This window comes from Meriones unguiculatus, chromosome 3 (assembly GCF_030254825.1).
Source record: "Meriones unguiculatus strain TT.TT164.6M chromosome 3, Bangor_MerUng_6.1, whole genome shotgun sequence".
NCBI classification, from domain to species: Eukaryota; Metazoa; Chordata; class Mammalia; order Rodentia; family Muridae; genus Meriones; species Meriones unguiculatus.
The window spans coordinates 139549228-139684604 of record NC_083351.1 but is presented as its reverse complement, the minus strand read 5'-3'; the positions used below and the strand labels follow the sequence as shown (position 1 = coordinate 139684604).

General features: G+C 44.0%; 2 protein-coding genes across 7 annotated transcripts; one reads left to right on the top strand and one right to left on the bottom strand.

Moving 5' to 3' along the window:
- Positions 1–20400: 20400 nt before the first annotated feature.
- On the bottom strand, positions 20401–43932 carry Map3k8 (mitogen-activated protein kinase kinase kinase 8). 3 transcript variants are annotated; one of them, XM_021653269.2, is made up of 8 exons: positions 43604–43932; positions 38414–38772; positions 32441–32608; positions 29874–30135; positions 28843–28949; positions 23977–24129; positions 23126–23372; positions 20401–21585 (listed from the first exon to the last, which is right to left on the bottom strand). In XM_021653269.2, the coding sequence occupies exons 2-8, from the start codon at positions 38747–38749 to the stop codon at positions 21455–21457; spliced, it is 1404 nt and encodes a 467-aa protein (XP_021508944.1). In that variant the 5' UTR covers positions 38750–38772; positions 43604–43932; the 3' UTR covers positions 20401–21454. The 3 variants fall into 3 exon arrangements, with proteins under 3 accessions (XP_021508944.1, XP_021508945.2, XP_021508943.1); XM_021653270.2 differs by lacking the exon at positions 43604–43932 and adding an exon at positions 42373–42658; XM_021653268.2 differs by lacking the exon at positions 43604–43932 and adding an exon at positions 42043–42183.
- Positions 43933–64305: 20373 nt separating this feature from the next.
- Positions 64306–87830, top strand: Mtpap (mitochondrial poly(A) polymerase). Of its 4 annotated transcripts, none has more exons than XM_021653263.2 (9): positions 64306–64472; positions 67926–68098; positions 68826–69059; positions 73122–73346; positions 77497–77708; positions 78860–79086; positions 84069–84161; positions 84242–84315; positions 85254–87830. In XM_021653263.2, exons 1-9 carry the CDS (start codon positions 64328–64330, stop codon positions 85614–85616), a joined length of 1746 nt encoding a protein of 581 aa, XP_021508938.1. In that variant the 5' UTR covers positions 64306–64327; the 3' UTR covers positions 85617–87830. The 4 variants fall into 4 exon arrangements, with proteins under 4 accessions (XP_021508938.1, XP_021508937.1, XP_060236638.1 ...); XM_021653262.2 differs by having other exon boundaries at positions 64306–64484; XM_060380655.1 differs by lacking the exon at positions 84069–84161 and having other exon boundaries at positions 64306–64484.
- Positions 87831–135377: the final 47547 nt, after the last annotated feature.

The window sequence follows — 135377 nt, the reverse complement described above, 5'->3', positions numbered from 1 at the left end:
AACCATGCTTGCTTTTTCTTCTCTCCACTTCAAATAGAGTTGTAGCTTTTCAAGCAGTAGAAAGCTGAATGAAATTTGGCAGAATCTACAGACTCCTCTGAGTTTTTTTTTTTTTTTTTTTTTTTTTTCAGTTTTCAAAATTGTAAACAAAGGGGTCATCCGATTGGATAGTGCAGCCACAGGATTGCATTTTTGACACCACACAGCCTGGAGCACCATTCTCTACTCAGAGATCAGAGATCAGTCTCTCATATACATTATTATATGATGTTTCTTAGCAAGGCAGAGCCTTTTCTTAGTCTGCCTTTGCTGCTACTACAAAGTGCCCATGCCATGGGCTGGGCAATTTATTACTTATAAAAGAAATGTATTTCTTATAGTGCTTAATCCTGATAAGTCCAAAATACTATACACGCCTCACAACACTGGCGTGGTCCCATCTTCAAGCCAATTCTTCTTTCCCCGCTTCTTGAGGGGAGAGGGCCTCTGTTTCTTCAAATTCTTTACTTCTTTTTCTTGCTGTATATGTTTGTGTGATCTGGTGCATTTGATGTCAGATAGGCTCAGTACAATGCTTGTATACCTTCTTACTGTCACATAAGGATGTAACAGAAAAAAATACAAGGGGGTTCTGTGGGATCTGTTTTATGTAAAAGTGAATTAATCCCATTTGCCAGGATCCCACCCACCCGACACAAACATCTCTGGAAGACCTGCCTTCTAATCACATTGTGCTGGAGACTTGGCTTCTGCCGATGGTCTTGACTGGGGATGTAAACATCCTATTTTTATGCTTAGGGTAATTTGAGAGACTAGACGAGCAAGGACCACGAAGAAAAGGAAGTCAGTAGGTGCCTAGGCAGCAGGACAGAGCAGCTGAGGGCTAGACCTTCAGCACAGCTGAAGTGGCTACACAGCTGTTTTCTGCAGACCTGGCAGCTTTTATCTAGCCCACCATGGCGAGGGTCTGAAATAGAAACAAACAAACAAACAAACAAACAACAAAACAGCAACAGCTTTCTCACCATGGACCACATTTAGAGGTGAGGGGAACACACAGTGTCCTGCACAAAATGCTTACCATGTAGGTGGTTCCTTCCATCAAGCTTTGCCAACTTGATCCACATTTAATCCAACGCGAAAGTAAAATACTACCCTTATTTCCTGGTTCTCTACTGTGAGTATTATCTAAGGGTCCCAAGAAACAGGACCATTTGGGGATGGGATGTTACATCAGCAGGGGAAAGGCATTGTCCTCCAGCAGGTGTCCTGATCCCTACCACACAGGCTCTAGTCACACCAAAATTCAAACCATGTGACCACAAGTTGGTTTTCTTTTAAAAAAAAGAATCATGACAGCATCTTCCCGACATAGCCTAGAAGTGATAAAGAAGAGATGAACCACGAATAAGAGAAAAACCAATGACAAAAAATATATATAAATCACCGCAGGGGTGTCTGACACTTCACCAAAGTTCAACAGATAAATATCCCTAATTTCTTCATGGCTTTGATGCCTCCACTGTATTGATTTGTCCTGTTGTATCACATCCCCTTAAAAAAAAATGTAAGTTTTCTGTCTTAAACTGCCAGCATTTCCAAACGGAGAAACACTCCCAGGAAGAAGCCACAATCATGCATAGGAGGTGTCTATTCATCATGTCCTCTGGCTAAAGGCTGCTTGGTAGGTTTACTTGGCATGTGAGAGTTCACAAAAGCCAGCAGAGCAGTGGGCCTCGCAGATATTACCAGACCTCACAACACCAGTGTGGTCCCATCTTCAAGCCAATTCTTCTTTCCCTACTTCTTGAGGGGAGATGGCCTCTGTTTCTTCAAATTCTTTACTTCTTTTTCTTGCTGTATATGTTTGTGTGATCTGCACGCATGTTAACATTTTGGGGGTACACATGTATGTGTTTGCGCATGTATATGGACATCAAAGGTTGACCTCAGGCATTCCCCAGCTTAAATATTTAGGCAGGGTCTCTCACTTGAGTCCACAGCTTCCCAATTCAGCTAATAGGCTACCCATCATGTTCTTAGGATTTCCTGTCTCTCCCTCCCAAGTGCTGGGATTCAGGGCAGCCCACCACACCCCCAGGTCTCTGTGTGTCCTCAGACTTGCATAGCAAGCATTTCACTAGCTGAGCCATCTCTTCAACTCCTCTTCCAATCTTTGCTTTACTGTCTTTGCCTTTTCTACTTTCCATGATTCAATGCTAACCCTGGTCTATCTACTTCTTGCTCTGGTGTTCCTCCTTCGCTTTTGGGGATGTTAATTTACTTATCAACTCAAACGCACATTATGTCCTCAGCACACAAATATAGGATAGGAAGAACACAGTCTTTCCTGGGAAGAGTTCAACTGAGGGCTACAGATGGCAGGGACTGGGGCTTTCAGGAGATGCTTGAGTTAACCCCTAGAAGGCCGGATGTTACGATTGTGAGATGAGGGAGTTGGAGGGAGGAAAGGATATTCAAGGCAGAGGAAATAGTGTGTGGGTTAGAGGCAAGAGAACCCATGTGCTATGCTGGAGGCCATGAGCACTCTGGGATGAAAAGGGTCCAAGGGAGAGGTGTGCAGAGGGCAGAGGCAAGGCCACTGTAAGGTTTAGGAGCCGGGTTGTGAAACATGAGCTCAGGCTAGAAGAACATGGAACCGTTGTATTTAAGAAACAGGATGGTGTGTTTAGAAGGGTCATGCTGGCAGGACTTGGCTGGAATCATTGAAGGAGAAGGAAGAGAAGGCTGTGCAGTGTGGACTGCAGGGATAGAATAGGACCCTAGGGGAAATGAGCAAAGTCAGGGTCTATATTGTTATATTAGGCAGAGTCTTTCAAATGAAAGAACCAATAGAAGGTATTGAACTATAAGAGGGATAAATCAGATTGCTCCCAACATCAGAGGCTGGACAACTGAAAAATTAGTAGCTACTCCATCCAAGAAACTTGGGAACAAGAAAATCCAGGAGGTAGCCCCAGTCCAAGGTAGAAGGGGGCTGGATGGCCCCTGGAGAGTCACCTTCAAAGGCTGACTGCAGTGGACAACAGTAGTAAAAGATACCCTGTCCACACAAAAGGATCTAGCCTGCTGGGTTTTCATTCCCCCTCCTCCACTTCTTGGGTTCCTCCTGACCCTCCTCGGATGGTGCACTCATATTCATGGCAGTTTCCCACTCACTTGGCTAACCATATAAAAGTTTTCTTTGGAAGCTTGCCCGGAGTTGGTTTTGCTGATTTCCTAGATGTTTCTCAACCCAGGCTGACCATCACAAGTGACATTGAGAATCTGGGTAGTTGCATCCATGGTTATGAGGTACCATGCGATGGAAGAGACAGCCTCTAGTGTGAAAGGCAGGCTAATACATCTCTTCTCATAATTATGTTTATTTAGCCAAGTCTTAGTCTCCCCTTGCTGTCTACTGCTTCACTCTTTATGACACAGGTCCTACCCCTTCCCACTTCCCTTCTCCTTAGAGGAAAGAAAATGGCAGAGGGTTCAGAATCAAAGTCTAGGCAGCATGTACAGCTGGGGAACTCTGGCTTGAGATGGTTCAGGTGATGGTGAACCCAAATTTCTTCACTCTGCCACCCACAACCCTTTGCAATCTGCCTTCACATCCCCTGACCAATCCCAACTGCATTGTTGATCTTTGTTGATTCCTTCCTCTTTTCTGACCCAGGTTTTGTTTGTTTGTTTGTTATTGTTGTTTTGTTTTGTTTTTTAGTTTTTCAAGACAGGGTTTCTCTGTGTAGCCTTGAATGTCCTAGACTCGCTTTGTAGACCAGGTTGGCCTCGAACTCACAGAGATCTGTCTGCCTCTGCCTCCCCTAGTGCTGGGATTACAGGTGTGCCCCATAGTGCCCGGCTCTGTTTCAAGTCTTAATATTTAATACTTCCTGCCTAGGTGAGATCTGCATCACAAGGCCCCAGAAGCACAAGTCCCAGCGGCAAAAACAAACTGAGAAGCCTTTGATAGGGAGCCTGCTTACAAATGTGTGGGCAGAGTGGGGAGTCACAGGCATGCATGGTGTAGAACTGGGACTCAGGACAGTGCACATCTGCTGAAGAGTGAGAGAGAGGAAGTTGACTGGGAGTAGTAAGAGTTTTAGGGACCTCAAATCCCACTCCCAGTGACATATATAGTAAGACCACACCTCTGAATCCTTCCCGAACAATTACATCAACTAGGAACAAAGCACTTAACTATATGAGCCCATGGGAGCCATTCTCACTCAAACCACCACAGGTGTTCTGAACGAACGTCCATCTGCCTCTTCCTCTGAGAGAGGGCACCAATGGCAGGCTGAAATGTGATTCCAGTAAAGTCCAAAAGTCCAGCATGAAAACCAAGTGGCCTTTGGGGCTTACACACAGAGCACAGGTGAAGGAGAATGTGTAGGAGATTAGGCGCTATAAGAAAAATTATAGCACTATGGAGATAGATAGATAGATAGATAGATAGATAGATAGATAGATAGAGGAAAGGGTGGTTGAATTGAATCATAGACCCATTCTTGTCATGGTTCCTTTCTACCCTACAAGGTAGTCTGACCCATTGTCAGAGCTGTGTGAAAGTTCTTCCATCGAGGTGGGTTGTCCTCTGGCTGGCATCAGAAAGCCTGCTTTTCCATCCCCCAGCAGGGGATTCCAGAGAAACTCGTGGTTCTTTGGAGTCCATTGTTTCAGTAGTCTGATTAGAAAGACTCTTCTCCTGCCAGGCAGGTGGCAATGTCAGTAAGTTAGCCTACTCGGCAAGGAGGTGCCCGAGCTGGAGAAGGGGTGTGGAGAGGCACATTTAAAACCCACAGCCTGGAGGCCATCCCACCCAGCAAGAATCACAACACATGGACATTCTTACTCTGCCTCTAACGGTCAAGAACACTCAGCTAAATGTCCAAACTCACAAGTGCATGGTTTCTGGGGTGAAACTGTGTCCATGATACAGGGGAATTGAGTCTAGGCGGCAATGACCTCATGTTTCTCATTTCCAGTGTATGTTCTTAGACCTGTCTTTCACAACAGTGAAGGTCAGAAAATCTTGAGTTAAGCTGAATTTCTCTACCAGGCCTCATAGGCTGTCAGCCCTCCTGCCCTCCTGCTCCCTCCCCACCCCACCCCTCGTCCCCCAAGTGACAGAGGCAGTGGAAATATATTCTTTACTCCTGGGAGACCCCAGAGAAAGCTGATTTACCAATCCAGATTTACTTCACTGCCTGCACACACAAGCTGCTAGCTCCCTTGGTCTCCTTTTCTTTGCCCAAGTGAAGGGGTTGAGCTAAGATGTTTATGTGTTAGTCACCCATGTCTGACCAATGAGCTCAGATTTATCAGAAATAAAAGCATGAATCAGTCACAGACCAACAGCTTCCTCCAAGTGCTTGCCGGCGGCCTTCTGCATTAGCTCAGGCCGTAGCGCTCCAAACTCCTTTGCCATCCTCACCAGGACCGTGGAGTCAGGCTGTGACACACGCTAATTCAATTGCCTGCAGTGATACTCAGACCCTGGTCACACCCAGTCCAGTTCTACTTCCATGACTCAACCTCATCCTCATCTGTGACACCTCAGAATACCCCAAGGTCACCCCGGGTCTGCCAGAAACCTGTGGAGCAGTGGTTCGGAGACCGTGGATGGATGAACAGCTCTGCTCTCGGCAGCTTTTTTGCTTTCACCTTCCTGTTTTGTGAATCCCTGATAACTCCCTGTTCTTCCCCAGCAGCATGGACAGAGGCTTTCTTTTTCTCTACCCCAGAGCCACTACTTCTATCTCTTCCTGCTCTTGGGGCAGTGGTTACCAAGCTGCTTCCATTTTGGAACCTTGAACCCAAGACTCCCTTCAGTTCCAACACCACATCTTCTTGCCTGTTCGCTAGGGGACGATAGATTTTTTTTTACCTTTTAAATAGGATATTTTGAGAGTGAAAGTAAGTATGTTTAGTACTTAAATCAAAAAAGCAGATGTGAGCCAAGATGGTCCCAAGAGGGACTTAAAGAGAGCCCACAATTTGCAGACCTGTGGCAAGCCTTCTGAAATGCCACAGTTCTCTTTTGTGAGCTCCGCTTACATCCATACCTTGCCAGAATGAAGCAGTCATTCGGCATGCGTGTTCCATTCACATCTCTAGGGTCACGTGTACTGCGCATCTCTGCCTGTCCGCTAGACCAGCTGAAGTCCTGCTTTAAAGGACACACTCCTAAAATGAGTGTTTAAGCCTATGATAGCGTCACAGCCATGGCTCACCTACAGTTGCCCTCTCCCCACAACTGTAGAGCTGCCATGGTATCTTTGGTTTGCCCTTCCCCCACCTGCCCTAGCCTTTCACTCATAGTCTTACCCCAGAACTCCTGCTGCCAACTCCTAAAATCCTTACCGAAGCAGCCTCGAAGCTGGGTGAGGACTCTCGGTCATAAATACTCCCCCCCCCACAGTCTGCTTCTGCAGGGACTCACCCCCAGAACTGGGTTCTGCTTAGCAAATGCTGGCCCTGTGAACTGCTGACCTGCGTGCCCCAGTTTGATGATGAGAGACCAATCCCAACTCAAACTAGGCTCGCTCAAAAGGGGAGTTCGAACATCCGAGAAAATCCATGGGAATGAGAGGGCCAGGATGTGGCTGAGCTTGGAAAAAGTGCAGCTGGAGATCCGGGTGCCACCAGGCCTCCACATTCATCCCCTGGAGAAGCGGCCTTCCCACGGAGCAAAAGGACATAGTTTTCAAGGTCCTGATTCTAGCCTTATCTTAACCATGATCTCACTCTGGACAGGAAACGAAACATTTCTTTGAGAGACACCTGTATCCCTCCTCCGGGCTATGAGAAGTAGCACATTTTTATTTCCACTTAATGTGTCTAGTACTTATGCAGGGGACCTCTTGAAACAGACCCTGGAAGATGATACCCTAACGATGGCTGCCCGACCTCACGGCCACCTGCCCCCATCAAAGGAAAACAACTAGGGAAAAAGGGTCCTTCCATCTTACATCCACCATCCCATAAAATCAGACTCTTTCCTCTCTCAAAAATAGGGGCTCTCTAATAAGACAGAACACCTCTCCCATTTTCTCCAGGCCAGGACTTAAGTTTGAAACAACAGCAGCAAAAACAAAATAATAGCAATAACAAAAACAATGACAATAACAATAACAACAAAAAAGACACAGGAGGCAACCCCGGGCCTGTGTCACTTCCACCCCAGGAAAAGTCAGCTACACTGAACTTGTCTCTGGCTTCCGTTTCATGATTCTCTATCAATCTTAAGATGGCCATGCTATATGGGGAGAGGGAACTAGCTCGCACCCCCTTTACTAAGTTTTGAAATACAGAAAAATTGAGGCTGCAACGAGGACCAAAGTCATACACACTCTGTGTGTGTGATTCATAGTTCATCACTGCTTATGTGTGAACCTGGAACATGAAACCCCAGCGGCCCTGAGGTCACCCTTGGCTGGGAGGACCCAGCAGGTTTTGGCAAACACCTTTGTCTGAATCCGTGTGAGGCACCTTGCTTGCACTAAAGTCTCCCAAGAACACTGTCATCACTGCGCCTGTCAGAACAGGGCTTTGGGTGAAATGCAAGACCCCGTCCCTGCCACAGCCTTTGCTGAGGTCTTCGGTCAGCAGTGGGCAATGGCTGCATTAAAGAGGATGCTCATTTTGTTCCATCAAAGCATGTGATTATTGTCTGGCACAAGGTAATGCATTTGATAGAGAAAACTGAGTTCAGCATACTGGGCCTTAGAAAATGCAAGGCCCAAAATGCCTCTCAGCAGAAACATACTCAGGGTCTGTCTCCTGACACCTGCTGAAGCTGATTGGTCAGAATTAACAGAAGGAGTTGACAGGAGCTGCAGTTCTTTCAGCTCCTGGAGCCTGGAACTGCACATCAAAGCTAGGGGAACCCACCCACGGCTCCCTGTGCTTCTAGTCAGGCACCCTTGTGTCCAGGCCTGTTTGCAGCACTCTATCGGCCAGCTCCCTATAGCTCCCCTTGCTGCTGTTACTGTCCTGACAAGTTGTCCTTCCCTATCGTCCCGGCCGACTAGACCAGCCAGCTGCCCGTGGCATGCACCTCCACCCAGTTTCTTCTAGCACAACAAACAACTGCTCGCTTCCGCCCACTCACCGCCTGTTTCTCCAGTTCTTCCTGGGGTCAGGCTGAGTCCCTTGCTCACTAAGTTAGTCACAGGCGTGTCAACTTTCAGCCGAGATTCACCACGTGAGTCCATTTCCTCATCTTCCCCGGGCTCCCACGTGTCTGTCCTTCACCTCTGACACCATTCCTTCTGACACCTTCAGCTCTCTGTCAGAAGAACTGGCATTCCCTCTGTCAAGGGCCAGGCCTCTTTCTTTGAGCTTCCCTAGAGTCTCCCTTCAGGGTCTCATTCCCTACACACCCTAGGAGCCATACCTGTCCCCATGCAATCAGCACAGCTGGTGCCGTCTGATTTACCCAGAACCTCTTCCCTGCTCCCTTGCTCACCATATCCAGCTAAACTTAGGGAATCCTGTCTTCTTCCAACTGGGTGTTATCTGCGGCAAGCTAACCATTGCTCCCACCTACACCCACATTGAGGGTTATCCCCGACCACTTTCTCAGCAGGCTTAGCCTCCTCTCCAGTTCTTCCTCCTCTCTCCCTCCAGTCCCCTTACCCACAACCTTTCCTGCAGGCTTTGCTTTCTTCCCCACCTTGGCCCCTGCCTGTGGCTGACAGCTGTCAGCAACCTGTTTCATTTCCCCTCTCTGTGAAAGCCTCTTTGCTATGGCCTGCAGCAGGGTAGGTTATTGAAACCTAACTTCCCTTCCCTCCCCCCAAAAAACCCTCCCCAGCCCCCAGCCTTTAATTTTTTTTTTTTCTGAAAGTATGCTTACAGGCACTATGCTCAAAACAGTTTCTGACTGCAATGCTGAGTCCAGACTGTTCCTCTTTTGGTCACACGTTTAAAGTACCAAAATAGTTCTTGATAATGAAAGAAAGAGAGGGAGAAAGAGGAAAGGAAGGAGGAAGGAAGAGAGAGAGAATAAAAAAAACCTTAACTCCAACGAAAAGTTGTGACGAAAATAGAAAATACTAACATTTTTTTCTCACTTGCCTGTTGTTCAAAACGTAGTATTTTATTTAAAAAAAAATGTGAGCATGTGATGGTTGCTGATCTTGCATTTTCATTCCTTGTTAAAAGTCATTAATTAATTTAATTGTTACCTGGGCGTTTGCATGCGGGAGGGACTCAGTGGGGCCCTGGGAATGCGGCACTCCTAACCCCTATCTCTGCTGTAGCATGGAGGACATAGGGCAGTTGTAACACTGAAGAATATAGAACCCTTATTCCCCAAATGGGTCTTGTGAAGGTGGTAAGAGAAGGTCCATGCGAAATCAGGAATATTTTTAGGGTTCTCTTGTGCAGTAGGGAAGGACCGTGAGGGCAGAGGGAGAGCTGTGTGAAGCCTAGAGGCGAGGGGGGCCTTGAAGGTTGCAGAGGGGTAAAGCCCTCTCAGATTGGCTAGTCCTCACAGAGCAGGAACAAACCCCGTTAATGGTTATGAGTTCTTCATGATAGAATTCTTACATTGATAATATAAAATTGGCCCCGTGTGTGTCTGTCTTGTCACTGACTCTGATATTTTTCTGCTGTTATTAACCCCTCACAACAACAGGCAATGTTGCAGATGATATGGTGTGGGTCTCTCTCTACTCCAGCTACAGCACTGGGGACACTGCTTGAGTGTCCTGTGTGTATTTGAGTGTCTTCTGTGTATTCACTCTGTCATTCCTTTGTCCCTATTTCATGTAAACAATAGAGGTCACAAACATATATTTAGTAGGGTATATTAAGAAAGGCGTAAAATTGAAACCCTATGCTACAGTATGGGTGGACCTAAGCCACACTGTGTCAAGCGAAACAAGCCTTAAAGAACTCGGTTGAGTTCTGCGCAACCTTGCTCAGATGTTTAATCTTTATAGGCTGGTTGCATGGAAGGAGAGTCTAGAGCCTAGACCCATGTGTATCTGAGTCTGGATTGGGATTGGGAGTGTTGAGGACAGCTCGGTCATGGGTTAAAGTCAGATTAGAGCGGGGAACATGGCCCTATATTCCATGGGACAGAATGGGGACGTCTTGTGCATTTGAAAACTGCAAGAAGAGAGGGTTTCAAATGCTCTCATCACAAGGAAATAAAGACTCTGAGATAACATGTTCAGTAATTACCCAGATTTGGCCACTATGCAATGCATGCGTGGATGGAAGCAGCAGCAGAGGCTCATAAATACGTATCAGAAATTAAACTAAATGTTTTTTAAAAGAACTAATATCCAAATACCTGAACATGGTCACTGGTATTTATCTATCTATGCTCACTACAGAACTCCCGGTGGAGCCGTCTGGAAATGGTGAGGAATAGCCACGCACTTCATTTCACACCAGGGAGAGAGAGCCACGTAGTTCACTCACAGCCGTCTGCACTTAGAGTCCTCACCCAGAAAGCACGGGGAGACACCAGCAAGCACTTGGCCTACTGAGAACTCATGCCACTCTTGTGTAAACACTTCCTCTTTCTCAGGGCCCTTTCAAAAGTTATTCCAGCTCAGTTCTTAATTACCATCAGTGAGTGCATAAGAAGAGGAAGGAAGCAAATAGCCCTCCTTCTTGAGTAGCCAGACTCTTCTGGGTCAGATGTGCTGCTGGATCCTCTGTTGAAGCTTGGTGCTGAGGTTCCATTGAGTCGATGAGGTTGTAATCACCAAATCTCATCTCTCAGTGTGCGGGATAGTCAGTGATGTCTGGGGAAGCGGTACCCTCCATTTCTATGTCATCTTTCCTGACCATATACTTCCTCTTACATTAAACGTGTTTTATTTATTGAGGGAATAGCCTGTTTTCATGGTTTGTAATTTTTAAGAACCAGGCTTAAGAAATCAGAACATCAAAACCCCCACACCCAATTTTACAACTGTTCCAGAACATCAACCCCCCCCCCCCCCCCACAATTTTATAACTGTTCAAGAAATATGACGCTAATAAGCATGTTTGCCTTTGGTTGCATTTTAGTCTGTCTTTAAACCCTCTGAGCCCTGTTAGGAATCCCATGTCGCTTTATGCACCCAGAGAACTGCCACGGAACAGAGCCTTTGTTTGAGGCCATGACCTAAAGGCGCCAATGCTTGCGAGCATAGTGAGTCACACTCCAGTCTTCCTGACTCTGGGTAAAGTTAAGTCGGAGTTAAGTTGCCAGCGCAGGACTCAAGCTATGATCTGCAGTTTAGAACTCATTCAGTTACTGGGAACCTGGCTGGGAAAAGGCCTTGCTCAGTGGCATACCTCACATAATTCATCCGCAGTGCAAATCCTTTAATACCTCTTTGCTCTCTGACAAAATTTTCTTCAGTCAAATTGTGGAGTTAAGTAGATTACAATTACAGCCAGAAATGAAGAAAAGACAGTGAAATTTTTCTCCTATATGAACTTAAAATAAGTGCTAATGCAATTTAAAAACTAAAATAAATAAAATAAACATTATAGTACAAACAAGCAAAGGCAAATGATTAATTTTAATTGCATGAATGTATTTTGGGAGGAAAAAAATTGTCTCTATATATTTATCTGTGAATAAAGAACCATGCATTCATTTCTGTTTCCTTACTCACAAATCTGCCAATGGCTTTGAGAAAATTGTCTTCATATTCGTATATAATGACTCTGTCCATCTTTACTAGCAGTTGGCTGAGGCTATCCCCTATTAATTTTAATTTTTATTGTATTTTTATTTTTTCCTCCTGCCTGAAAAGTTAATAACATTATTGTGTAACTTTATTTATTTACTTGTATGCTTATGCTTGAGCATGTGCAGGCCACAGCGCGTGTGTGTAACTCGAAAGACACTTGCAGAAGTTGAATCTGGGGATAAAACTCAAGCACCCAAGCACCGATTACTCAGTGGTAATCGGCTTTACCTGCTGAGCCATCTTACGTGGGCTGCCTGCCACAGCCAATTGTTGTAAACTCTGCAAAGATGCAGGCAGTTCTGTGCAGAAGCCTTTGATTGCGCCTTCGGTTTCTTTGGTCTCTGCTGAATTATAGTTTCCACTACTGGGGTCTATACCATCTGCTGGAACACACAGAGATCCATACTCCGCTGCCAGTATTTACTGGCTCCAATGGACATTGGGTACTTTAGACTGCTATCTCCTGACAAAGGGAAGATGTCTCAAAATGAGCTTGAAAGTCAGTGTGGACTCAACAGCGGAACTGACTTGTTACCCACTCAAGGATTTAACAATTACTGAACTGTTTGCCGTCTATCAAAAGAACGCCAGTGTGCATTGCTTTCACTACTATTTATAACTTGACGCAATGGCTCCGAGGAGAAATTAATTGAATTCTGACTCTAATAGGTAAGAAATAAAACCATCTTCTAAAGGAACAGGAATTCTTGAGATGTAGGGGACCCTGGGTCTAATCTCCATAGCAGTAAATAATAATAATAATAACAACAACAATAATCAAGTCAATAAACACTGGATTGCACCACTCCTACTAGAACCAAAAGGGAGTAGCAAGCTTTGGTTTGGTTGAAAACACAAGCAGGTACCAAAGATGCCATAAAACATTCTCAGCACTGATCACAATTTTTATTTGATGCAATTTACCAGCAGCTTTTAGGACATCCTGTCCCATTGCCAGGTGTTTCCTTGTCTAATCAGGGAAGATTCGACTGGACAGTCTCATTTTTGGCAAACTAAAGAATCAGTTTTTACCAGATTCTCAAACTGGTTATAAAGTCACCCATCTTCCCTCCTTCTCTCCCTCCCTCCCTCCCTCTCCATTCCTTTATGACTTTTTATCTTTTGGTGCTGGAAATTGAACCTAGGGCTTTGTGCACGGTAAGCTCACTCTTTAGACTCTGAGGGTGTGCACTCCCTTAGGATCTGCTCCTTGGAAGCCCATTTCCACAACTGGCCTCTCTGCAAGACTGCTCTGCACAGTTGGTTGCATGTGGCGAGATTAGAGGAGCAGTTTAAACAGTGGATCTCCTCTCTCTCTCTCAACACGTTCCCACCTGGACCTATCATCACCCCTGTCCACAGCACTGCTGTGACTCGCCTCCGGTCCTCTTCCTGCCAAAGCCGTTGCTGTTTGTTCGAGCAATAAGACCCCTACATGAGGCCATGCGCATCTCTTACCATTTTCACCTTTGGAAAACATGCTCCGCCCTGCCAGCACCCAGGTATACACCCCATTTCTGTGTCTCCTTAAAAATTCCACAGGAGGATTCCTGGAGCTCAGCTTCCCTTTTTCCTGAAGTTAAGGCCTATTCAACCCGAGACAAGTGCTATTTTATGATGCTTTCATCACTCAGTTTAATAGCAACTAAATGGAATATAGTCTACCTTATTTCCAGACATTTCAAAATACAACCCCAACCAAATGCCAGTCCTCCTCATAATCCGTCTTTTCTGTTGGGTCACGGAAACCCCTTTTAGTGTTCTGTAAACTTGTTGCTGGTCATTCTTCCACCTGTCTTCTCTGGCCACCCAGCCACGCGGTTAGTCAGATTCCTGTTGCTGTAACTAAATGCCTGAGATAGTCAGCTTTTAAGGATTAAAGGTTAATTCTTGTGGTTTCAGGGATTTTGGTCCACGGTCACCATCCCTGGCATTTTAAGCCTGTGGTGGTATGGCACTCCTTCAAGGGCACCTTCCTATTGTTTTCACTTCTCCTAAATGTTACCACCTCCTTGTCCACCACCTCCCCAAGCACCACAGGCTAGCAAGTTTAGCATGGCAACTACTGCCACCACATCATCAGGAGTCACACAGGTGACTAGACTCGGGAGTCTCTGGTTTCTCCCATCATAAAGAGTTTTAGATGAAGTGATAAACTATAGTCATGGAAAGCGTTTTTTGTTCTTTTTGTTTTGTTTTGTTTTTTTCAAGAAACTTCCCAACTTTGTCTGAAGATTCAGACAAAATCTCAAAAGGAAGAGAATTAATACTCCTGGCAAACACTTGAGCAATGAGAGAAGACGTGGCAAAGAAAAATCCCTTCCCCTTTCCCTTCGCCGGAGTGTTCGTGGACACTGATTTCTCCTACTGCAGGACTCTCTCTGCCTTCCCTTGTCTTGTGCTCTGATTCCCTTTTCCCTGGAACCGAACTTCCCATAAAACTCACTCACTTGTGCTCCACTTCACGCTCTGGCTTACGGGAAGGCAAGCCTAAGAACAGTGCTGATGGTGCAGATTCCTCCCTGTTCCACGAGGTACTGCAGACAGCAGGACTTCGCATGCTACGCAGAGGCACTGGCAGCCTACGCGTCTTACTACATCGCGTGACCCGCACTTGCAGTTCTTGTTGCTCCATGCTTGGATTCCTATTTTATTATTTGTTTATTCATCCATTATTAGGTTGTTTTCAAGACTCACTAGATAGCCCAGGCTGGTCTTGAACTCATGATCTCAACGCTATAACCTCCCAAGTTCTGGGATTATAGATCAAGCCAGCTTTGCCCAGCTTGGATCCCTATTTTGATAAGTTTTGGTAAAGCATTTCCTTTCCTCCAGCAATCCCACAAGCAGTACTGCTTAGTGGAAGGGCCACGAATTTTGAAGCCAGCTAGACCTGAGCCTGAACCTGGTGCACTAGCGAGGGGCTTATCTGCTTCTCCAGCTTCAGTCGTTCGCCTGGCTAACAATATGGGCTGTAACGAATTGGGCGCTTGATAAAGAGCCCGTTTGCTCTGAAATTGTTCCCTAGCGTAGCGAAATAAAAGTCTCATAGGACGAGAAGTTAGAGCATGTTTAACTGCTTCTAAAGGAACTGACTCTGTAAATCCCAAGCATGGACTTTTGTGAACACCTTCCTGAGCCTTGGCCCTGCAATACAGACCCACTCTGGCCACGATCAAGGCAATTTGGAGAGGCCATCAATACTCCTAACACACCTGCTAACTCCAGGGCAAGGCAAGTTTGGGAGAGCTTCCCTCTGAGAGAATTAGGGCCTCAGGTTGCCAAATTCGTAGTGTTCTAAGATTCTTTTTCTCCTAAGCAGGACTAGAACACTCCAGTATGGCTGACACAAACAGCTACGGGCTGGCTAGTTTTATGTCTGCTTGACACGGGCTGGAGTCATCAGAGAGGAGGAGACCTCAACAGAAAAATGCCTCCGTAAGATCAGGCTGCAGGCAAGCCTGTAGGATGCAGTCTTCACTAGTGATTGATGGGAAAGGGTCCGACTCATTGTGTGTGGTACCATCCCTGGGTTGGTGGTCCTGGGCTCTATAGTAAAGCAGGCTGGAAGCAACACTCCTCCTTGGCCTCTGCATCAGCTCTTGTCTCTAGTTTTCCTGCCCTGTTTGAGTTTCTGTCCTAACTTCCTTCAGTGATGAACAGTGATGTGGAAGAGTAAGACAAATGAAGCTTTTTTCCCCCCAAGATGCTTTCGTCATGGTGTTTCATCATAGCAGAAGTAACCCTGACTGAAACACCGTCCTTGAGTGCTGCTGAATTGGTGCATAGAGTGTGACCATGGAGGGTCACATACAGCTTCTGAGACCGTTGAGCAGAAATGGGTTAGCGCCCCTTTCCACATCTATGACTTAGTTTTCTATCCCCAAACACTATCACTTCTATTATATTGTTTGGATATTATATTGGCCTCTGTTCCCTACTTCCACCCTCTAGCCAATTCTGAATCACTTCTGGTGACATCAAGTGGCTACACGTCTAGTCCTTTGCTGTCGTTACAAGAGAACCTTGGTCAGTCTAGCTAGAGAGCCTGAAGTCAACATTAGTATAATTCGATGTCCTGCTTCTGCCCTGGGATTTCCCAGGTGAAGGACATTAGGAAAGAAGCAGAAAGCAGAAAACAATCATGTGTTCTGCTAGTAAAATTTTGAGGTTATAGTTAAATGGCTCTTGTGACCACCCTGCTCCCTGAACAACTAAGTATGGAACTGGGGAAGACTGATAAGTTGTTTGCCGTTCCATTTTATTCCCTAAAACAATAGTCAGTGGTCAGATGCAACCTTGCCCCTCGGTTTTCAGAAGAAATAGCAAATGCACAAGGAGAGTCAGATTAAGCCTTCCAGTGTTTGGAAGGAATGATGCCTTTGCCTACAAAGGGCTGCTCTCACTGAAATACTTCTTTCTGTAGGACCTGGAAACAAACAAACAAAATAAAAAACAACAAAACAACAAAAACAAAAACAAAAACCCATAAATGTATATAAATTATGTTACCCTGTGCAGGTTAGCTGTTGTGGAATCATCAACTTGTGTATGCATAGAATAACCTGTAGTTTACTTCTGGGGGGCATAGAGGGGATGATTTTAGGGGCGTGGTAGAGGGGAGAAGCTATATAGACAAGTCTCAAACATTCTGCTCTCTCCTGCTCGCTGGCCAGCCCTAACAAACCTACTTCTTGTGTTTCAGAAAATATTCTTGGGTAAGAAAATCAGAACGAATTTTCATTTTATTCTCCTTCCTTCTGGCTGTCCCATTCAAAAACTCACAGCTAGGTCCAGGCAGAGAAGTTGAAAGAACATGCCTTTAGCATATCTACCTTACTCTTCAGATCCTGTTCTAGTGAGATAAAAACTGAGGCAAGACCAGAATTTCCCAGCAGAAGAAACACCTGGTCAGAGAGAGGCTCAGCCGTGTAAATGTTCATGGACCTATGTGCACCCCACATGCATGCAAGTTCATGTTTGTATGTGTGTGTGCTGTTTCCTTTTCCTTCCAATCTAAACTATTCGGAAGACCCTCCTGTTGTTATATGAGGCCTTCTCTGTTGTCTTTAGGAAACAGACTGAGCCACAAGCATCCTCCACTTCCAGCTCCAAGGCTTCAGGGCTGCCCTTTAACCTTCTCTGTGCTGAAAATATTCTTTCTTTTCATCTCCCTTGATGTCTCAGACGTATGTTATTTAGGGCAAAAAAAGGTATCAACAGTATTTGAATATATACATGGGCCACTACAAAGATGTGTTCAAATCAGATGTTCTTTAAATTTTAGATTCATGGGATTGGGGAGAGAGCTCAGCCAATGAAGATCTTTCTGGGTAAGCATGAGGCCCTAGGTTCAGATTGCCAACACTCACATAGGAAGCCAGATGCCATGGTGAATGTCGGCAAGCCCAGTGCCAACTCCTGAATCTCACTCAGCCAAAGCAGTGAGCACCGGATCCCCGAGAGACCCTGTCTCAAAGAATGAGGTGCAGTGTGATGTGGGAGACACCCATTGTCTACCTTTGGCATGTCCATGAACATAAAAACACATAGGCGTGTGTACCAACACTCACTGTCCATACACATAAATATGTGCGCATTGGCGCGCGCGCGCACACACACACACACACACACACACACACACACACACACACACCAAGAAGAAATTTTACATTTATATGGGAAGATGAAGTTTCATTGAATGGTTAGAATTAGTGACTTAAAGATGATACTAGCTAACAATTAAAGATACCAGTTTTCTACTCTCATAATCTTAAGGTTATTTCACAGTATGACCCAATCAGAATCAACCCAGGACATCTCCACGAAGAGTTGTAGTGAGAGATCGCTTTGCTCACAGCCAACTGAACATCAATTTATATGTTCAGAGAGACAGCCTTCTTCTGAAGTCCGTTACTGCCTTCTGAGTAACCAGACCTCCTGCTGTGACCACCTCTGGGTCTCCAATATGTAGTGGAGCAGATGCCTCTAATTTGGTCAAGTCACGAAAGCCGATCCTAGCATGGAAAACAAATGAAGGCCATGCCGTCTTCTTTCAGGAAATAGCTATGAGTTGCCCTCAGCTTATTTCCTACCTAGGAATTAGAAAGCTGTGTCTCAGGAGCCAGCTGTTGAAGAGGCAGCCGTTGCTCGTGGGCAAAGGGATGTACCCCAATAGAGAAGGAGCACCATGCTTCTGTCTCTTTCTGATCTACCCAGCCTCCCCTCCCCTATGGCAGGTGCAAGCCCCGCTGTGCTGACACACAAGCAGGCAAATGCTTGTCAGATGGGTGTGCTGTTCCTCTCTGGCCCAGAGCAAGCTACGGGAGATTCATGTAGGTGTCTGATCATGTTACTGCTAATGGTCATGTTCTTAGGCATCACAAATGAAACTGGGTCTTAAAAGTAGTTTTCTTTTTTTTTTTTTTCAATGCACTTTATTCAGGAACCTTGAACAATCATCTGACCCTAGGGAAAGCCAGCCCACAGCTTAAATAGCCTCTGGGTAGCCAACCCAGGCATGCCACATGGGCAATGCAGATAGGTCCACATACATGGAAGCAAGCCAGATCCTCAGCCTTAGCCAAATGTGGAATTGTTCGTGACAGAGAGCACTCACCATCGGGAAGGTGGAAGGCGGAAACCAGCTCCATCTTTAAGGCATAGCATTCCGCAGCTCTCTACAGTTCCCCCTTTTTGTTTTAGACGCATCAGGCAAGAGTAGAGGTCTGATCTCTGATATTAGAAATAAATTGGGACTTTGTACTGATGTTCATTTAGGTGTCATCCACCCAAAGAGCATCAGACCCGTCTGATACCTTTTTCTCAGAGGCGGGACCTGGGGCATCAAAAAGTAGTTTTCTATGGCTGAGAATGTGGCTCAGTGTTGAGCAATCCTTTAGCACATGTGAGACCCTGGATTCCTTTCCTCATACCAAAATAAATAGTAAAAGTTGGCTCTTAGGCAAAAGTTAAAATGTCAATTAAATGCTTGACCAGAAACATCTTTTTTGACAGATGACATAAATTGCAACAGAGACTCCTCTAACAATTCCAAAATGGAATGAATCTGCTTCCTTGCTGCGGGGATTAGACAGCTCATAGTGCCGGTATCTTTTGTTCCGTGTGTGCCCTGCATGACCAGCTCAGTTCTTTGCTCATTGGACCTCTGCTCCCTGTCAGACTTCAGTTCTCCACTAACAGACCTGCCTTCTAACTGGGCACATTACACCGGTGGAACCTGGTATGAAGCAGTTCAGACCTAGTATTTCCTCAGGCCCTCCAACAAACATAGGCTTTCTGCCTTGAGCACAGACATGCAGCGACGGAAGATCGAGTTACTGGGTTTTTCGGGCAGAGAACAATGCCAGGAGATCCCGGGAGACCTCGTGATTCAGAGGACCTTAAGAGGAACCTCCTAATCAAGGGCAGATCCGAGTCTTTTCAGTCGTCATCCCGGGTCAGGCACGTGGGGGGTTCTGGGGCTGAAGTTCCGTCAGCTTTGCGGCACCCTCACGGTTACCCTTAGCTAGGGCACTACACCACACAGTGTGTGTCATGCCTCCCCTGCAGGGAGATGACCACTCCCTGAGCAGCAGAGCCAAGAACAGCCTGAGTTCTGGAGTCAGAAAGGTCTAGTCTCAAAGAGCAGCCCCACCCCTCAGTTGCTTTGGGCTCTTGAGGAAAAAAAAAAACAAAAAAAAAACCTCAAAATGTTCCAGGCTTCCTAAGAAGAATGCATGTCACATGTGTGTGTGTCGTGGGGTTATAAATCCTTGGCACTATTGGAAAGGAGCAACCTAGGGGAATAGTCAGAATTCTCTCTTTCTCTTTGTTGTTTGTTTGTGTGTGACGGACTTCTTTGTGGAACAGATTTCTGGCTGTCCTGGAACTCACATTTTAGGCCAGGCTGGCCTTGAACTTGCATAGATCCATCTGCCTCTGCCTCCAGAGTGCTGGGATTAAAGGTGTGTGCTACCACGTCCAGCTTACTAGCTAGTATTCTTTAAGAGATGGTTGGTCTCCAGTTTCTGTCTTCTCTCCCTCCATCTCTCTCCTAGGAGCCATGACATAAGCAGCTTCTCCAGCGCCTTATCATAGGCCCAAAAGCAACAGTCAAGCAACCAGAGAGACACTTCTGAAACCTCCAACCAAAGGCCGGTAAAGTCTTCCTTCCTGAAACCCGGTATCAGTGCCAGAATGCCAACTAACATATAGAGACACACGGTGCACAGTAGCCAACACACGTGGAGAGGTTGCACGAGGTCTCATGTGCCTTCCCATCCGACTGTCTTCACTAGAATTTGGCGAGCGTGATGACCCTTATATAAAAGCAAGTTCATTATTAGCATTGCCATCCAGGAGTGAAGAGCTTGTGAGCCTGCATTCAAGGTGGCTATATTTATAACTGTGTATTTATAATTGTGTTTATAACTACATAAGCACAAGACAGGAGAAGGAGTGGAATCCCACTTGCCCCCAATCAGTGGCTCACAGTTGTTTTTTGGTCAGCGTACCCAACTAAGGGTGCAGCTCTTACCAATTCACCAATTCATGAAGGCTTCCCTGGGGGAAGCAGAAGAGGAGCCAGCCAGTGGCAAAGTTCCCAGTGCCTGAAATGCACCAATCCCTCCAACATCCTTCCCAACCTTGTGACCCAGCTGAGAGGCACACGTTCCACGAAAACGAAGACAAAATACTCAGTTTATTTGATTAATTATACCAGTCACACTGGACTAAAATGTTGGGGTTCATTTTCATAATGTAAAAATATACTTTAAATAAGAATACTCACACTTTACAATGTTAAAATATATGTACATATATATATATATATATATGAAAGATCCATGAAGTTATTTGGAATAAAACATACACAGTATGCTATTTTAATACAGAAACACTTTAAAGAAAAATAGTCTCATTAATTGCAAATGTAGCATCACCAAGAATTTACAAAGCTTCCATTTTCTTGAAGGTCACATTTCTCATCCTTTGGGATGTACAGAAATTATGTGGTTTACACAGTTCTATCCACATTTAAAACATTGTGTTTTAAATGTTTTAGGCATAGCACGTACAGTACACAGTGTTTCCATAGGAACATAACAGAAACTGTCACTAGTGGTCTGCTGTCGGGTGGCTCTGACTACATCAGCCAATACACTAGTGCAGTGTATTCCTGTAATACTAAAGTTGTTCTATTAACCCAAAACACGATGACTTAAACTTTTGTTAGAGTCTACTAGGGCTCAAAGAGTTACCACATAAAATACACCAATATATATATATATATACATATATATACACAAAGAACAGGCCTTCTAGGTTGAATGAAGACCCCGTGCTTAAATAAGAACCAACAATATAAATTTTAGGTCACTCTCTTGTGAGGGATATTTTTAAATGTCCAGCAAAGTGCACAGTAAATGGAATTGTCACCAGAAATGATCCTTCCCTGAGTTCTCACTCCCTTCTGTCTAGGTCCACCACCTGAGAATTGAGAACCTTGTGCTCTGGGACATACCAGGTAGTTTCACAAAGGGGCCATTGAAGTGACATTTCTATGCCACTAGAGGCCTCACTGCTCAAACAAACAAACAAACAAACAAACAAAAAAAACACAACAACAACAACAACAAAACCCCCCCACTATCCAGAGTTGTTCTGTAGAAGCTGCAAAACCAGCATCCAGGAGAGAAATGTCCATCCTAACTTGCTGCCAACAAAGCCGTCCATCAGCCATATTCCAGGGTTGGTGGCCCCCGAACAATATTGAAGTAGCCAGCCAGGGCTCCAAGGTCTATGTAGAGGGAACGCTGTCTCCTAAGCACTTCAGACTCCTCTGTGCTGCCCGTGCAGGACGAATCTGCAGAAGCAATGTGGAAACAATGAAAAAAACCAAAAAGATGACATAAACGGTAGGGTGGCCCAGCAAGTAACAACTACATGTCCTTTCTGCTAAGAAGCAAACCTGTGGGCTCAAGAGAGTGTCCCACCCAGCTCCGGTTCCGTCACACGTGGCCTTAGGAACACCAGGGGCTACAGAATAGCACATAGATCACAGGCTTCAAATGGGGGTCCACGAAGACAAGGAACTGGGTAGGATATAGAGCAGCTAAATAGGCATAAAGAAAAACGGGCATTGCAAGTTTGCCCTGAGTTTGGTGCCTCCTCCAGGCAGGCTCAGGCTTCTGCAGGGTTTATCAAGCCCCCTAGGTGGGCAGGGGTCATAGCTGGCATGGAGATTTGAAGCAGAAGATAAAAGAGCCAAGTGACTTCAGACCTGACGTTTTCTCTGCACTCCCAGCCCAGACTGAATTATCCCAAAGCCCCTAGCAGCAAGGCTGTCACCCTCCGTTCGTTCCTAACGTCAGGCGACAGTCTCCGCTTCACACGAGGCAAATCAGAGGCAAATCCAAGGACCGTGTTAGCTCGGTTCATGCCGAAACTGGCTGGAATTCTGGTGATGAGCGAGCCAGTTTAAAGTGCTGTCCTAACGATTTCACTCGGTTAATCAAACGATACTCAGGAAGTCACTCCCTTTCTGTTTCGTTTTAGTAAGGTGTGTTTTTGCAATTGGCTGGGCAATCTCCCTGTCTTGGCCTCTGGGGATGTGCCTGTTTCCTCTGTGTGCATGTTGCACGCGCGCATGTGTTCGTGTGTGTATGTGCGCGCGTGTGCGTGAATGAAATGCATGTGTGTGTAGAGTGTGGTGTGTGTGTGTGTGTGTGTATGTGTGTGTGTGATGTGTGGTTTGTCTCTGTGTGTGCGTGTATGTGTGTGTGTGATGTGTGGTTTGTCTCTGTGTGTGCATGCAGTGGTGTGTGTGTGTGTGATGTGTGGTTTGTCTCTGTGTGTGCATGCAGTGGTGTGTGTGATGTGTGGTTTGTCTCTGTGTGCGTGTGTGTGTGTGTGTGATGTGTGGTTTGTCTCTGTGTGTGCATGCAGTGGTGTGTGTGTGCGAGTGTGCTGCAGGTGATGGAGCTCAGGCCTTGTGCATGTCAGTTCTGCCTCCGAGTCACAGCTATCACATCTGTGTTACATTTTACTTCAACACAGTCTCACTAAGCTTCCCGGGGTAGACTTGAACTCAGTCTGTAATCCAGGCAGGCCTTGATTTTGTGGTCCTCCTGCCTGTGCATCGTCTCCAGCTTCTTGTCCTTTTGAGACAAGTCTCAAGTAGTGGGGGCTGACCTTGAACTTCTAACTGCCCTATCCAAGTGCTGGGATTACAGGCATGTGCCACCATACCTGGCCTTAACACCCAACACCACTACACACAACACACACACACACACACACACCACACACACTCAGGACCACATCAGAGGTTTGCTGTGGACAGAAGGAGGGAGGCCAGTGGCTCCTCAGGCCCACGCCCACACACGCACAGCAGGGTGTCTTACCAGCAATGTTCTCAGGAAGTTCTAGCTCCTTCCTGCTCAGCAGTCTCTTCCGTTCAAAGAGGGCAGAGTCCAGACTCTGACATCGTGGCTGGTCCTCCCTCGGGGGATTCAGGGCTTCGTGTTTCAGTAAGTCTGCTGCTCTCGGGCGGTGATTGGGGTTCCTCTCCAGGGCGGCTTCTATCAGCTCCCTCATGCCTGGACTGCAGTCACCAGCAATGTCTTCCAGGGGAGGTGCCTGCTTATGGATCTGCCGACAAACCGGCTGTGTCAGCGTGTACGGCTTAGAGACACATCTTCAACAGTAAAGGCTGTGGGAGTGACCCCAGCCCTACTGCACAACCCTTGGCATATACCCTTCAACTTCCTAGGGGCAGTAAAACTCGCTTTGGTTTAACGTAACAAAGAGTGCATGCTGCGTTTGACTTAGCTGTGACAGCTTCTTGTTGTGGGGTCCAGAGGTGGCTGCAGCAACAGGGAAATCCCTGCATCTGCCTCCTTCCCACATTCTATGCCAGAGAGGGGAGTTTGAGAGGGAGTTAATGATACAGAAAGCAGTATCATTACATTTTCTTCCTTTCAAAGATGTTCAATGAACATATACAGCCTCCTTGGCTGACAGAGCTGTAGGACTCCGATGCTTCAAGTGTGTTTTAACACACAAAAAGTAGAGTGGGAGAGCTTATAAATCATGCCTACTCATTTTAGTCAGTTTCCATTAGAATTGCCTTTCATTTCAATAATGGAATTTGCAACCACCTCTAGCAGGCCACAGTTCTACCATCAACCATCTCCTTGCTGTGCTGTTGAGATGGTGAGATTCCCTGCGTCCAGCCCAGCTGACCCTCACTTACTATGTACAGGTAGGAGGGATAGGCTGATCGGGGGTAGCGCTTCACCCAGGGAGGGGTTCCTGTCTGCATGTGGATGAGCGTGGCACCAAGGCTGTAGATGTCTGCTTTTGTGGAATGGCCCCTGCACAGGATCACCTCGGGGCTCATGTATATCTGAAAAAGACAAGGAAAGCATCTTTTATCTACCTTTCCTCTTCCTGTCCAGTTCTAGAACCTGGTTCTTTTGCCTCTGTGGTACTTGTTGTATGTTCTGGCTTTCGAGGGGAATGTTCCTGTGGTATCTCTCAAGCCAAGAAAAGGCCCAAGACCCCAAGACACTCTCTAGAGTCAGGATGGTTTGATGGAGGCATCATGGCAGGGTGACAAAGAGCAGCTCCTTCCCTGATGGCAAAGAGCCTAGATTTTTGAACCTACTGATTTACAGATCATTTTCAGATCTCCCACTGATCATCGATCTGTAAATGTTTGTTCATCAGTTATGCTCATTTGTCTATTAAATGTGCAAGCTCATCTGTCTACTAAAACCCCAATTCTTCATAGACTTAAATGAGACTATATACATACTCTTTCCATGTATGATTTACTCGCTAACAGGTGGCAGAAGCCTGCAGGGTATTTATATTAATGGCTTAGAAGTGACAGTGGGTAAGTCCTGAGCCTGAAGCAAGAGGATTGCCACAAGCTCAGGGATAGCCTGAGCTTCAGAATGTGACCTTATCTCAAAAAAAAAAAAAAAAAAAAAAAAATCGAGATAAATAAATAAACCAAATTAAGCATAACTTGCATTTGATTTCACAAGTTGATGCTGAGTAAGTAGGGGAAGTTTCTCTGAATGTTATGTTTCTAAATTTAATATGGAAAAGAAAAAAAAAAGAGAAAGCTCTAGTCACTAATAATCCGTGATTAGGGCTGTCATAGACATAACTTGTAATTATTCTAACTAACAACACAGGTTGAATAGTTCTAATGAAAAGGTACAAAGGGCTCCAAAATCAGAAGCTTTTGAGCAGGATGATGCCACAAGTGGAAAATTCCACATCTGAGCCCATACGACAGACCATAGGAAGAACACGGCCCCACTGAGAACACCCTGCTGCCTGTCTTATGAGGTTAATGAACCCTGTGTCCCTACTTAGGGCATCCTCAGCGTCAGTCACAGCAACACCACACAAATGCTTCAAGATGAAGCAAAAGGAAAAAAGAATAAGCAAAGGAATAGGAGAGGGGAGGAAGAAAGCAGAATAAAGAAGGGAAGAAAAGGAAGAGGAGGTGGGGGAGGGGACGTGGCAGAAGGGGAGGGGTCAAAAGTATGAACCACTCCTGACCCCAAGCCTTTCAGGTATGATGTTCAGCCTGTCCTCAGCTTTAAAAAGTTTTTATCCTGTCATGTGAACATGAGGAAGGGGTTAGAGTTCTCAGAATTCATTTCTGAGTAAATAAGTAGAAAATCAGCTTACAAAAACGGGGAAATTGCCCAGTTTCCCCATCTTAGCCTGCTCAACTCCTTCCTAAAACGCACTTCCTTGCTGGCTTCCTTCTGCCCTCAGCAAGATGGCTACAGGGAGCCCCACATCCCCCCCTCTTTCCCTGAAGACAATGCACACAGTATGGTCTCTTGACCTTTTTAATAAACATAATCTCAATCACAGGGTTACAAAATTAAACATTCAACCTCGTACCCTGTGTTCAACAAGGAGTTACACATCTACAACTTGCCAAGAGGGTGGACCTGCTGTTGAAAACAATCAAATACAGTTAAGAAAGAAACTGCGTGCTTAAATTACTGTCAGTGGAGGACGCCTGCCTCTTCTCCCTCTGTCACACAGAGTACAAAGCAAACTGTATGTATGGGCGGGGTCACAGCTCTTAAATTCAAATGCCCGGCCTATGCTTGGAGCTGACAGTACCAGTCAGTCATGGTGACCTGGGTGCAGGCCCTCGGGCACACAGCCAGGGGCTTCCAACTCAACGTCTCTTCCTCCTCAAGCTCCGGACAGAACCAGAACAGGCGGGTCAGAAAGGTCTGCCTCTGGGCTGGCTGCCTGGAAGGCTTGGGTCAGAACTGACAGCCCTGCCCCAGAGTGTCCCCCCCGCCGGACACCCCAGGAACGGGCAAGAGCAGGGGAACTTGAGGTCAGAGGCAAGGCCTTGTATTTCATAGCAAGGAGAAGAGACTGCATTAGCACCTGCGCAAATCACCACTGTATGTTAGCTTACAGAAGTTAACACTAGACTCAGAAGAAAGTAAGAACTGTTAAAAAAATAAAAAAAAACAAAAAACAGCAAAGTGATTCTAGTATGTTATTTATGTTTCCTACATTTTCCCTTTGAGCCACGTAACTAAAACCCAACAAATAAATGCCAAATTGACTCTGAGTATATGTGGCATGCTACATTATAACACTCACACTAACAGTATGACACTCTGAATATGAACGCAGACAAAAAGGGGGAGGGGAGGGGGAGGGGAAGGGGAGGAAGGGGAAGGGAGAGGAAGGGGGCAGGGAGAGGAGAGATCCAGAGGTGGCTTGTGTTGGTGAGCTATATTGCAGAAATATGAAATGGTCATTGGCTTCCCAACAGCCAAGGGATCCGTACTCTAACGGGAAGCAAACCCGCCTGTTTGCCTGGCTAGTAATGTCTAAATTGCTCTTTCGCATAAGGAGTAAAAGCAGACATGTCGAAAGTTTGCATCGGGACTTCATTATCGTTTTCACACTGGCCATAATCAAACTTTTGTTTGTGAGCCCTGTGCAGACATTACAAGCGACACAACTGTCAGGGGCGGGATATAAGAACAGACAGCAGGACCAGCTTTGAGCCTGCTGTTGAAAACAATCAAACACAGTTAAGAAAGAAACTGTGCTTACTGTCTGTGAAGACACAGAAATTATCTCTGGCTTAAATACTTCATCTAAATACTACTCAGGGTGGTATATGCCCCATAATTCTAGTTAAAACACAGGAGGCAGGGACAAGAGGCTATTGAGGACAAGGTTATACAGTGCATTTGAGGCCAGCCTGAGCTATCCCAAACTCAAATAAAAAGAATTTATTGATGGCCGAGATATGTGACTCTACACCCAACCATCCTGGTGGAGAATCCCAGAAACTCAAGCTTTTCTCCAACATTGCATAATTTTCAACTTGACTGCACTGCCAGGAAGCAAAAGGTATTTTTCCCCCTCTAATACCATAAATAGTTTGTTTCTCAAACTGGTTCCAGAAAAAAGGGTGGAATGTCCCAGAACTGAGTTCCTGACTAATGCCAAAAAGTGCTGAGAAAGATGCCCTGAGCATTAAGTCTGATCAGGCTTTCTACCATGGCAAGACACTCTTCAGAAGTGGGAAGCAAACATTCTTTAATTTAAAAAGAGGCCTACAGGGCTAGTTTGACCTCAGTGGGGAGGGGTGGAGGCTGACACAGGAAAACTATGAGTTCCAGATCAGCCTGGGCTGCATAGTAAGGCCTCTCTCACAGAAATAAAATCAAAACAAAGGAATTGCAGAAACTCCTTCAGACCCGGAAGGGATTTCCCAGTTAGCTCCCGGGTAGCTTCCAATTAGCCTCACTTTTGATTTACCAATTAGTTATATTTTATCACCATAGCTTCAAACAGGGTGTGTCTGCGCTGAGGAAACTCTAGGCTTATGCTATTCCTACATAAAAGACAGACCAGCCTTGGTTGTCAGTCCTCAGTAAATGCCAACAGCCAGAACAACAGGTGAATCTTGAAGTTTGAGGCCAGCCTGGTCTACAAAGCGAGTCCAGAACAGCTATTACTACATAGAGAAACCCTGTCTTGAAAAAAACAAAACAATCAAACAAAAACTGAAACAAGAACTGGAGTAGCCATTATTTGATATGCAATAACATGTTAGTAAGTTACCCAGAATTTAGAGTCCAAATCCTTAGAAAATAAAGACTAAGAAAACAAAAGAGAATACTTCCTTATTCTCTAAGAATTCAAGCTCAGGCTCTGCTGGTAACTGAGTTACGTCAGGCACCATGTCACATTCTCCCCATGTTTATCGCCTTCTTATAAAATAGGATAAAGCAATCACCCATCTGCTATAATAACAGCATTTACCCGCAGTAAAGTTATTTTAAGGAAGAAATAATGCTTTTAAAGAACAAGGCTTACTATAAACTGACCACCACTCTGTAATTGTTTAAAAGAAGAATTCTGAATCTACAAGTTGAGTTGATACCCCTTATCTGAGAAGCTTGGGATCAAAAACCATCTCCGATTTGGGAGCTCATAGTTTGGAATATTCAGATACACCTGTGGGGTTTTCTTTTCCATCTTTCATATGTCTGTCTGTCTGATGTGTGCCCGTGAACTGCACCTGTGTCACATACATACATTCCTATCTTGAGCCAGGATCTCTTATTCGCTGCTGTGTGTTCAGGCTGTGCTCCGCTGAGGTTTGGGGGAGACTCCTGTCTACCTCTTATCTACCCATCGTCACCCTGGGACTACCACTCGCTCAGGATCTGCACTCGGGTCCTCAGGCTTGTGCAGCAGACCTTCACTCCCTGACTTCGCCAGCTCTTGCATCGCTCTCTAGATTTGGATTAGGAACGCTCGGCTGGTCCTCTATTTCAGCACTGACCTGTTTGTAAGTGCTCTGTGTTCTACATGTAAACACAGTAACAAATGATGTCTGTAAATATAATCATATATATTTAAAGTCTTATCATATAAACAGCGGAGAAAAAAAGGTAAAAAGTAAAATAAATTTGTTCTGGTGACAGTGATGCTTGAACGTTGTCATTTTACCCCTTTCTTTGTTCTTTTCCACAGCATTTCTAGAACATTGTTTTTATTCTTAACATGAGAGTAACAGTTTCACACTAATTACCTCTGTTCCTCGGAGGTCCTTGGGAAGATAGACCTCTTCAGTCATTTGAACACTCAGGCCAAAATCCACCAAGACAGCTTTTGTAGACATGAATACAATATTGCTAGCTGCAATGAGAAGGATTTTTAATATGAGTGAATACATCCCAACCCAACATGAAAATATCATCTAGAACAATGAGTCCCAATCGGAGGAAATAGAAATGCTTCTCATAATGATACAGATGTATCACACCCAGAAGAGACATGCAGGCAAGGGGTCAGGTGAAAAGCATTTAGACCTTTCAAGAACCCACCCAGCGTGGGCAGATACCATCAGCAAAGCTCAAGGCCTGGGCTTCAAATTTTAAAATATAGGCAACCACTATCAACCTACTGTTGTTTAAAAAAAAAAAACAAAAAAAAAAAAAACAAAAAAAAAAAAAACAAAAAAAAACCAAACTATTTTTCTTTCTGGTTAAATTTGTGGTTGTCCAATTTAGCACTAGGTATTCAAGATCAATAGTGAGTCTCTGTGGTTTACTTCTGTACCGTAGCTGAGGTGTAGCAATTTTTTAAAGAGATTGCTTAATGAATTGTTACCAAGCTATGGTTCAAAATTAAGAAAATACTTGTTCTTCAAAAAAAACTACTCTGTGTGTGTGTGTGTGTGTGTCTGCATGTGCATTTGCATCAAACCCAGGGCCTGTTTGAGCTAAGCAGGAGTTCTACCCCTTTGCCATACATACCCTCTGTGTTGCATTGTTGTTTTTAAATCACAACACAAGGACAGAGGCAGCACACCCAACAGACCAACAGATATGTGGTCATAAATCTTTTATCAATGTTCAGGCATCACCCTCCCTTCCGGCTGCTAGCATTCTTAGCAACTAGGCTTGCTTCTCTGAGCTCTTTCAGGAACACAAAAAAGGAAGATGAAGACGAGCTGTGTCTGCAGAGAGCTGTACTGCCTGCGCCTCGGGTTAGAGCGTCTCACTGGTCTCCGTCTAATGAGGCCCATCAAACCCCAACGTGAGTAGACCCACTGCTCACGTTTAATATCGTGGTGGATCACTTTCTTGGAGTGCAGAAAATCAAGTCCCTTGAGAACGTGCTTCGTCACCCAAATAATTTCAAACTCTCTCATGGGCCCACAGCTCTCCAGCTTCTCCAGAACAGAGCCGCCCTCGCCTGCTTCCATGAAGAGATGGACAGTGTCACCCCATAGGACTGCACCGTATAACTCAGCAATGTTCTCGTGCCGGAAGCAAGCCTGGATTTCCACATCCGACGGCTTAAACTGATCTATGGGGATCTGGCAACACAAAACAAGGACAAGAGTCTAAACAACCCCGAGATGATCAAACAAACCCCAGGTAATTCAGATCAACCCGAAAACCAGAAGCCAACATAACACAAGGACACTTTGATGCGTACAACAGGGCACTGTGGCATCAAAAAATGTTTGCCACAGACCCATTTCTACATTATGTCATCTTTAGACATAATTTTTTTAGACATTAAAAACAAGGCAGGGAAAAAATCCTTTCATTTAGAGTTTAGGAATCGAAAATAGGTTTCAATATACTGAATGAGCTAAGAGAGTTTCCAGTGGTCAATACACAGCATCTCCATGGTCCCTAGAACACTGTATTTTTCAAGATTTCACTGTATTGTGCGGCCAATGAAGTCACTGGCCCCTTAGTTCATGCTCAAGCCTTTACAATAAGTGCTCATCCATATTTATGTCCTATGAAAACTCAGTCCTCCATCAAGAAGAACTGTGCTAAACAGTATTTGCACAGCAGAGTAATTCTAAAACATCTCCAAATATTGTGCTGGGGCAAAAGGCAAATTGTAGAAGCTCAGATATTGTTTTAAAATGATGATATGCACATATCTGGGAAAATAAGTTCCTGATAGTGATCATCCTCAGGAAGGCAGCCCATCCACAAGACCCCATCCTTTTGAGCCTGTCTGGGATTTTTAGCTGTTTATTTGATCTTCTAAAGAAAAATATTCCCTTAAATATTTAGATACTACAAATACTAAAAGGACAACCAACTCACAAAGCCATTTTCACACACTTTTGTATTAGAATTTACAAATACAACACTGGATCTCTGATTTTTATAAAAGTTATCGAGATAACTTACGGTTTGGGAGGGTCCCTGTAGATAGATCCTTCAAACAGCTCACTTCAAAAACTTACTTCAAATAGTTTTTTTTTTTTTAAATAATAGATTATCTAGTCAGTCTGTTTTGTGTTTTTTTGTTTTGTTTTGTTTTGTTTTTGTTTTTTTTCTTTTTCTTTTTCTCCTTCTTTTGAGATAAGGTCTCACTCACTATGTAGCCTTGTCTGGCCTGGAACTCACTATGGAGACCATGTTGTCCTCGAACTCATAGAGATCCACCTGCTTCTGCCCACCAAGTGTGGTATTAAAGGCTTACCTAGGTTAATCATAATTAAAGAATAAATTAAGGACAACATATTATTGGTCTTGTGGTTAGTATGAGAGACAGAAACAGGGGATCTGGCAACTAGTACTTATTTTACTTTTTTGCTAATTCGAGAGTAAACACTGGGGCTTGGAGATGTAGCCCAGTGGTGGAGTACTTGCTTAGGATAAGTTAGGTCCTAGGTTTAATTTCAAGCACTACGAAAAGAATAGAAAATAATATTTAACTCTATTACACTTTATAATGCTGTCAAACCCAATGAATCATCCACTGGGCTTACAAATGTAATTCCCAACTGAAATAAAAATGCCATAGTTCTCAGGAGTCCCCTGACTCTCTGCAGTCACTGTGCTGCAAGGGTCACAGCCTCTGGCTGCATCTGTGGTTCTGTTTTTGTTCTTAGTATAAATGGAACCTCATACAGGAGATCTTATTTTGTGTCTAACTCTCCGAGCAGAAGGGCTCTGAGGTGCACCCACAATGCTTTAGTGTAAACCACTCTTTCTCGCTATGGTGTAGGGTTCCAGAGCAACAGTGTTCACCTGATGGCATCTGGGAAGCTCCCAGAGTGCTACTTCAGCAAACAGGGCTGAAATGAACAGCCCAGAATAGTCACGCACAGGGACACACCTCTGCTGGGTGTGACTAAGCACCGGAGCTACCGGCTCACGGCGGATGTGGACGTTCTCAGCTGCCAGTCTGTCCAGCAGTCTGCTCAAGTAGCAATACATTAATTTTAAGAAGCCATTGTTTAGTAAGAGATGGGGCCATTTTGGCAACTGGTACATCTGAATTCAGCCCTATCAATCTGCAGTCCGGAGGAACTCCTGTTTTCCTAGTCTCTGCTGCCTGCCATGGACAGGAGCTACACCCGGCTCTGCTTTTCTGTCTCCCCTGCTTGCCCGCTCCCATCTAAGGGAGATGGTGTCATCCAAGCCATTTGGCAAACACACAAACCATTCTTTTAATTAGACTACAAGCTACAAGACACCTAAGTAGAGATGTATGCACTGAATGGTCCAGGTCACCAGCCACTCCAGAAATGACAGACATTTTGAGGGTAGGAACCTTAGGCAAGACCCTGCATAAGAGTAGAACCCGGGGTCAAGGCAAATAACCCCAAGCTAGGAAGTCAGACACAAAAGTATGGATGCACACACCAGTTTGCATGCCATCCTTTTCTTGGTCTTCATGTCTTGTGCCAAGTACACTTTTCCAAAGGCCCCCCGTGGCACAAAACCAGAGCCGATGCTCCTGTACGTCAGCTTCCAAGGGACAAGGAGAACATCGGAGTCAATTTGGTATCGTCCATTCCGGGGACTGATTACCTGTGAGGAAATAAAGATGCTAAGGTGAAGCCCACTCGGTAGAGGCTATTTCAGAAACATTCTGACACATAGGACTCCAATGCGGTAGGACCGTGTGTAATTCTGACATTACAGGCTATATTTAGAACTTGAGCAAGACAGAGAAAGCTTGTAACAGACCCAGGTTCCTGGTCTAACCTGCTCATATTTCCAAATGCTTATGAGTAGTTAGATGCCAAATAGAAGTTGAAAAATTATTTATCTAAGGAGCCTGATGACGGTGACCCAAAGATTAAAAACAAAGGCTGCACCTCAGCCTCGAGGTTGACTTGTTTCTATTAAAATGTGCTAACCTGTTTGTCTGCATGGCTATTACTCACACATGATGCACACAGAGAGAGCATGGAAATTAACCGAGGCTCAGCGAGGCTCGTGGAACCAGTGTGTGATGCCAAAGTCATGAGTTTTCAATGCTCCATAAATAAAGAAGGGCAGAGTTGTTTCTCTTTGGCTTCCTCACTTAATTTTACTGTGTGCCTAATATGTGCCCTGGGACAGGTTTGGCACTGAGGAGCAGCCATGAGCAGAGATAGGTGGGTCCACATCTCCAAGGGTTCATGAGCAAAAACCTTTAGAACTGGTCTTTTCAGAACAAGCAGACTCGGGGCCGGGAGTGTTTGCTGCTCCGTGGTAAAGCACCTGCTGAGTACACAAAGGGTCCTGGGACTGACGTCCAACCAATACACAAACATCAAACAAAACATGCTTCGATGCAAAGAACAAAGACAGAAACAAAGCCAGTCATGCAGAGCAGCAAGAGCTGAAGTCCACGATGGTGGGACACAACAGAAAAACAGCACTGGGAAGGCAGAGGCAGAATGCTGAGGGCCAGTCCAGTCAGGGCTGCAAGCCTGTCTCAAAGACATTAAGCAAGTCACTGAAAAGTGAACACCCCAATTCAGACAAAAAGGTAGTCCACGGGAAACATGGCCTGGAACACATGCTCTTAAAATGTCTAGAGCAGTGGGTCTCACCCTTCCTAGTGCCGCGACCCTTTAATGCAGTTCCTCATGCTGGGGTGACCAGCAGAAAGCTATTTCGTCGCTAACTCATAACTGTATAAATTTGCTGCTGCTATGAGTCGTAATATAAAGCTATATAATGTAAGTATCTGACATGCGACCCCTGCAACCCAGAGGTTGAGAACCGCTGATCAAAACTGTTCTGAGGGACAGTCTCCCAAGTGTCAGCCGTTTGCTCAGTGTGATTAGAGATTTCTATGGCCTGAGATATCACTTCGGGATCATGACTGAAAGAGTACTTAGCTGAAGAAAACGTGGAGCCTGTAAGCCATAGGAGAAGAGCAAACACTTGATCAACCACAGGTGTATCTAGGTGGCTAGTCACCATTATAGGGATGGCCTGTGAGCAAAAGGCCGCTCACTCAACCTCCATTATTGCTAATTTAGCTTCTCAGTCCACAAACACGTGCTTGCTGTTAGTCAGGGGAGGAAGTGAGGCATAACCCAATATTTGGAAATGCAAAATTCAAATTCAAATTTAAAACTTAATAGTTACAGGGTGCTTCTGCTTAGGTCCTTCAGGAAGTAAGCAGAGAGCGTGGTCTTGTTTCTTTTAAAATATGATGACCGCCTCTCCAAGTAAGCATCGCTGCTTGCCACTGTAGACCTCATTTTGCAGCATGCTGAGGATATTGTGGGCTCCTCCACATCTGGACAGAGCTAGGGCTCCAGCTGCACTTGCTTGGGGTGCCCTTCTTGTCTTACACAAAATGTTCTGATTAGCCATCTCAGGGTTTAACCCATGTTCATGAAGGTTTGGCTTTTGACCAAACTAAGTGTGCTGTGACCCAGCTCCATCCCCTCACTCCATGCAAGAGGACAGAGGGAAGGAACAGGCAACACACACCGAGAGCTAATTAAGGACCAGGAGCAGTGCTGCTGTTTTGCATTGTCTCATCAAAGTCTACAAGCCATCCCGAGCTAGGGTCTATTTTTATTTCCACTGCATAGCTGAGGCGGGCTTCAAGAGGTGAAGTAACTCTCCAATCCGTGCCAGAGTTAGGATTTGCACCCAGGTCTGCCTACCCCACAGCCGGAGCTCCCACTCTTTGTCTAAGAGCCTTTGGGGTACCAGAAGGCTATAATTAAAGCCATGCTAGGGGACAGACTCAGTTCTTCAAAGCCTCCTGACCTCACCTGGTGAGGCCCAAGTCCCAGCCAGGGAGCCATTCACAGCAGTCCTAGATCTTTCTCTAACACTGTGTCTTTCCTGCTTGAATTTGACATGGATTTTTTATCCTTAATTTCTTCCTTCCTAGGGTCCCCTCTAAACAACCTAGCAGAACCCTGTGCTGCTTATCTCTGCCAATTCTCCAACTTACCAAAGTCACTGTCAATGGCAGACATTAGACCTACCCTAATTAGTCCCTCATCCACCAGACTGCTGTACACTGAACAGTGGTGGTGGGGGGTCAGTACTTGAGGACATTTCTTAGGTGTTTTATTGAATGAGCTGTGTGACCTGGTTCCTGTGAAGCAGAAGAGCACTTCCACTACATCTGTGGAAACAGATTCTCTACAACAAAGGCTAAGCTAAGCCTCTCCTACCCTCCTGGCCATGAGCAGACCTCCATGTTCACGTCCTGGCTGGGAAGCCAGGCAGTAAGGGTTTCCATTTCAAAGGCAAACGACATACCAGGCTCTGAATTCAGAACCCTCAGCCGTCACCCCTACCCGCCATAGACACTTACTGGGGATGGGAGTGGAGCAAAGAGTAGAATCTAAGGTCAGGGGGAGTCAGAGATGGATAGGGCTGTAGATAAGAAGAACGTGACGAATGTAGCACTGGACACAGTGCTCTTCCTAGCAGGTCTGGAAGAGCAAAGCAGATAATTCCACTAGGGTTCTGAACTGCCTGGTTCAAACATCAGGTAGAGAGCTGGACCCTTCAACCCCATAACGAAGTCCTGAGGTCATCATTCTGAATGCCACACCAGAAACCGTGAGTGAACAAACACAGGGGGAGGTAGGGGGAGGTGGGGGGGGATGTCTTGGATCCGCATACAAGCAGCAGGGTTGGATGCTTAGGGACTCACCTTGGGTTTTGTTGGACGCTAGTGCAATATTGAACATGTATTATTTTCAGGGAAGTAGCACACACATAGTTACACGCCTGGGAGAACCGCCCGGCATGCCCATGCTTTGGGATACTGTTTTAATCTGTGCCTCTCCACCCTATCTAATTAGCTTTGCAGCACGGTGGGCGTTGGCTGCCCGAACACACCACATCTCTGTGCCTCTGAGCCTTTGCACATGCTGTTCCTTCACTCAAAACCCTCTTCACTTCGTGTGCCTGGCTCCAACTTGATGTTTATACCTTGGCATTGGTACCGATTCCTCTTGGAAGCCCGTGCCAACATCCTCCTTTTCCCTTCCCTTCCTCATACTCATGGGTGTGAGAAATCCTGTCTAAGCCTTCCCACGGCTGTCAGGGTGTAGATACGCCGTGGCTGAGCACAGCATGTTACTTTACCTGTTCCTGTGCCTCCTGTAGCACCAGGCAGTGAGCTCCCTGCAGCACTGACTACTTGGAACTCTATCCAGTACCTGGAATAGCCCGATACACTGCGACTGTCCCAGCTCTGTCTAGCAAATGAACAGGCAGGTAAATAAGGCTTTCTATCCCTAGGTAGGAAGCTATTATGAACATATATGACTATGGGCCCAATCTAGGAGGCAGCTAATTCTCTAATACAGAGAGACAAAGAACAAACGGCCAAGCTGTCCCAAAGCACACAGCTTTGCTAAATCTGCAGATGGAGGAGGAGAAAAGAAAGGTCTTGACTAGATGACAGATAGGTCCACAGAAAGTGCCACAGCAGAATCGATGAGGTTAAAAGCAAGACATGCCTGTCACTATTATGTCACACCAGCTCTGACCGAAGACCATTACATAGGCAATCACCTATGAGAGGCACACAGCTGTGACAGATTGCCACCAGCCATAGGCAACCACTTCATTTTAAATGCCAGTATCAGGAAAGTCAAACAGAGTCCCCAGAGGCGCAGGCCTAATGGGGCCAGCTCCACATGTCTGTGGGCTATAATTCCATTCTGTTCCCCATCATTCCATTCATTTTGGTCTTCTGGCTGTATATTTTATATCCCTCAGCATTAAAAAAAAAATACAAGTGCTTTTTATGATTCTTAAGACCCCTGCCTTTATGGTCTCTTTGAATCTCACATCTTCTTTTTGGTTTGCATTTGCTCATTTATGGAGCATGGGCTCTGTGGCGAGGAATGACAAAACTTCACTTGCACCTTTTGCTGGTCAAGTTTTCACTTCCTGCCAGTGACTGTGGTTTCCGGCCCTTTCTGCATTAGCTCTTCTGGTTCTACCCCTAAAGAGAAATAAGAAGCTGCTTTTCGGCGTGCTTTAAAAGTTCCCTTGTGTTCACGGAGTATGGTCCACCTCTCCTCAGTGAGGGCAGGCACACCTAAGCCTCTATATTTACAGGCAAGAATGCTCAGTTCACCCTGCTTGTCCTCATTTATCACTTATTAAAAAAACAAAACAAAACAAAACAAAACAGGAAGAACTAGGTCAGCACTGTGTTTGTCACTGTTCACACATGTGTTATTTTGATGCCTGCTCCTCTAGCGTTACTCTGGCTGAGGAAATCAGGTATGGCTCCTGCTTCAAATGTGAATTCCCATTTATAAAATGAAGTCATACTCTACAGGCAAAGCTTTTCGTCTACTGTTAAATGTGGCATGGCAGACCCACACAAAAGGAAGTCACACCCCTTGCAGAACTTGAGCTTGCTTCACACTGAGCCAAACAACTGTCCACTAACAAAACAACTCACTACATAGCTGACCTGAATTACTGTGCTGCTTTTCGTTAAATGAATGTGAGATGATCAAAAATTATTATTACTATTATTATTATTTCCTTTCCTGACTCAGATTCTTTGGCAACAGACCTGCAGCACAGGCCATGCTGTGGTTTGTACACGCCAAGAAAAGGAGAGATGCATCTATCAACAGGTGTGTTTTCAATTTACCACCTACTCTTCAGCAAACTGTCCTTTTGACAAAATTAGATCACCTTTTATCCGTCGCCCACGTGTTCACCTCTGACACACTAAGGACCTGACAATTCCAGACACACCTAAACATTCCACCTGACCAACTATTGTGGCAACAGAGAGTTGACACAATATTTTTGGATTATCTGCATACTTGGGCTGACTAAGCAACTCCATCACTTGTGGGTCATCGCCTCTTAAAGAGGGTGAATCTGTGGATAACTATTTGCCACCTATATGCTGCATTTCTGCAAGAACCAAATTTAACCAAATGTGATAAGAGGAAAAAAATAATTGTTTTTTTGTTGTTGTTGTTGTTTTTTTCAAAATCATTAAGCCAGCCTTCATTCATCTCTGCCTGATGAACTCCCATTAAGACCCTCTCTTCTTTGAATATAATGATGAGCCTTTAAAGGAATTGTCAAAACACATCTGTAAGGGTTGGGGGCGGTGTCGTCCTGGGGACAGTGCTTATCTTGCATGCCCACTGAGAAAACAGCGCATACTCATTATTGCTTCTTCATAGAATTACTGCTAACTTACAGACTCCTGAAATGGAATTTTCATGAAGATTTCCTTCCCATTGTTAACACAGAGGTGATTCTTACCAATAATTACAGTCTTTGAGACTTGTGTCTGTTAGCCACCCTCAGCCAAGCTGTGCATTCAGGGAAGCCACGGCAGTAAAGCTCAACTGATCAGAAGAAACATACCATACTTAATAAAATTCCAGATTCTTGTGGGCGATGTCCATAAAAATGCTTTGCGGTATTAGAGATATGGTTGGCAAAGGCAAGCAGGTCCTCCACAGTCCCATATCTGACAGATGACAGCCAGGGCACCTCCTGGCCACTCCGAAGCAGCGACTCTGAATGCTCCTTGTTTTGATTGCTATCTGGACACATGGTCATCAGACTGGGCTCAAACACTGCTGGCTCTTCGCTTGCATAAAGGTTTTCCATTATGCCTATGACTTCGGACACGTTCAAGTGCTTAATCAGTAAATCAATTTCTTCTTTCTCGTCACTTCCAGTGCTCATGTACTCCATCACTGTGGTGCCTGCCGGGGAGTCTACAGAAGAAAACACAAACACGCCTTCACTATAATGTGTCTGCCTCCGAGACCAAAGGGCCTGCGGATCTGCTCCTCCACGCCTCTGTTCATAACAAAGATCCCTCTTTACTCACACATGTGAATTCAGTGGACAGTGCCAAGTTCAGAGGGACCTTAGATAATCTGCAGGCCAGCTCACTTTGCAGGGGGAAACCCGAGATGTAGAGTGCTTGGAAGTTACTCACTGTGGCATCAGCTTTAGCTACTGAAAACAAACTTTCACTAAGCACAAACACAGTAAAGAGTCCTGTGGCTCTCTGAAGGCCAAGGCTCTCTTATAATCACCGACTGGGCACAAATTCATTGTTTCCCCAGAAAGATCACTGTGGCTTTAAAGAAAAAAAGTGATTTGAAAGAAAAAGAACTATTTGACTAAAATTCAGGAACTAACTTGGCAAGTAAGCTAAGTCCCCAGAGAGAAGAAAGCATGTAAAACAGAGTTTAATTGGAGCAAATGAGATGGTAGGATGTTATGTTTGTGAGAAAAATCTGCTGCAAATAAACTGGAGAGCTCTGAGAAGGGAACAGGAGCCTGGGATCCTAGATGTGCCAAACATGAACAAGGATAAGAGGGTGACTCGCTGACTGTGAGTCACAGTTCTTTCCTGACACATGTTGAGGGTCCCAGAAAACTATTTTAATATCTCGGTCAACGGGCCTGGAGAAGCTTTAGTAGTAGGAAGAGGTCAGGAAAGACAAATGTGTTATAAGCAGGCCACAGGTAGAAAGCAACTGACTTCACCGGCCAGAGAGACAGTTCAGTCCCACACAATCAGGGGCTACGCTTAGGAATCGTAGGTAACAAAGGAAGTCAAGCACACGATAAAAGTGACGCCAGTCTTCAGCTCTTAAGATACCTCAGCTGCACTACAAAGGAGAAAAGATAAGAGCACCTAAGAGATCTAAGAGAATGTCCGAGCCTGTCTGACTTAAACCACCTTGCTCTAGAGAGCACAGCCTCTCTGCTTCAGGGCCTTGAAAGCACAGGTATTTGGCATGTACTGAGTCCTGGGGGTTAGAGACAGGCGGCTCCCCAGAGCTCACCGGCTAGCAACTCTAGATGAGCCCGAGAGCCACAGGTTTAACGAAAGAGCTGCCTCAAACAGTGGAGGAAGACACCCAATGTTGACTCCTACCTTCACATGTACCAGCACATACATACACCATGCTTGTACACCTGCGTGATATGTACATACATATGCACATACAAATATGTGTGCGTACATATATCACACCAACACATACACACACAAGTAACAAAATATTACTCCACCAAAGCCACACACCTGTACAGAGTTGGAGCTTTAGCTCAAAGTTCCTGGAAATTTCCACCTGGGGCCACCTGTACACACGATCAAGTCACGTGCCTCTGATGTGCTGTGTCTGAGCAAAGCATCTAGCATCCAACCCACATTAAATTATTCCTCTCCTATAGCCAAATCGCACCACCGACCTCTCTGCCTATGAGATGTTGGGCAAGTCCCTCAAGCTCTCTGTGCTTTGATTTCCCCAAGCTGCAAAGTGGACACAGTGACGGCACCTACCATCCAATTAAAGAAGTTCCTGTGCACACAGCTCCCCGTCCGTGTCTGCTGTGCAATAAGCAGCGCTATGCTGAGCACTGAGGTGCTGACCCAGCTCAGCCCATACCATGCCACCCCATTTCTCATCTCCACGGGGGATCTGCCTCCTAGTCGCCTGTCTACCAGTTTGCCAGACTTCTCTCTGGTAAGTTTTTAAAGACTGTCTCTGCTGAAACAGAAGGAGAAACATGAAGGAGGGCCCAAACCCATGAAGTACGCAGATGCCTGCTATCACCACACTTAAACCAGTGCCTCCTCCACATCTAACATTGAGGAAGATCTGTGGTTCAAGTCCCCCCCCCACTTGTCTCATTACACAGAGAGCTTTGACCTCAGTTTCACAGAGACAGTTTCTGCAACTGTAGAATTTACTAGGAAAACAGAAGTTAAAAATGGTTGACTTTAAGGTCCCTTGGGTAAAGGGACACAAGGCTCCCAAACTGAATTATCAAATAAATGGCCTGACAACAAAAATAAAGTTGACTCAAGAAAAATAAAGGGGGGGGGGGAGGAGGGGAGGCAGATCCAAACATTCCATAGTCATTGCACTGTTCTAGAGAGACCAGTTTGGGTTTTTAATCCTGCAGATAGGCTGGAGCAAAATGTGCACTCTTCCTATAGGGTTTGCTTAAAGCCTAAGAAATCAGACAAGCATACCACATACACACCAAATGGCCACACACACACACACAGACACACACACACGGAGGAGAGGACAGAGACGTGGAGGAGTGTTTAACGCTGAGGCTGTCTGCAGGGCTTGCTCAGTCCCTGAGAGGCTCTTGTTGCTGCCCAGCAACCCAGATGCCCCAGCAGCCTCTAGAACATGGAAAGGCCCTGTACTCTCCTGACTGAACTAACCAGATCACTTGCTAATGGTTTCTGAGCTACAGGGGACCAGTGTGGCCCTTCTGGTGCACTCCGGCTTAGTGACAAATATGCTCAGCTTAAAATGACTGCCCCTGGAGTCAGAGTACAAATGCTCACCATAAAACCCAGCCGTTCTAGCAGAATGGAGAGTTAATTAACTTAGAATTAGTTCAGAAAGCAGCTATTAAAAAAAAAAAAAAAAAAGGAATGGACGCTCTCCCAGCTTCTAGCCACACAAACCTCGAATTGCCCAGCAGTAAATTCGGACTACAGTCCTGATATTCTGCCTAGCAATGGGGGTATCTTGTGTTACTTCCCATATTTTCAAAAAGGATTTTCCCCCCACCGAAACAACCTCTCACTACTATTCTTAATGTAGTTTTCTGTTGAGAAAGTCCCAGAAACATGCTTCCCAGCCCTGCAGAAGCAAATCTACTCTGCTTCAAAATTTCCAGACGCCTCAACTCTCCCGTTCCGATTCTATAGGAGAAAGTGTTTAAGGACTAGAACACACATGCCTAGATCCATCAAAGCTGGGGGCCTCAGCAGAAGCCTCACAAGGCTAAGCAAATACGTTGCCTTCCCCCCCCCCCCCCGCTCCATTACCCAAAACTGATCGCTCCCCTCGCCCCCGGACCCAAATAGGTTTTCCACACTCCCTCCCGGTCCAGCTGGCCTCTTAAGATAACCAAGCCTTAAAGAGATTGCATGTTGTAAAAGAACCTAGCAACAGAGCGACCCAAGCGGGGTCCTTCGGCTTCCAGTTTGCACTCACCCAGGCTCAGTAACCAGACTGCAGCCGTCTAGGCAGCGTCCCCCACAGGAGCCGCGGTGGGCGCTGGGCGCGGGTCCTCGTTTCCCCCGCCACAGCCCAGGCCGGCACTGACTGGTCACCCGAGATCCGGGAAGAAGGAGGAAGGGGGAGGAGCTGGGAGTCCACACCTCCCGCGGCCTTGCGCAAGGTGCTTTCCAGCTGTACCTGCGTGCAGCAGGCCCCCCGAGCGTCCCGCGGTGGGAGGCACGCTCCGGTTCAGAGTGGGAACTCCTGGGCACCCCAGGAGGGGCGCCCCCCGAAACCTACTCAAGGTACATCAACCCCGGTTACCTGAAGGTTCCGTGCGGCCGCCGGGGGCTCGGGCTCTGTGTGCCGCGGGTGACCTGCGCGCGGGAGTCCCGAGGGCGAGCGGCGGACGGGAGGCCGGGGACCAGCCGTGGGAAGACCGCTGCGCTGCGCGCCCCTGACTCCAGGCGACTGAACCGGCCCCGGGGCGGCGCAGCCGACGCCAGCCTCCTCCCCGCCTTTTCCATTTCCCCTTTCTCTCCGTAAACAGAAAGAGCCTGCCGGCTGGCCGGGGACACCGGAGCCCCCGCGCTGGGAAATTCCGCCCTCCCACCCTCCGGCCCCGGGGCGCGGGGTGGAGATGGAGGCGGGACCGGGCGGGGCGCTGATGCGAACTCATCCCGCCCCGGACTTGGTGCGCCCAGCTTGCGGTTTGAGCGCGTCCTCTCCTAGTTGAGGAGGAGACGCGCTCTCCTAGTTGCTTCGGGAGGCTGTCTACCCGATTGCAGGTAGTCAGGACCCGTCTGGCCCGGATTCGGTTCAGATACACAGGGCGAGGCAGCGGGGCCAAGTCCTCAAACCCCGGCTCCTGGTTGCCCTTTAAGTTTCGGCGAAAGTCGCCTGCGGTGTTCTCTGTCAGCAGGACTAGTTGTGATCTTTAGCCTGCTGGAACCAGCTGTTTGGGGACGCCGCTCCACTATGGGAGTTGTCTGCTGGTATCCCTCTGGCCCTTAGCTCCGGGTAATAATCTAGAGGTTTGATCCTTTGCTAGAGAGTTTACTGAAGGCAAGGTCCAACGACAGTTCTAGGAGGAAAGAGCCTCCAAGACTACGGTACAGCACCACTTATCCTCGCTCCAAATGCCCCAAGCATCAACAACCTACCAAGAGCCAGGGACTTTGCAAGATCCCGGAGAACAAGAGGAAAAGTCACGTTGACATCATCTCCATCCCACCGACGAAACTTGGAGCGGCGGGGGGGGGGGGGGGGGAGAGGGGGGAGTGTCCCTGGCTGAGCTGTGGAGCCAGTGTCCCCATGACTGAGTTGCACGTTCTGCTCTGCACAGTCCCCAGGCTCATTTGCCCTTACCAAGTTCAAGACACCCCTTAGGTTGACCACTCCACGATTCCTCCGTGGAAAGTGGATTGCCCTTCAAGGGCTTCCCAAGAAAACCGCTGGCGGCGGAGGTAAGGGAAAGAGAGCTGGGGTGAGCAACGTTACAGAAACTTAAGGTGCACGCAAGCAAGAATAGTTTTGCACGGAGAGGAAGGCTCACCAGCGGTCTGCAATTACTCTAAATGTGAGAGTGCTGTGACTTGAGTGGCGCTGGACATCGCTTTGGTGGTTACAGGAATCTCTGTAGCTCCTCTTCTGGCCTTTCGGTTCTCACAGAGAGAGCAGCCAACCGAGCAGCCCGGAGATGTCAAAAGCAGCCTGCACCGGCTGTCCGGGGGCCTAACTTCTTGGACTTTTAGAATTGTCCAGAAAGTCGATCATGCCGGTCTCTGTTGAAACTAAAGTATTGTTACCCTTTAGTTTTTCTGCGGAAACCCAGATTATACGGAGTTTGCCTCTACCTGCTACTTATGATTCGTCTCTCCCTTGTCTGCTGTCTTTGGCAATAAAGGATGGCCTTATAAACACTATAAAAATAGATCCATGGAGCCCCGCCCCGCCCCGCCCTATCCCGCCCCCTTGGATGAGCTCATTACCCCACAACTAATCTGGGAAGTAAGCCTTGGATTTCCCTACAGAAGTCTCCCCGATACAGCTGTACTTTAAAGAACTGAATGATTTTGCCTTAAGCAGTAGCTGACTTTATTTTATGTTGTAGGGTGAATTAGGAAACTTACTTTCAGGCATTTTATTTTATTTTATTTTTGAGACAGGGTTTCTCCGTGTAACCCTGGCTCTTTCGGGAACTCACTCTTTAGCCTAGGCTAACCTTGAACTCAGAGACCCACCTGCCTCTGCCTCTGGAGTGCTAGGGTTAAAGGCGTGCATCACTACACCAGGCAACTTTCAGACGGTTTTTAAGTCAAACAAAAAATCAGTGAATTTAGCAACCTTGAACAGACTGAAAAGAGAATGCAACTGCAAAGAAGTTTGCTCGATCTTATTAGATTTCTTTTCAGGGACATGCTAGCAAAGTGTGTGTGTGTGTGCTTGTGATGGTTCTATAGCTGGGTCTATAACAAGCATCTGGGACTGTGGGTGAGCACAACCATACAGGGCTAAACAACTTTTAACTTTCCAGATGAGAAGCCAGAGTATGGAGAAAAACTGGCTGGGGTTGAAGGAATCTGTTTTATTTTATGCATGTATATACTTATACATGTATGTGTTGAGACTGAACCTCACCGTGTAGCCCAAGGTAGCCCGAAACTCACTATGTAACCCCAGGATGGCACTGGCTCCCTCTGGGACACTTCTGCCTCCACCTCCCATTGCTGGGATTACAGCTCTTGTGAACGTTTCTGCAGTGAACAAATGTACTTACACACTGGGCTGCAATCAGCTGCAGTTTACCTAGAGAAGCTGTTTTCCCCTCAGGTTGGGACAACAGTGAGTTTAGAATCTGTACTTAGAAAATCTGGATTTGTTTCCTTATTTACTCCTCAGGGAAAGAACAAGGTCAACAACTAACCTAACAGTCTACGAAGGTATGCAATCAAAAATTTGTCTGTGTAGAGGAATTTTAATTCAGAACATGGTTGCTCAGTCAAGAGATCACATCCGAAGACCCTCTAGGTCTGTGAGATCCAGGTGGAATACAGACCCACCTTTAATCCCAGGAGACAGAGGCAAGCAGATCTCTGAGTTCAAGGCCAGCCTGGTATAGAGCAAGTTTCAGGTGAAGAAAAGCTTTGGTTCAAGCCTGGTGATACGCACCTTTAATCCCAGCACTCAGGAGACAGAGGCATGAAGATCTCTGAGTTCTAGTCAGTTCTGTTTGGGTAGTTCACTGAGTCAGTGAGTTGGGGGTAGTGCAGTGGAGCTGATTTCACAGCAGTTCAGTTCATGGAATTCAGAGGCAGTTTTACCAGAAGAGTTTTACAGAGACAGGTAGAAGAGAGAACAGGTAGAAGAGTTTGACACAGGTGAAAACGTAACAAGCCAGAGAATGAGAAGGAGCTAGATTAGAACATATTGCTAGAGTTAGTTTGAAGCCAAGCAGAGCAATTCAGTCAGAAGTCTAGAGAGAAGCCAGTTTGAATCAGTCATCTTGGAGAGGAGTTCAAGCCAGAACACCAGAGTTGAACCAGCCAGCCAGAGTTCAGAAGAACTAGAAAGGGTGAGCTTATTCAAGTCAGAAAACATTTTATTTCTAAATTGTATGGAGGCTAGAAGATTCCAGGACTAGGCCTAGGTTAGCAGATGGAAGCAGTCAGCCTCTGAGACAACAATTAAGTCAGGCAAATAAATGTTACTTTTACATGTCTGTGTTTTAGAATATTCATTATGAGGAACTGCTTTCCAGTCTCCTCCATACGTAGCCAGGCACAGTGTGGTGTCAAATATCTGTAGCCTAGCCCTAGCACTAGGGAGGTTGAAGCAGAAAGATCAGAAGTTCAGTGTCAAGGACTGGAGGCATGACTTAGCAGTTAAGAATGCTTACTGCTTTTGCAGAGAACTCAGGTTGATTCCCAGCATCTGCATCAGGTGGCTTACCATCATTTGCAGGATATACAGTGCCCTCTCCTGGCCTCTGCAGGCAGAGGCCTGTACACACACACACACACACACACACACACACACACATACAAGCACACACACATGCACATTCACACATGCAGAGAAACCAACACACAGTCACATAATTAAAATTTTAAAAACAAGCTTTTTTTTTTTTTAAGCTCAATACTATCCTGGGTTACATAGCAAGATCCTGTCTCAAAAGGGCAAAAATAAAATAAAGATAGACTTTTGTGAACAAAGTAAACTAAAATAAGAAGATGATTATATGCATTCTGGTAAAAGGCAATGGTTCATGAGTATCTGTAAAACTATAGCAAAAACACAAGGTATTGAGGAAAGTAAACTAAATTCTCAGTTTTAAGAAAGCTTTAAATACGGTTTAGATTAAGAGGAAGTTGAACTTAATTTGTGAGAGTACCTTTTCTGTTGGTCTGTGCTGAAGCAGTTGCATTTATCACTAAGCTGGTCCAGCAATGATCTCTTCACACTTCTGACAGGAAGCATCACTGAGGAGCTGTAAACACACAAGCAGGTAATAAATATAAAACCGTTATCTTGCTATCTTGCTAAAACTGTTTAAACAGTTGGACCTGGATCTTTAAAACCCAGTAGCCTCCCTTTTTCTTTCATTGACATGTAGACTTCTTGTACCATGTGTGTATTTAAGCTATGGCTGAACTTTTTTTCATCTTTAGTGTTTCATCATAGCAAAGCTCTTGAATGCAGAACAAAACATAAGTTTTGTCAGAGCAGCTAGCAGGGACGCCCCTTTAAGGCACAGCTCCAAGGATGTGCTATCCTCACCAGCTAAACGTCAAAGCTTTCTGCTTGGTTTTGACCGTATTCCTCTGGCGCTACAAATACTAGCTTCTCCTAGTGTGTTCTGCAGCTGCTGGTTAATGAAGCCTTCTAAAACGACAGCAGAGCACACGCTGCTCCCCACTGTGGAGGGCTCTGTCCTCGGCCTCTGCATCAGCTTTTATTTGTCACCTTTTGAGAGGGGAGGAAACCATCTGAACCATAGCCGTGGTCCTCCCTGTCTTTGTCTCTCCACACGTCCGGGGGCCGGCTGGACTGCCCGCCTTTGGGTGTGCGGTGAGTCTGCACTTGCAGCCATGTCTGCCTCGCGTCGTTTCTTTGTCCGCACGCTTTCTCTGCCCCAAGTGCCTGTGGCACCTGCGAACGATGCACACATAGAGCCCTGTTTGCTCTGCAAGGGGCCTGTGGTCCATGTACAGATGGAGTGTGGGGAGGAACTGGTTAGGAAAAGACTGTGTAAAACTTGATCCTGCTTCCGTACAAGCAAGCGTAAGTGGTCAGTGAAGAAGAAAAAAACTGACTATGAGATATTAAACCTCTATCAAATGGTCTTCTTTATGTGCAGCATGAGAAGGAGCCTTTGTGAGCATTTCAACAGATTCAGAATTTGGGGTGCTTAGCCTTTTGAGACTTGGTACTTGGTGTTGGTTTTGTTTTGTTTTAAGATCTTTAAAAAAAAAAAAAAAACTATAGGCGAGGTCTGTGCACCATGTGTGTAATACCCAAGGCGGCCAGCAGAGGGCATTGGGTCCAGGTATTGGAGTTAACACATGTTTACAAGAAGCCTTGTGAGTCCTGGGAATCAAATCAAGGCCCTCTGGAAGAACAGCCTGTGCTCTTAAACATTGAGCCACATTTCCAGACCTGGGTGCTTTGTTTAAAATTAAGTAAGTGATAATTAAAAAAAAAAAAAAAAGTTCTGTCTTTTTCTTTCGTACTCCATTTTGTGCCATCCCATCACAGTTCTAGAGAGTGGGTAATTTGACGGGTTCTTTCTCACAGCTGAGACGCATGTGCTGTGCTTATTGAGGGCCTGGTCTCTGCTTCTAAGACAGCATTTTGGGGCAGGCAAGATGGGTCAGGGAATAAAAGTGCCTGCCACCCAGCCTGTCATCCTGACTTCAGTGTCTGGGGCTCACATGCATGGTGGAAAGAGAAAACCAGTTTCCAGAGTCTGTCCTCTACCTCCACAGGTGCATCATGGCACATACACAAAATAAACTAGCCGTGGTAGACCTTGGAGCCTTCTTTCTGCTGGAGGGAGCTAAGGCTGAGTCACACATGGTGACATTAGAGGGACAAGCAAGCCAAAGCTTCTTATAAGGCTCTCCATCCCACTGGCAAGGGCTGGTGAGGAGCCCTCGAGGCTATTCTCAAAGGCCCCACTATCATGTGGGCAAATGCCTGCACTGAAATGCACGTGAAAGAAACCAGCTGGGGTCCAGCAAGAAGGCTCAAGGGGTGTAAGGCATTTGCCTCGCTGCTGAAGCTGAAAGACCCAGGTTCAATCCCTGGGACATGCATGGGAGAAGGAGAACATGGACTCCCTCCCTCAAGTGAGCTCTAACCGCTAAACCTTGGCCATGACTCACACGTACGCATACACAACAACAACAACAACAACAAGAAGATTTTCTGCGCAGCAATGACGAGGAGGACTGAAAATCCTAGCTACCAAGGCCCTCATGTAACAGGGCATGGGAGAAAAAGCTCAGGGCTGTGCAAGAGAGCCAAAGCCCATGATGCTGGGAAACAAACACCTGAAATCCTTGCTGAAGGGCAATGGTTTGCTGCAGTGGTTCTCAACCTGTTGAGACTCCTCTGGGGATCGAATGACCCTTTCGGAGGGGTCGCCTATGACTGTCGGAAAACACAGATATTTACATAATTCACAGCCATAGCAAAATTACACTTATGAAGGGGCAACAAGAATAATTTTATGGTCGGGGGTCACCACAATATGAAGAACTGTGCCTAAAGCGTTGCAGTGTTAGGAAGGTTGAGAACCGCTGGTTTAGTGGGTAAGAGCATTTGCTGAATGTGTTCCTTACTCTTCTATTCCTGTACCAAAATACCATGATCGAGGCAACTTAAAAAGAAAGCGTTTCATCTGGGGCTCGCAGTTTCAGAGTGTTAGAGTCTATGATTATTATGGTGGGGAACATGGCAGCAGGCAAGCAGGCATGGCACCAGAGAAGTAGCTGAGAGCTCGCGTATAGAGACACAACCAAGAGGGAGGAGACACACACGCCAGGGATGGCACTAATGTTTTGAAACCTCAAAGCCTTTACCATTGACACACCTCCTCAACAAGGCAACACCTCCTGATCCTTCTCAAACAGTTCTACCAACTGGGGACCGAGTATTCAAACAAATGAGCTCATCAGGGGCTATTCTCATTCAAAGCACCACACTGTGCAAAGCCTGGGGACCTGAGTTCAAATATCCAACACTGTAAAAAGCCAAACATGGGTGCACCTGCTTAGAACCTCAGTGCTGTGGGGGCTGGGATGGGTAGGCTTTGGGGGCTTGCTGGCTGCATCCTAGCAAGCTCCAGGGGGGTGTGACCTTCTGGCCTCCAGGCACACTCACACATACCTCCAAGTATAGATCTATCTCTACCATTCTCACACATCCAATCTCAATGCTATGCACAGCACTTGCTGCTGAGTTTCAAACCTTTTCCCAGTTCTGGCACATATCCTTCCTTAATAAACTGTTTTTATTCTGCTACTTCCTATGTGTCTAATTTTTATTTACAAGAACCAGTAAACACCAGCTAAATTCTAGTATCTGAAGCTAATGGTGGGGAGATATTGGGTGTTTTCCTCCATATCCCATTATTTTTTCAGCATGTGCTCATATATGGATGTGTGTATGTGTATGTGTGTGTGTGTGTGTGTGTGTGTGTGTGTGTGGTGCATGTTTGCATGCATATTTTTGCATGTGTGTGTTTGCATGGTTGTGGAGGCCTAAGACTGATGTTGGAATGTTTGATGTCTCTCCCACCTTATTCATTGAGGCAGCATCTGTCAATCAAACCCAGAGTTTGCTAGGCCTGCTAGCCAGTTTGCTCTGGGGATATCAGAGGCTGGAATTAGAGGTGGGCCACCATGATCACCTGGCATTTATGGTTTTGGGGAGATCCAAACTTGGGTCCTTACTTGAGTGGCAAGTGCCTTAACCAGCCCTTGGTTTTTGTTTTTTTTTTTTCAAATTAAATTTAGGGTTTAATGTTCAACAGACCATTTTACCTCTTAGAACAGAGATCCTTTGGTTTACCTGTTTCACGATGGAGGTGTCTTTACAGATGCCAACCAGATTAAATAGCATTCATAAGTGTAGTGGCTCATGTCTATAATCTCAGCACTTTGGAGGTAGAGAAAGGGTCATGAATGAGACGCCAGCCTGAGCCCCACAACAAATTAAACTCTCCTGAACTGCAAATCAAGACCGTTTCCTAACAAACTATAAAGTAATGCTACACTTTGAATCCTTGACCACCCCAGGCTCTCCCCTAAGGACTTGAGTATCTCTCTCTTCTGACCCTTTCAACAATCCTGAGGTGTGAGAACTGTCATCTCCACTTTCCTGTGGGATTCAAGTGAGTTTAAAGAATCCGAAAGAAACCATGTGCATCAGACCTTAAAATCAAACAAACAACTCCCGGCATCCACGGCACGTGGGACAAAGCACAGCTGCACAGCTGGTGTTTATCTACAGCAGCTGTAGGAGGGAAACAGGGCTGCCCCGCACTGCTGGGGGAACTTTCCAAGTGTCCTGCCCTGGGTGCTGCTGGAAGCCCCTTTTACTAAGGCTCCTCTGAGCCTCTTGCCTCTGCCTCTCAGGTTCTGGGCCTTCAGGCCTGTGCCCCAGCTCTGCTCTTTCATTTTGCTCTTCTGAGAAGAGATAGTCTGAAGGAACACTGGTTCTGCGTATCTTTGAGGAGGAGAACTCTTTCTCAAAGCATGTATGAACAGGAAGGGGCAGTCTGAGGTACGGTGGAACCTTTAGGGTGGGAGGCACAGCTGGGTCACTGGAGCCTTTAGGCGTTACAGCCTAGCCCTGCTCCCCCGCCCCCCCCGCCCAGCACATGCTCTGTGCCTGACCCACCAAGGTGTGAACGAGCTTTACCAAAAGCCCCTGCTGTCACCCAACAAGCTGCTCCAGTCTTCATGGCCTGTCTGCTGTGATGGACTCTACCCAGTGAACTGTGAGCCAAAATAGACCTCCTCTCTCTTCAGCAAGGAAGTGATGACTGGAGACATCCACTCGGGACCCAAGCCCTGCAGATGGATGGAACTTGAACAGTGTCTGCTCTGGGATTCTGACAGTAATTGTCACCTGGAACATTTCTGTCAGCAAGGTGTAGGCTTCTGACCATGAAGCAGGAATCTGACAGAGTGTGAGGGAACTAGAAACTTCTAGCCAAGAGAAAGCATGCTGTAAAGCTCTGTCACTGCTCCCCCTCTTTTCTGGACCATGTAATCTAGGCAAAGAACTTAATCTCGCCAAACCTTGGTTTCTTTGTTTACATGAAAGGGAAAACCAAAAGCGATTTTGTTTTCTCTTTTCTCTTTCTAAAGTCTACAGCTCTAACAGCAGGAGGAAAGTGAAACCAGTTCCGTACACCCTCACACGGAGCTGTTGAAAAGTACAGTACTTTAACTTACTGGCTGATAACTAATAAGCAGGCAATTAGCACATAATAATATGCTAACACTGTCTTACTTTTGAGTAGTATTAGTTTATTGACTTTGAGTAGCATACATTTAGAAGTATTAAATGTCTGAGGGCATTCAGATAACACACAAAGCCAAAAATTCTAATCCATGTTTACTGACTTCAGAATTATGTGGCCATTAAAAACAAATCATCTTGGACAGTAGCAGGTGCTAGGCCCCAGGGCTTTGTGTAATGCAAAGGAGCACCAAGTCACCCATGGCTGCTGCGGGCCTTGAGGGCACCCTTGCTCTCCATCCTCCCTCCCTTGCTGCTTGACCTCACATGGTTAAGTTAGCTGTTGATCTGTTCCTCCCCCAACCCCCTCTTACCCAAGATTTCCTGAGCATAGTTACAGGGCACAGATATCTGGGCAGGACTGGATAGCATGCACTTTCCTGGCTCCACTTAATTAAAAGCGGGGAAATTTCTGAGGTCCCCTCCCAGATCAAAGTCAACATTTCCACCCGAAGTTCAGTTTCGTTCCGAGTTGATGTGGACAGGTCCTCGACGTAAGCAAAGGTCTTCGAAGTGATTTTACACACTCAGTTATAAATGCTAAGTGCTTTAAGTTAGGTAGCTCACCATAAGTTCATGCTCTTTTTCTTGGAAATGTAAATCTGATTACAAACAGTGGCGGTTATAAAGACGTTCTGGAAAATGGATGATCATGCTAACTACCCTATGGCCAGCAAAAACTGCTCTTAAGGTTTTAGTCAATCTCCTCATTCTGATTTTCGTTACTCTGTAGTCCTAGTTATGGTTCCTAAAATAAACTTGCTGGGTTGGCAAGATAGCCCAGCAGGTAAAGGCACTTGCCATCGTGCCTGAAGACTTGAATTCAATCTCTGGGTCCCACATGGTCAAAGGAGAGAACAGATGTTTGTACATTTTCCTCTGGCCACCAGAACACAGTGCAATGGCACTCGCGTGCGCACGCGCGCACGCGCACACACACACACACACTCAAATGTAATAGAAGTATTAAAATAAATGAAGTTGACGTTGCAAATTAGAACTACCACTGTGCCATTTTATTTTATTTACTTTTGTTTTATTTTGTGACAGGGCCTTGGGCGGGAGAGATGGCTCAGTGGTTAAGGGCACTGGCTGCTCTCTCAGGAGTTTGAGTCCCAGAAATGATGTGTCTGCTCATACCTAGTTATGACTCCAGTCCTGCGGAAACCAACACCTTCTTCTGGCCTCTGTGGGCACCAGGCACAAATGTGGTGCACGGATACACATGAAGGCAAAATACCCACACGCATGTAAAAAAGAGACAGAGATCAAGACAGAGATAGACGGGTTGACAGAGAGGTGGGTTCTCACCATGTAGCTCTGCCTTACCTAGAGTTCAGTATGGAGACCAAACTGGTCTCAAACTCCTGCTCTTCTCTCTCTCTCTCTGCCTCTCAAATGTAGAAACTGTAGGTCTGCCCCAGAGACAAGCTCCCATCCTGCCATGTTGAAAGCAACTTGTTCATTTATTCCACATGCAAGGAAGAGTTGAGCTCGTCACCATGCCCACGGTGGGGCACAGCGGTACACAAGACTCAGTAGCCGACAGCTGGATCAGGGATGACAAGGACTGGACAGAGAAACAGTGTAAGATACAAGAGCTTTGGAGGACAAGGACAAAGCGAAGAAAATGAAGAAGCGAAGACCGCTGCTATTGTCCTTCCTGAGGTCACGGGGCATCTTCTGAGATGCCCTTACCTAGAGATAGTGTTTGCAGATGACAAAAACCTGGTCAAAAGTCACTGACAAGGCCTGTGTCAGTTCTATTTCTAGTTGATGTGGTGAGAAACCCACAGTAGGCAAAGACCGAGAGGTGAGTTAATTCAGTAACTTCACTTTACACATGACTAAACTGAAGCCAAGGGGGAAACAGTAATAGCAAACAATTGTTGGCCTGTGCATGGCCACAGGCACATGCACACACACACACACACATGCACGGAGAAAAAGAGAGGGAGAGAGAGAGAGAGAGAGAGAGAGAGAGAGAGTCAGAAAATAGCTGGAAGCCAGGCTATTGGACCCAGGAGTCCTACCAGTTACCACTGTAACAGAGTGGCGTGATAAGATGTTACTGTGTGGAGCTCCCACTAACAGGCTGGGAAAGAGTCCAACCAACCATATCCACGCCACCATAAACATGTCTGGGAAACACAGCTTCCAGTGCCGAACCCCACCGGGATGTAGCTGTCTGCTTGTCTTTCATTAGCTGTGTGCTTCGGGGAAGTGATTTCCTCCTTCTGGGTTCTGAATTTCTTGTGGAGGATACAGGCCACGCCACAGTCACGTTTGCTGTTTCAGTGTTAAATACAAAAAGGTGGAAGATTATAGTTTTAAAATGTCCCATTGAGAAGACATTTAACCTCTCCCATGCAGGCACACAGTAGATTGACAGTGGTTGGTTTTCCTTTCGACACATCAGGGTAGGGCTACAGTTATTAACAGAAACCCCAAGCTCTGTGCGTGGAGAAACCTGGTCAGCGATTCAGCGGGCCAAAGCTCCATCAGTGTGGTTTTTCTCTTTAAGATACCTAATCTTCCGGTTTCCTTCAGAGCCTCTTTGATTACATTCTCTTTATTACATCACGAGGTCTGTGGGGTTTCATTTTTGCCATGTGAACGGATTATCCCACTGCAAATCTCCCTTGAGTTCTTGGAAAAATATGTGAGATTGATAAGCAGCAGGGCATTTTAAAGGAAATACCCAGCTAAGAAAATGTTCAGCGTCTGACATAGTTTTCAGAGGCCTTGGGGACATTGTGAAAGGTCAGTTTGAAGACCATGGTTTTTGTGTCTCAGGGACCCAGGGAGTGATTCCTGTTTTACAGAATGGAACAGCTAAAGAACAAAACAAAACAAAAAACAAAAAAACCAAACCAAAACAACAACAACAACAACAACAAAACCCATAGGCTTTTAATATCTGTGGGCCTTTCATGAGGCATCTCAAGCAGACTTCTCTTATCCTAACCCGGTTAGGCCCCCGTGCAGCAAGAAGAAGTAACTGAACTTAAACGAATGTACTTAAAATAGCTCACTTAAAACTGTGGGCTCAGGGTTGGGGAGGTGGCTCAGCCAGTAAAGTACTTGTGGTTCAAATATGAGGACCTGAGTTCACTTCCTAGCACTCACACAAAAAGCTGGGCTTAGCCCTGTGTGCTAACTGTCCCGGTGCTGGGATGTAAAGGCTAGAGGACACGTGGTCCTACTGCCCATCCAGGCTAGCCAATCACTGAGATTTAGCTTCAGTGAGCCAGGTGGTGTGCTGTCAAGATAGCTTGGCAGGTGAAGGTGCTTGGGTTCCTAGTCTGGGGACCTAAGCCTGATCCCAGGATGTATGGAAAGACTTGACTTTGTTCTCTGACCTCCACAAGCATACCGTGGCAGGTGCTCCTCCCGTTACAAATAAATAAGGTGAAGACTGATCAACACTCAGCATTGATCTCTGACCTGGACACACACATAGACATGCATGTGGACACATGCACACATGCACACATGCACAGACATGTACACACACACACACACACACATACGCCACAGACTCTAAACCTAGAGAGGTAGAATGAGACTGTTCCCAGACGGTTGTCATCATTGAGTCCTATCTTCTGAGCCTGGCAGGGGTAAGCCTCGCTGTAGCTTGCTGGCCACAGTGTTTCCTAAGGAAGCCAGCACCATTGCCAGGGGCTCAGAGCTGCAGAGGAGAGGACCTTAGCCAGTGACTTCAGCCCTCGAGTCTGTCCTCAGAGGCTCTTTTCTTTTGGTCGGGTGTGGTGGCACACAGCTATAGTCCTAGCACTTGGCACAGTGAGAGGTTTCTTGTTTGAAATCAACCTGGGCCACATAGTGGAACCCAGTTTCCCAAGTCGATTAAAAGTGTGTGTGTGTATGTGTATTTAGATATGTGTGTATAGGTCACAAAAGTAGAAAGGGGGTTGTGGCTGGAGAAGAGATCTTCATGAAGAGACAGAGGTCAGGGAATGCATGTGATGAGAAAGCAGGAGACTGGACTGACTGGGGAAGGAAAGGGACCAGACAGACGGTGTGGAGGAGCACACACTGGGGAAGGCCATTGTGGGGGGAAATGAATGAGACTGAAGAATGACAAAATGCTATGACGCAACTCATTGCTTGGCACACAACTTAAAGTAATAAATCTTAAAAATGAAAAGACACAAAATATCAATGTGGCAAGAATGTGAGGAGTAATTTCTCACTGGTGGCTCTGTGGCCAGTTCACGGACTTAGGGGTTTAAGTTCAAGCACTCATTATTGTAAGTCGGCTTCCTATTGAAAACCAGCATTCCCCTAGTCCATACCTGGGTTTCATCTCCAGCACCTTCAAACGTAAAACCCTGCTTGTCAGCACAAAGCGTCTCAGAGGAGCCAAGAGAAGATGAAAGAGAGACAATGAGCCAGCCTCTCAGGTGAGGGCTCTCCTTGCTGAGCTGAGTTCTCTCCTGGTCCTTGGAGAAGCGCTTCTCAAGATCTGAGAGCTACTCAAAAGCTTTTATTTTGGACAAGTTATTTGATCTTCATGGGCCTCAATTTTGTCACCAAGAATGAATGATAATATGATTATTTTATAATTTCAGATATTTACAATTTTATAAAAATAATTATAGGTAAGAGCACTCACCAGGCAAATATCAAGACCTGAGCTTGAATTCCCAGTACCCATGTAAAAGTAAGGCCATATGCTGTTGTAACCCCAGAGCTGCGGGCTGAAAGGCAGAGACAGAGAGATCCTTGGATCTCATGAGCTTAGCTGAGAAGGTGACCCTCAGAGCCAGCAAGAGTCCCTAAGCCATTTCAATGAAATAAAGGGGAGAATGTCCTCTTCTGGCTCCTATGTGTGGGTGATTATCAGTGTTTATAACACACACACACACACAGAGAGAGAGAGAGAGAGAGAGAGAGAGAGAGGGAGAGAGAGAGAGAGAATATCCATTCTAAGACATGGATATTTTTACATTTTAATGTCTCTAAATGCCTTACTATCAAAAGTCAAAAAGGAAAAAAAAAAAAAAAAAAAGGAGCACAATTTTTTTGAGAGCTTTTATGTATAACTTTCTGAATGCCCCTAACAGGCTCATGTGTTTAAATGCATGGTGTCCAGCAGTTGGTGGTCCTGTTTGGGGAGCCTTGCTGAAGGAGGTCCATCACTGGGGACAGTCTTGGGGGGTTAGAGCCTCCCCTCCCCTCCAGTTAGCCGTCTCTGTTTCCTGTATGTGGTTAAGTTGTGATCTCAGCTTCCTCTTCCTCCCACCATGCCTACCACCACTATGGACACCTAGCCTCTGGAACGGTCAGTCAAAATAAACTTTCTTTTAAAGTTGCTTTTGCTCAGTGCTTGCGGTACTTGTACCATCTGTGTGTAGGTGCCTTTGAAGGCCAGAAGAGGACATCAGGACCCCTACCACTGGAGTTTCACGTAGTTGCAAGAACCTATTGTGGGTGCTAGAAACCAAGAGCCCATCCTCTGCAAGACCAGCAGGTGTTCCTTACCACCGAGCCATCTCTTCAGCCTCACATTGTTTCTTAATCAGCAACACGTTTTGTTTGACCTTGTACATACCGGACACACACTCTGTCTGAGTTATGCTCCAGCATTTCCTTAGCGGTTCAGGAAAAAAAAAAAAAAAGGTGTCAAATAATGTTGTTGTCCCAGGTAGATGAAAGGTGGTGGCGTTTGGTGGCTGCTGTCTGAACTAGAAAACAAATTGCTTAGACCTATGGTCCTACTGGTATTATTAGTTACTATTTTCTGGTTTGTGCGGAGACTGTTTTCTAATGTTACGCCTAGCATTGAAAATCCTTGAGCGCGTGCATCTCTAAGTGGGTCGGTTTCTATGTGAGGAATAATTGAGTCGTGACCATTCTTAAGGCAAAGTTCTGAAAAATTCAGCCAAACCTGGTTTAGAACGCTCACTTTAAACTTGATTGCTTTACTTAATCTATTTCAGTTTTTGCTTCCATAAAAGGGCGCATAATAACATCCGCAGGCCCAGTTAGCTACAACATGGTACACAGTACTGGAATAGAAGTTCAAAGGAAAAGTATGTTATTTTTATTAGGACAGTGGAGTGGAACTCCTTCCCAGCTTTGGATGGGAACATGTGGACCAAATAAAACCACCATGTCAACAGTGACCCCATGTGGCCCTAACAGAGACAGTCCTGTGTTAGTAGAAGTGATCAGATACCCTTTCTCTTGGTCTTGATTTAAGGGATGGTCTATTTAGATGTCAAAAGCTCTGCTTGAGGCCCATAACTAATCTGACACATTTTCAAGAAATGGAAAATGAGCCCTGAAGACTTGCATAAGGAGCTCGAAGCCTGTGCTCTAAATGGGGGTGGTAATCTTATTTGGATATGTATATAAAACTCAACAGTCAGACAAACATATAGACACTTGGATGGATGGATGGATGGATAGATAGATAGATAGATAGGCAATCTCTAGTCCCCTTTGCCTATGATTTCACTTTCTTCTGTCCTAGCGACCCATGGTTAATCTCAGTCTGAAAATACGAAATGGAAAGTTCTAGAAGCAAACAATTTATTAATTTAAAATCATGCGTTATTCTGAAATCTCATACCGTTTTGCACCACCCACTATTCTCTTCTCCGGACATGAACCATCTGTCTGGAGTCTCCAGGCTGTGAACTCCACCCCATTAGTCACTCAGTACTCTCTCAACCTCAGACTTTTAAAAAATCATTAAAATTTTTTTGAGATTATAATTGCATCATTTCCCCTTTCCTTTCTGCCCTCCAAACCTTTTCATACACTCCTCCTTGGTCTCTTTCAAATTCAATGTCTCTTTTTTCATTAATTGTTATTGCATGCATAAATGTATATAATATATTATTACATACATAATATATGCAATATTATACGCACACATTTGGTATTGTATAGCCAACTGGTATGCTTGTCCCTGGAAAGGCTATTTCTCCCACTCTCAGTATCCCTTAGTGGCCTGTAATTCTTTGTGTAGGGTTAAGACTGCATGGTCTCATTGTGCTGCCTGTGTTCAAGTAATCCTTGTTGTACTTTAAAATGGCCCCAAAGTTCATGAACACTGAGCCTGGCAACTTGGATATGCGTAAAGATAGAAACTGGAAAAGTTCATCACGGTGAAGTGTGTATGGGAAAGACAGAGGATGCGGCGGGGTACTGATGCAGGGTTTTACTGAGGGCTTTTGTACGGTACCCCACCATGGATGAAGAGGTGACTCCTGTACACCTTCTGGGTGGGTGAATAGAGACTCAGCAGGGTGCCAAATGCTTCTTTGTAACTTTATATATAAACAACAGGCTCCCACTGCAGGTCTGCGTGCATCTGTGAGACCAAGAAGACAGTTTTCCCTAAGGCAATGACAAAAAGTCTGGTGTTTTCAGAATATGGCCGTGGGAAATCACTTTGGCATTTTTGTTTTTATGTGCTATTTCCCCTCAGACACCCTCACTGAATTTCGGTGTCGGCATAGTAAACTCCAAATGTCATTCCAGAAAGGTCTTGTGCCTTGAGCTGCTGCGGGAGTGGGAGGCCCCGGTTATTGTGGTACAAGGTGAAGTGCCCATGCTGAGCACTTCACACAGACGGCGCGAGTAGCTTGCCAGACGACCGACACAGTCCACGGATTTCATTTTACAGCGTGCCGCATCTATTTTAAACAATTCCAGTTTCTCCGATAAACCCAACAAGAACAATAAAACGATTAAAAAAAAAAAGATTTGTGCATTTAAAGTACAGTTTGGGTGCCTGTTACTTGAAGTGAGTGTATTTTATTTATTTATTCATTTATTTTAATATTTGGAGAACTTGCCCATATATTTGAGGAGACCCAAACCTAAGTATGAAATTCATTTGTTTCGCGTATATTTCATGCAAATAGCCTGAAAGTCGTTTCATGCAATATTTCCAGGGCCTCGGCATCTTGACGGTGACTCATCCCAGTAGGTCAGAAGTGGAACTCCCCACTCGTGGTGTCACACCAAAGGCCAGAAAGTTTCATATATGCTATATATGAAACTTACATGGAATTTACATCCAGCCTTACATGGATATCTAAATCTACTAGCTTCAAGTGGAGGTTTAAAAATTCAGGAGAAAACCCATACCCACATAGTTAGACCAGTGATACGATTTAAATGCATAACTATAAAGCATTCATGATCTTCAAATGTTGTTTGAGCACATTATTTACTCACTTGTGTATTTGCCTGCTTACTTACTTAGTGTGATACTGAGCTCAGTCTATCATACATAAGCATCGCAAAGCTATATCCCATGCTTGAGACTAGGAGTTCCCAGCCCTAGAATCGTGTGAAAGTTGAAAGTTCTGACACATGTGTAATCTCTGGGCTCCTATGGGAAGATGGAGGGGGCCAGAGGCAAAAGAATTCCCTGAACCTTGTAGGCCAGGTTGTCCAGTGTATGCCATGATGAATGGTGGGAGATCCCATCTCAGCAGAATGGAAGATGAGGCCAATGCCCAGAGTTGTCTGCCAACCTCCACATGGGTGCTTTGGCACACATATGGCCACAGTGTTTAAAGGAACTTACTTCGTGTGTGTGTGTGTGTGTGTGTGTGTGTGTTAGACCAGTCTTCTGAGATCAAGTCAGCATCATCTCATCAGATCAGCTGTGACTATTCACAAGAGACCCCCAAGAAGGGCTGCTGATATGTCTCATAGAGGATGGGGTTGGGAGTGTTATTGGACACTTATCTGAGAGTTTCAGGAGGAGCTAGAGTATAAAATGTGTAGAGACTGAATGAAGGGAGACTATGGAGAAGTCATCATTCTTGCTAGCATGGGGCTTCTGCCTGATGTGACTGCTTTGGGGTCACCTATGCTCCTGTGACTCCTCACCCGTCTCTGTAAGTCATAATAAGCTCATCGTCTCACTTAGTCAGACTTGGATTGAGTGGAACTTTGCTCTGTTGTTGGTGTCCTATCCGGCAGGGGTAGATGTTTTTTCACATCTCCCCTAGAAAAGCCCAGGCTGCTGAGAGCCATTCTGTGTGTGTATCTATCTATCTATCTATCTATCTATCTATCTATCTATCTATCTATCTATCTATCTATCACAAGCTGGAGGACTCCATGATTCAGCTTCCACAAATCATCGTTCATAATGGGTGAGATTTTGTGATTATTCTGCTGATTGAGGGTCACCCAGGCCCCTGGTTTCCTGACATTCCGGGTTATGATTGTAAACTTTCTCCCAGGAAGAATGGAAATGCCTGTATCCCTCTTAGAGGCTTTTGAATGGGGATGCGATGTTGTAGAATTACAGCACTCTGGTCATTAAGAAGGTAAAACTAAAAGCTAGATATAGTGGTACATTTGATTCCAGCACTTAGGAAGCAGTGGCAGGTGGGCTCTGTGAGTTCCAGGCCAGCATGCTCTACAGAGCGAGTTCCGGGATAGCCAAAGCTGCAAAGTGAGACCCTGACTCAAGGAACAAAACAACAATACAAAAATGAAATAATAAAGAAAGCAAAACATGAGGTGGGTAGGAAGGCTTTGTGGGTAAAGGCATTTGCTGCCAAAGACCTGAGTTCAACCTCCGGTACCCACATGGTGGAAGAGGAGAACCAGCTCCTGCAAACTGTCTTCTAACTTCCAAACATGTCTCCCCCTCCACACATAATGAATTTTTTTTTAAAGTACAAACAACAACAGAATGGAATTAAATATTTGCAAACCAAATATAAGAGTCTCGTATCCAGAACAAGTCTTTTATCAGGAATACATAAAGAATGCTTCAGGAGTTGAAAGTTCATTTTAGTGTAAAGTACTTGCCTAAAGGAACACATTCTTAGATTACTGACCTTCATGGAAAGTAATCTATGACCCTCTTCCAGCTCAATAATGAAAGATAAATCAAGCTTTTTGTTTGTGTGTTTTGTTTTTATTTTTAAAGCAAAGCATGGAAATGGTCTTTCCTCAGAGAGAATACACAAACGCCAATAAAAAACATTAAAAGATGCTCATCCTCTACCAGGGAAATGCAAATAAAAAACCTGAAACAGTATCTCACATCCACTAGGATGGGTGATATAAAAATAAAACAAAACAACCACAACAAAGCCAAAATGTAGTTCTTTGGTTGAAAATGTTGCCCATAGGCTCAGATGTTTGAATACTTGGTCTCAGTTGGTGGAGCTGTCTGGGTAAGTTTAGAAGGTATGGCCTTGCAGAAGGAAGTATGTCGCCGGGCGTGGGCTTTGAGGTCTCTAAAGACCTGAGCCCTTTCCAGTGCTTTTTCTTTGCTTTGTGCTTGTAGCTCAAGATGCGTGCTCTCAGCATCCTGCCCTAGTCACCATACCTATCTGCTCTGCTCTGCCGTTATGGGCTCTTACTATCTGAAGTTGTAAGCCCCAATAACTCTTCTATAAGTTACCTTGGTCATGAAGTTTTATCACAACGACAGAAAAGACATTAATTCCACAAGCCAAAAATTAGCAAATATTGTCAAGAATGTATAAAATCTCATCATGTATTTCTTGTGGCAATGAAAAGGGAACAGTCCCTCTGAGATAAAGCCTAGGAGTGCCACAAAACATTAAAATAGGGGCTGGAGAGACATGCTGTTCTTGCATTGGATGCTAGTTCAGTTTCCAGTACTAACATTAGGTGGCTCACAGTTGCTTGTAATTCCAGCTCCAGGAGATCCTATGCCTTCTCTGGCTTCCATGGGCATTCACATATGTGTCTGTATATATATTCTCTGTCACACATATATGAGTAAATACATATAAAAATAAATATAATTTTAGTGTTGAAATGGGCTGGGGTGTTGGTGAAACAGTTAAGGATACATACTGTTCTCACAGAGGACCCGAGTTTAGCTCAATTTCTCCAGGTGAAGAAAGGCAGAGACTGGCAGATCTCAGAGGCTCACTGGCTAGCCTATCTGGACAAAACTGGAGGGATACTCTATCAAAAGAAAAGGTGGAGAGCAACAGAGGAATAGAGAAAGAAATAGAGGAAGACCCCTGATGTTGACCTCTGACCTCTAGATGCACACACTTGCACATAAAAATTACACATGAATGTTCTTAGCCACATTAATTATAATAGCCAAAGGGTAGAAACAACCTACCAAGATCTAAACACTGATAAACAGAGATGAATATTTGGGAAATCATTTGTCTGTGAAGAGGCCCGATGCTACAGTAAGGAGGCAAGCTTAAAAATACTCATCTATCTAAAGAATCCATTCAGGAGGCCTTGCATGTGATGAGATTTAATGTAAACAAAATATCTCAAATAGCCATTCTATAGAGAAAGAAAGTTGATGCTTAAGGTTATGGTGGGGCAGAATGTGTAGCTGGAAGTGAGAGCTAAAGGGTGACAAAAATGTTCTAAAGATGACCAGGGTGACTGTTACAAAGCTGTGACTGTACTAGAAGTCCCTGAGCAGTGCACAGTAAAAAAGAGGAAACACTCAGTGGATCACACAAACTTAGCTTCCCACTGTGTGTGACTTCAGGAGTGTTACTTACTGTTGCTCTGCCTTACTTTCTCCACAGGAAATGGATGGAGGTAATAGCTTTCACCTCATTGTGTTGTTAACACTGAAAGGCTAAATACCGATTACAACAACGTCTGGAAATAGAAATGAAAACTGCTTTGCTGCTTATCCCAGAAGCCACTGTGCAAATATCTTATTCCAACATATGTTGAAGTGTCCAGGACAAGATATTTACACAGAATATATACACATACTTATGATAAAACCTTTGAAGCTATCTTTTTCTTATTTATTTACATGGTCTGATGAAGCCTGCCCTGCCTTGAACTCTCTGTGCACCCAGATCTTCAACTTCTGATCATCTTGCCCCCACCTCCTTGTGCCTGTTTCCTGTACCTGTACTCAGCTTTCCTTGTAGTAATTTTAAGTATACCATATTTAATAATTTTAAATAGTAGTTATTATATTTCTTTTGATAATTTACATTCTTTTCATCTTTTATTTCTCCCTAATTGACATTTATTTAAAAAAAGATTGAGGGGCTGGAAAGACAGATCAGTAGTTAGAGCCCGTGTTGCTTTTGCAGGGGATCAAAGTTTGATTTCCAGCACCTAAAGGAGATGGCTCACAGGCCCTGCTATCTCCAGCCCCAGGAATCTAATGCCCTCTTGTGGCCTCTTTGGGTATTGCCCTCACATGCACAAACCCACCTACAAGCACATGTACACATAATTTACAAATAAAGAAAGAAAAAAATTAACATTTTCCTCTGTCGTGCGATGGGATGCAGGGATATAATTCAATTAGTAAAACCTGATTAGAAACAAAAAAGTTGAGTCGGTTAAAGGGACAACTTGATAGTCACACAAACCTACTAAGGTTAGTAACACTGAGCACTTTTAAAAAGATACCTCTCTCGGTATTAGAAAGCGCCTATTGAGGGATAAAACAATAGCAGTGAAAGTCTGACCCGAGTCTGATTTTTTATTTTCCTCTTCAACAAATTGTGAATAAAGCGCAACAAGTTAAACTCTCTATAACGGAGGAGCAACAAACACCTCATCAGAGTACAGTGAGGCATACAGATAGTTAAATTCGGGCCACTTAAGTATTTGCAAACCTCAGTGATTTCCATTCTGACCTCCATATTTTGCTTTCTAAATTTGATCCAACGGGCTTTCCGTTGGCGCCGTTTGTCGGTGCGCATGCTCAGAAGGCCGCTTTCTGAGTTTACTTCCTGCTGCCTTAACAATGGCGGCGCGCGGCGTGGGGCGTTTGACCTGTTTGCCCCTGTGTTCCCAGAGAAGTAGTCGAGTCCTCCGCTCTATTTCCAGGCACCTCAGTTGTCCGGGGACTGTAGCCGCGAAAGTCAGGAACGAAGAACAGCCCCCGAGGGGTGCGAAGACAGGTGACGGGGCCGGCCGAGGCGGGCGGAGGGCGGGCGGCCACCAGCCACGGGGCTCGTGCTCCGCCTGTCACTGTGGAGGACGCTTCCCGCGTACAGCAGTGACATTGTTTAGGCCAGTGACATAGTGGGCTAATGCTTTAGAGTTCAACACGAAAACCATTCGCGGGGTTAATAATTATAACCGATATTGCCACTCAGTGGTGTTTGCTGCGTCCCTGACCTCAGCTCATCTGCCTTTGATAATCTTAGTTAGGGTTAGTAGTGCTGGGATGAAAGACCGTGACCAAAAGCAACTTGGGAAGGAAACTGGCTTACATTTTTCGCTGACCGCGGGAAACCAAGGCAGGGACTCAAACTGAGCGAGAATCCGAGGCAGAAGCTGATGCAGAGGGCCATGGAGGAATGCTGATAACGTAGGTTTGCTCCTCGTGGCTTGCTTAATCTGCTTTCTTATAGCCCCCAGCTCCACCAGCCCAAGGTGGTACCACCTAGAATGGGCTGTACCCTTCGACATCAATCACTGATTAAGAAAAATGCTTTACTGACTTGCCTGGAGCTCAATCTTGGCAGAACCATTTTCTCAAGGCTTCCTCGCTTCAGGTGACCGAATAAAACTAGCCAGTGCAGTATCCATAAGATGTCGCCAAAGGCTGAATACACCTGAGCCTAAGGAACAGCTGATTTTCCTGGCTCCCAGGACCCTGTGCTTAGGAAAATGTCTGTTTATTATTTTGGAGTTTTCAGCACAACCTGTTTGGTAACAGATTTACATTCTTTCTTTTAACAGGAACCTTCTAAATGTATATGCCTTGTCTATTGAAATCCCATCCTCACTGAACTTTTCTTGGATCCCAATAATGTGTGGATGGTTTTCAGACTTAGACCAGCTTTGCAAGACATTTGCTGCATGTTGAAATAGTGATTGGCTTGGGTTTAGCAGAAGCTGCTTCTGTTAAAAAATCTTAAATAATCCTGCAAACCCAAATAAGGATTCTGCCAGAGACTCTGTTGTAATTTAGCGTTCATGGGGTGGCCTAAGTTTGAGAGCATTTTCATATGCTCTTTGGGACGTAAAGCAAACTTGGGGAGTAGAACAGAAGGAATTATCGCTCCGTTAGTTTTTAATTTAGTTTTCCATTTTCTTTTTCTGTATGTGTGTATGGGTTGTGCATGTATGTGTTTGGTCACAGTGTATTGAGCATATGTGTAAGTGCAAGTACCTGTGGGTACGATATGTGGGTGATGTGGAGAATATCTGCATTGCTCTTCTACCTTAGAAGTAGTGTCAGTAGTTGCTCTGGGAACCCTCTCTGTACTACAGATGGGCCTCCATGCCTACCTGGCGTTTACCTGGGTTCTAGGAATCTGAATTTTGGTCTTCAAACTTCTGTGGCAATCACTTTAACCACTGAGCCATCTCCTCAGCGCTATGACTCCATTTTATAGAAGAGAATAAAAAAAAAAAAGTCTGATTTTCAAGTTCAAGCTTTCCCATCTCTACAGTGGCAGAAACAACAATAAAACTCTCCAGACTTTGAGGACTTCGTTTTTCCCTTACCATATACAGATCATGCTGCACGTTTGTATCATTAGGGTTCTGTGGTGAGGTGGGCCAGGCAGGACCTAGTGCATAAAAAAGGAAGAAACGAGGACTGAGAGGAAGAACAGTCTCATGGCTAAGATCAAATTGTCAGGCAGTAGAGAAGTCTCTGTCCTTATCATGGAAGAAGACAGTCTTCCATACTGTTAAATAAATGCACATAACAGTCCTATGAATTGCACTCCTTCGTAGATACTGAAGTGAGGTCATACAGAGGTGGAAGAGAGTCTGCAGTGAAGTGCCTGAAGTCTTCCCACACCTAAGCAAAATTTGAAGGCTGAATGGGAGTTGGCCAGACAGAAAGCAAGCAGGTGGGCATTCCAACAAGGGGGTGGAAGCAAGCAGATTCATAGCATGTAATGGTGTTGTGTGTACACTACGGTACGTGAGAAGTATGATAGCAGAAATGGAAGACACTGATGTTGAGGCGGAAAGGAGGCACAGGGTGCCAGCAACCTAGGCTTCGGCATTTAGACTTCAGTTTACAGGTGGAAGGGATCATGTTGGCAGGAGTGTGGAACATCGGTTGAGGAGGACAAAACAAGAGTACCCGAGAGCATTCTCGGAGTGAGGCTGCTGCGATGGCACAGGCCTGAATGTTGAAGATTGGCACGGAGTGAATAGGAGGGCACATCTAGAAGTGTGTCTTCAGTACCTAGTGCAGCGGGGAGAAGACCAATGTTTCTGCTTGTTTGCTGGCTTGTTAAAATGATGAGCGGTCAAGGCCCAGAGTTTCTGGTGTGGCTGAGAGGCTTGGCTTTGAACTGGGGCTGAGGAGGACAGTTTGGGATTCAGCAGCTCACCATGTCATCCACCCAAATCTCCCTCTTTCCCATGAAAGTTTCTTGGAGTTTGCTAAAGTCAAGATCGAGTGTTTAGAGTACTTTCTTGACTGGGATCAATGCTCTTATGTCATGTGTCTGTTACAACTCTCATTGTAGGATCTCTGTTTAGTCCCTGGAATTGTGTTAGGAGTGTTGGTATCAAACTTAGTGCTTCATTATTTATAGTCTACCCTTTCAGACTTAGAAAATGCACTTTATACTCTCCAATTCAAAGTTAATATTTTGAGGAGAAAGTGAGTTGTCCGTTTTCCTTTGTGGCCAATGAATGTATCTCATTTTTGACACTACAGCACCTGTCTTCATCTCGAGAAAGGTTTTGTACCTCTGGATGGTCTTGAATTCACTGTGTAGTGGGCAGTGACCTGCACATGTGACCCTCCTACTCTGCTGATAGCTGGGATTCCAGACATGTACTTTCCACACCCCGATTTACATCGTACTGAGGATTGAACCAGGGCCTTGTGTGTGCTAGGCAAGTGCTGTACTAGTCGAAGTATATCTCTAACCTTAGATTTTAAGTTTTTTACTTCTATAGAGTGCCTAATCCGTGGCAACTGGGTATTGTTTGAGTCAGATCAAGACTTTAGATGGAAAACATCTTTATAGCAACTTGCTACAGTATGTTAAATGTCTTAGAACCACTGTTTGACTATACTTAGACTTGTATTAATTTTCTTTAGGCTTTTCAGTATTATAGAATGTACAGGTTTTGTAGGCTAGAGAAGTGCTTTATGGCCAAGCTTGATCCCCTGAGTTTGGTCCCTTGAAACCACATGATGGAAGAAGAGAGCTTACTCCCAAAAGTTGTCCTCTGACCTCCACATATGTGCCAGTGCATAGACATGTATGTGCACACACAATAAATAAATAAATTAAAAAAAATATATGATTAGGGTAAATTTGTTTTAATCACACATATAACCGTCATAAACTTTATCAACATATATTTTAAATTTTATGTGTGTATTAGTGAAAATGTTTTTGTCTCATTTGTAGGCTTTGAAGACCGGACCCTCAAAAAAAGATTCTCTGAGGTACAGAAAGAGAGAAGAGAACAGGCCCAGAGGACTGTTTTGATACATTGTCCAAATAATATCAATGAGAAAAAGTTTCTCAAGTATTTATCCCAGCATGGACCAATTAATAATCATTTCTTCTACGAGAGCATTGTATGTATCTAAAAATCTGTCTAACTTGGTTATGCTTTTGGAAGCAGTTTTTGTTGCTTTTTATAGTATGTGAATAAAGATCTCTTGGTATTCTACCCATTCCTTCATTTCTTTAATGTGGCTTTCTCCCCTTGGATGTAAGAAAAGAAACCCTTATTGCAATGGTTTAGACTTGTACCTGGGGTGTAGCTCAGTCACTAAGTACTGAAGACCCTGAGTTCAACCCTAGCATTGCAGAAAGAAAAGGAGTTGTTAAGAACTTATAAGTGACTGTAATCTGCACATCTTAGAGCAGTGGTTCTCAACCTCTTGGCAAGTCTCTGTCTAAATATATTTACAGTATGATTCATAACAATAGCAAAATCACAGTTATGAACAAGCAATGAGAATAATTTTCTGGTTGGGGGTCACATAGCATGGGGAACTATATTCAAGGGTTGCAGCATTAAGGAAGGTTGAGAATTACTGATGGAGTCTAGTGCTGTAGATATTGACAGAGGAGGGAGGGAGCTGGACTCTGTGCCATCCTGGTACAGTGCTCTTTTAGGGCAGTAATGTCTCTTTCTAATTTACTTGTAGTGAGTTGTGTCAGAATTGTATCATTTATAGAACTGAAAATGCAGTATTTTGTAACAGTGTAATTGTTTTGAGGATGCTATGTTAATGTGTTGAAAAATCATTGTGAGACTCTTTTTTTCTTTTTTCTTTTTCTTATGCTTTCACATAGGGTCTCTATGCTGTTGTAGAATTTTGCCAAAAAGACAGTATAAACTCATTGCAGAATGGAACACATACTCCAAGCCTGAGCACAGAAGCTACAATTCCATTTAAGTCACGTTTCTTGAACTTAAAGCTGAAGAATCCATCTAACCAGATATCTGAACAGTCATTTGCACACACAAATAACCAGTTGCCTCCTTCAAGCAAGAAGCTCTTTGAATTACTGAATTATGCAGAAAGTGTAAGTTTACATGTGTACTTGAGATTTTTTTAATGTATATTTGTGCATTATGAAAGTTCTGGTACTCAGCAGCATTATTGTAGTATAGGGTTTTAGTTTATAAGATAAAAGGAGTTAGAGGGGAGTGATAATGAGATGTAGTGCATAGCATTACAAAGGGCAGTTTTGCTAAGAACGGATAGATTCGGCCTGTCAGGCAGATGTTGAGATCATCTTGATAGCCAGTACATGATCTTAAAATTATTACAAGGTTTTCTGTCGGCAGTGAAGTGCAGTCATAAATGTCCTTTGGGAAGCCATTCTTTATTCATAGAATCCTTCTATTTAATCAAGGAGTACTTTAAAACGTATATTTGCTTGGCTCATTTTCTTTTCTTTTTTTTCACAACTCTTAATTTTATTAATGAGAATTAAGGAATTCTTTGTTCTTGTGGCCAGAAAGGTTGCCCAGTGGTTCTGAGTACTTGCTGCTCTCCCAGAGCACAAGTTAGGTTCTCAGCACTCATGGTGGGTGCTCACATCCACTGTGAGTCCAATTCCAGGGCAGCCGACCTCTCTTCTGGCATCTGGGCAGTTTATTCTTGTATGTACACATGCACACGGACACATACATGTATTTAAAAGAAACCTACACTACAGAATTTGTTGAATGAAAAATAAGTCTTCCTTCTCTACTCAGCGACTCCTCACGCCATTATGCTTTTCACCTTATAGGTGAACCACATGTTGCCGAAGTTTGGGGCCCTTTGAACAATTTAGGTGTTTCTTCCTCTTTTTTTTTTTAAATGTAATAGTGTTTATGTTCCGTAAATGCTAATTCTAGTTTTATATCTTTATCCTATTATTGTTTTTTTCCTTAATTCTGATTTATCAAACTTTTAGCTGGATTAGTGATTTTTACAAAGAAACAACTTACCAAAAAAAATTTTTTTTTTAATTTTCTGATTTCTAAAATTGTGCTTCTGACTTACACGTTTCTGTCACTTCTGTTGGCTTATGTTTTTAGTTAGTGCTCATTTCCTTTACCTTCAAGGCTGATTTCAAATAGGGGCATTAAAAGCTGTGATTTGTACTTTAAATGTTTAACTCTGGTGCAGTTTTGGAGTCTGATTACTTGATGCTTTTATTTATTTATTTATTTATTTATTTATTTTTACTTGAATATCTTAAATATCTGCTTAAATATCTGCTTAAATATCCGCTTAAATATCCGCTTAAATATCCGCTTTCTAAGGAGTCAGTAGGCTTATGAACAGAAAGTGGGGCCATTAATACTTGGGAATTCTGATGTTTCTCACCCTTTGGCACTGAGTTGCCTCCCAACTCTCACCTTTGTGCTTGTTTTGACTTCTTTTGGGGTGTTTTCTTTTTGCTAAAACAATAATTTCTATATATTGCTTTTGTTTTAATTCTAACCAAGTTTTATTTTGCTAATGCTTTTAGTAGTGGTTTTTTAAACTATTTATTTTCATTAAAATTTATTTACTTTGTATTCCAGCTGTAGCCCCTTCCCTTGTCCCCTCCGAATCCCACCCACCTTACATGCCCCTCCCTCAGTCCACTGATAGGGGAGGACCTCCTCCCCTTCCATCTGACCCTAGCCTATCAGGTCTCACCAGGTCTAGCTGCATTGTCTTCCTCTGTGGCCTGGTAAGGCTGCTCCTTCCCAGGGGGAGGTGATCAAAGAGCCATCCACTGAGTTCATGTCAGAGACAGCCCTGTTCTTCTTACTAGGGAACCCACTTGGAGACTGAGCTGCCATGGGCTACATCTGTGCAGGGGTTCTAGGTTATCTCCATGAATGGTCCTTAGTTCTCAGAAAAGACCCCTGTGCCCAGATTTTTTTGCTCTGTTGCTCTCCTTATGGAGCTTCTGTTCCCTCCAGGTCTTTTTATCTCCCCCTTCTTTCATAAGATTGCTTGTACTCTGCCCAATGTTTGGCTATGTTTAGTAGTGTTTTTTTAAGAATCAATTTTTGCTGGGCAGTAGTGGTGCATGCTTTTAATCCCAACACCCAGGAGGCAGAGGCAGGTAGATCTCTGAGTTTGAGGCCAGCTAGGTCTACAGAGTGAGTTCTAGGACAGCCAGGGCTACAAAGAGAAACCCTGTCTCAGAAAAAAAAAAATCAACTTTTTTTGGGCCAGGTGATGGCTCAGTAGAAAGCCTGCTTGCTGTATAAGTGTGGGGACCCAGGTTTAGATCTCCAGCACCCATGTGAAAGCAGAGCCATTGTGACATGACCCTGTAATCTCACTGGGAGAGTGGTACACAGACAGGTAGGGCTCTGCAGTTCCCTGGTCAGCACGTCTAGCTAAAACAGTGATCTCTAGTTTCAAGTAGAGACAGCAATTGTGGAAGACCCCAATGTTAACCTTCAATCTTCTCATAAATGCAGAGGTGAAAAACTCCTGTGTACATCAGTGCACTGTGCTGGTAACACACGTGCATGCACACACATACAGGTGTGAGTACACATATGCAAGTGCATTTTTAATCCACTTTTAAGATGTAAGAAAAAAATGTATCTTTAAGGCAAATGTCCAAAGCCATGAACTCTGAGAATGAAAGTGACATTACTTGTCTGAGAAAGCACTAGATTGATTTCCAGAGTGGTTGTGCAAGTTTACATTCCCAACAGCAATGGAAGAAGGTTTCCCTTTCTCCACAGCCTCTCCAGCATGTGTTGTCACTTGAGTTTTTGATCATAGCCATTCTTAAGGGTGTAAGGTGAAATCGCAGGGTCGTTTTGATTTGCATTTCCCTGATTACTAAAGATGTTGAGCATTTCTTTAAGTGTTTCTCTGCCATTTGATATTCCTCTATTGAGATTTCTCTGTTTAGCTCTGTTCCCCATTTTTTAGTTGGATTACTTAATCTTTTGCTGTTTACCTTCTCAAGATCCAGCTATACCACTCCTAGGCATATATCCAAATAAGCTTGAGTATACAACAAGGATAATTGCTCAACCATGTTCATAGCAGCTTTATTTGTAATAGCCAGAATCTGGAAACAATCCAGATGTCCCTCAATTGAGGAATGGATACAAAAATTGTGGTACATTTACACAATGGAATACTACTCAGCAATTAAAAACAAGGAAATCATGAAATTTGCAGGCAAATGGTGAGAACTAGAAAAGATCATCCTGAGTGAGGTAACCCAGAAGTAGAAAGACACACATGGGATATGCTCACTTATAAGAGGATATTAGACGTATAATATAGGATAATCATATTAAAATCTGTGCACTTAAAGAAGCTAAGCAAGAAGGAGAATCCTGGGTAAGATGCTCAATCCTCATTCAGAAAGGCAAATGGGATAGACATCGGAAGAAGGTGAAAACAAGGAACAAGACAGGAGCCTACCATAGAGGGTCTCTGAAAGACTCTACCCATCAGGATATTAAAGCAGATGCTGAGACTCATAGCCAAACTTTGGGCAGAGTGCAGGGAATCTTATGAAAGAAGGGGGAGATAGAAAGACCTAGAAGGGTCTGGAGCTCCATAAGGAGAAAAACAGAACCAAAAAATCTGGGCCTAGGGGTCTTTTCTGAGACTCATACTCCAACCAAAGACCATTCATGGAGATAACCTAGAAACCCTGCACAGATGTAGCCTGTGGTGGCTCAGGGTCCAAGTGGGTTTCCTAGTAAGGGGAACAGGGGCTGTCTCTAACATGAACTCAGTGGCTGGTTCTTTGATCACCTCCCCCTTGCGGGGGCGGGGGGAGGCGACCTTACCTGACCACGAGGAAGGCTAAGAAAGACGGTACTGATGAGACTTGATAGGCTAGGGTCAGATGGAAGGGGAAGAGCTCTACCCCTATCAGTGGACTGGAAAAGGGCCATGGGAGGAGATGAGGGAAGGCGGGATTGGGAGGGGACATGGGTAGGGACTACAGCTGGAATACAAAGTGAATAAGTTGTAATAAATAAAAAAAGTATATTAAAAAACATATGATTAAAGAGGTTTTGTGAACCTAAAAGAGAAAAAAATGAAAGAAAATGGTATTATTTTATATAACCTAAGCATCTGTGTTTTGTTGCTTTCTTTGGCCAGCTAGATAGATGATCAGCTGAACACTCTGCTGAACGCCTTCCAGCTCACAGAGGAGAATGTCAGGCTCCGCCATCTCACCTGCTCTCTCATTGAGGACATAGCTGCTGCATATTTTCCTGGCTGTGTCATCTGGCCCTTTGGCTCCTCCGTGAACACGTTTGGCAAATTAGGATGTGATTTGGATATGTTTTTAGATCTAGATGAAGTTGGAAAACTCAATGTTCACAAGGTACTAAATATTTCTTTTCACCACTACAAAAAAGTTAGAAAAGGCAGATCTTTGGCTCTAATAAAATTGTAGCTGTTGGTTTCTAACTTAGTGAACACGATTCAAGTTTATCTGCTAGTGATTCTCTGGAGTTGTAGAGCTTTTCTTTGTGTGTGGTCGTTTACTGTGTCCCTTCTACATGTGCAGAAAACATTGCTCCCTCGGGGTTCAGAGCACTGACATTCACACCATATTTCAGACCTTAGTACAGATATTAGGTTCATAGTTGCATAGTCCCTTATAGACTTCGAAACATCCTGTTTTCAACTTTTTTCTGTGTGCTTCTTGGTACTCCAGCTCCCAGACTTACCTTAGAGTGGAGTTTGGTTTCCTCACAATCTTAGGATTGTTTTTCCTGTTCTAGAATGGTTCTTGTTAGCACAGCCTTGAAAAGATTGGTCTCTTAGTTTTAAGGCCTGCTTCTACCTCAGCCTTCTTGAAGCCATCCTTTCTTTTTTTTTTTCTCCACCATGCTTAAAATTACTTACCCACCATCTTTTTCTCTGTTGCTGTTACTTCTGTCTCTGGGATCTCTTCCTGTTGTGTCTAGTTAGTGACTAATCTGACGTCCCCACTGTGTCATAAGCTGAGCAGGACAGGCGTGTGTCCGTGACTTACTTCCACTACACTTCTAGTTGTCTAGTCTGCAGAGCTGTGTGTGTTCATTGAGCTGAAATTAGCAAGGAGTAGAAAACATCACAGTTAAATGTGTCAGACTGAGATTACAGGCATTGGAAGCTGAGTTAAATTCCTGGTATGGGAACCTAAATTATGTGTACTTTTATTTTTATTTATTAGACATATTTCATAGAATGTGTGGCTCAGCCATTTAAAATATATAATTTTGTATTAATGTTATTATTTCTGTATTTGCAGATTGCTGTAAGCAATAGAAAATTAAAGTTTAGACTATCTTTAGCTCAACAAAAAGCACTGTCTCAGGTGCTAGGCTTTTTCCTGAAGGAGCGTGGCGGAGCTTAGGGTTAGAAAGCCTGGGTTGTGCAGGCAGTGGGAGAGTCAGCATTCTGTTATTAGCAAGGTGGCATTGGGTAAATGGTTTTCCAGTTCTCTGTGACATCAGGACATAAACTCACACAGGGTTTGAGATTGACTGAACTCACTATTGACTGGACCTAAGAGCGCAAGTGTGGCCACCGTCTCAGCAGGATTGCTATTTTACCTTTTTATAGTAGGAATTTTTTTCCCCTCTGTTGGAAGCAGAAGTTTGTGGATAGCTCTTAGTTTTAACTCTTTGTGTTTCTGAAGTATTTTGGTAGTATTTAGAAAAGTTACTTAAAAGGTTTTCCTCCACTGTGATGAGGTAATCTTACATTTTGTGTATTTAACTTTTGAAAATGTTATATATGTGCATGCTTGATTAAGATTGTTTTTGAGATAATGGCTTAAGAATATATCCTTATTTATGGTTATCATAGATTTGTGAATAGAAAAATTGATAATTATACAGTGACAATGTAAATACTCTTAAATTTGCCTGTTTCCTAACATCTTTTATTTTTTAAGATTTATTTATTATGTATACAATGTTCTGTCTATATGTATACCTGAATGCCAGAAGAGGGCACCAGATCTCAGTACAGCTACTACCATGTGGTTACTGGGAATTGAACTCAGGACCTCTGAAAGAGCAGCCAGTGCTCTTAACTTCTGAGCCATCTCTCCAGCCCCTCCTAATTGGCCAGTCATGAACCTCTTGGCACTCCACCTTGTTTTCTTATTCATTGTTTGGTGGTTTTATTTTTCAGCCTAAGTTGAGGGAGTTTGAAATTGCATTTTGACTCTTTAAAAATTTTTTATTTTAGATTTATTATTTGTTTATTTTTTATGTTGTATGAATGAGTGTTTTGCTTGCATGTATACCATGTTCTGGATCTGGGAACTGAAGTTCTGGGTGGTTGTGAGCCACCATGTGGGTGCTGGATACAGAACCTGGGTCCTAAGTAAAAGCAAAGTGCTCTTAACTGCTGAGCCATCCCTCCAGCCCTATCTATCTATCTATCTATCTATCTATCTATCTATCTATCAAATGTAGGTGTGTTCTCTCAGCATGTACACCTACATGCCAGAAGAGGCATTAGATAGTCATGAGCCACCATGTGGTTGCTGGGAATTGAACTCAGAACCTCTGGAAGAGGAGATGGTGTTCATAACTGCTGAGACATCTTACCAGTCCACATATTGACCCTTTTTATACATCTCAGAGCACTATGAAGGACAGGGACTAACAGGTTGTTTACTGATGAGTAAATGAGGCACTTACTAATTGAAGTAATAATGTATGAAATGTGCCAATGACCTTAACACAAAGGTCCTTTTAGAATGAAATAGGAAGCTAACATCTGCCTTTGGCTTTCTCCAGTTTGGCATTTTAGTATTGCAGAATTTAGTCAGTAGAAATAAAAATGAGAAACTGTGTCCCAAGTAGTGTTACCTGTCATCTGAATGACCAGTTTGGGCTGTGTGCTTAGTTTTCGTTTTTTTGTTTGTTTGTTTTTTCGTTAGATTTTCTAATGTGTAGTGCTGTAGGGCAGCAATATGAGAAATACTCATGGAGTTATTGTTTCTGCAGTTTTTCTGAGTATATGATGTGTGTGTGCACATGGAGGTGTGTATGCACATGTGTGCTTCTGACACAGAGGTCATAACTCAACATGGGTAGTCATGTGGGTGTGCATGCACATGATTGTACTTGTGGAGGCCAGAGTTGCACATGCGGTGTCTTCCTATGTCTCTCCACCCTGTTGTTAGAGACAGCATTTCTTACTGAATTCAGCACTCACTGACTGGCGAGGCAAGCTGACCAGCACTGGTTGTGAGCAGACGCCTTGCCATTGGAGCAGTTTCCCAGCCCAGTTTGTCAAAGTTTTGTTTACTTGGTGGACAAACGTAGTTTTGGAGAGTCTCTTACCTTTTTGCCCATAACCTATGCATTTTTCTGTCATCTGCATCTTTCATAGTTACATGTTTTATTCCTGTGCAGTCTTTTGGTCTGATTAGCCTACATGTTCTTTTGCTTTTTATGTCATTCATGCTAAGCTTGATTATGCTTTGGTAGCAGTCATCTCCTGGATCTTAGGGTCTTTACACAGCAGCTGTCTGTCTTGCTAAGGCTGAACCCAGAGCAGCTCAGCAACAGCACTCTAGTCACGATTTCTTCCCAGCAGGCAGGCTGGCTAGCTCATTTCTGCCTGTTCTTCCTGTCCTGGAAGACAGTGACAAGACAACTGAGGTATGGCCCTTTATGGCTTGCCCTGATTCTACTTAAAAATGATGCAGGAAGCCTCTGCCTGCATACAAAGCACGCACACGGGCACGGGGAGGCTCAGCGTCCTGCGCACATGCACGGAGCAGTTCACTAGCTATCTCTGGCCTGGCTATTCCTCACAGTTCTAGTGCTGTTTCCAAGTCCATTGGCTCTGAACCAATTTTCTTGTTAGTGTGTTTTTGTTTTGTTTTGGTGGCATCATTTGCACTTCTTCCACATCCCTTTCTTATGAGAGCGAATCCCACCTCACTTCTCTACTATCTGCTCTACCAGTTTGTAATGTTTTGTTTTTAAACCATCCTGGGATGACTTAATTTAAAATATATTTGTTACTATATTTTTTTAATGGATGTTGTTTTTCTTTGCATATTTACTTTTCCATTGTCTTTATATAAGAGAAAGCCTCTGTGTCTTGTTCTCTCTTGTTGATCTGTTGTTCTGCCTGTATTCTCCTGCCATTGTGAGTTGATAGGTTTGCTGGAAAGGGCATGGCCCCTGGCTAAATGGAAAGGGCAGGTCTATGTTCAGAGAATGTATGTAATAAGTAGCTCCGTATCTTATTAGTACTTTATGGACATACTCGACTGAGGTACATACGTTAATTATAAACAGTCAGTTTTGTAGATTAGTGCCTTGTATTTCACAATACCCAAAGGCTATCAAACATCCTTAAGGCTATTTTGCTATGATTGCATGTCTCTCTGCGCTGATTTGTTTGGCTAGAATTACTTAGACTCTTAGGTTCTAAATCACCCTTTTCCCAAAGTTTAAAAAAATTCCTTTTCCCAAAAATCCCTTCATAATATTCAGTGTTTTTATATTCAGAATACAGGGAATTTTTTGATGGAATTTCAAGTGAAAAATGTTCCTTCAGAAAGAATTGCAACCCAGAAGATCCTATCTGTAATAGGAGAGTGCCTTGACAACTTTGGCCCTGGCTGTGTGGGTGTTCAGAAAATACTGAATGCTCGATGTCCACTCGTGAGATTCTCCCATCAGGCGTCTGGATTTCAGTGTGATTTGACTGCTAACAACAGGTATGGCCTTGTAAATGTATTCACTTAAATGTGACTATTCTTACTTTTCTTGTTTAGAAACAGTAGCTCAGAACTATTAGACACACTTCAATAATGATCCATCTGTCTGTCTGTTTTAATGTGAAGTCGCTAAATTGGGTGCAGCGGCACATGCCTATACTCCCTGCCTATAGGGGTCTGAGTCAAGAGAGTTGTGTTTGAGGCCTTCTTAGGCTACATACCTGAGTTACATCAAGACTCTCATTTTTATTTTGACTGAAAGATTTATTAAAAATAGGTTTTAAACCTGATTTTCCTCCCCTCTTTTTGTGTGTAGGATATGTCGCCCAGACTGGTACCCAAGTCCTGGGCTCAAACAAATTCTCCTGCCTCATCCTGAGTAGATAAAACCATAGGCATGTGCCACCACGCCATGCTTACTCCCATGCCATGCTTACGCTAAGGTGTGTCACCACACCCTGTGTACTCGGAGTGGCGATTTCTTAGCAGCTGCTTTAGCTTCTGGGTGGGTTTGCTTTTATACATTGAGTTTGAGTAATTTTGGCTGTTCACAATTAAGACTTTCAAGAAAATACTTCATGATCAAATTAGTAGTAGAATGTTTTCCTGTGTAAGGCAGTTTGCTTGCAAAAGACTAGATAGATAAGTAAGACCTGAGGCTTCAGTGCAGAAACATTTTCCAGTAGACCTGTCTATAGTTTCAATTACTGAGAAACCTTAGACATTGCACTTTTATTTTAAGAAATCATGTTTAGGAACTTTGTCTTAAAAAATGTGTTTCAGAGTTTGATTCCATGGTTGTCACTGTTTTTAAGAATGTTGCAAGGCAGTAGATGTTTGATATCCAAGCATTTACATTGAATTGAATATTGTGGATGCACAGTGATGTCACGTGGTTGGCTTGGAGGCACGGTTTGATGTAGCTCAGGCTGGCCTTCAGCTCCTGGTCCCCATGCCTTCGCCTCCCATGAAGCCGGATTTGCAGTGCTTGCCGTCATGCCTGCTGCGTAATGCTTTTAGTTTAATTGTGGTGTTCAACATGCAGGCAGAAACAGCAAGATACTTAGATGTTTCCAGATGTGTCTTTTATTTGACTCCTGTATCCTAACTTAAGGGTTGAAGTTTTTATTTTTAACTTTTCTGTTTTGAAGTATTGCTTTGAAAAGTTCCGAACTCCTTTATATATATGGCTCCTTGGATTCGAGAGTAAGAGCCTTGGTGTTCAGTGTGCGATGCTGGGCTCGGGCACATTCGTTAACAAGCAGTATTCCTGGTGCTTGGATTACAAACTTCTCCCTAACAGTGATGGTCATCTTTTTCCTTCAGAGAAGATCACCCCCCATTCTTCCAACTCTGGATTCCCTAAAATCCCTAGCAGGTAAGACTAGAAGTAACCTTTTTTCTTTTGGCACATACATTTGTAAATCATGTCATTTACTTCTTTATTTTTAAATCTAAAAATAAATGGGTGTAAATTTTAATTCTCATTCTAAATTTTAAGTGGTATATGTGCGTGCGTGCGTGCCTGCATTCACCAGCAGACATAAGAACTGGTGGTTGTCAAGCTAGTCTTTTGGAATTTAGAGTTGTGCCTTATTTGTATCAGTTAACAACTGGCTTACCCTAATGTTTGAACACCTGGAGCTTCTCACTTAGTTGACCCAGTCTGGGATGAAGTTGAAAAAATACTTAGAAGGTCAAGCTGTGGATCCAACCACAGTTTCCGGGCTGTCCAGATTCAATCCTGTCCAGACAGCACTGTGGTACCTGAAACTGCTTCCTGGTGTTCTAAAGATTCTCAGTGTAGTTGTATTTGAGTTTAAAATCTATTCTAGGTGGTAGTGTTTTAGATTCAGCATGCTGTTTATATTATGAATAAATTTAAATTTTGATAGCTTGTTGGAGGAAATAGAAAAATATTTTGATCTGTAAAAGGAAGATAGTTCAGGGGTACATATATAGAAAGTGTGTACATACTGTTATAGTTGTCACATTGTACATGTTGCTCCAAGGTAATTCTTAGTGCATATGGGTCTTCTCTGTTTCAACTAACCTGGAGAGGAATCTTAATCCTATATAATAAGATGTAAACCACTTGTTTGTGTTTAAAACCATCTGTCATCTAAGCTACAGTATTCTCTGGCATTCTTCTTATGTGTTCTCATACCCACCCATACTATGATTGTTCTCAATATTTTTTATCTGCTCCTTTATTCAGAATTTATTATTATTATTATTATTATTATTATTATTATTATTTTGTGTGGAATGTGCTTTCTCTTCTTTCAGACTAAATTATCTCAGACTACATTTATCTCTTGAATACCTTTCCTTAATTCAAATCAGAAGTAACTATCTGGAAAGCAACAGATATTAGTATAATTCACAGGGGAGCCAAGAAAAAGCTGAATTGGTGGGTTACCAGAGTAAGCAGGGTGGACTGGCACTCAATCTCAGATTGGAGGCTGAAACAGAAGGCAGCAGTAATGCCTGTGGCCCCTCCTCCCTCGCATTGTTCTTTGAATAGGTGATTGCGTGTTGTGCCAGGTAGACAATTTCCAGTAGCTAACAAACTGAAAGGATAAGACACAAACAAAATGAAGTAGATTCTCATCAATGAACAACTTGTAAATAGCCCTTCTTATTCTTCTCCTGCTGGGTACACTGATGTTTTAATATTGAAAAGTTTCATGACTTTTCTCTCTAATGGTTGCTCTCCACAAACTGACAGTAAGGCCCTACTGCTGAAGACAATACCTACTTAGCTCACTAATTACAGAGAAGAAAAGCTTGGTACATACCTAAAACCTGCACCCCTATTGACTAGTGTTCATAATACTAGAAGGCACTTTGTACACTATCAGAGGGGAAAGGTAAAGACCAACCCAGCTACAAACTCTGATTTACAGTGGTGATCTGCCAACATGATACACTACTGCAATAATGGCCCAAACGTTGTGGGAACAACCAACCACACCATCTGATTGGAATTAGGCCTATGAGATGGAGCCCATGCCCAACACTGCCCAGGTGACCAAGAACCTGAGACTAGGTAGACCATGGACTAAGAGGAAAACCAAATACAGCTGTGCCACTAAAAAAACAGTAATAAAATAACTCCTAATGACATTCTGCTATACTTATACATCAGGATCATACTCAGTTATCATTAGAGAAGCTTCCTCCTGAAGTAGATGGGAACAAGTACAGAAACCCACAACTGTGTAGAGAGTGGAAGGCCTTGACATACTCAGTCCTAATGGGAGGTCTTCGTCAAATCCCTCCCCTCAGGGCTCAGGGAACTCTGAGAAAGAGGAGGCAAAAAGGTTGTAATAGCGAGAGAGGATGAAGACACCAAGGAAACAAAGCCTTCTGGACACAGGACTGATTCACATAAGGACCCATAGAGACTATTGGCAGCATGCACAGGATCTACACAGGTCTAAGCCAGATGGAGGCCCAGTACTGAATTAGACACAAGCCCCCATTCCTAACCCACCAGAAGTTATCTCCAATTAAAGACCAATCAGAAAGGAAATACTTTTACCTAATGGAGGCCCACTGAATACACAAACCACACCTAGCAGTAGATGGTCAACACAAAACAAACTCAATGCTCTCTTTGGATAGAGCTTGGCCTGGGTATGCCCCCCCCTCCTGTATAGATCTTTTGCTTACATATTAGGCTTTCTGATTTTGTTTTTATGTGTTTTCTGCGTGTGCAAATATGTGTGTCTCAACATTTGTATGTGTTTCTTGTGCTTTTTCTGTTTTTTTTTTTTTCCTATTTGTTTTTAATCTTATTTTTGTAAGCTGCTTATTTGTATTCTGAGACAAAAAAAAAAAACAAAAAAACTCTTGGGGTTCGGAAGCAGGGAAAAAAGAAAAAAGAAAACAAAATGATGCTATTTTGTGTTAGGGATGGACCGTTTGAAAAAACAAAGATGGCCTTATCTTAAATCAAATTGCTTGTGAGTTTCAGTATTTTTTTTTTGTGTGTGCGTTTTTGTTTTTTTTTTTTAATTTTTATTTTTTTCTTCACAATTTATTCATCATATATCCCGATTGAAGCGCCCTCCCTTAACTCCTGAAGTCCCACCTCCCTCCCTCCTCCCCTCATCTCCTTCCCCTAATCCACTGAAAGGTGGAGTTCTCCACTATTGTCATCTGCCCATAGCTTGTGAAGTCTCATCAGGACTGCTTGGATCCTCTTCCTCTGTGGCCTGGCAAGGCTGCATCATCAGGGGCAAGTGATCAGAGAGCAGTCAGCTGAGTTCATGATAGAGGCAGCCCCTGCTCCCTTCCCTCAGAGATCCACATGGAGACTGAGCTGCCAATCAGCCACATCTGAGCACATCTTTATGCATGATCCTTTGTTGGCACATCAGTCTCTGCAGGACCCCCTGGGCTCAGATCTTTTAGTTTGTTTGGTCTCCTTGTGGGGCTCCTGTCCCCTCCATGTCCCTCTAATCCCACCAAGAGTTTCAGTATTTTCTATGAAGTCTTTTTTAGTGAAACGGAACACTTGTGTTGGCTAGTTTTGTGTCACCTTGACACACAAACTAGAGTTATCTGAAAGGAGAGAACCTTAATTAAGAAAATGCCTTCATAAGATCTAGGTGTAAGGCATTTTCTTAATAAGTGATTGATGGGGGGAGGGTCCCAGCCTATTGTTGGTTGTTCCATCCCTAGGTTGTTTAGGGGTTTCTATGGGGCCCCTTTGTTAGTAATGTTATAAACCAGAGACAAATTCCAAGGGAGAGGAAGGTACAGTAGCTAAAAGACAGTGAATATAATTAGCTTATGTGTCACGTGCTGAACATGGTGGTACATATTTTTAATCCCATCTCTCTGGAGGCAAAGGCAGGTGGATCTCTGAATTCAAGGCCAGCCTAGGTATACAGAGCAAGTTCCAGGACAGCCAGAGCTACGCAGAGAAACCTGGTCTCAGGAAAAAAAACAAAACAAAACAACAAAAAAAACAAAAACAAAACTGTGTGTGTGTGTGTGTGTGTGTGTGTGTATGTATGTATAGATAACATGTATACATACACATATATAATCTCTTAGTTGACGTATTAAAGCATACATACATGTAAATATTTCAAAGAGCTAGAATGTTTATCTAGCAGTGTGGTGGATTTGTTCTTTGTGTGTTAAAGCTTTGGGCATGTGGTAAGGCTGTACACTGTAGTGGAAGATGCAGAGAAATTTTGTAGGATATAGACAGGCAGAAGAGGAAGGGGTGGCTCCCTGCATTCCTTTCACAGGCATGTATGTCCTCAGTATGTTTTACCACCTCCCAAAAGCACCAGGTTGAGAATAGTCTCTCACACGTTGTCTTTGGGTAACACTCCTGATGCAAACTGGAGGAGCAGAATACATAACATTGCAATACGTTAAGGGAAATATGTCAGTGACACAGATCTTATTTTTAAATCATTTAAGAACCGTAGAAAAAGAGAGACAGGTTTGAAGGAACCTTATTTATTATCTCTTTGTAGTTTTCCCCTCGGGATTATAGACATCCACAATCATTCAGATTATTAAGTATCTGCTATAGAATAGATATGGGTTGTGGATTAACCTGGGAGAGGGATAATCATGGGAGAGTGGCCTTTGTGTTCCCAGACTTGGGCAGCCTGGTGACTTCATGCTGTAGTCAAAACACAGTCAGGTAAGTTTTAATAGAGGAAATACTCAAATGGGAGGCAGCGGCTGATTAGCTTTGTAAGATTGAAGTTGGCTTTTGAGAACCATCTTGTACATTGTATATCGGGACATGGACTAGGGTTATGTGACAGATTTCATGGTACCTGTGGACTTAGCAGAAAGGAAAATGACTCCATATCACTCCATACAAATGCTAGTAGGAAAGTGAATACCTGGTCTAATGTAATCTTACTTAGTTTATTTCCTAAATTACTAAATTCTGATCACTCTGAAGTTCTTCATTTGATAAATTAACAAATTTAAAAACCTCTTAGAACAACTATCATCAAAGCATAAACAGTGTTATGGATGGAGAAGGAAATCAGTTGCTGAGAAGGATGTCCTGAAGGTTGTTTAGTGGAAGGTAGAAACTGCTTGTTTTCATTTATAACTAGAAAACTGGTTTGTTCAAAAGATGGCATAAGATCTTTGAGTTGCTGGAAGATAACCGTAGCACAGTGGAGGAAGTGCAGCATTGTTTTCACTGTTTTTGTGATCATCTCAGGTCCTTTTTAAGTGGAGTTTTAAAACCCATAACTATGTATAACATGACTAATAGCAAGACAGTATCTAACTGGATTAACTCAGAGATGCCTGTTCTGAAGTAGGGAATGCTTTCCAGTGTGAAACTGTTTCTCTGTATTTAAGATGCTGAAGATAGATGTATATTGGAAGGGAACAATTGTACATTTATTCGGGACTTGAAAAAAATTAAACCTTCTGGAAACACCGAAACATTAGGTAAGTCTTTCTCCTTTTTTTCTTCCCTTTTGGATTCTGACAGATTTTCCTCTTATTTTCTTTATCTCGTTTTCTTGCAGAATTACTACTGAAGGAATTTTTTGAATATTATGGCAATTTCGCTTTCAATAAAAATTCCATAAACATTCGACAGGTAAAGAATGTGTCAGCATTTATTATAAATTGGCTATCTGCTATACTAGTGTTTCCATTGGGTTCATTTTTAAAGCACTCTAAAGAATGCTCAGGTTTGAATAACAGTCATGAGGTGGAACTGAAGTGGGCTATGGCACCAAACTCAGTCATGACTAAACTCAGTCATCCTCGAGCTGCAAGAACAGGCGGCAGCTCTCGCATCTGCCATTGTTACAGTGTATGGTCTGTTCTTAATGCTAACACTGTATCCCTTAAGATTTGGGGTAACATCCCTGGAGTTTACATAGTTGTTTACACTGAAGATATGCTCTGTGGAAGAACTTTTCTTACTTTGTTTTATTTTTGAGACAAGTTTTGTCATATACATCCAGATTGGCCTTGGGCTTAACGGTTCTTTTGCCTCTACATCCCAGTGCTGTGGTTACAGGCATGTGTCACTACCCTGCCCTGTGGAGGACATTGGTTCTGAGTCCCAAAGATAGATAGATTTGGCTGGTTCCCTCAGCTTTGGTGGTTGGGCTTAATTTACACATGCCACTTAACAGATTTATTTATACTCTTTCCTTCCCTATCTGTCCTTCTCGTTTTCCCTTCCTCTGCCCTCCTTTTCTCCATTCAAACCCCCCTTTTTTTTAAGTAGAAGTTGTATTATGTAAATTATGTAAAGAGGATTTTTTATTGATGACCTAGTCCAGATACCTGTCACCTGAGCATTGACATCATCATTCATAGATCATAAACCTAAGTAATTTTCTTCAGAGAACACTTGTAAACTATGTAGGAAAAGGAAAATCCTGCTCATATCTGACTCATAGAAATGCATTTGTACCCAAGACCCTTGGGAAAGCAGTTCTTTGCTCTGTGTCTTATGCTGGTCTTGTGTGTCCCTCACAGCCAATCCCTACATGTGTGTGTCTTCTCTGTTGTGGTCTGTAGGGAAAGGAGCAAAACAAGCCCGATTCTTCACCTCTGTACATCCAGAATCCTTTTGAAACGTCTCTCAACATAAGCAAAAATGTGAGTCAAAACCAGCTACAAAAATTTGTGGAATTGGCCAGAGACAGTGCCTGGATTTTGGAACAGAAAGAAAAGAATCAGCCTTCTCCTTCGAGTAGGCAACCTTGGGGACTGGCTGCCCTCCTGATGCCACCTGGGCCACACCACACATCTCTCTCCAGGAAGAAGAAGAAAAAGCCAATGAGTGAAAAAGTCAAAGGCTTGTTAGCAACCATAAAAAGTAACAGCACAGACAGTTTCGCAGGTACGCCTGGAAAGAGAACAATCAGTACAAAGGCATGATGGCAACCATTTTGGACTCCTGGGAAAGAACTGCCCTGAAACTCTAACAGGCCTTAACATTTATCTGATGTCATTTGTCACGATCTTAACACCCTTTTACTTGATCTGAAATTCTGGATATTTTCTTCTGATCAGGTAGAGTTTTATAAAAATATCAGTGGCAAAGAAAATGCAAAGGACATATTTGAACTCTGCAAAGTGAATAGTAAAAGTCAATTTTATCAGCAAACTGGTTGATATTTCTGTCAGTCGAACACTTCTAATAGTCTTCATGTATAGGTAATGAATGCAATAAAGCTCCAGAATTTGGTAATAATCTTTAATATCTATTTGCTATTTTTCTTTTTTTTTTTATTTGCTATTTTTCAACCAAGTTCTCTAATTTGGTGTTTTATTTTCTGATTCATATACAAAGCATTGGGCTTCCCATTGGGTTCCTTTTGTAGGCCTTGTCTTTGTTGATCCTTTCCTGCCCCTCCCAGCACCCCTTCTGATTCTCTTCCCCCACTGTCGCTCAGTTGTTGGATTTTGCTTCAAGTATGAGTGACTTTTCTGCTACTCTGTTGCTTTCCCTCCCAGTAAGGTCTTCTCCCCAAAGTCCCCAAAGTTTCATGATCTGTACCACCATATATGCATCAGAATTGAGACCCAGGGTTCACATAGGAAAGGAAAATTACAGCTTTGTCTTTCTAGATCTGGGATAGTTTATTAAGCAAAATTCCCATTCACAGGTTCACAGGTTGGTTTTGGTTCCCTGCCTGTCCCTAAAACATAAGAACGCAGAGACTGCAGACACTGAATTCGCTGCTCCAAATGTGAGATGCGGAATTGTGGATATATTGTATTTTCAAATCAAATTTTATTTTTGTTTTCAAGAATAAAATCCTGTTCCTACTGAAATGTGTTAACAGAATTTCTAATACTTCTTCACTTCTCTTTTTGAGATCTCTCCTGGTTTTAAAAAAAAAAATTGTATTGTGTGCAGCAGCTTTTCTTCTGAGATATAATGGTGTGGAGTTTAAAAATTGGCTCCATGACAGGCGGAGTGATAGTGCCCTGTGCTCTAGGGTGGGTAGCAGCTACCTGAGGTGAAGGAAGGTGTGGGTCAAAGCCTTACGCATACCAGTGTTACAGGCTGAGTAGCGTTACATGGCATCCCGCATGCCCCAGGCACAGCTTCCTTAGCTTTTGTATGTGTATGCCTAAGGACAAGCCTTGGTGGCAAGACCAGGACAAGCATTGCATTCACTTTTGTTGGCTAAGATCTGTGGACATACTGTCCGCTGCAATTTGTTATTAGTAATTTTACCCACGAAACTGATCATGATGTGGCATTTTCTGTTGGTGGAGTTCGTGCAGTCCCTGAGGGTTCAGCATTTAGAGGCTTCTGTTGTTTGAGGTGCTTAGTGCAGGGTGCTCAGTCTGAGCTCAGCAATGCTGCTGCTGCCGCTGCTGCTGCTGCATTGACTCTGGGCGCATTGGAGGACCCTGGGGTAACACTCCACCAGAAGTCTCGCCCCTCACTGCTGCCCTTCAGAGTCCATCATACTTTCCCTGCTACTCAGAATTCGAACTTGGAGCTTGTAATGGGAAACTTTTTAAAGTCTTAGGACAGAGTTCTAATGCTCTTGGGACGTTTTGAGAGTCAGCCGCAGTGGCTTTCTGAAGCGAATCTGCCCGTAGGGGTATGCTCTTGGCTCTCACACCTAAAGCCAGCCAAGTGGTTCCCAGAAAGACCTGCTTTCCTCTGTTTGTTTTTTTCTGAAGCTCATTTAGTTGAGATTGATGTTGATTTTAAAGGCAATGATGTAAAAGTTTCTAACTGAAATTATTTTCTTTCCCTAGTTACAGAGGTTTGATCAGAAATTTTTTTTTTGTATTGATTTTAAATTTAGTTACTTAAGCACTAAGGTGCATGTGTATGCTAATGTCCTTTTTTGTTGTTTTCTTATTTTGACTCTTACAGCCTATTTTCTCTTACTTTATCACTGATAATCTGTCATTTCACGTTAAGATGTAATTATGTGATGAATTTGAATGTATGAATTCTGTTTGAGACAGGGTCCATAGAGCTCTGGCTGGCCAGGTACTTACTATGTAGCAGAAGATTACTGGACTCCTGATTCCCTACCTGTCTCCCAAGTGCTCGAATAAATTTTTTAATATACAATTTTACAATAAAGGTCTCAGGAACATTCCTGCTATGGCAAAGTAGGTGTTTTGGTTTTGGTTTTGTGGGGTATGTGCGTTGGTGCCGCTGCAGCTGCTGCCGCTGTTTGTGTTTTTGTTTTCTTTTTGATTCCAGGATCAGTTGATGCTTAGGGCTTTGCACATTCCATTTAGGCTGACATTCTACCATTGAGGTTTATCCCAGTCCCGTAATAAATAGTTTAAATCCATATTTCACGGAGTATACACTACAGATAATGTATTTCCGTGTATCTTCAGTATATCACAGTCCCATTTGTGTGTATGTATGTGTGTGTGTAGCCCAGAGTTGACCATGGGTATATTCAGTCACTCTCCACTTGGTTTTTGAGACAGGGTCACTCATTTAACTTGGCGCCCACCAGCTTGATTTGCTAGACTGGCCCAGTGATCTTCCTGTCTCCATCTCCCTAGCACTGGGATTACAGATACTCATTGCCATGTCCGGCTTCTGTATGAGTGCTGGGGCTCAGACTCAGGTCCGTATTCCTTCTCTGCTGACCGAGCCATCTTCCTAGAACACTCACGATTTCCTTTTACTAATTTTATTTCATAATAAGGATATGTTGTCAACTTGGCAATGGTCTGACTGAATTAAACGACAAGGATAAGGAAAAAAGTTCAGGCTTTTTCCTGTGTGTCACTAGGCTTTTATTGGGTAGATTTCAACTACTGTGGCTTTCTTGAATATATGAAAATAATTTTGGTAGATTACCTAGATCAAGTTGATTTGAGCTCTGCATTGTCAAGGTTCTGTAGCCCAGCAAAATAGTTCCTGTGATCATTGTCCATGTTTAGGAAATTTGATAATTAGCCAGAGGTCTAGGAAATGATAAGTAGCCTGAGGCAGTCTGGGACCCAGGATACATAAAATCCCCCTATTATTAAAAATGACCTTTGCCTTTTAAATGTGATGTTACCTTTGTATGGTCTGTGTACCCATCTTTACATATTTACTGCTAACAAAGCTGCATTAAAGGTGAAATTTGTTTTTCTTTTGTCTGTTACGAGAGTATTAAAACACTTTCCTCTTAAGACATATTTTGTTATAATTTATTTTTTCTTATTTTATTCCCTTTATATCCTTGTAGTCTCTTCCCTCTTCCCCTTCCAGTCCCAAAAGGGGAGCTCCCTTTCCCAACCACCGCAGCTCATCAAGTTGCATCAGGACTGAATGTGTTTTCTTCCTCTATGGCCTGTCAAGGTAGTACCACCAGGGGAAAGTGATCAAAAAGCTAGCAAGTGAGTCCATGTGTGATTCAGTACCCACTTCCCTCGCTAGATGACCCACTTGAAGCCTGAGCTGCCCGTCTGCTACATCTTTGTAGAGACTCCTAATAGCAGAGACCATAGAGACATCTGTAACTAGACTAGTCTTCTAGTAAAGGGCAGGGAACACCAACCCACCCACAAAACCTTCGACACAAAATTTACCCTTCCAACGAGATGTACAGGGATGAAGACAGAGTAGATAGAACAGAGAGTAAGGGAATGCCCAACCAATTCCTGGTCCAACCCAAGACCCACCCTTTTGGAGAGTGCCAACCCCTGACACTATGAACGACTCTGCTAAGCCTGCAGATAGGAGCCCATCAGAGTTGTGCTCTGAGAGGCTCTACCCAGTGGTGCTTCAGCAGAACAACATTGGTTAATGCATAGGGAGTCTTGGGAAGAGTAGGAAGAAAGAGAAAAGAACCTGGAAGTGACAGGAGCTGCCCACAAGAAAAGCAATGGAGCCAACTGGGGCCCAGAGGAGTTTGCTGAGACTGAAGCATCAACCAAGGACCATTCACGTTTGGACCTAGGCCCCTACAGAGATACAGCAGATGGGCAGCTTAGGCTTTAAGTGCTCAGTCTACAACAAAAATTTTAAGTTCTCAGAATATAGTGCTGAGATATTATTAAGAGTATCAGGCTGGTAGATGGCTCAGTAGATAACATTCTTGCTGGACAAGGATGAGAATCCTCAACCCATAGAGGTACTGCAGCCTTGGAGGAGCAGAGACAGGTAGATACTGGAGATTCGCTGCCAGCTGCTGTAGCTAAAGAGTCCCAGGTCCAGCCAGGGATCCTATCTGGAGGGAACGAGGAGAGCAGTAGAGGAAGACAGCGGCATTGACTTCTGCCGTGCACACAGGCTCCTGCACAAACATGCCCGCCCATGCAACTCTAAAATAAAGAGCATATTTGAGAGCTGGGAGTGGAGCAGAACCCTGTCGTCCCAGCACCTGGGAGCAGAGGTGGCAGGATTGAGAATTCCAAGCCAACAAGGATGACACCGAGACCCTGGCTCACAAAAACAGCAACAGAAGTACCAGATGTCACATGACGCTCATCGTACTGGGATGGATATGGGCTGTATACCAGTCGGGCATCGTGGAGAGCTCTGAATGCTATTACCACAGAACATTGTGGTTTTACATTTTTCAGTGGGTAAAATCTCCATAATCATTCCCATCCAAGTAACTGACATCCGAAGCACTCTGGTCCCAAGCATTTTGGAACAGAGATACCCAACCAGTGCCAAACCAGGAGTTGCTCAAGTCTAAATTAGTGAAAATTTCGGTGGTTGTTTTGTCTGGCTTTATTTTGAAGTGTGCAGTCTTAAAAAACTTAACCACGGCGGCTGCTGCTGCGTCAAATGAAGCGATGTAATGAACACATCATGGATCCAGGGTGCACTGCGGTTCCTGCCGCCAGCACTTGCAATATGTAAACTGGCTAGGTCCAGTCAGGAAACAGTCCCTGTGGCAGTTTCTGGTCCCGAGCTCAGAGGAATGCAGCTGGGGTTTCATTCAACTTGGATGCAAACAATAAACTGTACCTTTGCTGAGCGAGAGGCTGTGTCCTCTCCATTCTACTCTTAAAAACTGGCTGATGTCGTGCAGGGAGGCAGGCTCCCCAGTCATTTTGAACATGGCGAAAGCAGGCTGAGAGGCATAACCAGCCTGTGGGGATCCTCTACGTGTTTGGACAGTACTCACGGCAAACGAGAGTGCAGCCCACCCGCTTGCCACCTCCGCCTCAGTCTACACAAACTCCATTCATTCTTGTTTCTTCAGCAGCAGGCCAGTGTTGCCAAAGGTGACGACTTCTTAACCGCGGTGCTATTGATCACCTCCGAGGAACAAACCATAAAACCAGTGTTCTGGGGAGCACGGTGTCTCGCCAAGTGCATTTGTTTGAATAGGATTTTGCTTACTTCACTCTAAGCACGCAGCTACATCTGTTAAGCCTTTTTGTTTATTTCCTTTCTAAGTCTCTCCTGTCATTCCATTTGCTTCTGACCTGTGTTCCAATGTATCATTACTTACATCTAACTTTAAGTCTACTGAACTATTTCAATGGAATTTTTGTTGTTTTCTTTTTCAATTCTACACCTTCCCCCAAAATCTTTGATTTTGATTAGAATACCCGGGCCACGTTCCTGGCCTTCTCTTCCTATACACAGATGCTTGAGGCCTGAGTTGGGAACCTCAGGGACCTGCTCCTCCATGGCTCTGCTTGCCCTTGAGGTACTGATTCCCCGCCTCCTCAGTAGCGTTAGGGCACACAGCCATGGCAGCTCTCATGTGGGTGCTGAGGATTCAGATTCAGGCCCCATCACTTGTACAGCGAGTGCTCTTGCCCACTGAACTCTCTCCTTCATCTTGTTACGAGAACCTCAGTGAAGAGTTAAGTGCATCTTTACACAAGAAATATGTGAAATGTTTGTTTATTTTATGAGTCCATTCTGTAATATATGAGTAATTCATATTTCTCTTTTTTCCGTTGTATAACCAGCCTATATTTGCTGTGGCAACAGAATGAAAAATGGCGTTTTTATTTTAGTTTTCTATATATAGTTATTATGTGCTACATATATTTTAGCACTGTGGGATTGCCAGAGACCAATCAAGTCTACACATTTAATAAAATCATGTGAAAGCTGAAGTTATTTTGTTCTTATCTTGATAGCTCTAGAAAAAGGCACTGCGTCAAAGCCCTTGTGCCTGCGGGATGGCAGTTGTGTTAGGTGATATTGAATGTAATGTCACATCATTTTAAAGCCTTGTGTAGTGGCCATTACTAAGCCATATTCGCTATATTTGATCTTCTAGATGAAGAAAGATTTGACTGTGATTAAGTATGTGCAGTACCACCCTGGAATAAATTTTATTCATAGATTAATAAAATATGTGGCTCATGATTCAAGGAAATACTTTAGGCTTTAAATGCAGTTGCATATCTACAGTCTGTTTAAATCGTGTGCAGCTGAGATCTGTTTCGTTCTAAAAACTAAGAGTTCAGCCAGCACTGGGAGATGCAGAGTACATGTTTTTTTAAGGCCATCGTAAGCATTTCCAGTCACACAGAGGAATGTTCTAGAACCCACAGCTCTGGCCTTTCAACACTGTCAGATGTTCTGATCTGCAAGTCTCTCAGCTTCGCTTCCATGCTCCTCAGAGACCCTCCTCACCCTCAATGCACTTCTTTACTGAGGTGTGGAGATTCCAACAGTGGGGATCAGAAAGCATGATTTCTCTCCCTTCTTTTCACACTCGTAGCCTGTGATTTTAATATTACTTAGGAAATAATGGCAAGGAAACTTAGGAAATAATGGCAAGGAAAGCTTCAAAACTCAGCTTCCATTCTAGTTCTCTAGGCCTCTATAAGAAAGAATGTATTCACAATGTGGGAGGCGGGGTTTATGCTGGCCTGCACGAGTCCCTGCTGTATACACCCTGTGTCACTCCCCTTGATTGTAACCGATGAACAGCAGCTGTCACTCACTTGGCTTGCTGGCATTAAGAGGCAGAAGTGACTGTGTCATCATCTGTAAGCTTCTGACTCCTCAGGTGGCTAGAGAAATTCCTGCTGGCTTAGAAGAAATATTCGATGTTGTAATATGGAATACTTCTTGGGCTTCAACCTGTGGGTGACCCCTAAAAGCTGAGAATAATTCTTGGTCCAATAAGGAGGCAGGAGTATCAGTCACAGCTAGAAAGAGGAAGAAAGCTTTGATATGTAGGTTGCCTACAGAGAACCTTCTGGAACCAGCCTGTGGCAGTACCAAAAAGGAAAAACCAGATTCATACCCACATTTTCCTCATCGGACACGTGGAAGGGACACAACTTTCCCATGAGCCATCTGATCTACACCATAGTGGAAACAGCTGAGACGAAAAAGGGCTTGTGGTTTGAATGAGAAATGACCCCATAGGCTCACATTTTTGAACACTTGGCTTGCTGGATGTTTGAGGAAATTACAGATCCTTTAAAGAAATGAAGCTCTGCTGGAGAAAATAAGTCACTGGAGGATGATCCTAATTTATTTTTTAGTTTGCTTTTCCTTTTGTGATAACAAAAGCAGCTTGGGTGGGAAAGGATCTATTTGGCTTACACTTCCATATCACAGCCATTTAGAGAAGCAGGGTGGGAGCTCAAGGAGAAACCTGAAGGCAGGCGCTGAAGCAGAGAACACAGAGAAGCGCTGCTTGCTGGCTTGATTCCTCTGGCCTGCTATGGTAACATTGATATTCATGTATTTTACATTTTTAATTAATTTATATATTTACAGGCCAACTACGGTCGCCCCTCCCTCCTCTACTCTCACTCCCTCCTTCCTCCTACCCATTTACTTCTCTTCCCTTTCTCTTTAGAAAAAGTGAGGTTTTTGATAAAAGTGATATCCATGGTTGAGGCCTTCCATGGATATCAACCAGCCTTGGCATCTCAAGCTGCAGCAAGACTAGGTGCTCCTATTAAGACCAGACAAGAGATCCCAACAGGGAAAAAAGGTCCCACAGGTAGGCAACAAAGTCAGAGACAGTCCCTGCTCCCCCTGTTAGGAGTCCCATACTGAAGACTATGTTGGGGGGTGGCCTAGTGTGCTGTGTATTCAGATGCTGATTTCTGATCTGGTTGCAGTCCTGGCATGGACATTGTTACGTTCATTGATCAATATTGTGAAAACTTTGTTCCCCAATTAATAAAAAAGCTCATAGCCTGTTAGCGAAAATAGGAAGTAAGGAGGTGAGAGTTCCTGTAGAAGCTGATGAACTCTGGGATAGAGTAAGATGTGGAGTACAGGTTTTTGAAGGAAGACCTAATGGTTCCTTGGATTTCCTTGGTGTCTGTTGTTATGTCCCTCTTTTCATTCTGATTTTGGGGATTTGGTTATTCTCTCTCTGGATTTTAGTTAATTTGGTTAAGGGTTTGCCTATCTTGCTGATTTTCTCAAAGAATCAACTGTGTTTCATTAATTATTTATATTATTCTCTCATTTCTATTTTATTGATTTCAGCTCTGAGTTTTATTATTTCCTGATGGTGTGTTTGCTTCTTTTTGTTCTAAAGCATCCAGGGGTGCTGTTAAGTCTCCAGTATTCGATAGCACTGATTTCATTATTAAGGCACTCAATGCTATGAACTTTACTCTTAGCACTGCTTTCATTGTGCCCTATAAGTTTGGAATGTTTGCCTTTATTTTTACTGAATTCAAGAAAGTCTTTAATTTCTTTCTTTCTTTCTTCACTGACCCAGTGGTCACTGAGTACAGTTGTTCAGTTTCCATGAATTTGTAGACTTTTTGTTGTTTCTGTTGTTGAAGTCCAGCTTTAATCCATGGTGGTCTGATAAGATAAAGAGTTGGTGATATAATGTTCTTCTAGAATGTATACAATTTACCCTTGTTCATTCAAATGCTAATTTCTTTATCCCACTATCTGGTTTCGATCACAACATTGCATTGTGATGCTTATTCTAAGCATCACCTGTCTCAAGTTTGTGTAAACATGCCACCATTTGTTCTCTTTATTGTCAATAAAACAACTAGCCAATGCTGAGCAACTATAAAACAGATTGAGGCATAAAAGTATCTCCAGCCAAAACTTCAACAATACATTGGCCAATAAGTCCTTGGCTGCAATATCCTCAAAATTTATTATACCATTTTTTAAAATGGCATAGATAAATTGGTTTACAGTTTGATTTCATCCTGCACGTCTCATACGTTTATAATTTTAGGAGCGTATAATGCTTATGAGAAATTATATGTTTGCAGAACAAAAGGACCGGATACCAGAGACACTGGCTCAAACCTGACAGAATTCATCCTTGCAGCATGCTGAGACATTGACATATCTGTTCCAGCATCTTGCATGTTCCAGCATTCTGCTTGTTCCTGCCTCAATTGCTTCAATTGTTGTTTCTCATCAAAGCCTGCTCCCAAGAGAGCTTTGAAGTAAGCTACTAATCTCAATTGGTCCAACATTTTAGATTGTTCCAAAAAGGACTTCTATTAAACCTGAAACATTCAAAGACTGGATCACAAATATTAATGCTTGCTTAATTAACCATTTTTCCCAGTTTCTTTTGTGCCCCCTAATAGGATTTCTGTGTGTCCAAAAAGTCAGCTAGAAAAAAATTCATGAGAACGATATCCAATTTCCTTTAAAGGGGGTTGGGTAGGTTTCTGGTTGTTTTCTTGGGCTATGAATTTTTATTGTCATTAGGAGATCTTATTCAGAGAGAGAAAATAAGGTTAGAATATTAGGTAATACAAATTAATTAACTCATAGTCATATCAGGCACTAGTCTAATTTATTACAGGAGTATACATCCTAGGGTTAAAAAATAGATATGCTTGTATAAAGATAGGTAAGTCTTCAAAAACCTCAGAGACCTACAGAATATGGCATTTCAAAATGTCTTTATTATTTTAAAGATTTTTTGACAATGAGACAGGTCATCTCCTGGAAGCAGCCAGCCTACCTGAAAGAAGATGATGAGCATCAAAGAACCTCCATATGGAGATGACTTCAAATGTAGCAAATGAGCCACCCCAGGGATAAAGAAAATGCCCTCATTTCACAACAGACAGAATTCTGCCAAAAATGGGCAAGCTTAAATGCAGGGCAAGTCTACTACTGAACTCTGACAAGACGGGGTAAGCAAGTTCTAAATAATTCCTGCTTCATATATTCTGTCAAATATACTGAGCCAGAAGGCTGAAGATGATGCTCCAACATTACAGAGAATTTTGGGTGATTGTTCAGGCAGCAAACAGTCTCTGCCAATTTTCTGTTTTTTGGAAGCTGCTAACATGCACTTCCTATTAACTCCAGTACTAATTTTATTCCTTCTCAAGTGTCTGATATATATAACTATTTGAAGACCAAATAGTTATAGTTCCACAATCAAGCTTAAGTTGTTTAGAAAATAAGAAAATGCTTTCATATATGTACTACCAATAAGGATAAAAGTTAATTTAGGTATAGAACTCTAAACTTATCAAGATAGGCTAATCACATACTTTCTCCTAAGTTACTGAATATACATAGACTGGACATTGCACATGTAAATTTTACCTCATAGTTTTCATAAGTGTTTTATAATTATTATTGTATTGAAAGAAAAGTAGCTTTTTATTGGACTTGAAGGCAGAAATGTTGGTATAATGTTCTTGTGGAATGTATACAGTTTACCTTTGTTCATTCAAGTGCTGATTTCTCTACCCTATTATCTGGTTTCAGTCCAGACATTAGAATAAGCATCACCTGTCTCAGGTTTGTGTAAACATGCTACCATTTGTTCTCTATACTGTCAATAAAACAACCAGCCAATGCTGAGCAGCAGAGAGAATAGGGTGGGGCATCCTGGTCTGGAGTGGAGGAGAGCCAAGCGAGTTGAGAGAGTCAGGAGGAGAGATCAGCAGGAAAGGGCTTGGAACCGTGAGGAGAGATGAACTGGATCTGAGCTATGACTAAAAGCAAGTATAACGTGGGAAATCTGAATAGGAGGAAACTATACAGGCTTGAAGGTTTAGGATGGAGTAATCATTTCCCAGCATTGTGCTCTAGGTTAACTAAATACATCCTAGTCTCTGTGTGGTGATTTGGGTATACAGCTGGTTTAGGAATAACTGCTGTTTAATTCAGATAAATCAATAATAAATATTAATAATCAACAACACAGAGTGATATTTCAATTTTCTTGTTTTTGTTGAGATTTGTTTTGTGTCCAAGTATATGATCAGTTTTGGAGAGGGTTCAATGAGATGCCGAGAAGTATTTGAGTGAAATGTTCTGTAGATATGTGTTAGGTCCTTAGAGTCATAAAATCTGTTAGTTCCATTATTTCTGTTTAGTTTCTGTTGGATGACCTGTTCATTGGTGGGAGTGAAGTGTTGAAGTCTCCCACTATCAATGTGTGGGGTTTGATGTGTAATTTAAGCTTTAGTAATGTTTCATTTACAAGTGTGGGTGCCCTTGCATTTGGGGCATAGATGTTCAGAATTGAGATGTTATGTTCGTGGATTTTTCCTTTGATGAGTATGAAGTGTTCTTCCCTATCTCTTTTGATTAATTTTGGTTGGAAGTTTATTTTGTTATATCTTAGAATGGCTTATATTCCAGCAGGCTTCTTGGATCCATTTTCTTGGAAAACCTTTTTCCAGCCCTTTACTCTGAGGTAATGTCTATCTTTGTTGCTGAGGTGTTTTTCTTGTATGCAACAGAATGATGGATCCTGTTTTTGCATCCATTCTGTTGTTAGTTGTGTCTTTTTATTTGAGGAATTGTTGAAATATATTAATTACCAATGATTGTTAATTCCTGTTATTTTGTTGTTCTTATTTGTAGTGTGTGTATGTGTGTGTGTGTGTGTGTGTGTTTGCCTTCTTTTGGTTTTGCTGGTGTGAAATTTTTTATTTCCTGTGTTTTCTTGTGTGTAGTTAACCTCTTTAGGTTAGAGTTTTCTTTCTAGTATCTTCTACAGGGCTGAATTTGTGACTAGATATCGTTTAAATTTTGTTTTATCATGGAATATCTTGTTTTCTCCACTTACAGTGATTGAAAATTTTACTGGATATAGTAGTCTGGGCTGACATATGTCGACTCTTGGAGTCTGTAAGATATTTGCCGAAACCTTTCTGGCTTTAAGAATCTCTGTTGAAAAGTTGGGTGTAATTCTGATAGGTCTGCCTTTATATGTTACTTGGCCTTTTCCCCTTGCTTATTTTAATATTCTTTCTTTGTACTGTATATTTAGTGTTTTGACTATTATGTGGTTGGGGAGTTTTCTTTTCTGGTCCAAACTATTTGGTGTTCTGTAAGCTTCTTATGTATTTACAGGCATCTTATTCTTTGGGCTGGGACCCTTTCTTCTATGATTTTGTTGAAAATAGTCTCTGGGCCTTTGAGCTGGGAATCTTCTATTTCTATCATTCTTGGGTTTGTTATTTTTTCATAGTGGCCCAGATTTTCTGCAGTATAATGGCTGGCTCTGGTAATACCGTATTGCCCTGGCTGTTGTTAATTGTGTTCTTACGCTGCTGGCCTCTGGTCATCTGGGTTATGGAGTGATTATAAGTCTAGGTGCTGTTTTCTGAGTTTATCTTTGTTGAATGGTTTTTTTTTTTTTTTTTTTTTTTTTTTTTTATGTTTCCCCCTTGGTTTCTATTTCCTCTCTGGTCTTCTGGCCTGAGTGGCCTTGTGACCAGCGAGTCTTCAGGTCCAATAGGGTGTTGCTGCTGGGGTTTTGTGGCCTACATGACCTGGGGTTTTGCTAACATTGCCTCTGGGATCCCTCAAACCAGCATGTCCTCCAGAAAAACAGAGGTATTCAGCCAAAGTTGTTGGCTGGAATATGGAGCCCAGGTGATATGCAGTTTTATGGCTATTGGGTGTGTTTTAAAGGCAGTGGGCAGGTATAGGGCATAGGATGGGGTCTTACCAGGGGTCCCTGGTGCCAGAGTGGCCTGCAGAAAAGCAGGTGGAGCTGTGGGCTAGAAAATGGAGGCTAAGGTATGGGATCATGCATTTATTTTTAATGATGGTAAGGCTGCTAATCTTAACAGAAGGAAGACATTTTGGTGATTTTCTTAAAAGCATAATGTAAAACTAAATAACTTTATACTGATTGTAGTAAGTAAGGACATCTTTTGTCTTTTCTCCATGCTTGGAATTTGCTGGGTATTTAAATGCCAGGAGGTGATATAACCAGGTCGTATGTAGAGCTTTTATTAGGTTTTTTGAGAAATCTCCATATTGATTTCCATAATTGCTAGACTTCTTCCCATTCCTATCAGCAGTGTATAATTCCCCTTTCCACATCTAGGCCACTATTTGTTGTTGTTTTCTTTCCTTTTTTTATATGTTTTTTTTCCCCAAAATGTTTTTATGAATTATTTGGGAATTTCACATAATGCACCTAATCCCACGCACTTCCCAGTCCTCCCAGGTTCATTCCTGCACCCTTGAGACCCCGCTCAAGATGAGGAAGAGGAGGAGGAGGAGGAGGAGGAGGAGGAGGAGGAGGAGGAGGGAGAGGGAGGGGGCAGGGAGAGGGAGAGGAAGACAATGATGACACCAAGTGTAATTCATGTTGTCCATATATATATGTATATACTCACTGGTGCACGATCAAACCCCAGGGGCCAGCCCCTTTGTTGTTGTTTTCTAAATGGCTGACATTCAGACTGGGGTAAGCTTGACTCTCACTGTAGTTTGAATTTGCATTGCTCTGATGGTCAATGGGGTGAACATTTTTTCATGTGTATTGTTTCTTTCTTTGAGAACTATTTGCTTATTTCATAAGTCCATTCATTGATTGAGTTACCTAAGTTCTTTCTTCGTTTTTGGAAATTCTTTGTGTGTTATACCTCTGTCAGCTGGACAATTAGCAAAGGTTTTCTTCTATTTTGTACAATACCTCTTTCTCTGTTTCCTTTGCTATGCCCAAACTTTTCCATTCCACGAGGTCCCATTTGTTAATTTTTATACCATCTCCTGAGTGACTGGACTCCTATTCAGAAAGTTTCTGCCTGTATCTCTATCTTGAAGTAAACACCCACCCTTCTTTTTCCTCCAATAGTGTCAGAGTTTTAGATCTTCAATCCTTGGACTTACTTTTTATATAGGGTGAGAGAGGAGGGTCTGTTTTCATTTTTCTGCATACCATATTTTTTTTAGTATTATTATTGGTTCCTTCAACTGTGCTGTGGCATTTTGAGGATGCCACAGAATTCTCCCGTGTCACCTGCCAGGAAATGTGCTCTTTCTTCTGCCTTCAGTCTCATTGTTTTCTGTTCCTTTCTGACTTAGAATGGTGCCAGTGTCCCTTGACTTAGCAGGGACAGATTCACGCCTTTATCATTGTGTGTGTGTGAATTCTGGAGCTTTCATAGATGATGTGTGTAAACTATGGGCCATAATTTTTTAATTTATTCAGATAGTTTAATTTGTTAAGACAATTCATTAACACAGTTGTGTTGTACTAGATCGCGGCGGACTTCTTATTGTATTATTGTATGTTGCATGTGGGTGTAGTGTATGAATGTGTCTGTATACACACGTGTACATGGAAGCCAAAGAATGTTATCACATGTCCTGCTCTATCACTCTTCACTGTATCCCCTTGGGGCAGAGCCTCCCACGGGACCTACAGCTAGGCTAGCAGGGAGTGACGGGCAGGTAGCCAAGCCCAGCTTTTTATGTGGGGGCTTAGGATTGGAACTCGGGTCTCCATGCTTGAGCAGCAAGTATCCTTACCTTCTGAGTCATCTTGCCAGTTCATAAATATTATCTTGTAACATAATCTACAAGAAATTTATAAATGTAATTAAGAAAATGATATTAAAAAACTGATCGTAGGCAGGAAAAGCTTAGAAAGGACCTTAATTAGTACTGTTGGCTAGTAAAGGTTGTAGCACAGCATTAACACAGCAAAGCTCTGGTTTCACATTTCCCAACAGCTTACCTCTGTGGCAAAAAAATCCAAAAAAATCCTAGCTGTGTTTGTAATCAGAATCAGGGGAAGCTGAAGCCTTGCTCTGAAGCAGTTTGTTTTCTCCTCCCTCACAAGTACAGGGATTGAGCCCTCAAAAGCAGGCTGTTGAAAAAATGAGCCCCAAAGGCGACCTGGAGAGATGTCTAAACCAAATGATGGGTGAACCATGTCACAGCACCATAAGAAAATGTGAAAAAGCAAGACAGTGGGGGCCCACCAGAGATCATTACCCTTGTATTCAAAGACACAGAGATGGGTTAAAATGCCTGCATTTGTTACTTTTCTCATTGTAATAAAATACCAGGCAGAAGCAACTTTAAAAGGGGTTGATTGGTTGACGTGTGTGTTTGTTTATTCACTTTGGCTCACTATTGGAGTGTCCGATAGGAAGTCATGGTGGTCATTAGTTGAGACGGCTGGCCATGCTGTGTCTACACCCAGCAGCAGGGAGAGATGAATGCTTGTGCCCAGCTCACTTTCTGCTTTGGAAAGTGCCTATGGAATGGCACTGCCCATACCTATGGAATGGCACTGCCCATACCTAGGGTGGTTCATCCATCTTAACTACCCGAATCTAGAAACCTCTACAAACATGCTTGGAGCAGAGGTTTGTCCCATAGATGACCCTATGTCTTGTCCAGGTGACAACCCTTATGATGCCTGGTGAACATTTCAGAAGTTTACTAGTGAAAATGATCAGCCATCTTAAAGCTAATGAGAAAAGCAAGCTAATGCATTCCCTGAAAGAGAAGTCAGGAACACAGAGCAGAAAGTCAGAAAAATGGGTGGGAAAATCAATGTGGGAGAAAAAACCAGCAACATGGGAAAAAAAAATTGTGAGAAAAGTGAGATTTTGAAAAAAAAATAGAAATATTGGAAATGACAATTTCAATGAATTAAAAAAACAAAAAAACAAAAAACAAACAGTGGAAAACATCACTAAGAGACTCAACCAAGAGAAGGAAGACTACCCAAGACCGAAGACAAGGTAGAAAGAACACTGCACTCCAATACCAATAAAGAAAATGAGCATGCATGTTAAACAACTCCAGAATTTGACTAAGATTCCTAATGACCCTCAGAATCCAAAGATAGAAGGATCTAAGCTAATAGCTAAAGGCATGTGAGTCTACCAGTTAAACAGTAGCAAAAATGTCATAGATGTATATTCTGCACAAGTGTTCTACCCATGCAGTGGTCCAGTCTGATGGCTCCACTGGACCCTTGCTTCCATTATTCAGCTTAGAGGAATGAAATTATGACATCTGAGAGAGATGCATGCGCCTGGAGATCATTAGTCAGACTCAGAAGACAAATATGTGTTTTCTCTCACGGAGTGTCTAGATTTAAGGTGTGTGTGTGTGTGTGCTTGTAAGAGCAAGATTGAGAGCAAGAGAGAATGAGCAAGAAAGAGGGGGCTGGGGGAAGTAGAAAGGGGACTGAGAAGGAGAACGTTTTAGAGTGAAGGGAGAACAATTCAGTGTAATGGAGTATGTGTGACACGAAAGCAGGAAGGACTATTTGTGGTGGAAGTTGGACACAAAAGAGCAACAGGGCAAATAAGAACAACGCATAATGATAAATATGTCTGAAAATGTTACACCGAACCCCTTACTTTGTATACTAACTGAAATTAAAAATAAAACAGAATCAAAATGTCTGCCACAGTAACAGAAACGCAAGTCCTGTCATGTGAATGCATAAAAACAGTCTAGAACTGAGTGAATGAAACTAGAGCCATATGAGACATATTACAAAGGACTGGGAGATTCCTCATTTAGGAGAATTCTCCCAGCCCGTGTCTGCTTCAGTCCTGGTGAGGAGGAGTTTCTCTGGGCAGAGAAGGCTGTTCAGCTGAGAAGCCAGGGGAAGGGGTGGCTATGTGGTGTCTTTGTTACAAAACCGCTCCATATGACCAAGACAAAGCAGCATTGGGAATTTGTTAATCTCTGAAAAGCAGCTACCCTTATTTTCTATGCAGTGCTGCTCTTCCGGAAATCTGCCAGAAGAGAGAGGGATGATGTTCTCCAAAAACAAGGCAGAGGCACATCTGCAATTTGACTTTCAAATGGCTTCACAGAACTTTCGAGAAGCTCACTCGGCTGACAGTTTTTGTCCTGTGTGTCCAGTGATTTGAGAGCAATGTGGACTGTTGTGTGGGTCTAAAGTAAAAGCCCTGTTTGATCAGTCCAGCAGGTGGCGCTGTTTTAAAGTGTTATGGATGCTATAGAAGGTAGGGTCTAGCTGACAGAAAGGTTGCTTTGGGTGGGCCTGGAGGTTAATACCCTGTAAGAAATATCAAATATGAATCTTTTCTATCAAGTCCTGTAGAACTTGCATTTAAGAACTAAAATTTCTTTATCTCCCCCGCCTTGTAAGATGTTTTATGCAAGAGTTTTGCATTAATATTTGATGCAAATATTAGGAATCTGAAGGCCTGAACAGTGACCCTTTTCTCCTTGGAGCAGTGACCTTCCCTCCCCCCCCTTATTCATTTCTGTGTGCCAGTACTTTTCAGGCTAAACAACTGAATAATAGTGGGAGGAAGAGACACAGCTACCACCTGAGTTAGAATAAAAGCCAAATGCACTTCCTGTCTCATAGTTCATACCTCCTCAGCACACTCTGTGGATCAAGAGTACCGTTGGTCTTGTCTGGATACTTCATTTGGAATGATGGTCCTTTTCTTTGTGACCACCAACTTATTTCTATCATTGTCCAACCCAGCTTCTTAAAACAACAACAACAACAAAACAAAACAAAACAAAACAAAACAAAACACGTTTGTTTGTGTTAAGTTTCAAATTTAGGACAAAGGGCTGAGCTGCCATATCAAAGTAGTGTTCTCCCAGCATTCCTCACTTCCTACCTGTTACAGCATATGGCTGGCGTATCCCATCCCCTACCCTGAACTCTCCAGCCTGGGGACTGAGCTGCCCTTCCCTCAGAGGCTCTTCCCTATCTAATCCAGACATTTTGATTACCAACCCCTTTTGTACCTTCAGTCTCCTGGCTGCTGCACCTGCTCTCTCCCCTCTCCTTTCCCTTCCCCCTCTCCCACATGGTTTAGGGTCATGACCACTCTGTACTCTCCCACAGATCTATAATAAACTTTCTCTTCACTCTACCTAGGGGGAGTCAGGTCCCTTCCTTTAAGTTTTATTTCTTTTTCCTTTCATTCAGTTTCTTTGTTTGTATCTGTGTCTGTGTGTCCACGAACGTGGAGGGCAGAGGACACTGTTCAGGGGTTGGTTGTTACCTTCCACCCTGTTGAGTCGGGTCTCTCACCACTGTGCTTTCGTGCCGCGTATTCCACGTGAACTGGCCGGCAAGCTGCTCAGGAGCCTCTGCTCTGACTCCCTTCTTAGAGTAGGAGTGCTGAGATTAGCGATGCAGGCTACCACATCTGGCTTTTTAACATTGGTTTCAGGGATTGAACTCAAACGGTCAGGCTTGCACAGTAAGGGTTTGCCCTGGGCAAGCCATGTGCCTGGCTCCTAGCCCCGCTATATTTCTTGTCTCTGCCTCCCTGAAGATGAGCAAACAGCCTCGTGCTCCTGATGTCACATCCCTTCTCCACTCCCACCAACCATGTTCCTTACCTTTCTTCCTCAAACCCTGAACTTAAATAAATCCTCCCTCCCTTAAGTTGCTTTGTCAGATATTTGGTCATAGCCAGGAAAAAAAAATATTAATCTATAGCCCACACCATAATTCATATTCTTCTCCACTCAGAACAGGCGTGGACGCTGTTTGGGATGAGACTGGTTATGCCTTCATGGGAGTGCTTGTGTCTCTTTCAGATGCGGAGATTGCAGGGTCCTATTCTATTTTTAAAGCATGTTGCATGGCCTGTACATGTAGTGTAATGACTGTGTGGGGCATGTAGGCTGAGTGACTAAGGAAAACAGGCATGGGGCTAAAGGGAGGTCAGAGAGTGCCCAAACTCCAAAAATCTCGAACCTGAGACTCTTAGGAGTAGGACGTCCCTCCCTGCTTCCGTGCTTCAGGCACAAAGCTTGGAGACCCCCAGCTCTCAGGTAGTCACGTAGCCCTTGCCTGGTCTCTGCCTCCTCATTTTCAGTTCTTTCTCCCTTTTCTTTTTAACTTAATATGTATATGGGGAGTATGCATGTTACAAACAAACAAACACATGCAGTGGTCAGAGGACATAACCATGGGGTCAGTCCTCCCCTCCCCCACATCCTGCCTTTATGTGGGCTCCAGGGATTGAACTCAGCAAGCCCTTCTACCTGCAGAGTCATTTCACTGGCCCTACATTTTCTATTATTTTTTTCCTTTCTTTATATATTTTTTTAATGCTCAAAGAAAATTTTATTAGAGTCTAAAAGAAAATTACTAGGGCAGGCAATCTGTAAGTTTTGGAAGCTCTCTGGAGAAGAGAAATGGAGAAAATGAAGACAGAAAAACATGGCATTTGAGTTAAGACTGCATGGAGGTCAGCCATATGGTGGACAAGCAGCCACTGACAGGAGGTGGGGTGCCTGAGAGAAAGAGTGAAAAGCTTGAGGTACCAGTGGAGGCATTCTAAGCTCTGATTAGTGTCAAGAAGAAGAAGAAGAAGAAGAAGAAGAAGAAGAAGAAGAAGAAGAAGAAGAAGAAGAAGAAACAGAAGAGAAGACAAAGCAAAAGTTATCCCTTTCTGAATCTCAGAAAGAAGGACAGACTCAACCAACAAAGCCATTTTGTTTTTCTGTAGCAACTTCACGGAGGGCAGATATAGGAAAGGAAAAATATAATACCTCATTAAAAAGATAATTATTCCTTCCATCTCTCTAGCATAGTTTACTGTGAACCTGCCTTTCTGGTGATCCCTCAGCCAGTGTGTGACTGGCCCAACTGGATTAACTTTTACTTAATTAATTATTTTTACATCTTGATCACCGCTCCCTCCCTCTTCTCCTCCTGGTTCCACCCTCCCTTCATCCTCCCACTCCTCAGAAAAAGGGAGTCTCCCCACCAACCCACCCTAGCGCATCAAGTCATGTCATGACTGAGTGCATCCTCTTTACTTGTGATCTGGCAAGGCAGCCCCACCAGGAGGAAGTGATCAAATAGAAGACAACAGAGTCTCTGACAGAGACAGTAGCACTCCTCCATTGCTGGTGGGAGTGCAAACTTGTACAGCCTCTCTGGAAACCAATCTGGCATTTTCTCAGAAAATTAGGAATAGCTCTACCCCTAGACCTAGCTATATCACTCCTGAGTATATACCCAAAAGCTGCTCCACCATACAACAAGGACATTGCTCGACTATGTTCATAGAAGCTTTATTTGTAATAGCCAGAAACTGGAAACAACCCAGATGTCCCTCAACTGAAGAATAAATAAAGGAACTGGGGTACATTTACACAATGGACTGCTACTCAGCTATTAAAAACAAGGAAATCATGAAATTTGCAGGCAAGTGGATGGATAGAAATGATCATCCTGAGTGAGGTAACCCAGACCCGGAAAGCCACACATGGTATATACTCACCTTAGAAGTGAATATTAGCCATATAGTACAGGATAAACATAGTACAATTCACAGTCCCAAAGAAGCTACGTAACAAAAAGGGCCTGAGCAAGGGTGCTTGAATTTCACTCAGAAGGGAAAATAGAATAGACAGGAGAAGAGGTTGAAGAGAGGGAACAAGGTAGGATTAACTCCTAAGGAAGGAAACAATGGCATGTCTCCACCTGGAGGTAGGTGTTCAGCTTCACTGTACAGCTCCCCCTCCCATCAAAGGAGGAAACACTAAAATCACTTAGTAAATAGGTCAGAATCAGGAAGTAGATGCAACCTATTCCTACCATGAAGACCTAGAGATCCAGTTCCAAAGCTGTTCACCAGAAGGGATTGGTGTCTGGACTGGAGTTCCGGTTTCTACACTCACATTTGCTTCCCTCCCCTTTTCTTGAACACACAGTGGTCAGAAATTGCTCCCTGACTTCCATAGCTTAGTGTGAAGACTGGGAGCTTACATGAAGTCTGGGTGCTGGAGGTCCAAGCTGGATGCAGAGCAATCAGACCTAGCCACAGAAGCCTCAAGGCTAGCCTAGTGTGGTGTGTCAGTGTGGGTTTCTATTGCTGTGAAGAGACACCATGGCCACAGAAACTCCTATAAAGGAGAACATTTAACTGGAGCTGGCTTATGCTTCAGAGGTTTTAGTCCATTGTCATCACGGCAGGAATCATGGTGGTGGCGTGCAGGCAGACGTGGTGCTGGAGAAGTAGCTTAGAGTTCCACATCTGGAGCAGCAGAAGAAAGAGTGAAACTGAGCCTGGCTTGAGCTCTGAAACCTCACAGCCCACCACCCTGTGACACCCTTTCTCCAACCAGGCCACACCTCCTAACAGTGTCACTTGCAATGAGACTACAGGGGCCGTTTTCATTCAAACCATCACCTGTGGGCAGGAAGATAAAGAAGCCCTCTGATGTCTTCCGGGAGAAGTCAGTCCAGCTGCGTTCTTACTCCACCCCTATGCCTCCATTTAGCTTTCCCTCCTTAAAAGTCACCCTGGGAGTTAAGACAGGGAAATTATAGTTTGGTTCATAACAGAAGGCTTTTAAAAATACTCCCATTAGGTCAAGCTTGTTCCCTGGTTGAGCCCACCCCCATGACTCTGAAATGAACCCAAACTCCTGATCTTGATGTGCAAAGGTCCGCATCATCTAGCCTGGTTCTGTCACACAAGTCTAGGGGCATGTTTCCTATCGGTGCAAGTAAACCACTGAAGGCAGAGGCCACCATCAGTTCTAACCTGAGAGTCCCCACACATAAGAAGGTCCTTGCTATGGCCACCTGCAGAAGCTAATGGACTATCCCGCCAAAGACTGGTTCAGATGTCCAGGGTGGCAGTGACACACACATGCATGCATGCACGGCTCGGAAGTCTATTACATAACCCAGGCTATTGGAAACAGAAGGCCAGGCCTCCCAGGAGGGACACTGGCTGGGTCTTTACTGTGGCCAGGAGGTGGGACTAGCATAGTGTTATAGTTTGGATCTTGAGTAATTCCCAAAACCCCATGTGCTGAAGGCTTGGTCCCCTTCCTTAACCATACTAAGGGGCTGTGGAAACAGCAGGTGAAACCCAATAGGAGGAGGTTAGCTTACTGAGAATGTACCCTTGAAGGTGATATGGAGACCTGGCTTCCCTGTTTCTTTACTGCCTGGTTTCTGTGCCGTGGAGAGCTTCTTCACTCCATGCTTCCACCATGGCGTGCTATGCTGCACGCCAGAATCCAAAGCCACCGGAGCAGTGGCTGACACTTCAGCAGCTATAAGTCATAGCAAAGCTTCTCTCTTCATGTTATCTTAGGCTTTTTTCTCACTGACAGGAACTGACAGGCATGGTGAGAAGCTTATGTGACTGCAGATTCTACCAGCATCACGAAAATAGCATATAGGGGGGAAAGGGTGAATCTTTAAAGCTTTCAGCAGTCACATTTTAAAAATGGAGTCAGGTTTCTTACTGATTCCCTGTATCAGTTGCTACTCATACTGTGATAAAGTGCATAATAAGAGCAACTTAATGAGGGTCTGTTTTGGTTCACAGCCTCATAACGGCAGAGATGTCACGGAGGGCAGGGACTTGAGGCAGAGGGTGACAGCATATCCATAGCCTGGAAGCCAAGAGAAATGGACCCTGGGGCTCAGCCTGCCTTCTCCTTGTTCCTCAGTCCAGGGTTCCAGTGCCTGGAAGCCAGGAGAAATGGACCCTGGGCCTCAGCCTGCCTTCTCCTTGCCTGTCAGCCCAGGGTTCCAGCCTGTGAAATGGTGCTGCCACATTTAGCTAGCTCCCCACTGGTGCAGGCAGAGGCTTGTTTCCATGCTCATTCTAAATGCCATCAGGTTGACAGTACAGCTTAACCATCACACTGGCCAGTCCTGATGAATTTTGCCCCTTTGCTTCTTCATAAAAGAATTGGAAGCCAGATGCTGGGGTAAAGCCTGCTGGCTCAGAGAGGCAGAGAAAGCACTCAGCTGACCTTCCTACTCAGTGGACAGCCCAGAAGGAAATCAACCTCTTCCAAACTGCATGTCCTTCCCTTCTATTTCCTGTGCATCTCTCTATCCATTCTCCTGATTTCCTCTTCCTCTCTTTGTTTTTTTTTTTTCCCTAATAATCCTATGTTCACTTCCTGTCAACTGGTAGCTTGCACCACCTCTTGACCTATGGTTGGTTGACTTTATTTAATCCTATTTACAATACTGAGGCAGAAAGCTCTTGGGTGAAAGGTGTGTGCTAAGGTTGAGCCATACCACAACTAAAACCAGGTTTTTCTGGTAAATATCTGAATCTCGGGTTCACAGTCTGATCAGATGTTCTGCAACAAACGAGCTGGTTTTTTAGACATGTTTTTATCTTCTATGTATGTGAGTGGAGGTCAGAGGACACACGACTTGTTTGAGTTGGTTTTCTCCTTCCAGTATGTGGGGCTGAGAAATCAAAGAGGTCATCAGGCTTGGTGGCAGGTAACTTCACCTGATGAGTGCTCTGACTGGTCTCTTTTCATATTTTTAGCAATACATTGTTTTATAATAGAGAGCCATTAAAAATAGTACATGCTCAAAGAGCCAGCTACTGAGTTCATGTCAGAGATAGTCCCTGTTCCCATTACTAGGGAACCCACTTGGCACTGAGCTGCAGTGGGCTATAACTGTGCAGGGGTTCTAAGTTATCTCCATGCATGTTTTTTTTGTTGGCGTATCGGTCTCAGAAAATACTCTGGGGCCCAGATTTTTTGGTTTTGTTGCTCTCCTGTAGAGCTCCTGTCCCCTCCAGGTCTTTCTATCTCCCCCTTCTTTCATAAGATTCCCTGCCCAAAGTTTGGCTATGGGTCTGAGCATCTGCTTTGATACCCTGCTGGGTAGAATCTTTCAGAGGCCCTCTGTGGTAGGTTCTTGTCCTGTTCCCTGTTTTCTCCCTCTTCAGATGTCCATCTCGTTTGCTGTTCTGAATGAGGATTGATCATCCAACACAGGGTCCTCCTTCTTGCTTAGCTTCTTTAGGTGCACAGATTTTAGTATGTTTATCCTATATTATATGTCTAATATACACTTATGAGTGAGTATATACCATGTGTGTCTCTCTGCTTCTGGGATACCTCACTCAGGATGATCTTTTCTAGTTCCCACCATTTCCCTACAAATTTCATGATTTCCTTGTTTTTAATTGCTGAGTAGTATTCCATTGTGTAAATGTACCTCACTTTCTGTATCCATTCCTCAATTGAGAGACATCTGGATTGTTTCCAGATTCTGGCTATTACAAATAAAGCTACTATGAACATGGTTGAGCAAATGTCCTTGTTGTATACTTGAGCATATTTTGGATATGGTATAGCTAGATCTTGAGTAGCACTATTCCTAATTTTTCTGAGAAAATGCCAGATTGATTTCCAAAGTGATTGTACAAGTTTACATTCCCAGCAGCAATGGAGGAGGGTTCGCCTTTCTTCACATTCTCTCCAGCATGTGTTGTTACTTGAATTTTTGATCTTAGCCATTCTGATGGGTGTAAGGTGAAATCTCGGAGTTGTTTTGATTTGCATTTCCCTGTTGACTAAGGATGTTGAGCATTTCTTTAAGTGTTTCTCTGCCATTTAATATTTCTCTATTTAGAATTCTCTGTTTAGCTCTGTACCCCATTTTTTAATTGGATTACCTGATTTGCTGCTTTTTAACTTCTTAAGTTCTTTATATATTCTGAATATTAGACCTCTGTCAGATACAGGGTTAGTGAAGATCCTTTCCCAGTCTGTAGGCTGTTGTTTTGTTCTGATGACAGTGTTCTTTGCTTTACAGAAGCTTTTCAGTTTCATGAGGTCCCATTTATTGATTGTTGATCTAAGAGCCTGTGCTGTTGATGTTCTGTTCAGGAAATTGTCTCCTGTGCCAATGAGTTCAAGGCTCCTCCCCACTTTTTCTTCTAACAGATGGAGTGGTAAGCAGCCTTACTAGCCCACAGAGGAAGACAGACAATGCAGCCAGTTCTGATGAGACCTGATAGGCTATAGTCAGAGGGAAGGGGAGGAGGACCTCCCCTATCAGTGGACTTGGGAAGGGGCATGGGAGGAGATGAAGAAGGGAGAGTGGAATTGGGAGGGGACAAGAGAGGGGACTACAGCTGGGATACAAAGTGAATAAACAGTAATTAATAAAAATAAACAAATTTAAAAAATAAAAAATAAGCAAAAAAAAAAAAAATAGGACATGCTAACACAAGACAGTATGACACACAACTCCAGGGAGGAGCCACTGGGAAACAGCACTGAGGTGCCAGACCCCTAACTAAGACCTTTCAGTTGGTTGCAGAATGGTCTGGATTTGATGCTTCAGCTGAGTGCCTTCTTCGAGACTGACAGGACAGGCCATGACAGGCCTGAGGCCTCACAGATCCACCAGAGCCTGTATGGAGTATAAACTTCCTGGGGACATTCTTGTCCTCCATAACAGCTGGTGGTGCAGGATGACTCCAGGCCTCTGTGTCTGGATTCTCAGGACACTCAAAGTAGCTCTCTCTTTCCTTTCCCATGGCTGCTTGGAGTTCCATGATTGCTGAATAGGGTCGGGGGGGGGAACCTGGGGGGGCTGGGCTTAGGATTAAGGTGGCCTTAGTTGTGGCTGCAGTTGCCAGCTCACTGCTCTACTTCCCCATCATTTTCTTCTTTAAATCAGTGCGACACTGAGTGGGAGCTGGAGTTGGGGAAATCTGATATCAATATCTAGGATATTGAGTCTTCCTATCCAATAACAGCTTATTATCTATTTTAACTTTGTTTATTCTTTAATACAAAACCCATTTTTTTTTCAATTCAGTGCTTTAAAAAGATTTATTTATAGGTATGTAACATTTTCTTCACATTTGTCAAGTCCTGTATGTGAAACTACATTTCCAAGTGAATTATCAGTTTTGGTGCGTGATCTTGTGAAGTTCTGTTCCTTGGAGATTGCTTGACTTTGCCACGTAAGGATTCTTACCATGTACAGCGTGAAGACAGCTTGGTTTCTTCCTAGTCGCTGTTGACACCCAGCTCTCTCTCTAGGCCTGCAGCACTAGCATGCCCTCAAGTAGTGCACGGAAGGAGTGGCACAGGCCTGCATCGTCTTATCTGTAGTTTCAGGGTGACTTGCTCTGCTGTGATGTTGTTTCCGCCCTGCCTCTTGAGTGTGCCCCTCAGGTTAAGGATGTTGCCTTCTGCTCCTGGTTTGCCGGAGATCTTGATCATGTGAAAATAGGCTTATGAAGTTTTAAGTACTAAACAGATCACGTGATCCTGAGATTAAGCCAAGGCTGGATATGGTGCAGTATTATTTGTGCATCTGAGGACAACTTTTGGAAATTTCTTCTCTCCAGCCACCATAGGGCTTTCCGACATTGAATTTAGGTGGTCAGGCTTGGAGACGAGCCTTTACCTGCTGAGCCATCTCAATGGCCCTCAAACTCAAAACAAGCTTTTAAAAATACTTCACAGATTCCTAAAATTCTCAGATTTCAGAACACTTTACATTTCAAATTTCATAATTATGGATACCTAATTGATAAACTCAATACAGTGATCACATTGTGCATAAATGGTAATTATTCTAGAAATCTAACATTTTACACTTTACAGTCAGCATAAATCAGAGAAATGAACTATGCATCTATCCATCTACTTGTTATGAAAACTCTCGGTAAATGGACTGGAAGAACTATCACAATCTGATAAAAGCTTTCCTGGTCAAGGGCTGTTTGAATGCTTGGTCCCTAGTTGGTGAAACTGTTTGGGAATGATTAGGAAGGTGTGGCCATGTTGGAGAAGTTTTGTCATTGGAAGTGGATTTTGAGGTTTCTAAAGCTCATGCCAGGCCCATTTCCCTCCTCCCTATTCCTCCCCCTCTCTCGGCTGCCTGTGAATCAGGATACTGTTGCTCCAGCACCATGCCTGCCTGCCTCCACACTCCTGTCATGATAATCATAGACTAACCCTCTGAAATCAAAAGTAAGTCCTCTGGTGGATGTTTTCTTTTATAAATTGCCTTGGTTCCCCCTGAGGGGGGAAGCAGCCTTACCAGGCCACAGAGGAGGACACGGCAGCCAGTCCTGATGAGACGTGATAAGCTAGGGTCAGATGGAAGGAGAGGAATCCCTATCAGTGGACTTGGAGAGGGGCATGGGAGGACATGAGGAAGGGAGGGTGGAATTGGGAGGGAATGAGGGAAGGGCTACATCTGAGATACAAAGTGAATAAACTGTAATTAATATAAAAATAAAAATTTAATAAAAATAAATAAATTGCCTTGGTCATGGTGTTTCTTCATAGAGATAAAACAGTAACTAAGACACTAACCAAATTATATACCAAGTATTAACATCTCAAACACGTGGTTACTATTTAAAAACTCAAGGATTTGCATGTAGTTTTTACAGTTGTTGAAATCTGGTGTGTGTTTTACTCATACCACTTCACAGGGCAGGCTGGCTGCATTTCAAGTCTTCCATAGCACCCGTGGCAGAGGCTGCAGTCCTGGGTGCCACAGGTCTAGTGAAATGTCACAGTGTTTCTGAAGAGATGAAAACAGGAATCAAAACCAGGCATCTCAGGGGTTGGAGAGATGGTTTAGTGGTTAAGAGCTTGTACTGCTCTGTAGAGGGCCAGGGCTCAGCTCGCAACACCCACGTGATGGCTCACAACCATCTGTAGTTCTAATTCCAGGGGATCTGATGCCTTCTTCAGACCTCTGCAAGCACCAAGCACACACATGGCACACATACATACATTCAGCAAAACGTTCAGACATAAAAAACAAACAAACAAACAAAGCCCCATACACAGAACAAAACCCAGACATCTCAGTGGCCATGACAGCACACATATGCTAGCACATGAGAGGCCGAGGCAGGAGACTTGTGGGGCACAGGCCCCTAGAGATACAGTGAGTGTGAGACCAGCCTGAGGTATACGATATAACCTTGTCTCAGAAATCCATCATCACCACCACCAATAACAACTGGGAAAACAAAACAGTGTGTCAAGGTCTCTCTGGAGAAGAACGGTAGTTTTTTAAGTTTCTAGTTTGTTTTGGTTGGACATTTCTATAAAGCAAAATAAGAAAGAATTACTGAAAATGAAATAAAAATGAAACACGTAAACCTTTTCTACAGCCAATGAAGAATTAATCTACTGAACTCACTACAGATGTCTTAGCTCATGCAACTCTGTAAATATGTTAGGCATTAACTAAAAATTTTTAAGGATGAAATAACGAAAACTTAATTTTTAAAATTAATTAATTAATTGGTTCACTTTACATCTGATTGTAGCCCCCTTCCTTCTCTCAGTCTCACCTTCCCCTTCCTGGAAAGCTTAATTTTTTTCTTTTTTGGCATTTTTTATTAATTATTATTATTTATTACAATTTATTCACTTTGTATCCCACTGTGGCCCCTCCCTTGCCTCCTTCCAATCCCACCTTTCCTCCCTCTTCTTCCCCTATGCCCCTCTCCTAGTCCACTGATAGGGGAGGATCTCCTTTCCTTCTGTCTGACCCTAGCCTATCAGGTCTCATCAGGACTGGCAGCATTATCCTCCTCTGTGGCCTACTAAGGCTGCTCCCCCTACCCAGGAGGAAGTGATCAGAGAGCCTGCCACTGAGTTCATGCCAGAGATAGCCCCTGCTCCCCTTACTAGGGAACCCACTTGGACACTGAGTCTATGGGCTACATCTGAGCAGGGATTTTAGGTCCTCTCCATGCATGGTTCTTGGTTGGGGTATCAGTCTCTGTAGGGGTCCCAGGGCCGAGGTTTTTTGTTTGTTTTTGACTCTGTTGGTCTCCTTGTGGAGCTCCTGTCCGCTCCAGGTCTTCCTGTCTCCCCTTCTTTCATAAAATTCCATGCAATCTGACCAAAGTTTGGCTATGAGTCTCAGCCTCTACTTCGATACCTCAATCATTGTAGTCTTTCAGAGGCAGTTTGTGGTAGACTCCTTTCCTGTTCTCTGTTTTCTCCAGATTTTTTTAAATTTATTTTTTATTAATTAGTTTATTCACTTTGTATCCCAGCTGTAGCCCCCTCTCTCATCCCCTCCCAATCCTACTCTCCTCTCCTCATCTCCTCCCATACCCTTCCCAAAGTTCACTGATAGGGGAGGTCCTCCTCCCTTTCCCTCTGACTCTAGCCTATCAGGTCTCATCAGGACTGGCTGCATTGTCTTCCCCTGTGGCCTGGGTTTTGTTTGTTTATTTTTAGTTTGGGATATTGAGCTTATCCACCAGAGTGGATAATAATGTCTGCACAAAACCAAATGTTTGTTGCTATAACTTTTGCATCACAATTAAAATCCAAAGAGTTTTTTTAAAAAACAGTCAACTCAATCAAAAAACAACTATTGTGCTGAAGCTCCGGATGAGGGAGGAAGAGATGAGGCCAGGCACAGCAAGATCCCAGCGCCCACGCCTCCGTCCTACCGCGATTCAAATTGCTTAATTTTTATAACATTAGGTGCAACAGAAAAAAAAAAATTCTACACTCTTGCTTTGAATTTCTTTACTTACATTGCCTGTGGGCCAGGGCCCCTCTGGGAGCTGGAGTGTGGTGAGTCTCCGTTGACGACTAGCCAATCTTGATTAATTCTACCACAGCTTGAGTTAAAGGAGCACACTTTTCTTGCTTGCGCTCCTCAGAATCCCTAGACGGGCTTTGGGTGCTGATTTTTCCCGGAAATAAGAGCAGTGTGGTCTATCATTTGTTCACTGCGCAGACCCAGACGTGGCACAGATTTCGGAGACATTCTCCGGCATCCCTCAGACCGAGATAATCTAGCTGCTGTTGTTTTCTGTGCCTCAGCACAGCTTGACGTCTTTCCCTCATTTTTTTTTTTTTAAGAGGAGCGCAAACTTTATGAAAACAGAGTTTTAATGGTTTCTGTCTAAATGAAGTCATAGCTGAGTTTGAGTCTGAGTTGTGTTTAATGAAAGATTTAAATGTATTAGAAGCATAATGATGGGCCCAGTTGAATGGCTGAGGGTCTCCAAATGGACTAGTGATGCTGAACCATGCTACTGTCACAAGACACAGGATCCTTCTTCCAGAGAGTAATCTCACCCATTGAGCAGTAACCCACTGTGGACCATCTCCTGGGAGTAATCTGTGTCCCACATAATCACCTCTGACTCCCCCTTCTGAATCAGCTTGCTCATAGGTAAGCATGTTTAATAAAATTTAATTCTTTGGAGGCATTGCGGGGACCAAAATTCAAAATTTACATGCTTTCCTTCTTTTTCTTTGCAAATATAAATTTAAAATAGTGCCCTGGTTCTGACTTATATTTTATCACGAGTGGATCTTTTAAAATCTTAGGCTCATTTGACTTTCCTAGTTAGGGAACTATTTCCCTGTATCAACATTTCTTTCATCTTTTACTGCTTCCCAAGAATTCACGGGGCCTTTTTCTGAAGAAAAAGCCATAGAGCAGGAGGAAGGGCTTTCTACACCAGAAGCGGAAACAACCCTTGCCTTGAACCCAGGGTCTTGTACATAAGCGTATCTTTTACTACTAGCTCCATTCCCAGCCCCCAGAGCTTTCTCATTTGTAATTGATATTAGTATTTTACTACCCACGTCCACCAAATCTTTCTAGGATCCTAAATAATGAGGATCATTTCTGTTTTTCATAGTTGTTCAAAATTCTGATTTGTGCTTGGCTTTCATAGGTCATGCACCAGAAAGATATATTTCCTTTTTGCCTTGGCATATTTCAATTTTTAAAAAAAAAAAAAATGATTGCTGCTTTGATGAAAGTCTTGGGTCACTTCAAGAAAACAGAGACTAGAAAGTTGTTGAGCCCTGAGAGGGAGCTCAGGGGTTTGGGGTTTTCTTCAGGGTCTGCTAGTCCAGTGGCTAATGTGGGAGAACCCAGAGCTACCCACCACCACAGTGTGGAGAGTCCCGGTTGCTGACTCTCTTCGTATTCACTAGGTAAATAAGAGGCTAAGACAGGAAGAGCGTGAGGTACATACATAGAAAGTTTTTACACCTGAGGTTCGGATTGTAGCCCCATTATAGAATGCTGACCTAGAAGGCGCCAAGGCCCAGGTTCTGTCCCAGCTAGTATCCTGCAAATCTGTGTCCTGCTCATTGATGGTTTGATCCAGTTAAATACTATATATGGGACTTTTCTATTTCTTACTCTCTGTTGTATAAGAAAATATTAATTTTTAATATTTTATTTTAAAAATTAAAACAATTTCGTATAAATTGTTAATGAATGTAGAAGGATATGCCTCCCTATTAAGCGGTCTGACTCAGGCTTAAGTTATTTTACTTTAGACAAAGGGATGAGTTCTAAGGAAAACCTGTAATGGAAGTTTTGGTTTCTTTAAAAAAAACTCAGTTATGTTATATAAATACGTTTTTGTTTTAATCCTAAGTGTGGGATTTTAGTTTGGGCTTCAGTTTGTCCAGAGCTGATAAGGCTCTTGTGAGGAAAGTGGTCATTACCAGCTAGTAATGGCCTGCCTCATGCAGCACAGAGAGGGGCGTGCATGGTCTAGGCCTCTGAGAATACAAATATGAGAGCCCAGACAGGTGGCATGCGGTGGTGGCATGTGGTGAGTGGCAGTTTTGAGAAACCAGAGGGACAGTGTGGCGGCTTGGGGATGGAAAGAAGCTTTTCAGTGCACTAGCTTGGAGGAGATTGCGTGCCATCTCAGATCTGCATAACCCTGAAAGAATCCTTCCCCCTGGCCGGGAGACCTTGTCAGCCCACAGAGGAAGAGGACCCAGGTAGTGCTGATGAGACCTGATAGGCTAGGGTCAGAGGGTAGGGTAGAGGAGGAGCACTCTCCCTTTCAGTGGACTATGGGAGGGGGGATGGGGAGAGAGGGGGACTGCAATCATTAAGTGAATAAATTGTGGAAAAAAAAAAAGAACCCATCAACTCTAAACAGCTGGGAGAGGTAAAGGGGTCTGAGCCCCCACTAACTCCTCTCTTCTGCCTAGGGTTGGGAGTTAGAAGGGAGAAGCTTTAAGGAACCCCAATAAAATAGAGTTTAAAATCAAATGCTGTAATAACCTACGTGCTTTCTAAATTAAATAAAGAAATAACTAAATAAAAATAAAGAGCAAATAAAATTTTAAAAATCAATTAAATGTGGAGCCAAGAGCAAGGAAAAAAAGTCATTATTTTATTTATTTTTATTTTTTTTAACTTTTATTAATTACACTTTATCCACTCTGCATCCCCTCATAAACCCCTCCCTCCTCCCCTCCCAATCCCACCTTCCCTCCCCCTTCTTCAAGCATGCCCCTCCCCAAGTCCACTGATAGGGGAGGTCCCCCTCTCCTTCCTTCTGATCTTAGTCTATCAGATCCCATCAGGAGTGGCTGCATTGTCATCCTCTGTGGCCTGGTAAGGCTGCTCCCCCCTCAGGGGGAGGTGATTAAAGAGCAGGCCAATCAGTTCATGTCAGAGGCAGTCCCTGTTCCCATTACTATGGAACCCACTTGGACACTGAACTGCCATGGGCTACATCTGTGCAGGGGTTCTAGGTTATCTCCATGCATGGTACTTGGTTGGAGTATGAGTCTCTGGGAAGACCCCTGTGTTCAAATTTTCTGGTTCTGCTGCTCTCCTTGTGGAGTTCCTGTCCTCTCCAGATCTTACTATTTCCCACTTCTTACATAAGATTCCATGCACTCTGCCCATTATTTTCTACTTGCATTTTTTTTTTTTTTTCAGATTTGTTTCTTCTTGATAAAACGTTAGCCTGCTTAGTTAGGCAAAGTCTGCCTGGCATCTCATCAACTAGGTGGAAAGAACTTGTCGTAGATAAAAACCTAAAATCCATTTCAAGCGTGGCATTCTAGCTCAAGGTGCACGGCATCTCAGTGCATCCTGGGCGCTTACTTGCTAACCTATACACAGCTTTTGTGAGACGTGTTGAGGAGCCCCTACTTGTGAAATATTGCTGGGCAGCAAGAAAGAAGAACTCTGAGGAACCCCTCAGATGTGCATGCAAACACGCCAAGGAACTTCCTGAAGGCATCTCAAAGGGCACTGTCCCCCAACCCTTTCTGCCCAGAACTGAAGCTTCTGAGCTAGAAATAAAAATGTCCTCTCAGCAGGAGACACTGAGAACCACAGTTATGCAAAACATGTCCAGTCAACGGGACAAAGAAGAGTGCTGTAACTCCAAGGCTAGCCTGGGCTACATAGTGAGATTCTAACCAAAAAATAAATAAATAAAAATAAAAATAAATACATGGAGCTGGAGAGAACACTGGCTGCTTTTCCAAAGGTCCTGAGTTCAAACCCCAGGAACCACGTAGTGGCTCACAACCATCTAAGATAAGATGTGGTACCCTCTTTTGGTGAGCAGGCACACATGCAGAATGCTATATAAATAGTAAATAATTTTTTTTTAAACACATGAATTGGGGAATTCAGGAAAGGCTCCAGTCTAGGATCTTGCATGCTTTGGTGCTTGTAGCTGAATGGGCAAGTTGCCTGCTCAGGAGGTTTATGACCTCAGCAGAAGAGGGGTGGGGGCTTTTTAATCTGTGTCAAGGCAGCTGCAACACTGACATCTTTATAAACAAACGCAAGCACCAGGAAAGCTTAAGGAAAAGGATGGTAAATGCACAGCCTGTGGTCAGTGCTCAGCAAACATTTGCTGAACGCATTCATGAAGAAGCATTGTCTTTCCCCGTGGACAGCGCACCTGGGCTCATTTCCTCAGATGACGTAAGGGAAATACCTATGAAAATATTCCATAAATAATCTCACATCTTCTTAGGCTGGGCAGCGAGAACAAAGGGTATGCAGATGACTTGGGCCAGCAGATTTAAGAAACAGCTATAGGGAACCAGCTAAAAAGAGAAAGAGCTGGGCAGGCTTGGGTTCAAGAGAAATGCAGCTTCGTGCTGGGCTGGCCACCATCATCCTTTTCCTCTCTTTAAAAAAATTAAAGCCTGTTCTCCCAGCGCTCTGGGAGGCAGAGGCAGGCAGATCTCTGTGAGAAGTTCAGACTGGTCTACAAAGCTAGTCCAGGACAGCCAAGGTTACACAGAGAAACTCTGTCTCAGAAAAAAAAAAAACAAAACCAAAAAACAAAAAAAGCCATAAAAAATTAATCACTTAGTATTATTAACACTAAGTGTTATTAAGCTTTGATTAACAAAGTGTGTATATTTAAGGTGTATAAGATGGGTGTGAAGTGATTAAATCATTATGGTCGATTTTTTTTGTTTGTCTGTTTTCTTTTGTTTTTGTTTTTTGAGACAGGGCTTCTCTGTGTAGCCTTGTCTGTCTTGGACGCCCAGAGATCCACCTGCCTCTGCCTCCCCCCAAGTGCTGGGATTGCAGACATGTGCCACCAGGCCTGGCTGTTAGGGTTGATTTGAATTCGGCAAGCATACCCACCAAACAACATTGTGCGTGTGTGTGTGTGTGTGTGTGTGTGTGTGTGTGTGTGTGTGTGTATGCTAAGAACTCTCATAGAATTTCAAGTCTTTGGTGGAGTGTTACGAGCTCTAGTTACCATGCTGTGGTGATTTCCTTCTGTGTCGTGGAGACTGCATGCCCTCCGAGGACATCTCCCCATGTTCTTTTTTTTTTTTTTTCAAGTGTGTATTTCTGATCTTTTTAAATTTTATTTTATTTTATTAATTACACTTTATTCACTTTGTATCCCCCCATAAGCCCCTCCTTCCTCCCCTCTCGGTCCCACCCTTCTTCAGGAATGCCCCTCCCCAAGTCCACAAGTTACCTCTTACCTTGACTCTCAACTCCACCCTCCCAGACTACCTTCTTTTAATTTTTTTTTTTTTTTTTTTTTTTTTTTTTACATTGCTGGGGATTGAACCTATGGCCTCATGCACGTGAGGCAAACATGCTCTGTCACTGAACTACAGCCCCAGCCTTCCATTCTTTACCTTTGAAGTTACATGTTCTTTCCTTTAGACATTAGGAACACGTGCTTCATTCCTGTGTGAAAAATACGAAGGTAAAGCAGAAAGAAGAGCTGCCTTTGCTGGTAGCACATGCTGTCTTTTCTGCTTGCTAGCTGTCAGAGTGCAGCAGTTTGGGGGGGGGGGGCACTGGGGACCCTTCCTCATCAGCAATGCTTTATAAAATCAGAAACGGAGACACCAGGATTTGGTCATTGGTGAAAGGAATGGGCTTTGAGTCTGACGGAGGCATGCATTCTAAACTGAGCTGAGCTTGCCAGGCACCTGGGCAGGAAAACACCACTCAGGAAAGCAGTCTGTTCTGGAGAATAAGAAATAGTAGAAAGCCTACCTAAAAGTGTGTGTCTGCCCAACCGTCTCTGCATTGTCCATGCGCCCGCCCCTTGTGGGTTCTCCCTCAGTGGCCCCTCCGGCCATTGCCAGCCCTCACCTGAGAGGGCTTTGCATTTCTCTGTGATAGATCTTACCTATTGTCTATGCTGGGCTCTGCAGACCTTCAGGCAAGTCACTAAATTCTGTGTACTCAAAGAGAATGACACAGCCTTGCACTACTGAAGGGCAGCGTGCTAATTTGTAAAGTGTCCGAGACACTGTCAGCACACAGTAGGTTTGATAACCACTCCTTATTAGTGTAAGTATTAGAGTACTAATAAGAGTTGGACACTTAGATAGCAAGTTCTCTGATACTATAATTTGATACATTTAATAGATAACTGTATAGGTACATTTTTTACATATGTGTTTTATTATTTTCTTAGATTGTGTGTATTTACCTGCAGCACATATTTTAAATATTTGTTTTCTATTTTCTTTGCACTTAAATTTTCAGTCATTTATTCATTTCCTCTGTGTGTGGGGGTGGGGGTGTGCACATTACCACATTGTGTGAAGGTAGCAGAGGGCAGCTTGTAGGGGTCAGTTCTCTCCATCCATCATCCTGGTCCCAAGGATTGAACTCGGGGTTTCCGATTTGGTGGCAAGTGCTTTTTACCTGCTGACCATTTTGCCAGTCCTTGTGATCTATTTTTAAACTATATTCCAAAAAAATTTATACAAAGTGACCTTAAAATCAAGATTTGAAAAGAATGCCTGTTTAGTCTGCTCTTTTCAGCACACAGGTCTTTGTGGGAAATAATTAACGTTTCCTTATTATCTTTTAATTTGTTTGTGGCATGGGGGATGATTCCAGGACCCCTCCCATGCTTCTCAGCCCTCTGCCGCAGCTCAGTCAAGAAGTCTCCCCTAGTCTATATTCACTTGCAGCCAAACTTGTGTGCTCCTTGTCCTTATTCAGGAATGAAATTAAGTCTAACCTAAATGTAACCATTTATATTTAATACATTTTATCTAATCTATATTCGTGTGACTTAAACATATTATTCCTACTATTATAGCTTATGTTTCTGAGATATATCTACATCATATTTGTATACATATCCAAATGACTATGTCTGCTTATCCGATACAACCTTCTTTTGCTGTCTCCTGGCCTCTCCTGGGATGGTTTTACTCTTCCGGGATACTCTGCTTCCGCTCTGGTCGCCATCTAAGTTCATGAGCTCTTTCCTTAGGCATCCTCCTGCCGTTACACAGCGCTCAGACACGTCAGTGCTTTACTTTTCATCCCTGCAGCCTCTCTCCACTTGAACGTGTCTTTATCTAAAAATTTATCCTTCCCTGAGAGTGGTGCTCCGAGTGATAGCTGGTATGTGTTAGAACTCCCCAGACGCTTGTCCTCGTTCCAGGGTCATGCTTGTCTCCTCTGATTCAACTTTAGACGTCCTGTTGTGTTTGGGTGGGAAGCGTCCCACAGGCCCCTGGCTTTGAGAACCCTCCCTCCTTGGGGGTTCTACACCGGGGCATTGTAGAACCTTTGAGACCTAGAGCCTGGCTAGGCAATGATGTACACTGCTAGGGATGGGACTTGAGAACTACAGGCCATTCCTCTTCCCCAGATCATCAGTTTGCAGCCTACTACAAGGCAAGGACCCTCCCTACCAGCCTTCTGCCACTGTGGACTCTGCCACGCTGTTCCCACCACCACAGAAGCAGAACCAGGGTACTGCCTCCCTTAAACTGCCGTCAGCTATTTGCCACAGTAACAGGAAAACAACACACACACACACACACACACACTCCTCTAAGAGAGTCAGTCAGGAAAAGCTCTTGGCTTTGATTTGTCTGGAAACATTTAAGATTCTCTTCGGTCTTCAAACATAGTCTGAATGGGTGTAACTGCCTGAGGATGACTGTTCTGTCAGCGCTCCATCTCGGCCGTTCTCTGCTGCCTTCTTGTGACTGTTGAAGCCACTCTGCTACTCTCTTCAACATGCTCTTGTTGGCTTCTATGGTCTTCTTGCCTTGGTTTTCCAGTCATAACTGATTTGTTTCCTGAGGGCCTTTAAAAAGAATGCTATACTTCCTAAATTTGCAGATTCACGTCTCTGATAAGCTCTAGAAAGTTTCTATTAATATTGATAATATCTATAATTAATTGTATTTAACACTATTTAATAGTTATTATAATTAATAATAACTATTAATTTCCCTCTCTCTGAGTTTTGATTTTCCTCATTCTTTCAATTCTTCTTTTCTTTTATATGCTACTAGCTATATCTGGATATTGTCATTCAATCTAAATACCTGTGCATCGCTTTGTAATGGTCCATCTCGTTGAATTTTGTGATGCTTCCTGGAGAATTTCCTTAGCTCAGCTTTCAGTTCATTGATTTTTCTGATCAGCTGTGTCTACTTAGGTGACACCTAGCTGCTAAGTTTTTAATTTCAACCATACATTAGGTTTTGCTTCTAAAAACTGTTTGGACTATTTTTTCTTTTTTATCTGATTTTATTTTGATGATGTTATATTGTTGGTTGGTTGGATATCTCCCTTTCTAGTATTACTTATATCGAATATTCTTATTTTATAATCCATGAATTATCTAATTTTCCAAAATGTCATTGTTTATGCCATCTCTCTCTGTGTCTGTCTGTCTGTCTCTCACCTATGTACTGACATGAGCACGTGAGGGATGTGATGTACATGTGGAAATCAAAGAACAACTTGCAGGAATTAATTCTCTCCTTTCTACTCTATGGTCTCCACAGAGGGATCATACTTAGCCTGTCAAGCTTGGTGGAAATGCCTTTGCCCTTTGATCCATCTCGCTGGCCCATATTCTTTTTTTGTGGTAGGTTTTCCTGAACCATGACAATGGTGGAAATTTGAAGTAGGAATTTTAATGAAATGCAACTATAATTTCCCACGGAAAGATCTTTCCCCCGAGTTTCTATACAATAAGCAATAGTATAAGCTTTCTTCCCCTTTGCTTTCAGGGGAGAGGTCAAGCATCAAGACAGGCTGGCTCCTCACACTCACTGTAGAGCCAAAGCTGATTTTGAACTCCTGGTCCCTCCCCAATGCTAGGGCTATGGACATGAACCCCCACACCTAGCTTGCTTGTGGTTTCTGAAATGCCTCTATGAGGGAGTGTTCATCTAGTTTTAATGTTTGTCACTGAAGGATTCCTATTTTCTATGGAGGTCTAAGGTTTTTTGTTTCTTTGTTTTCAAAATCACAATTCTGTCACCTGCTATAGCAGGAGCATTAAACCTAACCCTCAGAATTAATGAGGTTGGCCTGACTGTGTAGTTCAGGCAAGTGGCTCTGTATGAGATAAGACCCCATCCTCTAGTCTCAGTCCCCAGCACCATGGAAAGCTGTACTGGGGCTGGGCAGGCAGCAACCCACCTTTCTCCTGTTTGTTTTCCAGCTCATTCTATAGTCTTTGATTGTGGGATTCCCTCTACTTTTCTGCTGGTTGCATTTGAGATCACATTGGTTTTATCTGATATTGCCATATATGAATAGGGGTTGGGTTTCCCATCCTTTACACAAAAAATAGAAGTCCACATTTGGTTCACTTGTCCCTGGTAATTGTTTGCTATAGCTAGATAATGATTGTCTAGCTTTCTTAGTTCTAATGATGAATGGTGGACCTTCTCCTTGCATAGTAAGTTCAGGGTTGCATAGAATAGTGGCCTTGGGTGAATGTCAAAAGGGGAACTCTGAATATAATACACACACATGGAATTCACGTGAAACTGACACGTTATGAAAAGGAAGGAAAACACCATGACGGGCAGACTCAACTGACTCCATGCTTTATAATTCTTATTCTGCAGACAGAAGTCCATCCAAAGTGGCTCTTGGTCTTGAGAAGGGCAGCTAGCCACTCCGTAACCCATTTGTCTGTTGATACTTGCTGAGAGATGCAAATGGAACATTTAGCTTCCAGAGAGAAGCCACCAGAAAAATGGTGCTTTTATCTGTGGTGGTCTGAATGAGAAATGTCCTCCAGAGACTCCAGGGTTTGAACACTCACTCTCCAGTGGGTGGCACTGTTTGAGAAGGTTAAGGAGGTGTGCCCTTTCTGGAGAAAGTATGCCAACGGAAGCAGGTGTTTTAGAGTTTACAGCCTTGCCCTATCTTCAGTTTCCTCTCTCAGCTATTCGCTTGAGGTTAAGGATGTGAACTTCCAGCTTCCGGCTCCTGCCACGGTGCCTGCCGTTGCTGCCATTCCTCCCCACCACGAAGGACTCTCCTCAAGCAAAGCCTTCCTCTACATGTCGCCTTGGTCCTGGTGTGTTATCACAGTGACAGAAACCAAACCAAGACAACAATCCCGACGTGTGTCAGAGCAGAAAATGTCTTGGCTTAGAAGGTCAATCAAAAAATACAGCACTCTAGATTGCAGAAGACGAGTCTTCAGACTCACAAAAATACAAACCACATCTGTGCGTGAAGATAGGCAACTAAGCAGTTTCAGGAAGCCCAAGTGTTAACGACCGCTACACTACTCAGTATTTTAAAATAGTGACTGCACAGTCCTTCCTTCTAGAGAAGTGCAAATAGTTAGATGACTGATTTGTACCTAAATTTCTTCCTGCTATTCCATTTGGACATTTTCTCCAGTTCAGTCTGGACTAGTAAAAGACAGACAGCATGAGCTAGTTTAAAACCAAAACAACACGGCAAATTGTTCCAACTGTATCAGGAGATACAGAAGCAGTCATTGTAAAAGGTTGGAGTGGAAACAGTTTGAAAAATAGAGTTTTGAGAAGAAGGTGGAGGCCTCTAGAACTGCTTTTTCATTGCATTTAATAAACTCCAAAGACTCACATCTTTTTTTTTTTTTTTTTTTTTTTTTACTAATTCTCCTACAGTAGCCTGGAATTTGATTAGGTCAAACTTGGGAAAGGGATGCTCAGAAGTGTTTCCAACATTCCACAGTTCATTGTTGGACTCTATTATGTAATTAGAATATTGACAAGGACCGACTGACAAGGACAAAAAAACTGCTGGCGATCCTATAATAGGTTCCCAGACCTTAGCCCAACTGCTACCATGATGAATGTACCAGCCATGCCTTACAACCCAGCATGCAGGTAGCACCATCTGCCAAAATGAGAACAAAGACTCAATCCATCAAATCCATAGTTCTGGGAAAGTCCCTAAATGTTCTAACCTTGCTTTTTGGCTTCTGTAGTTCTGCTTCTGGCTAACTGTTCAATTGAGGTGTGTAAACCCAGGATGTGGATTTTGTGCTTAGAAGCCCATCCTGAGAAAAGCTCAGGACTGCACCGGGGTCCCCAACACCAAGTAGAATTTCCAGCTGGCTAATAAAGACTTTCTATTGGCTTGAACCTGTGTCCGCATTATCTTCTCAAGCAGAGGCTCTCTCCTGGTTGAATTTATCTTGGAGCACACGCACAGCTCTGTGGGATTTTCTGGCCTTGGTTATCATTGCAAAAAGTACTGCCCTGTCCTTTCCTGAGCACACAGCTAGAATTCCTGTCCCAGACTTCCTGTCCATTTAGGAGGCCCGTGTCACCAAAGGCTTAGGAATGGACTGTGAATAGTATGTGCACCCCACTTCCAGGCCTGGCCTATAAAAATTTCACATGCATGCTCTGACAAGCTCATTTCCTCTCCTGACGAGGAAGGCCGCTGTGCAGCCTAGGGGGATGCATGCTAATGACAGGAACGGTCATGAGCCTGGGTTCTCCTATGACTGTGTGACTAGAGAACAGCTGTTTCCCTGAATGTCAGCTCACTGCCGCAGTGCTCAGCCATTGCACACGTAGGTTATTTTGGTAACGTAGCTGAGCCCCAGAACTAATGGAGGGTGTGTGACATCAGTGTGACCCAGATACGGTTGTTTTTCCTAATGCAACTATGAATACACATCTTCATTGCCTCTGGTTGTCACACAGGGCCTGGGGTCTACGTTGTCTGTCTCTGTCCTCCATAGCAGCCTCAGAGCCAGCCAGCATTTGTCTAAATGCTCCCGGTAGTGCTAGATACCTGCTTATTCAAATCCACAGCTGAATCTAGGCCATGTATTCCCATGTCATGCCTTCCTGGAACATTGGATTCGATCTGCACAAGAAAGGACAATATTTTCATAACAAAATAAATATTAATGGGCAGAGTGCAAAACTGGATGAATTTCAAAGATCAGGCTTGCCACTTCAAAGAGATTCCAGCCTGCATTTGCAGTTTTGGAGGAAGGCCTGGGACTCCCGTGGGCTGCTGGCTAGCTGTGCTGAACACTCAGCACTCTGTTTAGTCACTGTTTCTCTAAGGGGTTTAGGTTTGAATCCAGTAGACAAATATTTTCTCCCAACACGGCGCAGACACCCAATTCAAGGGTTGTTAAATATTGCTAGAGCACTAGATTATTTGTTACTGGCCTTCCCTTCTCTTCCCAAGGTCTCCCCCTCCCATGGGGGTGGAGAAGAGCAATAAAGAAGATCGCCACCCACAGATAGCAGCTCTGCGGTGGAGTGTGGTAGATTTCCGATGTGAGTCTTGTGGGCGCCTCCAACGAGGGAAGAACTCCCTTTCTGCCTACGTATGGCTTATAACAGTTCCCCCACCACCACCACCACACAGTGCTCTCCCAGCTGCCCACATCCCACTTCAGGCCTTCACTGGGAGCCCCAGTGAGTCCTGCGTGGGGGCTGGAAGCCTTCATGCTCTGCCCAGTGTGGACAGGATGGGAGCTTCAGCCCAGAGCAGCCTTGCAAGCTTTGTGTCCAACCACGCTGGGCACTGTTTTCTCCCCCTTTAGTCCATGTCTTGATGAGTATCTTGGTTAGGTTTCTATTGCTGGGATAAACACCATGAGCAAAAGCAACTTGGAGAAGCCAAAGTTTATTTCACTTTACAGCTCGGACAGGGCAGGAATTTAGACAGGAACTGAAGGAGTGACCATGGAGGAACACTGCTTACTGACCCGCTCCTCCTGGCTTACTTTACCTTTTAATACATCTCCAGACACCTGCCCACGGTGCCACCATCCACAGTGGCTTGGACCCTCTTACCATCAGTCATTAACTAAGGAAATGCCATACAAGACTAGTTTGCAGGCCATCTGATTGGAGGCAAGTTGCCTTGTCAGCAGCTCAGTGTGACCTGTCTTCCTTTGCTTCACCAGCCATTCTGTCTCCTGAAGTGCCTCTAAGTTGTTAGATGTGTATTCATTCAACTCAGAGCCACAGCCTTCTATGGGGGGGGGGATGGAGGAGGGGAAGGAGAGGGGTAAGGCCAGGGTGAAATGAACAGAAAAGGAGAGAAGGAATGAGCAGCAGGGAGGGCAGGGGAGGTAGCCCCAGGTCTGGCACTCACAAAGGACTGTGGGGACTGGGGAGCCACCTGTGCCTGGTGTCACAGGAATGAGGGCGGGGCCCTTTTAGGCTAGAGACTGCATGATAACTGTTCTGCTTAGGAGATAAAAACTGGAAGGCAGGAGATGGGATCAAAAGAGAGCTCAAGGGACACAGGTCTGAGAGAATTAGCCAGAGATAAGGGAGGCAGATTCCTGAAGGGAGCAGGCTAGTCCTCATCCTGGGAGCAGAGCAGCCTGCACTGGCACAGGACAGTGGCCTCATTTGAGAAGTTCTGATTTTGCATCTGTAGCTGGTTGCTGCTGTTTGTTGCATGGGGCTGGAGATGGAGCCCAGGGCCTTGTGTGTGTTAGGCGAGTGCTCTACTACTGAGCTACATTCCCAGTCCTAAGAAATATCGATGCTTGAGTCGGTAGAGCGTGTAGAAAAAAGCCACTCCACCAAGCAGACAAAAGGTCTACTTGGACTTATCCTAACGTCGGTTCTTCTCTAATTTCCCACTTGCTAGCGTTTGTGCCTGAGCAATATCCATTTGTATTCCTGTCTGTTTCTATTTCACAAGTGGCTCATTGCACAGAACTTTTAGATCCCATGCTTCTGGCTGTAAGCACAGCATCCTTGTTACAGTAAGTGCAATAAGCTCCCAAGAAGCGGTCTCCGTGAGTTCCAGGGGTTGCAGGGATGCACTACAGCAGAGCAGAGCTTGCTCTGCTTCCCTTGGCCTCAGCCACAGTGCCCTGGGTACACTCAATGATTCCGGGGCCAGGTCACTCCCCGAGAGGTCAGGAGCAGAGCGGGACCTCACCTCAGTCAGGATCAGAGGAACTGGGATCAGATTCTCCAGTGTGATTGTGGGGTGGGTCCTTTCTTTGTTTTATTTCTGGGCAAGGTGAGTTCTCTGTGGCCCGTGTAGTTCTAGGAAGATGGAGTCCTATTCCAGGCCAGTAGGAATATCTCCGTTGAGACGCAGTTCATGTGAACTCTTCCTGGGGTGCAGCCCTGTTCTTACCAGTCTCCTCCCTCGCTGCCTCCCTCGCCTCCTGAAACTTCAGGCTGAGTCAAGTCAAGGAGACGCCTACTGCCTGCCACAACAGGGGCTGCACTCTCTGGGAACAGGCTCTCAGCTTGTTCCCGAAGAACAAGGCTTCCGAAGAAGCTCAGCCACCGTCTTGGCTGGGGATCCATGTTCAGTGATGCCCTTTGGAGCCTCCTGCCTCTCAGATGTTTGCTACTCTTAGTGGTAAAGTGTTCCTCCTAGCTGGGACTTAAGGGGCCGTTGTCTCCCTGCTGTGTTTCTAGTCCTTATTCTCCTTATTGTTTTGAGTGAGTCTCAAAAGGAGAAGGGGCCATGGCCAGCTTTGGCAGTTGCTTAAACCAGAATCTGAGAGTTGGGCACTCTTGAGCTGTAAGACCTGGGGTCTCAGAGCTCAGGAGTTCAAGATCGCGCCCTTCCCAGAAACTCCCCCAGACCAAGACTCGTTGCAAAAGCAAGAGGTTATTGCACAATGGGGTCACCCCTGCCGGTCAGCAAAGAGTGGTACCGGGAGACAAAGGCCTTTAGGTTTTTAAAAGAAAAATTGCGGGAGATTTGAAGTTGCAGTCTTGGCAATTTAGGATTGGATGAGGAAGCTATAAAGTAAGATAATTGGTTAATATTATTGGATAATAGTCTTAGGTGCTCAAGCTTGGCCAGTCCTGCCAAGTGTGGATGCAGCTGCAATTGAAGGTGGGGGTGGTTAGCTCATCCTTGAAGATTAGCGGCTACAGACTTTTGGCTGGAGGTCAAAAGCTACTCAGAAGAAGTCTAGGTTCGTTGCTAAGAAACGCTATCTCAAAGACAAGGGTCTGGTCCTTCTTTTGCTGAGTGAAGGTCATTGTTTGCTTGCCCTTTTTTTATATCTGTCCTCACAGATAGGGTCACATTCCTCATTCTCTGGAAAGGTAGTAAGAGGCTTTAGCTTAACCTGGACCTAAAACTCAAAACTATAGGCTTTAGAAGACATATAGGTTACAAAGTTAGCCTAACCCTTTCAGAGCCACCTCTGCAATGACGATGACCTGCCAGTCCACATAAGGATGGCGGGCACCTGGACTCTGGTTGTCTATCACTGGTGTCTTCAGAGAAGAAACTCGAGAGTGGGTTCAGGGTGACCCTGGTGATCCTGTCCCTTGGTAAGCAGGTGTGGCAAAATCATACATAAGGAAACAACGTTCTTTGCCCTTGTAGGAGGGATCCATATTAGAGGACATGGCGGAGGCCCACTTGTGGGGCATCTGAACTCCGCCGCAGTCCTGGCCTAGGTTTTGAATTAATCTAAGAATGACTAATCTAGCCACTTGAACCCACTTGGGGCTCAGGGTGTAGCTTTTAGGATGATCTAGGTTCCATTTCCATGTTACAGCTATGTTTCTGGTTTTTTTGGGGGGCACAAATGGTTAATTTCCATAGGCAACTCAGTGAGCTCAGTCAGCTCATCAGGGCTGCATAAGAGTAATCCCATCCGCGCCACTCATGCTTGTCAGTTGTGGTTCTGTCGACGATCGGGGCTATAAAATGGTATCTGTGTTGGGCTACGAATAAGTACACAGATAGGAAGGTTGGGGAGACTGCTTTAGCACACTCCTATCATGTAGGGGCATGAGTGTGACTGAGGGTAGAATGAGCCTCAGGTTTCCAATGGCAACTTGACTGTGGAATGATTGAGGTGGTCCATTAACGTAGCAACACCAGTGCGCTCCTGCCGTAGGCGATGCACAGCTGGGGCCTCACCAGAGCCTGCACCATGCTTGCTAGGTGTCACCTCTCCAAGCTGAGCAAAGGAACCCTCACCATGTATAAAGTCTAAAAATAAGGAGCCATGCCATTAAATGTGAATGTGGTCCTCTGACAGCACATAGGGAGGCAGCTTCCACATGGGTCTAGAGTTTTGCCATCGTGTGTGTGGTCTTACTTTTCTCATGTGTGAAATCAGTCTCCTGAGAACTTTTTTGACCTTGAAAAAAGAAATCTTAAGTGTAGCATCTGAAGATTGTTGCCTAAGTGAAAAGTGACGGGAAGGAGAACAGCACTTGTTCCTTCCAAAGCAAAAACATCTAATAAGACGAGACAGCAAGACTTTCATGATACATATGTACACTGATGGGTTATAAATACATGTGAAGCTATATTTTTGCTTATTTGTTTTCATTGTTTGTTTGTTGTTCTGTTCTGTTTTTGAAGTGCTGAGAATTAAACCCAAGCTGAGAATTCTAGGCAAGTCAAGTCCTCCGACTCTAAGTTATACCTTAGGCCATGAATGTATTTTTTGTGTTTTTGTTTGTTTGTTTGTTTGTTTTTAGTTTTATTGTGAGACAGAGTTTCACTGTATAGCCTTGAATATCCTGGACTTGCTTTGTAGAACAGGTTGGCCTCAAACTCACAGAGACCCACCTGTCTCTGCCGCACCAAGGGCTGGGATTTCAGGCACGTGCCACTGTGACCAGCATGATGTACTTTCTTGTAAATGTTGAGAAATCACCTATTTGAGGCTATTTTATTATTGTCATTGTCACAGTATTGGGCCAAGTCATATTTTCATTCTTGAAGAGTGGTTCATCCACTAACCATCCTTCCTTCTATCTGCCCACGCATCCATAAATCTACCCATCCACACATCCATGCTTCCACGCATATGCCTGTCTATGCTCCCCTGCTTCCGGGCACAATCCACCTGCAGACAGGCATTTATCTACCTGCCCATGATTGCATGTATCCACCTCTCCATTTCTTGAACATCTGCCCTATGGTGGGCTTTACTTAATCAGCAGAGTGACCAGTTACAGATATAGCTCTGACCCTCACACATCCCAGAGTTTACTGGGAGACTGATGATAAATTCAGCAATGAAAGCTAAGAAAATCACAAGTCGTGACAGAACTCGACAGCAGTTACCTACGTGCCTAGGGTCATCCAAGAACCTTCTCAGAAATGATGAATTTATTAAATTAAAAGTACTTGAAAACTGAGGCCAGCAAGGAGACCTTGGGAAGACAAACGTTTTGGTATGGAGGGCCCGGCCTCTGCCAAAGCTTGCTGATAGAACAGAACAAGACCAGAGGAACTAAGAAGACACTGCCAGTCATATCTGATCAGGAGGGAGGTGGAGAATATTGGAAAAGCAAAAACGATGGGAGGGTTTTCTCTTAGAAAGATAAATATTTTAGACCTTAATGCTGGCAGTTGCTCTGATGAGAAGGTATGCAGTCTGAAGTGTCCCCAGGGGAGCTTAGAGTGTTATGTGTGCTCACAGTGGCACTGCTTAGTTCCAGGTGTCAGCAGTCCTGGCTGGTCCTGAAGAGAGGCAGGGTGGACGGGGAGCATCTTGCTGCTGTATCTGTTCACAGGGGTCTTTGTCAGGCTGACATCAAAGTGTGCCCGCCATGCTGGCTGGTCCCAGAGCAGCACTTAAATGTCGGGCTTACAAAAGTCTCACATGGGCAGACAGGCTTCTCCAGGAGCTTCCACAGACTTCTGTGACATTTTTGGGTGTTAAGATCTGTTCTCTGACATTTGCTGCCTGACTCTCGAGAGGACCCTGACTCCGATTGGACCATTGTCTAGTGTGTCTTTATTCCAGGTAGTTTTCTGCTAACATGGAGGCTCTTCTCCTCCAAAGAATTAAAGCGTTCAATAGACCATGTAGCGCTTTCACCCGGGAAAAAGAGAAAAGTGACATCGAGGCACAGAACACACGGGGAAACAGGCATGGCTAGGCAGTGGGCATGGCAGGCATGCTGCGGCAAGCCAGGACCCTGAAATTAGATGCCTTACAATATTAATTCATACTTGGCTGTTTCCTTGTAGCCACGTGACTGCAGGAAATTTACTTTCTATGACCCTTAGTTTCTTCATGTACAGAATGGAACAATGGGGTTGGGAGAGGCAGTTAGCTTAGTGCTGAGGATCTGAGCTCAACCCCCACTTTAGAAAAGACAGGCGTGGTGCCTCATGCTCACAACCCTGCTCTGGAAAGGCGCAATCAGAGGACCCCAGGGCCTCTCTGGTAGTCCTACTTAGCTAATTGGAGAGTTCAGGCCAAGAGAGACCATGCTTCAGGAGAAAAGGTGGATGGTTCTTGAGGAATGACACTCAAGGCTGACCTTTGTTGTCCACATGTATATGCACAAATGCACACCTGTACTCACACTTGTATGCCTCCACCCATAACCCCCCACACACATGCAAAGGAAAAAGGTGGAATAATGGTTCTAATGCAGAATTGTCATACACTATGACATCAGTGCTCAGCAGGTCTACAATGCAGTTCCCATTTTTGCCAGGGCTTGGGGTACAGCTTATGCGGCACAGAGGCTGTGCTGGCACCTATGCAGCCTGGGAACAGCCTTCTGGCAGAACAGCCTTGAGGTGTTTCAGGTTCAGCCGCTGTTCTTTTCCTGACTCCCACGCCTTCTCATCCTGACACGTCAAAGTGACTTACAGAGTGACAGCTGGCAGAGAATGAGATGTCGCGACCTTCGCTGAGCGTGGTGGAGCATACCTGTAATCCCAGCAGGTGGGAGGTGGAGGCAGGGGGACCTCCTCAGCTAAATACCGAGCCTGAGGCCAATCCCAGCTACATGCAACCTTGTCCCAAGGAGGCAAAGGGAGCCTCAGTGCCTGGTGTAGGGCGCAAGGCTTTGATGACAGGTGGGGATCTGATGCGACTCTGAAGCTCTTAGCAGCCAGCCTGAAAGGGAAGCAGACTCAGCCAGCTTGTGATACAATTCAGAAAACGCGAAGCCATGTCCCCAGTACAAGAGAAGCATAATGCATCTCAGGTTGCATCTGTCTCTCTCCCTCTCTTAGAATTCATCGTGAACTCTCTAGGCTTTTTGGGGTGAAGTACTTGCTGGGTTATAGAATAGCAGCAATCTTGTCCTTGAACTCAATGGCATTTACAATCAGACTCTAAAATGAAGTTTATTTTGGAAAAGGCACAATTAATATTTGGGACATATTTCATGGGAAGAAATGAAGTGTCAGGGTCCCTGGCCCAGGCCTTCTGTTTCTGGCTTATTCTCTCTGCTCTACTGGCATCAACTCACTTTCCACACAAACTTTCAATCTGTACCAGGGCACAGGCAGAATGCAGGCATTTCTGCCTTGAGGGGAGGAGCAACATGTGTATCTCACTTAGCCCTTCAGGTATTGATTATATACTTTCAAGAAGTTGTTGAGGGTTTTTTTGTTATTGTTGTTTTGTTTTGTAATAATTAACGGTCTGACAGACAACTTGAAAAAACATGACTTTTAGTTCATACTATAAAATTATGATTATAAGTAGAGGTCTTGGAGGTATTGAATGATAGAGAGAGGTGAAGGAGCCAAAACAAACTGAAAGGCCATGGCGGGGGGGCTTCTACCAATAGCTGAGGCACTAGATAGGAGCTGGGAAAGAGCGCTGGCACATGCACAGTTAAGTCCAGGGTCCTCCAGGCATGCCTTCCTGTGCCTTCATTCTCTTTGCTCCGTTCTCTTCCCATTAGGGTGACTGACATTTGTGTTCTTTATCTTTCAAAGACAAGGGTAAGATTCCTCATCCCCCAAGCTTGGCCAGCCTGGAATACCTGGCCATCCTGGGAACAAGTGTGACGGGTGAACTTGGGGGGAGTTGTGCACCTCTGGGTCACAGTACGGTCCTCTGCAGTAACAGGCATCTCTTTCCAGCGGAGGAGAGTGCTGCCATTCTTATCTCCCACGTTGAATCAATCACCTCCCTTCCTCGAAGAAACTTCAACCAAATTCCCTCAAGTATCTGCTCTCCCTCAAATTCCTATTTTGGCAATTTTCAAACATACAAAAGAAAAAAAAAAAGGGAAACAAAACTTGTATTATCTGTTAAATTCACTAACTTTGCCCTGTTTGTTGGTATTTTTTTCCTCTACACTCTTGTATCTCTGTCTTTATTCTGTATTCTTTCTCGTGTGTGTGTGTATGTGTGTGTGTGTGTGTGTGTGCAGTTGTGTGTATGTGTGTTGAGAGGCTGAGGCAGGAGGATTACAAGTTTGATGTCACTGTGGGCTATAGAGTCATGAAAAGGGTGTTCTCTTACACAATAAACATCACAGCCATAGTCAGTGTCACT

Coding starts and splice junctions, on each gene's coding strand:
- Map3k8 (XM_021653269.2), bottom strand. CDS start 38,749: ATGGAGTACATGAGCACTGGAAGTGACGAGAAAGAAGAAATTGATTTA. Junction 24,130..28,842: donor AGGACCTCCGAGGAACAGAG/GTAATTAGTGTG, acceptor TGTCTTTTTCAG/ATATACATGAGCCCCGAGGT. Junction 21,586..23,125: donor ACTTCCTGAGAACATTGCTG/GTAAGACACCCT, acceptor TTGCTTCTGCAG/ATTCGTCCTGCACGGGCAGC.
- Mtpap (XM_021653262.2), top strand. CDS start 64,328: ATGGCGGCGCGCGGCGTGGGGCGTTTGACCTGTTTGCCCCTGTGTTCC. Junction 79,087..84,068: donor TTCCCTAAAATCCCTAGCAG/GTAAGACTAGAA, acceptor TCTGTATTTAAG/ATGCTGAAGATAGATGTATA. Junction 84,162..84,241: donor TGGAAACACCGAAACATTAG/GTAAGTCTTTCT, acceptor GTTTTCTTGCAG/AATTACTACTGAAGGAATTT.